Source organism: Loxodonta africana, chromosome 3 (genome assembly GCF_030014295.1).
Source record: "Loxodonta africana isolate mLoxAfr1 chromosome 3, mLoxAfr1.hap2, whole genome shotgun sequence".
Taxonomy (NCBI): Eukaryota; Metazoa; Chordata; class Mammalia; order Proboscidea; family Elephantidae; genus Loxodonta; species Loxodonta africana.
In genome coordinates this window covers 61,897,722-62,040,424 of record NC_087344.1, presented here as the reverse complement: position 1 = coordinate 62,040,424, position 142,703 = coordinate 61,897,722, and the positions used below count along the sequence as shown (strand labels likewise).

General features: G+C 44.0%; 2 protein-coding genes and 1 non-coding gene across 9 annotated transcripts; all 3 read right to left on the bottom strand.

Annotated features, from left to right (window-relative positions):
* Positions 1-26,293: 26,293 nt before the first annotated feature.
* PIGV (phosphatidylinositol glycan anchor biosynthesis class V) lies at positions 26,294-44,413 on the bottom strand. 6 transcript variants are annotated; one of them, XM_064281543.1, is made up of 5 exons: positions 37,668-44,413; positions 36,272-36,378; positions 34,361-34,501; positions 28,394-29,512; positions 26,294-27,107 (listed from the first exon to the last, which is right to left on the bottom strand). In XM_064281543.1, exons 3-5 carry the CDS (start codon positions 34,436-34,438, stop codon positions 26,826-26,828), a joined length of 1,479 nt encoding a protein of 492 aa, XP_064137613.1. In that variant the 5' UTR covers positions 34,439-34,501; positions 36,272-36,378; positions 37,668-44,413; the 3' UTR covers positions 26,294-26,825. The 6 variants fall into 6 exon arrangements, with proteins under 6 accessions (XP_064137613.1, XP_023410163.1, XP_023410164.1 ...); XM_023554395.2 differs by lacking the exon at positions 37,668-44,413 and adding an exon at positions 36,649-37,357; XM_023554396.2 differs by lacking the exon at positions 37,668-44,413 and adding an exon at positions 36,938-37,357.
* A 174-nt stretch (positions 44,414-44,587) lies between these two features.
* Positions 44,588-116,402, bottom strand: ARID1A (AT-rich interaction domain 1A). 2 transcript variants are annotated; one of them, XM_064281540.1, is made up of 20 exons: positions 115,252-116,402; positions 88,563-88,775; positions 86,449-86,901; positions 85,283-85,399; positions 61,189-61,429; positions 60,823-60,912; positions 60,081-60,248; positions 59,083-59,395; positions 57,801-57,946; positions 57,591-57,700; positions 56,269-56,478; positions 53,387-53,594; positions 51,822-51,954; positions 51,469-51,644; positions 50,939-51,089; positions 50,722-50,856; positions 50,531-50,627; positions 49,160-50,051; positions 48,236-48,366; positions 44,588-46,435 (listed from the first exon to the last, which is right to left on the bottom strand). In XM_064281540.1, exons 1-20 carry the CDS (start codon positions 116,362-116,364, stop codon positions 44,705-44,707), a joined length of 6,828 nt encoding a protein of 2,275 aa, XP_064137610.1. In that variant the 5' UTR covers positions 116,365-116,402; the 3' UTR covers positions 44,588-44,704. The 2 variants fall into 2 exon arrangements, with proteins under 2 accessions (XP_064137610.1, XP_064137611.1); XM_064281541.1 differs by having other exon boundaries at positions 51,469-51,641.
* Positions 77,941-78,125, bottom strand: LOC111752079 (small nucleolar RNA U3). Its single transcript, XR_002787097.1, has one exon. It is a non-coding gene; the product is annotated as a small nucleolar RNA U3 (small nucleolar RNA).
* Positions 116,403-142,703: the final 26,301 nt, after the last annotated feature.

The window sequence follows — 142,703 nt, the reverse complement described above, 5'->3', positions numbered from 1 at the left end:
GGGAGGTGGTCAAAATATCAACGTTAACAGGAGTTTGGAAGAAGTTGGTTCCAGCCCTCAAGGATGACTTCAAGGGGTTCAAGACTTTAGTGGAGGAAGTAATTGCAGATGTAGTGGAAATAGCAAGAGAACTATAATTAGAAGTGGAGCCTGAAGATGTAACAATTGGATAAAACTTCAACAGATAAGGAGATGCTTTTTTATGGATGAGCAAAGAAAGTGGTTTCTTGAGATGGAATCTACTCCTGGTAAAGATGCTGTGAACATTGTTGAAATGACAACAAAGGATTTAGAGTATTAAAGTTAGTTGATAAAGCAGTGTCAGGGTTTGAGAGGATTGACTTCGATTTTGAAAGACGTTCTACTGGAGGTAAAATGCCATCAAACAGCATGGCGTGCTACCGAGAAATCTTTCGTAAAAGGAAGAGTCAATTGATGTGGCAAACTTCATCATTGTCTTATTTTAAGAAATCACCACGGCCGCCCCATCTTTCAGCAACCACCACCCTGATCAGTCAGCAGCCATCAACATCAAGGCAAGACCCTCCACCAGCAAAAAGATTACAACTCACTGAAGTTTCAGTTGATGGTTAGCATTTTTCAGCAGTAAAGTTTTTCTTTCTTAATTGTACTTTAGATGAAGGTTTACAGAACTAGCTGCTCGTTAAACAGTTAGTACACATACTGTTTTATGACATTGGTTAACAACTCCACGAAATGTCAACACTGTCTCTTCTCAGTCTTGGATTCCCTATTACCAGCTTTCCTGTCCCCTCCTGCCTACTAGTCCTTGCCCCTGGGCTGGTGTGCCCCTTTAATCTCATTTTGTTTTATGGACCTGTCTAATCTTTGGCTGAACAGTGAACCTCGGGAGTGACTTCATTACTGAGCTAAAAGGGTATCTGGGGGCCATACTCTGGGGGTTTCACCAGTCTCTCGCAGGCTAGTAAGTCTGGTCTTTTTGTGTGTGACTTAAGAGTTTTGTTGTACATTTTTCTCCAGCTCTGTCCGGGACCCTGTATTGTGATCCCTGTCAGAGCAGTCAGTGGTGGTAGCCGAGCACCATCTTGTTGTACTAGACTCAGTCTGTTGGATGCCGTGGTAGTTGTGGTCCATTAATCCTTTGGACTAATCTTTCCCTTGTGTCTTGCAATAAAATATTTTTTAATTAAGGTATGTACATTTTTTTAGACATAATGCTACTGCACACTGAATATACTACAGTACAGTGTAAACATAACTTTTATATGCACTGGGAAACAAAAAAATTCATGCGACTTGCTTTATTTCAATATTCGCTTTATTGCAGTCGTCTGGAACCAGACCTGCAATATCTCCAAGGTACGCCTGTGTAAAAATGTCGTGGGGGCAGAGTCTGACCTCCTCTCTCTTCACAAAGAGGGAGGAGATTCAAGATCAACAGCTCAAGGCTGATTCCTAAGTGGCAGAAGTCAGACATGCCTCCTCTCTCTGCCATCTTTACCAGTTCTGACACCAACTTGTCCTTCCCACAGCACTCTTCTTTGCTGGGTTCGATAATTCATTAGCATGACCACACAGAACTCACAGACGATACTATTATGGAGTTTATTAAGAAAGTTAACAGGTTACAATTCAGGCTCAGGAACACTCAGGATACAGTTCTTCCATCAGGACAGGCTCTTTTCAGTTGTGCTCACGGGCACACCTCTTTCTGGCCCTAGGCCTCTGCCCTGCTCAGGCAAGTGTTACAAAGCTCTTTTAGCCCCTGCCAATAAATCCCCAGAGGCACCCCAGGCACTCAACTTTCTCACTCCATGGGACAGGAAACCCAGTGTCTGGTCTCCCACCACCGGTCTCCTGCCACTGCTTCTCTTCAGGGTTACAGATCACTTGCTCTCTCTCTCTCTCTAGGTTTCCTAGTTCCAGGAGCTTCTCAGCACAGGGATCCTGGATTCAAAGGACGCGCTGCACGTTCCTGGCTGTTTTTCCTTGGTGATGGTTGGATCCTCTTCCTCCCGGGGTGATTCGTTTCAAGCCCAGTGGGATGGCAAAATTGACCAATCCTCTTGGTGGACCACAACTACCTAATTTGCACAGTCCCATCCAAATACTTGGGCGGGAGTACAAGACCGTCGACAGAAAGGCCACACAAAAGCAATCCATCACACTGCAGCCTGTATCTCACAGTTTCCATAGGTCAGGAGCTCAGGCACAGCTTAGCGGGGTTCTTTGCTCAGGGTCTCAAAAGCTGCAATTAAGGTATGAGTTAAGCTACATTCACATTTAGAGACTTATCTGCAGAAGAATCCAATTGCAAGCTCATTCAGATTGTTGGCAGAATTTGTTTCCTTGTGATTGTATGACTGAGGGCCTAGGATTTTTTTTCGTTGTCAGCTAGAGGCTGCCCTCAGTTTCTAGAGGCCGCCCGTAGATCCTTGCCATGTGGGCTTTCCAGTGTGGCTGCTTACTTCAAACCCACAAGTAGTCTCTAGCTCCTGTCTGCTAAGACAGAGTTTTAAATAATGTAATGTATTATATATACACGAAGGGAGTGACATCCCATACCTTTGCCATATTCTGTAGATTAGAAGCAAGTCACAGGTCCCGCTTGTACTCAAGGGGAGGGGATCACACAAAGGAATGGATAGCAGGAGGCAGGAATCATTTGGAGGTCACGTTAGGATCTGTCCACCACACTAAGGGAAATTGTAGGAAAAAAGAGAGCCGTAGACTAGGACAGGAGTAAGAAAGGACGTCCAAATACACAATGGGTGGTACAGAAAACCACCAACTGTGATGTTAAGAGTCACTAACTGGTACACATGCCAAAGGCTGCTCAGCTGTTCCCTTGGTGCCCAGGGCTCTGGATTTGATAAGCCCCACCTTGGGGCGAACCACATTGTATGTTTCCTTCCCTCTTGCTCCTTGGCTGTAAGACCTGGCTGTCACAAAACTGGACATACTGGTTCCAGTACAAATTCCTGCTGTCCCACCTTAACTGGGTCTTCTTGCAACACTAAGCCTTTTCTTGCCCTTTGTCACTTTACAGGAGACCAAAGTATCCTACTTTATTTTCAGGTTCTCTCTTCTTCACCTTGTAATTCGTCTCTTTGCGTCTGTTCTTTCCTCTCATCTTAAAGCTGTGAGTCTCCTTCTGTCCATGGCCAACCCTCCACTCATGCCCTATTCCTCTTCCTGTCCATTGAGACTGCAAACACATGGTCTATTCTCCTCTGTCGATTACACAACAAAACAAAACAAAAAATATTTTTGAACTAACAAAAACAGCTTTCCAGGGTTATTTACCACCTCACTCTAGCTTCAGGTTTTTTCTCTCTCATTAGGGTCAAATTAAAGAGTAGCTATCACTTTCTGGTAGTACAATGGTTCAGCCCTTAGCTCCTAACCAAAAGGTTGACAGTTCAAACCCACCAGGGGCTCTGTGAGAGAAAAACCTGATAATCTGCTCCCATAAAGATTTCAGCCTAGGAAACCCTGTGGGGCAGTCCTACTCTGTCATGTAGGATCACTATGAGTCAGCATCAACTCAACAGTACACAACAACATTTATTTCTTAACTTTTTACAATTTGGCTTCTGTCATCACTCCCTTAAAACTTCTGTCCTAAATGTCACTGGCAACCCATTTAGTTGTGGTGTAAACTACTCATTCTACCTAATACCTACACTTCCTAGCCTCTCTTACATATAGGTGTGGCCATGGGATGGAGTTCTGGCTAATGGAACGTGAGTAGAAGTAATGGTGCTACTCCCAGGCTGGTCCATAAAACTCTCAGGTGATGGTCCTTGCTCGCTTTCCCATCTGCAAGCAGAGTGGAGGAGACTGAGAAAGTAGCAGATGGTGGAGCTGGTTCCCCCTCCAATGACTAACTCGTACTGAACTCTGATGTGAGCAAAAAATAAACTTTTATTATATAAACTACTAAGTTTGGGAGGTTGTTTAATACAGCAGTTGTTGTTGGTTGCCATCAAGTCAATTCCAACTCATAGCAACCCCATGTGTTATAGAGTGGAATTGCTCCACAGTTTTTTTTGGGCTGTAATAATGGGAGCAGATTGTCAGGCCTTTTCTTCTACAGTACCATTGGGTGGGTTCACGCCACCAACCTTTAGGTTGGCAGTCAAGCACAAACCATTTGCACCACCTAGGGACCCTACTACAATAGTCAGCTGACCCTAATTAAGAGATAAATTTATACTGAGTGGAGTGCCAATGTAATAAAAACAAAAATATATGGCATTGGATTAATAGTTAAGCACTGGGCTAGATGGCTGAAGAGCTCTCTTAGGCTGTAGCAAGATATTTGGCAAAATTGTCATCTTCAATAACGTGGAAGGCAGATCAGGTGCCTACTCAGCCTGCAACTCTAGGGGAAGGAATTAGAGTCAGAGTAGTGGCATGATTGGCTACTGTTGGGGGCTGTATCAGTCAGGGTCCAATCAGGAGCCAGAAACCACACCAGTTATTTGAACAGAGAGAATTTACACAGGGAATTGCTGACCTAGGTAAAATGTTGTTAACTAGGTAACTGAAAGGGTAAAAAGAGAACTCTGGCGTATTATGGAGGTAGCAACTGCAGGAAGCAGACATGTAAGCCTCTCCCAGGGTTGAGGGAACAAAGAAATGAGGCTGGAACTATTAAAACTTACAAGCTTAGAAGAGGGGCCCTGTGGAGCGAAAACAGACCTCTGAGGAAGAGGTACCAATAGGCTGATGCTGGTGTCTTTGAGGTGGGGCATGATAAAGTTTGTTCTGTAATTATTGGGAAAACCCCAAACTAAATTCAGCTGCTGCTGTAGGAAGGAACTGCTTTTACCAGGATGAAGGGGCATTGCTAGATCGACTCTCATAGGAACCAAGAGTAACAAGAAGGAGCAAGTCCCTTTTTCCCCTCCAGTGGCAGTCACCCTGAGGTGGCCCCTACTGGCAGAGCCAAATGGAACCGGCTGGCAAAGCAGAAATGTGGATTGCAGGGTCCCAACTCCAGTATCTCAAAGCACAGTACAGACAGGCAGGTTTAGAGCTGAGACAGTAACAATCTTTGGCTACTCAGCATCCATATGTACCTGTCTCCACATTTTCGAACTTTCGTATAATAAAACAACTCTATTCTTTCACCTGGAGCCCTGGTGGCCCAGTGGTTAAGAGCTTGGCTGCTAACCAAAAGGTCAGCAGTTCCAATGCGCCAGCTGCTCCTTGGAAACCTTATGGGGCAGTTCTACTCTGCCCTAGAGGGTCGCTATGAGTTGGAATCGACTCAACGGCAATGTTTGTTTTGTTATTCTTCTACCTAACAAGGTGCAACTATCTTTTGCACAAATACATTCTCATCTACTCCCCAAAACAAGGAGATTCAATGTCCCAACTGTCATATCTATCTCCAGGCTATGTTAATAACTCCTCAAAATTAGTCACAGTCCTATCTGAAAACTGTATTATTTGAAAACTAAATTACAAAGTTAACCTCAAACAAAATTTGTATAAAAACCAAGAGACGAAGAGAGAAGAAAATTATATATGTTTATATATAATTTTTATAATTATTGCTGTTGCTAGAATCGATTTCAACTCATAACAACTCCATGAGACAGAGTAGAATTGCCCCATATGGTTTTCTTGACTAATCCTTATGGGAGCAGGTCATCAGGTCTTTCTCCCGTGGCATCGCTGGGTAGATTCCAATCACCAACCTTTCAGTTAGCAGCTGAACACTTAACCGTTGTGCCACCATATGTGTGTGTGTGTGTATGTGTGCATACACACACACGATTATATATATAATCTATTATTATAAACTCAATGGCACCTAACGACAACATTATTATAAAACACACGTAACAAAGAAGAAAACACGCATTGTTGCAATAGTTCTCGTTTCTGTAACTGATCACAAAGCCATAGCTGATTTTATTTTTCCGCTCTTCATTACATATTTCCTTTGCCCTCAACCAGGACCTTAGGTGTTTAAAGTCTGTTACCTTGTAGGGTGATCCTGACCTTCATTTTTGAAGACTGAATCCTTGCTGGGTGTACACCACTGTCCTTCAGGGCCACGCCAGAGTGGATCTGTAATGCTTTAGCTATCCCCTTTCATATGGTGCTGGCATGATATGTAGAACCATCTGTAAACCAGGCCGTAGTTTCTTCCTCTTCATGAGGAATAATAAGTAATTCCTCATGAGACCAAAGGTGTCAACTGAGGGAGAGGATCCAAATGCGGCAGGAGCTGAGGTCAAAGGAAAACGAGCTACCTGTTCATGCAACTTACTTATACTTTTAAGACCAGTTTGAGCTTGATTTCCTAAATACCACTTCCACTTGAAGACAGATTGCTCCTGAGCATGCCCAACCTCATGACTTGGTAGGTCAGATAACATCTATCTCATGATAGGAAGCTCAGGTCACATGGTCACTTAATGTCTCATGGTTAGGTTACTACGGTCCAGAAACAAGCTGGGAACTATTTCTCAAAAGGAGAATAACTGTCTGCAAAAGAGGGCATGACTTTACCTCAAAATACTAGAGGTCTGTGTTGGGATTCACTTACTGATGCTTGCCTACAGCTCCATACAACATCCCTATTTGATGCAAACACTTGGAGTATCACTGGATTTGCTGGTTCGTAAGGTCAAAGTGAAGAGTAATTTGTACTGCCCCCCTGGATTTGCTGCAGAGCTTTTTCTTGTTTGATTACCACTCGAAATTGGTAGCTTTATAGGTTACTTGGTTGTTGTTTTTAGGTGCCGTCAAGTCGGTTCCGACTCACAGCAAACACTCCAATGTTGTATATTTTGTGTCCAAAACTCCCAAACCAAAAAGACCCATCAAGTGTTGTACTTTTTTTTTTTTTCTTTTTGGTGGTAGGTAGTTCAAGATGCAGAAACATGTCTTTCACCTTAGAGGGTATATTTCTATAGGTCCCGGAATTTTGGACCCCCAGAAACTTCTCTGAAGTGGCAGGCCCCAGAATTTTTGTAGTGTTTATTTCACAATTATTTTGCATGTGCCTTTGTAAGGCATCTAAAGTATTTGCTACTTCTTGCTGGTCAGACCTAATCAGCATAATGTCATCGATGTAGCAATGTTGTGTAATGTTTAATGTCAAGATGATCAAGATTTCTGCAGATTATATTGACAGCCAAAGAGTTGATGTATCCCTAAGGCAAGACTGTGAAGGTGTACTCTGGGCCCTGTAAGGTGAAGCAAACTGCTTCTTGTATTTCTTACGAATTGGTATGCAGAAAAAAATCATTTGCCAGGTCAGTAGCGCATATCAAGTGCCAGGAGCTGTGTTGGTTTACTCTTGCGAAGATACTACATCTGAAATAGCAGCTGCACTTGAAGTTACTACTTAATTAAATTTACAATAATTCATAGTAATTCGCCAAGATCCAGTCACCTTATTTATAGGCCACAGGCAGGTTAAACAGGGAAATGATAGGTAGCATGACCTTAGCATCTTTCAAGTCTTTGATGGTGACACTAATCTCTGCAAGGGATGTGGTTTACTTCTGGTTTATATCCTCATGGACAGAGGGAGCTCTAGGGGCATCCGCTTAGCCCTTCCTAAAATAATAGCCCTTAGACTACGGTCAGAGAGTCAATTGACCCATGCTAGTTGCTAAGCATGTCTATTCCAATTATAAATTCGGGAACTGGGGGAATAATCCCAGGGTGTGTCCAGAGGCCACCAAAATCCTCTACTTTGCCTGGTGGACCACAGTGGCATTTTGGGTTCCCAGGAATTAGCATCGATTTAGAGCTGATGTCTAATAATTCCCTAAAGATCTGTGTATTTCCTTTTCCCCACTGCACAATCGCACTATTAAATGGACACAGGTCCCTACGGGGAAAGTTTGAAGGAAAATTTACTATATATATTGTGGCAGCGTTACAGGGTCCTTCCTTAAGGGGGCCTGGCTTCTCCTTCAGTTAGGGGTCTCTGGGTCTGTTAACTGGCCTAGGTCTGGAAACTGGATGAGACTCTGATTAAGTCACTCAAGTGCACCTGCATCAGAAAGTGTGGCTCAGTCCAGTGTTACATTCTACCCTCCTAGGTCTAACACCCTTATAATTCACTCCCACACATATTCCTCAGATTTCTATCAATATATGTTGGCAAATCGACAGCCCTGGGCTTTTTTTTATGTTGGCAAAACCTTGCAGTTATTTTGGTGTGTACGTTATTTCCTTCTGAATCAGATTTTGTACTTGCTTCCTTGGATCATACTGAGGTTTGATCCTAGTTATGGGTCTAGTGGTAATAAAGGGCGGCTGGGGTTGGTATTGAGGAGAATGATATCGCCTTGCAAAGTAACTTCCCCAGAGTAGGTTATTATATGGTTTTCAAGCAAGGGAAGACTAGCCTCCTTGGACACAACTAGGTAAACTGCTTCCATTCAGCATTGGATGAAGGGGCAGCCTGTACCAGTGGCCACCCGGGGTTTTAGGCTTAATGGGGTGCCAAATTCAGTACGTGTGAAAAAATTAATTTTACTAAAATATTATAAAAACAAAATAAATATCAGTAGTCAACATAAGTTTATACAGATGTTTCCAAACTATGCTCTCCAGGAACACAGTGGCATAAGCAGGGTGCACAAGACAGCCCGCTATAGAAAATACGCTTGTATTAAAGAAACTAACTACTGCTTTAATCTTGCAGGAAAAGTTCACCACTATGCCAGCATGGCTCCAGATAACTTACAAGGCGTGCATCCCATGTGGGAGCCCATGAGGGACCCTGAAAGCAATGTGAACAGAACTGGGAGCATCACCGGACCCAGCACCAGTCAGGTGGTGGAAGCTACCAGGAAGCGTTCATTCACAAGGTTCGTGTATATTTTTATTACGCTCTTCCTCAATTTGTTATTTGAAATAAACAAGCAGAGTCCCTGGGTGGTGAAAATGGTTAAGTGCTGGACTACTAACCAAAAGGTTGGTGGTTCAAACCCACCCATAGGGACCTTGGAAGTAAGGCCTGGTGAAAAGGTCACAGCCTCAGAAACTCTGTGGAGTAGTTCTACTCTGCACACACGGGGTCGTCATGAGTCCAAATCGACTCAGTTGCAACCAATAACAACAAATGAACAAGCAGACTTTTTTTCTGGTGCTATTATATTAAAAGGCACTGCCAAACCGCGCTGCCCAGGCTCGAAAATATCTTTGTTCTGCCCCGTCACCACTGGCAAGCGAAGCTCAGAGTGACGTGGGAGTCCAAGATCTTTAGCTTTGTCTGACATCCAACCAGATGTCCCCATTATAAGTTTCAGGGTCCTGCTCTTTCCCAATCATATGAAAGATTTAGTAAAACTATGAATTCAACCGATGTGATTCTGAAACAGGCACAATTTTGTGTTTATTTATAGCAAATCAGCTCGGTGGCTATAAGAAGTCTTTTATGGCTATGCTGAAAACTCTAGGATTCTCTGACCATGACTTGAACTGAGAGTTTAAAGAGCTGAGCTTGTCATTTTCTTTCCGCAAGGGCTCTGATGCACTCAGAAGAATCTATCCCATGCCAGTCTCTGTAGTTATAATCACTGCCCTAACCGTCAAGTGCAATAGCCACTTCGGCCCCCAAGGCACTCACTCACTTCAGCCGGCACTTCCTCACAAGTAACCACAGGTAATAATTTGATTAATCATGAGGCCACAGTATGCCACGGATTAATAGCATCACATTTCTCATAGACAAGGGGCTCAAAATATTCAAGCCCAATGACAGAACCAAATCAATTCCCAAATCCCATCTTCAAGGGTCTATTTCTTGGTCACACTCCTAGTACCAATTTCTGTATCCGTCAGGGTCCAGCCAATGAGACAGAAACTACACAGTTATTTGGACAAAGAAAATCTAATAAAAAAAAAATGGTTGTTAGGTATAAAGTTGTTAACTCGGTAACTGAAAGGATAAAAAGAGAATTCTGAGGTATCACGGAGATAGCAACAGCAAGAAACATCTACAACCCTTGTTGTTAGGTGCTGTCGAGTCAGTTCCGACTCATAGTAACCCTATATACAACAGAACGAAACACTGCCTGCGCCATCCTCACAATCACTGCTGTATCTGGCCCCATTGTTGCAGCCACTGTGTCAATCCGTCTCCTTGAGGGTCTTTCTCTTTTTTGCTGATCCTCTACTTTATCAAGTATGATGTCCTTCTCCAGGGATTGGTCCCTCCTGATAACACGTCCAAAGTACGTGAGACGAAATCTCGCTATCTTCGCTTCTAAGGAGCATTCTGACTGTACCTCTTCTAAGATAGATTTGTTAATTCTACTGGCAGCCCATGGTATATTCAATACTCCTCACCAACACCATAATTCAAATGCATCAGTTCTTCTATAACCCTAGGACTGGGAAAACAAAGGGAAGAGGTTGAACTTACTAAAACTTAGCAACTTAAGGTTGGATCCCTGTGGAGCTAAAACTCAGACCTCTAAGGAGGAGGTCACCAACAGCCTGATACTGATGTCTCTGAGTTTGGAGGAGGAACCTAGGTCTCTGAGGAGGGGTCTTCCCAGCTGGTGTTGGTGACTGAATGAGACACAATGAGGCTGGTTATGCAATTTTTGGAAAAATTGCCAAGTGGATTCAGTTGCTGCTGAGGGAAGGGACCGCTGCTGCTGGGGTGAAGAAGCATCGTTAGGGTGACCCTTGAAGGAACAGGAAGCAAGCAGGAAGGAGCAAGTCCCTCTTCCGCCTCTGTCCTCACTGTCTTCCTTTAAAAAAAACCGTCAAGTCGATTCCAACTCATAGTGACCTTATAGGACAGAGTAGAACTGCCCCATAGAGTTTCCGAGGAGCACCTGGTGGATTCGAATTGCTGACCTTTTGGTTAGCAGCTGTAGCACTTAACCATTACACCACCAGGATTTCCATGTCTTCCTCTAGTGGCCCCTATTAGCAAAATCAAACATAGAGCCAACTAACGAAGCCAAACGGTGATGTGCAGAGTCCCACAACCAATATCTTTGCGTGTGTGTGTGTGTGTGTGTGTGTGTGTGTGTGTGCTTTAAGTGGAAGTTTACAAATCAAGTCAGTCTCTCTTACAAAAATTTATATACACCTTGCTAAGTACTCCTGGAAACGCTTGTGGTGTAGTGGTTAAGAGCTACAGCTGCTAACCAAGAGGTCGGCAGTTCAAATCCACCAGGAGCTCCTTGGAAACCCTATGGAGCAGTTCTACCCTGTCCTCCACGGTCACTGTAATTCGGAATCAACAGCAACCGATTCGGTTCAGTTATGTACTCCTAGTTGCTCTCCCCCTTATGAGACAGCACACTCCTTCTCTCTACCCTGTATTCCCCGTGTCCATTCAGCCCGCTTCTGTCCCCCTCTGCCTTCTCATCTCCCCTCCAGACAGGAGCTGCCCACATAGTCTCATGTGTCCACTTGATCCAAGAAGCTCACTCTTCACCAGTATCATTTTCTATCCCATAGTCCAGTCCAATCCCTGTCTGAAGAGTTGGCTTTGGGAATAGTTCCAGTCTTGGGCCAACAGAAGGTCTGGGGACCATGGCCTCCAGGGTCCGTCTAGTCTCAGTCAGGCCACTAAGTCTGGTCCTTTTACGAGAATTTGAGGTCTGCATCCCACTGTTCTCCTGCTCCATCAGGGATTCTGTGTTGTGTTCCCTGTCAGGGCAGTCATCGGTTGTAGCCACGCACCATCTAGTTCTTCTGGTGTCAGGCTGATGTAGTCTCTGATTTATGTGGCCCTTTCTGTCTCTTGGGCTCATCTTTACCATGCCTTTTTTTATTATTATTATTATTTTTTATTGTGCTTTAAGTGAATGTTTACAAACCAACTCAGTCTCTCATACGAAAACTTATATAACGCAACCCAAAATCCACTGCCGTCGAAAAAACTTATATACGCCTTTTTATATACTCCTGGAAACCCTGGTGGCATAGCGGTTAAAAGCTACAGCTGCTAACCAAAAGGTCAGCAGTTTGAATCCATCAGGCACTCCTTGGAAACCATATGGGCAGTTCTACTCTGTCCTTTAGGGTCACTATGAGTCAGAATTGCCTCAATGGCAATGGCTTTGGTTTTCTTTTTTTTTTTTTAATATATATACTCCGAGTTGCTCTCCCCTCAATGAGACAGCACACTCCTTCTCTCCACTCTCTATTGTGTCATTGTGTCCATTCAACCAGCTTCTGACCCCCTCTGCCTTCTTATCTCCCCTCCAGACAGGAGCTGCCCATAGTCTCATGTGTCTACTTGATCCAAGAAGCTCACCTCTCAACCAGTATCATTTTCTATCCCATAGTCCAGTCCAATCCCTGTCTGAAGAGTTGGCTTTGGGAATGGTTCCTGTCTTGGGCCAACGGAAGGTCTGGGGACCATGACCTCCAGGGTCCCTCTAGCCTCAGTCAGACCATTAAGTCTGGTCTTTTCTTGAGAATTTGAGGTCTGCATCCCACTGCTCTCCTGCTCCCTCAGGGGTTTTCTGTTGTGTTCCCTGTCAGGGCAGTCATCGGTTGTAGCCAGGCACCATCTAGTTCTTCTGGTCTCAAGCTGATGGAGTCTCTGGTTTATGTGGCCCTTTCTGTCTTTTCCCCCACGTGTCTGTCAGTTTGTCGTACTGTGGGTGCTTGCGTGTTGGTGTCTCTTGAGCTCATAATTACCTTGTGTCTTTGCTCCAGGTGGGTTGAGACAAATTGATGCATCTTAGATGGCCACTCGCTAGTGTTTAAGACCCCAGACACCACTCACCGAAGTGGGATGCAGAATGTTTTCTTAATAGATTTTATTATGCCAATTGACCTAGATGTCCCCTGAAACCATGGTCCCCAAACCCCCGCCCCTGCTACTCTGGCCTTCGAAGCATTCGGTTTATTCAGGAAACTTCTTTGCTTTTGGTTACACAACCAGGATCTTATAGCAGAGAATATAAAGGAGGGTTTGGAAGAGAGAGACAACAACTTAATAACTGGTACAGGTGCCTTTATAAAGTATTACAAGAAAGAGATGAGCTTAGGTGAGAATTAGCTGGTTTCCAAGCAAAGATAAAAGTGAAATAGAAACCTTGCAGGGCTGGAAATCTGGCTTCTTCTGAAAAACAAATAGTACAAGTTAAGATGGAAAAAGGTCTTGAACAACATGAGTCAAAAGTTGTAATCATTTGAGGCAAATATAAGATTAAGAACGTGGCATTCCCACCTTCAGATGACTTCAAGGTAGCCACCACTGAGAGTGAGTCAAGGGGGTGACAAAGCAAACAAATACATCAGTTTGAGAATCCTGTTTAGGGAAGAACTTGAGTGTTGTTATTGTCACATGGCTCTGACTAGAAGCAAAAAGAGCAGAATTTGAGGTAACCGTATTTTCAAGGAAACTATGAGCCCAAACAAAAAAAGCCTTCGACTGGAGGAGACTTAAGGTAACTTTTAGGCCCCCATGCTTGTGCCTGCAGGAAATCGACTCTGAAAACTGAGCCTTCTCCAAGGACATACTCCCCAAAGACCATCTTGGACGTGGCCAGGAAAGGTAATCTACAAGGCAGTACGACTCAGAGGGCACACCCAGCACAGAGAACAATGGGCAAAGAAGCCCATCCTAGAGAACAAAATCAGGGTCTAATAAAGTCCCTGCTCTTATACCCAGGGAAGAGGTCTTTGACATGCCTGACCAGTGGTATTTCAAAATTGGTTTGGACTAATTGTTGTGCACCTTCCATTCTTTCCTTTTCTAAAAAAGAGTTTGTATTGAGGTTATTCTATCCTTGCTCTACCATTGTATATTGGGTGTGTTTGTGGGGTGCAGATAATTAGTATTTTTAGTTCATGGGTCACCATAAGGAACCGTATCTGCAGCTGACTGAGAGACTTTGAGCTGGATGTAGTGACTAGATGAGATTTGGGGTCCTCACCCATGGGAAAGGTTATGTCCTCTATGTAAGAAGAGCAGAAACAGGTATTATTTGGCTCAGAAAGGCAGACTCTGTCAAACGGAACTATACCGTGACACACAAATATCTGTGTTCTCTTCTTTCTGAACTCACAGCCAGACTCCACTTTCCAGTAGGGTTGCTTGTTGTTCTTGTTGTTAGATGCCATCGAGTCAGTTCCGACTCATAGAGACCCTATGTACAACAGAAAGAAACACTGCCTGGTCATGTGCCATCATCCCAATCGTTATGTTTAAGCCCATTGTTGCAGCCACTGTGTCAATCCATCTCATTGAGGGTCTTCCTCTTTTTTGATGACCCTCTACTTTACCAAGCATGATGACCTTCTCCAGGGACTGATCCCTCCTGATAACATGTCCCAAGTAGGTGAGACATAGTCTCGCCATCCTTGCTTCTAAGGAGCATTCTGGCTGTACTTCTTCTAAGACAGTGTTCTTCTGCCAGTTCATGGTATATTCTTCTCCAACACCACAGTTCAAAGGCATCAATTCTTCTGTCTTCCTTATTCATCGTTCAGCTTTCACATGCATAGGAGGTAACTGAAAACACCATGGCTTCGGTCAGGCGCACCTTAGTCTTCAAGGTAACATCTATGCTTTTCAACAGTTTAAACAGGTCTTTTGCAGCAGATTTGCCCAATGCAACGTATCTTTTGATTTCTTGACTGCTGCTTCCATGGGTGTTGATTGTGGATCCAAGTAAAATGAAATCCTTCACAACTTCAATATTTTCCCTGTTTATCATGATGTGGCTTATTTGTCCAGTTGTGAGGATTTCTGTTTTCTTCATGTTGAGGTGCAACCCATACTGAAGGCTGTGGTCTTTGATCTTCATTTGTAAGTGCTTCAAGTCCTCTTCACTTTCAGCAAGCAAGGTTGTGTCATCTGTATAAAGCAGGTTGTTAATGAGTCTTCCTCCAATCCTGACACCCTGTTCTTCATATAGTCTAGCTTCTCGGATTATTTGCTCAGCACACAGGTTGAATAGGTATGGTGAAAGGGTACAACCCGGATGAGCACCCTTCCTGACTTTAAACCATGCAGTATCCCCTTGTTGTTTGAATGATTGCCTCTTGATCCATGTACAGGTTCTTCACAAACACAATTAAGTGTTCGGAATTCCCATTCTCCAAAACTTTATCCATACTTTGTTATCATTCACACAGTCAAATGCCTTTGCATAGTCAATAAAACACAGGTAAACATTTTTCTGGTATTCTCTGCTTTCAGCAAAGATCCATCTGACATCAGCAATGATATCCCTGGTTCTGCGTCCTCTTCTGAATCCGGCTTCAATTTCTGGCAGTTCCCTGTTGACATACTGCTGCAGCCACTTTGGAATTATTTTCAGCAAAATTTTGCTTGTGTGTGATATTAATGATGTTGTTGTTGTTGTTGTTAGGTGCCGTCGAGTCGGTTCCGACTCATAGTGACCCTATGCACAACAGAACGAAACACTGCTCAGTCCTGCACCATCCTTACAATCATTGTTATGCTTGAACTTGTTGTTGCAGCCACTGTATAAATCCACCTCATTGAGGGCCTTCCTCTTTTCCACTGACCTGTACTTTGCCAAGCATGATGTCCTTCTCCAAGGACTGATCCCTCCTGACAACGTGTCCAGAGTATGTAAGACGAAGTCTCGCCATCCTTGGAGCATTCTGGCTGCACTTCTTCCAAGACAGATTTGTTTGCTCTTTTGGCAGTCCACGGTGTATTCAATAATCTTCGCCAACACCAGAATTCAAAGGCATCAACTCTTCTTCGGTCTTCCCTACTCATTGTCCAGTTTCCACGTGCATATGATGGGATTGAAAATACCATGGCTTGGGTCAGGCGCACCTTAGTCTTCAAGGTGACATCTTTGCTTTTCAACACTTTAAAGAGGTCCTTTGCAGCAGGTTTACCCAATGCAATGCGTCTTTTGATTTCTTGACTGCTGCTTCTGTGGCTGTTGATTGTGGATCCAAGTAAAATGAAATCCTTGACAACTTCAGTCCTTTCTCCATTTATCACGATGTTGTTCATTAATCTAGTTGTGAGGATTTTTGTTTTCTTCATGCTAAGGTGCAATCCATACTGAAGGCTGCGGTCTTTGATCTTCATTAGTAAATGCTTCAAGTCCTCTTCATTTTCAGCCATCAAGTTTGTGTCATCTGCATAACGCAGGTTGTTAATGAGTCTTCCTCCAATCCTGACGCCCTGTTCCTCATATAGTCCAGCTTCTCTGATTATCTGCTCAGCATACAGATTGAATAGGTATGGTGAAAAGATACAACCCTGATGCACACCTTTCCTGACTTTAATCCAAGCAGTATCCTCTTGTTCTGTCCGAACAACTGCCTCTTGATCTATGTAAAGGTTCCTCATGAGCACAGTTAAGTGTTCTGGAATTCCCATTCTTCACAATGTTATCCATAATTTGTTATGATCCACACAGTCGAAAGCCTTTCATAGTCAATAAAACACAGGTAAACATCCTTCTGGTATTCTCTGCTTTCAGCCAGGATCTATCTGACATCAGCAATGATATCCCTGGTACCACGTCCTCTTCTGAAACCAGCCTGAATTTCTGGCAGTTCCTTGTAGATTTACTGCTGCAGCCGCTTTTGAAGGATCTTCAGCAAAATTTTGCATGTGGTATTAATGATATTGATCTATAATTTCCACATTCTGTTGGATCATCTTTCTTGGGAATAGGCATTAATGATATTGTTCTATAATTTCTGCATTCGGTAGGATCACCTTTCTTGGGAATGGGCATAAATACGGATCTCTTCCAGTTGATTGGCCAGGTAGCTGTCTTCCAAATTTCTTAGCATAGAGAATTGAGTACTTCCAGCGCTGCATCCCTTTGTTGAAACATCTCAGTTGGTATTGCATCAATTCCTGGAGCCTTGTTTTTCACCAATGCCTTCAGTGCAGCTTGGACTTCTTCCTTCAGTACCACTGGTTTCTGCTCATATGGTACCTCCTTAAATGGCTGAACATCAACTGATTCTTTTTGATAGAGTGACTCTGTATATTCCTTCCATCTTTTTTTGATGCTTCCTGAGCTGTTTAATATTTTCCCCAGAGAATCCTTCAATATTTCAACTGGAGGCTTGAATTTTTTCTTCAGTTCTTCCAGCTTGAGAAATGCAGGGCATGGGTTGCTAGATTTACCAAATAAAAATACTGGATACTCAGTTAAATTTGAATTTCAGATAAAAACAATAGAAAATTTCTTAGTATAAGTATGTTCTTTGCAATATTTGGGATACAATTACACTGAAGCATTATTCATTGTTTATAGAATTCAAATTTAATTGGGCATTCTGTATTTTATCTGGCAACCCCACATCCCAGGCCCTCTTGTGCGACAGAGCAGTAGCCAATGGTTTTAAGTGATATGCAATTCTTCCAGGCCTGGTCCCTAAAAACCACTCTTAAAAAACAGAGGGTTTTAAGGACCTAGAAGTGGGCAGAATCACAAGATGAAAGAAACTTGGTTCCCAAATGACTGGGTAGGATAGGTCTCCCTTCCCAAACCTGCACTAGAGTATAAAGTAAGCAAAAAACACACTTTTATTTATTCAGTCACTGTTTTATTGTGGTAAAAAAAAAAAAAAAATTTGCCATTTCAACATTCTTGTACAAGTCAGTGACATTATCGTCATCATGTTGTGCAACCATCACCGCTATCCATTTCCAAATTTTTCCATCACCTGTAACAGAAAGTTGGTGCCCCCTAAGCAATGACTCCTTCTTTCCACTTCCATTCCACCCCTCGTAACCACTAATAAGCTTTGGTCTCTATACATTTGCATATTCTTAGATATTTCATATAAGTGAGATCGTACAATATTTGTCCTTTTGTAACTGACTTATTTCGCCCAGCATAATGTTTTTAAGGTTCATCCATGTTGTAGCATGTGTCAGGACTTCATTTCTCTTCATGGCTGAGTAATATGCCATTGTATAGATCACATTTTATTTATACATTCATCTCTTAATGGACATTTAGGTTGTTTCCACTTGTGGCTGTTGTTAACAGTGCTGCAATGAACGTTGGTGTACAAGTATCCGTTTGCGTTCCTGCTTTCAGTTCTTTTGGATATATGCTTAGGTGAAACTCTGGTGGCGTAGTGGTTAAGTGCTACAGCTGCTAACCAAAAGGTCAGCAGTTTGAAACCATCAGGCTCTCGTTGGAAACTCTATGGGGCTGTTCTACTCTGCCCTGTAGGGTCGCCATGAGTCAGAATCGACTTGATGGCAGTAGGTTTTGGGTTATATGCTTAGGGGTGGAATTGCTGGGTCATGTGGTAATTCTACATTTTTTTTTTTTTAATTTATTGTGCTTTAAGTAAAAGTTTACAAATCAAGTCAGTCTGTCATACAAAAATTTATATACACCTTGCTATATACTCCTAGTTGCTCTCCCTCTAATGAAACAGCACGCTCCTTCTTTCCACTCTCTATTTTTGTGTCCATACAGCCAGCTTCTGACCCCCTCTGTTCTCTCATCTCCCCTCCAGACAGGAGCTGCCCACATAGTCTCATGTGTCTACTTGATCCAAGAAGCTCACTCCTCAGCAGTATCACTTTCTGTCCCACAGTCCAGTCCAATCCCTATCTGAAGAGTTGGATTTGGGAATGGTTCCTGTCTTGGGCCAACAGAAGGTCTGGGGACCATGACCTCCAGGGTCCTTCTAGTCTCAGTCAGACCATTAAGTCTGGTCTTTTTTTATGAGAATTTGAGGTCTGCATCCCACTGCTCTCCTGCTCCCTCATCTACATTTAATTTTTGGAGGAACCATCAAATTTTTCCACAGTGGCTATACCATTTTACATTCCCATCAGCAACACATGAGAGGGATCCATTCTCCACACCCTTCCCAATAACAGTTGTTTTATTATTTTTTTTAATCATAGGCATCCCAGTGGGGGTGAAGTGGTACCTCTTTGTGGTTTTGATTTGCATTGCCCTAATGACTATGACCTTATGCATCTTTTTATGTGCTTGTTGGTTGTTTATATATCTTCTTTGGTGAAATGTCTATTCAAGTCCTTTGTCCATTTTTTAATTTTTTTTTCTTCTTTGTCTTTTTATTGCTAAGTTGTAGAATTTCTTTATATATTCTGGATATTAAACCTTATCTGGTATATACAAAAGCAAACCAAACCCACTGCCATTGAATAGATTCTGACTCATAGAGACCCTAAGGGGCAGAGTAGAACTGCCTCATAGGGTTTCCAAGGCTGTAAATCTTTACGGAAGCCAAGTGCCACATCTTTGCCTTGAGGTGCGGCAGTTAGAACTGCCCACCTTTTGGATAGTAGCCAAGCACTTTAACCACTACGCTACCAGGCCTCCTCTATCTGATATATAGTTCCCCCAAATCTCCTAATCTGTAGGCTGTCTCTTCACTTTGTTGATAAGGTCCTTTGATGCACAAAGTTTTTGATGAAGTCCAATTTATCTATTTTGTCTTTTGTTGTTAGTGCTTTTGGTGTCATACCTAAGAATCCACTGTCAAAAACTAGCTCCTAGATGACATGATCTTATACATAGAAAACCTTAAAAAATCCTCAAGAAAACTACTGAAACTAATAGATGAGTTCAGCGGAGCATCAGGATACAAAATAAACATACAAAAATCAGTCGGATTCCTCTACACCAACAAAAAGAACATTAAAGAGGAAATCACCAAATCAATATCATTTACAGTAGCCCCCTAGAAGATAAAATACTTAGGAATAAATCTTACCAGAGACGTAAAAGACCTATAAAAAGAAAACTACAAGACACTACTGCAAGAAACCAAAAGAGACCTACATAAGTGGAAAAACATACCTTGCTCATGGATAGGAAGACTTAACATTGTAAAAATGTCTATTCTACCAAAAGCCATCTATAGATACAATGCAATTCCCATCTAAATGCCAACAACATTTTTTAATGAGATGGAGAAACAAATCACCAACTTCATATGGAAGGGAAAAAGGTCTCGGGTAAGTAAAGCATTACTGAAAAAGGAGAAAGTGGGAGGCCTCACTCTACCTCATTTTAGAACCTATTATATTGCCACAGTAGTCAAAACAGCCTGGTACTGGTACAACAACAAATACATAGACCAATGGAATAGAATTGAGACTCCAGACATAAATCCATCCACATACGAGCAGCTGATATTTGACAAAGGCCCAAAGTCAGTTGAATGGGGAAAAGACAGACTTTTTAACAAATGGTCCTGGCATAACTGGATATCCATCTGCAAAAACACGAAACAAGACCCATACCTCACACCACGCAAAATGGATCAAAGACCTAAATATAAAATCTAAAACGATAAAGATCATGGAAGAAAAAATAGGAACAACACTAGGAGCCCTAATACGTGGCACAAACAGTATACAAAACATTACTAACAATGCAGAAGACAAACTAGATAACTGAGAGCTCCTAATAATCAAACACCTGTGCTCATCCAAAGACTTCACCAAGAGTAAAAAGATTACCTACAGACTGGGAAAAGTTTTTAGCTATGACATTTCTGATCAGCATCTGATCTCTAAAATCTACATGATACTGCAAAAACTCAACTACAAAAAGATAACCCAATTAAAATATGGGCAAAGGATATGAACAGGCGCTTCACTAAAGACGACATTCAGGTAGCTAACAGATACGTGAGGAAATGCTCACATTCATTAGCCATTAGAGAAATCCAAATCAAAACTACAGTGAGATTCCATCTCACTCCAACAAGGCTGGAATTAACCCAAAAACCACAAAATAATAAATGTTAGAGAGGCTGTGGAGAGATTGGAACACATACACTGCTGGTGGGAATGTAAAATGGTACAACCACTTTGGAAATTGATTTGGCACTTCCTTAAAAAGCTAGAAATAGAAATACCATACAATCCAGCAATTCCACTCCTTGGAATATATCCTAGAGAAACAAGAGCCTTTACACGAACAGATATAGGCACACCCATGTTCATTGCAGCATTGTTTACAATAGCAAAAAGATGGAGGCAACCAAGATGCCTATCAATGGATGAATGGATAAATAAATTATGGTATATTCACACAATGGAATACTACGCATCAATAAAGGACAATGATGAATCCATGAAACATTTCATAACATGGAGGAATCTGGAAGGCGCTATGCTGAGTGACATTAGTCAGCTGCAAAAAGACCACTACTATAAGAACTCAAAAAATAGTTTAAACAGAAAATATTCTTTGATGGTTACGGGAGCAGGGAAGGAGGAAGAGGGGTTTTCACTAATTAGATAGTAGATAAGAACTATTTTAGGTGAAGGGAAAGACAACGCACAATGCAGGAGAGGTCAGCACAACTGGACTAAACCAAAAGCAAAGATGTTTCCTGAATAAACCGAATGCTTCAAAGGCCAGCGTAGCAGGGGCTGGGGTTTGGGGACCATGGTTTCAGGGGACATCTAAGTCAACTGGCATAATAAAATCTATTAAGAAAACATTCTTCATCCCACTTCGGAGAGTGCCGTCTGGGGTCTTAAACGCTCGCAAGTGGCCATCTAAAATGCATCAATTGGTCTCAACCCACCTGGATCAAAGGAGAATGAAGAACACCAAAGGCACAAGGTAATCATGAGCCCAAGAGACAGAAAGGGCCACATAAACCAGAGACTACATCAGCCTGAGACCAGAAGAACTAGATGGTGCCCTGCTATAACCGATGACTGCCCTGACAGGGTATACAAGAGAGAACCCCTGAGGGAGCAGGAGAGCAGTGGGATGCAGACCTCAAATTCTTGTAAAAAAGACCAGACTTAATAGTCTGACTGAGACTAGAAGGACCCCAGAGATCATGGTCTCCTGACCTTCTGTTAGCCTAAGACAGGAACCATCCATAAAACCATAAAACCAACTCTTTGGACAGGGATTGGATTGGATTGGACTGGACTATGGGATAGAAAATGATACTGATGAAGAATGAGCTTCTTGGATCAAGCGCACACATGAGACTATGTGGGCAGCTCCTGTCTGGAGAAGAGATCAGAAGGCAGAGGGGGTCTGAAGCTGGCCAAATGGACATGAAAATAGAGAGTGGAAGGAAGGAGTGTGCTGTCTCATTAGAGGGAGAGCAACTAGGAGTATATAGCAAGGTGTACATAAGTTTTTGTAATGAGAGACTGACTTGGTTTGTAAACTTTCACTTAAAGCACAACTAAAAAAAAAAAAATTAGCTCCTGAAGTATTGCCCCTATGTTTTCTTCTAAGAGTTTTATGGTTTCAGTCCTTACATTTAGGTCTTCGATCCATTTTAATTTCCATATACGGTCTGAGGTATGGGTCCAGCTTCATTCTTCATGTGGAAATCCAGTTGTCCCAGCACAATTTATTAAAGAGCCTATTCTTCCCCCATTGAATGGACATTGAATTTTCCCCCATTGTTGAAAATCAATTGAACGTAGATGTGTAAGTTTATTTGTGGATTCTCAACTCTATTTCATTGGTCTATCTATCATTATACCAGTGCTAGATTGTTTTGATTAATTCCTTCTTTTTCAAGATTGCTTTGGCTATTTGGGCCCCATTGTTTCATACAAACTTAAGAACTAGCTTTTCCATTTCTGCAAAGAAGGCTGTTGGAATTTTAATGGGAATCACACTGAATTTATAGATTGCTTTGGGTAATACTAACATCTTAACAATATTTAAGTCTTCCAGTCTATGAACACAGCATGTCCTTCCATTTATCTAGGTCTTCTTTAATTTCTTTTAGTAATGTTTTATAGTTTTCAGTGTACAAGTCTTTCATTTCACTGGTTAAATTTATTCCTAGGTATTCCACTCTTCTAGATGCTACTGTAAATGGAATTGTTTCCATGATTAACTTTTTAGAATGCTTATTGTGGATGTTTGGTAACCTGAGGGATTTTTGTGTGCTGACCTTGTGCCCTGCCACTTTGCTGAATTTATTAGTTCTAGTAGCATTCTTGTGAATTCTTTGGTTTTTTTTTTTAATATATAGGATAATGTCATCTGCAAAAAGAGATATTATTTCTTCCTTCCTGATTTGGATATCTTTTATTTCTTTTTATTGCTTAGTTGCTCCAGTATATTAGGACTTCCAGTATAATATCAAATAGCAGTGGTGAAAGCATCAGCCACTCAGTTTTCAGAGTTCTTTCTTACAGCAGTTAGCCTACCCTGAATATCTCTAATCCCTAAATTCAATAGCTTTTCTCGTAGTTTCCTTAACCTTAGCAGCATATGGCCCTGGAAACTATTTCTTTCTTCTTGAAAGTCTCTCTTCCCCTAATGACACTATTTGTTTCCGGTTGTTTAATGATAATAATTTAAAAATAGCTACCATTCATGAAGTTCTTACTATGACCCAGGCACTGTGCTAAGTGCTTTACATACACTGTCTCATTGAACTCTCATAGCTACCCTATGTAGTAGGTGACATCACCCCCATTTTTTAGATGAGAAAACAAGTTTAGAGAGGTTGAGTCACTTGCTCAAGATCTCACTGCCCCTTCCTCTTTTCTCTCTACACTCTTGCTTTTGACTTGACAATCCCATCCAGTGTCATGGCTGCTGTAATTATGGCATCTGTATGCATGGCTTCCTGACTCCTCTCCTTATCGCCAGTTCCACATTTCCAAACACCTGGCATATGAATGTGCTGATTGCATTGTAAACTCAACATGTCCAAAATGCAACTGTTCCTTTATTAGCACTGTTCTAAATACCTTTTATGTGGTAACTCATTTAATTCTCAAATAGCCCTATGAGGTAGATAACAATATCCACATCTTTGAAGTAGATAGTACTATTATCCACATTCTACAGATGAGTAAACTGAGGCTTAGGGAGTCAGTGTTTGGCTCAAGTTTACACAGCTAGAACATAAAAGAGCTGGGCTTGGGGCTGACTTCAAAGCCCAGATCTCAATAACGATAATAATCCAGCCCCCCTCAAACTAAGCTCTCCCTGCCCTGTTCCTTTTCCTTACTCCCATGCTCATTCTCTGCCCTTAACTTTCAAATTCTACTTGTCCTTCAAAGTTCAGCTCAGAAGCCACTTCTCCATGAAGACTTCTTAGGTAACCCAAGCTGGAAGGGAGCTCCACCTTATATGAATTTACAGACTATTTGTAAATTCTGTTTTATATAATTCACAACTTTTTCTAAGTGCACAAGTAAAACTTTAAGTATTCCCTCGCCTTCCAGCATTCATCACCTTCTACTTTAATATTCTTGTATATATGCCAGCTAATCTATTACACAGATACGTGAGGACAGAAGTCATAGCTTAGTCACTTTTATTACCCTAAAATAGGCATTAATAAACAATTGCTGAATGAATCAATCAATTTCAAATCCCTTGAGCCTATGCACACACATTATACTTTTAGACAAAGGTAAGAGGATCTGTTCAGGAAAAGAAGTGATTTTTTTCCCCAGGGGGACTGGTAAAACCATGTCAAACACTCCTTCTCCTCCCACCTTCATTAAAGAACAAAAAAAGAAGTCTAATTCTAGGTACACTAAGCGTCTGGTTTCTGTGTTAGCAGGGTCTCATAAGGAAATGACTTTTCTCTGAAATTGTAGACGCCCAACCCAGCTGCGGCATTGTTAGACCGCAGGGTAAACAGGAAGCTTCCTGCCTTGGGCCCTTCATGTTCCTCTCTCAGCCTATTAAAGACTGTAATAGGATGGTAAAAGGACAGCTGCTGGCCATAAAATCAGCCCATTCCTTAGATCCTCAGAGAACAGCAACTAAAAAAAAAAAAATTTTTTTCAACTAGATCCCTCTAAAGTCAGCGAGAAAACTATGTCCTTCTTCAGGTCACACCAGGTGCTTCCACCTAGCTGTGGTGTTATCGCCTCAATTATCAGCTGTAGCTATAATGGTCTTTGCAGAATAGCAGAGTGATTCAGTTCCCTGGTATTAGTTGAGAAGATGAGATTCCCACTTATAAGGCTTCTGGTCCTTGAAATCACTTGTTGCTGGAGCTGATGAGATCTAGTGTGAAGGTTAAGCTAAGACTGCCAAAGCAGCGAAATCACACCTCACCCCCTGTGCCTTGAGTCACCTCTTCCAGTAGGGGAACAATCAGTTATCCCCCAAAAGGAAGCAAAGAAGAGAATCCATGAGAGCAAAGAATCTAGTGCTCCTACCTTAGCAGTAAAGAGCTGAAAAAGGCCCCAACTCTTCCTGCCCACGGGGTGGAAGTCCCTGAATCTGCAGCTGTTGGTGAAGAGAGAAGGAACAGTTTCTCCAACTGGAGGGACACTAGGGCAAGGGTAATCATGTTTTGCCAAGAAGGGCACTTAGATGTCTTGGCAGAAGGCAGAGGGCTGCCCCGATCTGTGTGTACATTTTCAGAAGCTTTTGACTCAGGATCAAATTCTCTCAGCTGTGCTAGTGCTGGGGCGACGGATGGGAAATGCTTATTGGCCAGGCTGACCAGAAACTCCAACAGAGGGTGCTGGGGCTCAGCCAAGGAGCTTCCCTTCAGCTGGCAAGTTTAGTCAGTCTGTCATGGTCAGAGGGAGCGTGTCAAAATTCCAATTCTCAGGGCTCTCTAGAAGCTGCTTATGACTAGCCATCTATTTTGAAGAGTTTCTGCTTGATGTAATTTTTGACTCAAGTGGGGACTAAAGAGTGGTGATAACACAGAGCCTAACTTACCTGGTTCAAGGAATGATCAAAAATAGCTCAGCTGGAGCCAATGATCCTATTAGCATTATAGTGATGGCCTCATAACCAAATGGAGGCCAGGAAGCAGGGCAGGTAACATTTCATTCAACCTCCAACTTACCTAAAATTTACCAACTCATGCCGCTGCGCTGGGTCCTCTGACCTATGTCTACCCTGCAAGCAAGCGCAGGTACTGGAAAACCACAGGAAAATCAACCACAGCTTTGCCCATTCAGTTTCCCAGCACAAGTTAACTCATGCAGGACAATGAGCCTTGCTTACGAGGTGTCACTGCTTCTCCTCACTTGAAGAAAAGATTACTTACGTTACTTTTCGCAACCGCATCTTCTAATTGCTGAAAGCAGGGGAACTGGAGATATTTTATTCTAAGATCACATGTTCAAGCCTCTCCATAAGTGCTTAGGTTGGGATGATTCTGCAAAAAGGGCTCACTTCCCCAGCAGGAACAATATCATTTCTCCCAGATCCAGAGGAGGTAACTAAGGCCCTGAAAAATCACCCGAAGTCATACAGCTGGTAAACAGGGTTCTACCGGGAGGACTACAGTCTAGGTCTCCTGCCTCTTCATGCTGCGTTCTCCTTACCTTGATTTTTATTTTTCCTGGAAAAACATTTTTTCCAAGTAATTTGCCTTCTTTTTAAAAAGGTAATTCATAGCATTTTTATAGCTAAGCGCTGTTTAATTTGCATATAAGTTTTTCATATAAATGAATTCACAAATCATTAAAAAATCGTCAGAAAAGTGTTCTATTTTGGAAAGACAGCCTCACTGTACTACTGCCACCACACTGAACAGGCCGCCACCATCTTACCTGTAACAGCCTTGGATGAAATTTACATTTAAGTAATTTAAATTTATGTATGAGTCAGCGACAGGGTTAAGAGGATCTCTGCTATGCTTGGTTGACTGGAGGATAGATCCAGGCATACTTTAGACCTGGAGTAAGACATCTTTGCTTACAGCGAAAACAGTTACTACTCTAAAATTTGCCCTGGCCAAAACCAGAGGGGCTCTCTAGTGGCTCACACTTCTCCTCTACCTAACCAACCTTCTAACAGAGAGTAAGAGAGAAAGAGAGGCTTTAATGGACAGAGTGATAACCCCAGGGCAGCGCAGGCAGTCCCAATGTGTATTTGTGCTTTCAGAGACCTCGGTGAAGTTGGTTCAAGTCTGTCCCTTGAGACTCCAGGTCATGTCCAAGGCAGGAAGTTGCAATGCAGGAGTAGTCCCAGGAGCCAGTAAGTCAGGAAGTAGCCTAGAATGTATCGTGTAACTGGGGAACAGGTTTTCCAGTTGTACAAAAGTCCCTTGATAGGATTTCTGGGGACCTTTTGTGCTGGTGGGGAGTCCCCGGCAAGAGGCTTCCAAGGTACAGTCTCTAGGGACCTCAGCAATGGCTCTTGATTCTGAAGCAGGTGAGCTGAAAACCAGTACACAATAGGAGAGGACGAGCACAAAAACCTGGTGAGAACCTGGAAATCACAGGAGAGGGAAAGAGCCACACATTTACTGGAATGTCACTGACCCAAATTGGACCAGCTGAGGTGGTTCCCTGTTCCTGGAGATCTCTGGCCCCATGACATGCACTAGAAATTTATTATACCGGAAAAGAAATTCAGCAGAGCTTAGGATCTGCATTATAAAGGTGTATGTGACACCAGCCAGGCAACCTCAATGTTACAAATAAACATAGCTACAGAGTAATTACCACTATAATGAGATAGTCAACACTAAAAACTCTATGTATGGGGTTCAATTTTAGCTCAGGGCCTGGACTCTAAACTCTGGGCTGTGATGTGGGAGTTGGGAACCTGGGGTGGTTCTTCCATCCCATGGGGATGTCAGAGCAGAAAGTGGTTCACCATTCTCGCTCCAAGGACAGTTCAGAGCCAGGTCTCCAAACGGCCTCCCTCATCTAACCTCCTGGAAGCTGTATGCTGTGCTGGCACTCACTCTACTAGCTAATCAGCTATAAACACATAGTGCTATTTTCTATTTCCCCTGTGTCTTATCCACACAGCTCAAAGAACTTTACAGTCAATGTGTACCTCCAAAAGGCAGAAAGTGCTCAGGAGGGGTTGGCGTAGGGGCAAAAAAGACTTTCTTGGGGGTTATACTGAAACTGAGGACAGAGCCACGAACAAAAAATCAGATGTGTGATCACACTCTTCCTATCTCTACCACTCCAGATACAAGACATCTCCTCTGAAAACTAGGCACCTGCCTCTGAGTACCTCAAGAAGCCGACATTCAAGTAGACCTTCTGGATATAGCTATATATTAGGGGAAGGTCCCAGGGATATCCTGTTTATTCCTGTACCTCAGCTGAATCAGGACCATTCACAACCCTTGTGTTTTTGCATATACCCTTCCATTTGCCCAGAATGTTCTTCCTCTGCCTCTTCTGTGGAAAATTCCTTCTTACTCCTCAGGACCCAGCTTAAATGTAATGTCTTTCTCAACTCCTCCAGTCAGTCAGCACTTCTTCCTCTCAGCTTCCACAGTACTTTATCTCAAAACAGCAACATTTTATCTGTTAAATGTGTACCTCAACATTTACACCATGAGACCCACTAGGGCAGCAATTCTATCCCCAGTGGTCTTGCCCAGGGTCTGATGTAAAGTTCCTAAATAGTTGTTGAATGAATAAACAAGGTATGGGTCATTTAAACGGGAGAAGTTAGCTATCATCCCTGGTAACTGGCCAAGGAGTTTCGCCCATATTCACATTCTTATCCTAGTTAGGAATCCACCTTACCTGAACATGCATGCACAGACCTCCAAACAGCAGCAGCACTACAGCATGGACCAGGTACACAAACACCTGAGGACTGAGGAATCCATGATCAGGCTTCTCTAGGGTCTTCTTGTTCCTTTGCAGCCCAAGTGTAAGGCAGAGCCAAGGGTGGGTGGTCACGTATGTCCAAGTCGCCCAGGCAACCAGTATAGCCACTGGCGCAGCCAGTAGAAAATTGGGCACTTGCCTGAGTTCATAGTATCTCAAAAAGCCAACATTCCAGTAGACATCCTGGATAAAACTGTATATTAGGGGAAAGTTCCAGGAGCACCAAGGTGGCTCATTTCCATCGGCAGTACGGTAGCCCTTATTCACAGCTAACTGCAGCAAGGGCTCAGGGATGGGCTGGGCTGAGCCTGGTAGACAGAACTGGGTGTAGGCGTAATACTGAAATAGGACAAAAGGAAGGCCAAGTATGAACACTGACAGGAACACAGAGGCCGCCAGCTTAACGAGCTGCCTCAGGGCACTCTCCACCTTAAGAGAAGAGAAAAAGCCTCGACACTGGGCATGCACAAGGAACCCAATGTTGACCAGCCCGTTGGAGCGTACACCAGTGGCAAGGGCAAAGAGGAGTCCACTAGTCCAGCTTCGGCTCCTCTCCAGCTGCCCCATGGCGCTGAATGTCAGGAGGGCAAACAGAGCTTCTGAGTAACCAGCTGTCAGAAAGACATTGGCAGGGCTGAGGCAGAAGAGCAGCGCTGTGTAGAAGGCCTGGCGGGGACTGTGCAAAACCAGACAGCCCAGGTCGTGAAGTGCCACTGCTGCCAACACGAAGAACACGGAGTTGAGCAATGCTACTGAAATTAGCAAGCAACTCCGCAGGCTCAGTAACCCCCGCAGGGGTCTCAGCAGCAGTTCAGCCCCCACCAGCAGGACCAGGGGAAAACCAGGGAAGAAGGCAAAGTTGTGCTCATACAGGTAGCCATGCTCAGCAATGAACAGGAAGTGCTCAGCATCCCAGTGAGACAGGCCACCCAGAAGAACTTCCACAAGTTGGTCCACAGAGCCCGAGGGGGCCAGGCGAGGAGGGCAGAAGGCTTCCGCATGGTGATCTGGGATGATGGCGTTGAACAGGGCCTGTAGGGCGAGGGAGAACCAGGATATTACTTGGACAACTGGAAGAAAAGAATCACCATCGAATAAAAAGAGGAAGAACACGCTTACTAGGAGAAATCAGGAGTTCAGTTTTAGACTAGTTAAGTGTGAGTTGGACATCCAAGTGCAAGACATAGACGAGGCAGAGAGATACATGAGTCTACAAGTCAGAAGAGAGATCAAGCCTGGGGTTATAAATTTGGGGGTCGTAAGTGTATAACCAAACCGAAACTAAACCCGTTGCCGTTGAGTTGATTCTGACTCCTAGTGACCCTGTAAGCATATAGATGGTATTTAAAGCTGTAAGACTGGATAAGACCACCTAGGGAGGAAGTATAGAGAGAGAAAAGAAGGGGTTTGAGGACTGGGTCCTGGACACATCAACATTTAGAGGTTGGAAAGAGGGGGAGGATCCAGCAATGAAGACAAAGAAGGAACAATCAGTGAGTTAGGGAAACCAGCAGAGCAGGTATCTCAGAATCAAATGAAGAAAGGGAGTGGTCAACTCTGCTAAATGTTGCTGATAGGTCAAGACGGGGACTGAAAAATGACCACTGGATTCATTAACGTGGAGGTCATCGATAACTGACGGCATTGGGTTCAATAAAAAATGGGAGAAGAGAAATTGCAGCCAGTGTATACAGACAACTATTTTGAAGAATTTTGCTATAAAGGGGAGCAAAAATATGAGGTAGTAGGTGTATGAGGATGTGGAGTCAAGAGAAAGTTTGTTCTTTTTAAGGTGGGATGTTTGCATGCCAATGGCAATAGTCCAGTGGAAACAAAGCCACTGAGGGTGCAGGAGAGAGAAAAGATAATTGCTGGAGCAGGTGAAAGAATCTGATACACTGGTGGAGGAACTTGCCTTAGACAGGAGGAAGACAGTTTCAAGGTCAGATCATCCAATAGGCAAGGTGCTTACCTTGTTTACCAGATCATTTGTAGTGAACAAATTCATATTTTTTCACCCCATCAGAGATTCTACTTTTAAGCATGGCTGGCATCTGTCTCTCCCAACCCCACAGCACCATCCTACAGAATCAAAGCCTCTTTTCAAATTCACAATCCCTGGCAAGGGTGGATGATCCAGTAAGGTAAACACAGGCTTACTTCTGCTTATTTACTAATCCGTAGTGAACAATTTCAGATCATTTGTCGTGAAACCCGTGTGAAATTGTTCACTACAGACGATCTGGTAAGCAAGGTAAGTACCGTGCTTACCTTGCCTACTGGATAATCCACCCCAGACAGTTCATCCAACCTTCAGTAGTAAAGGCACTGAGCAGCAAATGTCAGTAGGCTGGTAGATGTTTCCAGAGCATGTAGAAGGTCTCTCTTTATATTAAATTTTTAAAAAATTTTATTTATTTTGTTGTTGAGAATATACACAGCAAAACATACACCAATTAAACAGTTTCTGCTTGTACAATTCAGTGACATTGATTATATTATTCAAGTTGTGCAACCATTCTCACTCACCTTTTCCTAGTTGTCCTTCTTCCATTAACATAAACTCAATGCCCTGTAAGGTTCCTATCTATTCTTTTGAGTTGCTGTTGTCGACTTGATCCTATAGCTCTTAAAAAAGCATAATGTTCGAGGCAGACATTTTTTTTTACTAGTTTGGTTTTAAGAAGACTTCAAGGGATATTTTTGACTTAAAGTTTAAAGATTATCTCAGGGCAGTAGTTTCAGGGGTTCATCCAGCCTCCATGGCTCTGGAAAGTTTGGAGTCCATGGCAATTTGTAATTCTGTTCCAAATTTTTCCCATTTTGATCAGGATCCTTCTATAGAATCTTTGATCAAAATGTACAGTAATGGTAGCCAGGCACTGTCCAGTTCTTCTAGTCTCATGACAAAGGAGGCACTTGTTCATGGAGGCAATTAGCCACACATTCCATTTCCTTCTCCTATTCCTGACTATCCTTCTTCGTCTGTTGCACCAGGTGAACAGAATTGTTGTGCCAATTGCTTGCAAGCTTTTAAGACCCTAGGTACTATGCAATGAACTAGGAGGTAGAACAGAAGCACTAAACACGTTATTAGGCCAATTCACTGGAATATCCCATGAAATCATGACCCTAAACCTCCAAACCAAGACACCAAATCCCATGAGGTGTTTGGTTGTACCATAAACAGCCTCAGCAGCTACTTTTTTTGGGGGGAGACGGGGGAGAGCTGTTTTAAACATGTCTACCACAGAAGCTCTCTTCTGGTTGCTTTTATTTTTCTGAATGTTTACTCAGAAAAAGAAGTTACCAGTTGAGGAGGGTTGGGGAAAAGGTGTTCAAGACTTGAGGCAAGCCGAGAACGTGTAAAATAAGTCACCTGTGACTTTGGTTCTCAAAATACGCTGCACAGTGGAATCACTCAGGCAGTTTAAAAAAAATACTGATACATGGGTCCCTTTTCCAGAGCTGATGATTTAACTGGTAAGAGGTGCTAGTGAGCATTGGCAGTTTTAAAAGATCTCCAGGTGATTCTAATGTGCAGAAAAATTTGAGGTAATTAGGGAAGTGCACTAAGATTTCCAGGTAGCACTAAAGACTCTCCTGGGCTAATAAGCTCAAGTAAAAAGAGACTAGTTGGTACAGTTGTGTTTTTCTCTGTGCAGGCATGGAGTAGGCAGAGAATTGGATTTGGCCAAGGTTCAACTTTTGCCTGCGAATAAGGCATAGGGAGAGGGGACCAAGAGAGTTGAGTATGTCTGCATGGGAATGATTATCATGATGAACATGAGATCTAAACTGGCTTAGGAGGGCTGAAGCCACGAGGCGGAAGAGAGACAATGGAATGGTGGTAGGATTAATGGATTATAGGTCCTGAGGTGGTGAGGGAATTGTTAGAATTGGGGTGCAAGAGGGAGTGAGGTGGAAAGATAGGAGATGATAGAAAGAGAATGGAATGCTTAAAATTGAGATTATCTGGCACAGGGTGGGAGTCTAGGGTATGACTATGAGTGTGGGGAGGGCAAGATCATTAGGAGAGAGCCAGACAAGGAATTGAAAGACCCATAATAAAGATGTAAAAAACCCAAAAGCCAAACCCGTTGCCACTGAGTGGATTCAGACTCATGGCGACCCTATAGGACAGAGTAGAACTGTCCCACAGGGTTTCCAAGGAGCAGCTGGTAAATTCGAACTGCCTACCTTTTGGTTGGAGTCTACTCAATGGCAACGGGTTTGGTCTTTTGGGGGCGTTTATCTTTTGGTTAATACCCTGAGCTCTTAACCACTGTGCCACCAGGGCTCTTCTTAGAACACCAAGTCAAGCTCGTTGCCATTGAGTCAATTCTGACTCATAGCGATCCTACAGGACAGAGCAGAACTGCCCCACAGGGTTTCCAAGGAGCGGCTGGTGGATTCGAACTGCTGACCTTTTGGTTAGCAGCTGAGCTCTTAACCACTGCACCACCAGGGCTCCTCTCAGAACACAGTAGATGTTTAATAAATTTTGGTGGTTGGGTGTACTGTCTAGGAGAAACATGCTCATTCCAAAATCAGCATCTGAATTAGAGCCCAGCTGTCCTGGTTCATAGCACTGCTATGGTTCTGCCAATAGCCCAACTGATCCTGGTTCAGAGCCATCCTTGAGTCAGTTTCCCTAGTCTCACAAGAGGAGCATATACCCATTTTTAAGACTGTTTCTCCTTTTGTCAGTTTCTTTATCGGGTCACTTCAAATAGTGAAAACAAATAGGACAGGAGTGATAGTCACTGATATTGGCCCTAGACTTCAGGTGGAAGACACTTCTAACTAAACCTGGGATCCAGCATAGCAGGCTCTACCTCATCAGAGTGGATAATGGGAGAGGAAAGATGGTTTCTATAAAGGAATGAGTTATGAGTCTTCAGACAGTGATAAGAGGCACACATAATTATGCAAAAATAATATCCCTAGGGTCTTGACATACATTCAACAACATTCATTCACTTATGAACATATACTGAGGACCCACTAGGTGCCAGGTACTGCGCTAGACACTGAATATGATTCATATATACTGTATTTTTATGCATATAACATGTGCCTTCTGCATCTGTTTGCCAGCCATGCCCTCCCTCCATGAGGCACCCTCACAAGTGCTGCCATGCCAATCCTCTTCCATACGTTGTTGTAAAAAAAATTCGCATAGCGTACTTACGAAAATACTTGACAGGAGCGGGTATAGATGGCAAACAAAAGTAGAAGGCATGCATTATCTGCGTAAATATACAGTGCATGAAACTTGATTAAAATATGCATGAAGGGCAGCCTTGGAGGGGAAAGGAAGTTACAAAAAAGCAAAGGCATCCTGAGGGTTGTGTGTGCGTGAGTTAGCAAGGGAGACAACCGTGGGAAGAGCAGGTGACATTACTGATTAAATGAATACACACAGATGTTCCAGGACTTGGGCAGTGCCACCTCTCTCCCAGTCAATTGACTGACAGGGAACTTAGCCTCCTGGCAAGGGAACCCCAGGAAACGTTTGGAGCTGTCACATGTGTTGTATCTCTGGTGACAAAACATCTTAGTCTGAGGGGAAGATTACTACTAGCTCAGGAGTTAGGAAACCTGGGGTCTAATTATGGCCATTCTCTAACTTGTTATGTGATTTTGGAAAAGTCATTTAACCTTTCTGGGCCTCTGCTGCTTCATGTGTAAAATAAGGGGTTAAAAGGTTGCTGCCTACTTTTCAGTTGTAAACTCTTAAGTCTCTGTGGTTCCAACCACATGGAGAGGCACAAGTATGTATTCACCTGGTAGATGGAAAGGCAATGGGGGGCACTTTTGGTGCCTAGCCCAATCATGTAGCAGCAGCATGTTCAGGAGAAAGGATCAGAGACTGACCTGAAGCACCAGAGTCAGGACTCGACAGCCGACTGCAAACCGCAGTACCTCTTTCCGGGATGGGTCCAGGGGCCACATTCTCTCACCACCAGGAATTCAGGGGTTTTGCACCAGGACTGACCTCCTTCAGGCTTCTAAATTCTGAAACGCAAGAGGAAATGTCACACATGAGCCAAAAGCAAATTCTTGAAAGTTCTGTTCACAGGGACCTCTCCCTTCAGCATTACTATGGCAAACTTAACCACCTAGCCGCCCGGATAAAGGAAAAGCATCTTAAAGGCACACAAGACCACTTGGTGTCCCTCTGAAGCACTGTATTCTTATAGGAAGAGTTCCAGGAAGAAAGGCATGAAGCTAGAAAGTGAAGCTTGCAAAAAGTCTTCAAAACCCTGTTGAGTACTCCTGTGCAGGAACTAAAGACCTGGGTTCAAGTCCTGGCTCTGTCGCTTACAAGTTCTCATTTAGTCCCTCTAGCCTCAGTTCTTTATATACAAAATGGGAGTCGGATTATTTGTTTTGCCTTTTTCACAAAGTTGTCATGATGGTGAAATGAACTAAAGCATAAAAAACTACTATACAAACCTATGATGTGGTTGTTATTATTTGGTGTGTACCCTTTTCCTCTTGCCCAGAATAATAAACTAGGTCCCAAACCAGAGTCCCAAAAGTGGGGCATAGAGCTGTGCTGGAAGACCATAATGACTAAACACTCCAGCTTAACTCTCTGATGTGTGTTCAGCTGGTCTGTTAAATTAAGTGGAGAAGGAAAAGAAAACCACCACTCAGCAGGACTTCAGCCAGTTCACATTGCTAAAACAAACTTAAAGCAAAGACAGAGTTGACTACCAGAGATGGAGAAAACTGTTATTTCCCATCTTTTTATTGGAATGACAGCAATGTATAAACAACTGCAAAGCCATCCTGAACAAGGAATACACTTTAAGGCTTTTTTTTTTTTTTTGCAATTCCTTGGGCTAAATAAAGCAGCAATGGCTCCTACAGAACTCTCAAACACCAGCCTGGGAAATCAGAAAGGAGGGCAAGAGCATCAGCTTGTCAATTTGCGGTGCAGAAAAACTACCTCCAAAGGAAAAAAATTTTTAAACTGAGAAACTAGTAAGAAGGACTGAAAGATTCTTCTTCTTTCTTTTATCTGGTTAATACCTTCCAAACCTTTAGGTGTCACATTTCTGGAATTCTCCGAGGCTCGCTAGACTATGTGATATACTTCCATTATATGCTCCCCTTGCACTCTGTATTATCCTATTTATTGATATTGCTTATTTGTTTGTCAACCCCAATACACTGGAAGCTCTATGAGGACAGAGGCTTTGTCCATCTTGCTTACAAATGTATTCTCAGGGCCTAGAATACAAACAGGCACTTTAAACCTGTGTTCTGAATGACTGAAAGCGTTGGAGTAGGATACAGCATCACCAGGTTACTGGCTCTGGATATAAAATCACTGTCCTAAGTATTCCTCCCACCATATCTCATGTTAAGAGCAAGACAACAAAGTCACAAAAGCCACAGAAAAATAAAGCTTCCTCATAAAAGCAGCAAGGTTGGCCAATAGCAACAGTACTCGTTCCTCAGCACAAGGGGGCGCCTGCTGCTTACTCCATCACCAGGAGGCCTGGAGGAAGGGAGGGGCCATCGATTCCACACCGGTTCCTCTTGAAATTCAGTTCAAAGGCAAGCTTCTGAAAACCTCAGGGAGCGGCCTTAGTTTGTAAATCTACCCAACATTCCAACATCTGACTCGCTGAATCGAGAGAAAACATAGAAACAGATACAGCCAACCTCACACAGCTGCTCCTCTATCCTACAGTGAATACGGTCTTCTTCCCTTCCTTGACTTCCCACCCACATGCAGAAGAGAAGTTGGGAACAGAAAAGCACTTAACCCACCTCTACCACTTCAGCAGGCTTCCCTTCTTCATTTTCCCTCTCCAGAGTCAAGCTCTAGCCTCAGCGACCACAGGAGACGTGTAGCCTACACTTAGCTTACAAGTACACTAGTAAAAACAAAATGAAACCGGTCAGTTCTCCCTCTCAACTAATTGCCAGCCTCACTTCCCAACAACCCCTTTGCCAAAGCACAGACTTTTTCAACTGCAGGACACTAACAAATCAACTAGTTTCACTTTTATTCTCCTGTGAGGAAAACATGCCGAGAGGTCGGTAATAAAAATCTTCAGTTTTCACAATTTTTACATCAGAGATCTCATTGGACCCTGTGAGGTCAGTATAATGACCATTCTCACTTTACGGTCGTGGAAACTTACTGGGGTCAAGTGACACACCCAAGGCTATTCAAGAATGTTTGGGGTCATGTTTTTTTTTTTGCCTCTGAAACGTCGCGGCCTTCCCACCTGACCTCACTCCGTCAAAGGATATGTGTTTTTTCAGAGCCAAGAGTACAACACAGGCCTCCCAACTCCTAACTCAGTACTTTGTCCAGTGATAGAGCATGCCTTTGCCGGGTATCTGAGAACTTAGGAAAGCCTCTAGATAGGGGCCCTGGTCCCTCTAGGGAAGACTAGATCGTCGGTAGGATGGGCAAGTCGCTCTGACCCAGCATCCTCAGAGCTGGAGGCCTCGCAGGCCGTGTCGAGTCAGGGGCCGTCTTCGGCCAGCCGTGCCGGGCCCGAAGCTCTTTCTAACCTGCAGCTTTCTGACACAGACCCTACCGGGGCTGGGCGTTTGCCCTCAACCCCCAGTGGCCACGGCCCAGGGATTACTCCTGATGGGTCCGGCGAAACCACGCCAGGCTGTAGGGCCGGAAGGCGGGGGAGGGCGGGAGGCTGAACAGGAAGAGGCGGCACCGAGAGGCCCCTATGGCGGTGGGGTGGGGTTCCAAGGCGGCCTTCGCCTCCCTCCCCCTGGCCTCCGTTTGACAACTTCTCTCCCCCCAAGTCCGCCTGGGCTCCGAAGCTGGCGCCAGGTGCTCAGCGCCGGCCCGTCTCGACCTCCCAGGCGGGTCCCGACCCTCAGCGCCTCCATCCGGGGCCCCCCCGAGCGGCCCGCGCCTGCGCACCGGCCTCATCGACGACCGCCCCGCCCCGCTCCTGCCCGGCCTCAGGGCCGCCCCGCCTCCTCCGCGGCGGACATGTTGACTCCGGGCGAGCGGGGCGGGGACGGCGTGGCCCGACGACTCGGTGCTTCCCCTCCCCCCATGCCTTAGCACCTTCCCGCCTTGGTGACACCTGGAGAGTTCTCTCTCGCACTTCACGCTCCTCCAGTCCCCTTCCCCCACTCCCAGTTAGACCGCTTGGACTGCTGTCTCAAGAGTCAGTGTTCCTACCCCAGTTCGATTCGCATTCACTGAATTCCCTATGGGTACCGAGGCTCTGGTAGCTGGGGGCTGCCCCGCGGCCTCTTCACAGAAGCCAGAGCCGCACTTTCCCTGCTGTCAAGCAACAACAGCTCAGCACAGGGCCTGGCACACAATAGGTGTTCTCTGAATGGAAAGAAAAGCTTTCTTGGGGTTTCTGTGGCCAGCAGCGGCACCCTGTGTCCTGCGTGTGAAGAAAGTGGGGGATCCCCCTGATTTTCCCCTCCTCCGGCAACCAGGAACCTTCTGTCCTCCTTCAATCCTCAGCTCCACCTCAGGTTGCTAATGAGGATGGTGAAGGAAACCTCTGAGAACAACCCCCAGGACTCCTTTCTCCTTCCTCACTCAAGCAGTTTCTCTCATAGGAAGTGGGGCCAAAAAAGAAAAAAAGAAGCTAACTCAACAAAACCGGCTGTTAGGGAGGAGCGGCCAGTTGGTACCCCTGTAACGGAAACTGTTAGAACAACTTTGCACCCTCCTTAAAGGAAACAGATAATAAATCCCTCTCCGTTGGTGGATTTTTTGCTTCTCAGGATTCCAAAGCCTTCTGCGGTTTCAGTTATTTGTCCCCCAAACGAAGCTGGGGTCTGTGTTAGCCTCTGGCCCACAGCCCTGCCTGGAGGGAGGGGTTTATCTTTTCCAACAGCTACTAATGTGGGTGGGAACAAAGAGGTGGTTGCTATCTCTCCAGGCAAAGAAAACTAGCCCACATCAACTCTGTGGGGCCCAGGGACTGTATCTTTTGGTTCTTTATAACCCATCGCAGGTCCTGAGACTTAAGCTGTCCTCAGATATTTGTTGTGTGTAAGGTGGATAAAGTACAAATCACATTTTAGTCGTTACGTGTTTGTTGCAGGAGAATGAAAAAACGCAGTTTAGAATGCCCTTCCCCCATGTTTTTCAGTGACACACACTGGCTTTCAGCTCCAGTGAAAAGGCAAAGCCAGGACACATCCATGACTGAGGCCTAAGGTTCTGGCTTGAATCTTGAAATCCATGAGGCTCCAAGCAGCACTGTTTGCAGAGATAAAACTATGAAATGAACTGTCTGAATTCCCAAGAGAAAAAGACATAACATTCTCAGGGTCCCCTCTATACACACCAAATTTCCTCAAAAATCTGTTTGTTAAAAGGACAGGGGTCTCTTGTGACAAGTCAATATTTTCTAAAAGCTTAAGCATAACCTGTTCAAGGTAGAACTTTGTCCAGCTCTTCAGTTCTACTTTTCTGCCATTTCTTCTTCCTTTCCTTCTCTGCTGCCCAACCCCCTCCTCTTCCACTCTGTTTCCTGTTTCATTTTCTGGCTCCTGCTCCGAAAGGAAAACAGGGAAGCTGAGTTTTGTGCTCTTAAAGCCCTGGCTTGTCAGATTGGAAGGAGGCTGGGTGTGATGGGAGGGGGTTCTGGGCCTCCAAAGCTGTGAGTGAGGCGTGGAGGAGACAACTGTCTCCAATCTTTGCTTTTAGAGTCTGCAGCTAAAATGGAGCCTGCATCAACACAGGCAGCCAATTGAGCGACCAAAACTGCGAAGAGCAAGCCAGAGAGAGCTGTATCCCAGTTCTGGAAACTCTATACCTCCCAGCTACTTCCTTTAAGAAGCAAATATCCCACACCGCCAAGAAACAGTTTCATAATACAAACCCCTAACCCAAACAATGCAAGTAACGCATCGCTGTTACTAGAATCCTAGAATGTATGGGGGCTATACCATTTGTTTCTTGAACATGTCTCTTTCTTTTTCCCTGCTTGAAACTCTACTGCCAGGCTACCTGTTAGCTGGCCCACTACGTCTGGCTCTCAGTTGAAATGTTACCTCTTCCCAGAGGCCTTCCCTGACTACCCAGCCACAACCACCATCACCCTGTTCTATTTTCTTCATAGCACTTAACATCACACATTATCTTGTCTGTGAATTTTCCTCGTTTCATGGTCTGATTCTCTCTTCTGAGATGTAAGCTCTAGGAGAGCATGGACTTTGTTTATCCATGTATTCCCAGCATTTAAAACAGTGTCTTGCACATTCTGTGTACAAGATAAAGATCTGGTGAATTAATTCATTTGTTTAATCTGATATCTACATTTTATGGATGAGGGAGCTAAAACTCAGAGGAAGTCGCTGACCTGAGGTCACAGAGGTAATGGTAGAAGTGGGACTTGAAGTCAGGTCTCCAGCCTCCCAGACTAGTTCTTTCTACCACTCCATACTATTCTAATATCAGGTTTACCCTTATCCTCTCTCTCCCTTTTACCAATTGTTTAAAGAGTATTTGTGGCCCATGCCAAGAACCCTGTATAAGGCATACCAAGTCCACCAATGTTGGAGTGCCCACCATGTGCCAAGGGTAAGGATGCAGCACTGAGCAAGATAGACAGTCCTTGCCCTCATGCAGATGATGATAATATCTACTTCATTGGAATTATATATAGTGTTTGGCATAAAGTAAGTGCTCAGTAAAGGTGGGCTGTTATAATTCCCTGAACAAATAAGAGTGATTTTCCCACCAAAGGTAGGGAGAAGGAAGTTCGGTAGTTCTCACCTCCCTGCCGCTCTCTGACAACTCATTTCTCAGCATGTCTTACCTTGCTCCTGCCTCCTCATCTGGAGGTGGGCTTGGCCCAGGATGGGCAGAGAGACAGCCCACTACATCTATTCTCAGTAGCTCAGTTACCAGACACTACAAGTGGTCCTAATCCTATCAGAATGATGGAGTGGCTGGCCCTGACATAGGACATTGGCTCTATAGCCATACTATTATGGGGCAAAAGTGATCACACTGTTTTTTAATTCCTGTTACTGACAACTGTTAGCAGGCAGGGCTAAGGTCCGTGATGCCAGGCAACTGTGCCCTTACCAGAACTTTATGTTACTTCTTTTCACTGTGGATAAAAGGGCATTCATTAGCAGTTTCCAAGGATGCTGGGTGATATCCACATCCATCCTTACATCTAGAATGGCATCACTCAGGTCTTGGACATTTACCAAAAGCATTCTTTTGGCCTCTGTTTTACCACTTAAAGATGCCCATCCACCCCAGAACAAAGACTCACCTTGGCTCCCAATTGCAGGAGCCAAACACTGATCCTTTATATAGTCCATGAACACTAGATATTTTTTACCCTTCCTTCAGTGTTTGTCTTTCAATAGTTGGAAAATCCTGACCCTACTGTTGTTTCTCTGACTAGAGACCTAGCGGGAAGGGCCTTAGCCACTCTGGGGTGGACGCGGCTGCAAGGCAAAAGAGCCAATGAGGTTGAGAGTATTGTTTAGGCTGGACTTGGCTGCTCTCCAGCTATGGAAGAAGGTTAAGGTCATTTGGGGGGTGGAGAGGGAGGAGCCTGGGAAAAAAACTATTAGCCACACCCCTGGGTTCTCCACTGGTTAGGTTCTATTTAGTTCTCAAAAGCAAATTACTCACAGCTCAGTGGCTAGCAGTTCTCTTGGTCCCGTGGTAACTCCAGTCAGAAATTGGAGACCGGGCTAGGCTGCCCCTGCATTGCAGGAGAGCAGATGAAAGGAACCCAGGAAACCAAACTCCACTGTAACGCTCCACACACAGCCCAGAAATTCACTTTCTAGACTAGGAAATAGAGTTCAAGGGGCCAGGAGCAAAAATAGGCATTAAAAACCAGGCTCACTTAAATATAGATATGAAAATCTTCCCATTCAGTATTTTCCAGAAGAGTCCTAGGAGCACATCTTGATTGAGGTTAGCCAATTGCCTTTTTTCCCCTCTCTCAATATTCATTCCTCTTTGTGACCCAAATATTAACAGCCACACTTAACTTGATAAACACTTGGTTCAAACTCTTGGGACAATTTTACCTCATGCTAAATACAACAAATCTTGCTTTGGCTTGCTGAGCTCCACAGGTAGATCGTTACCCCCGGTTCTCTTTTGATTCAGAAAGTGCAGTGGTTTATGGGTCTTGGAGTCAGGTAGACCTTGGTGTGTGGGCTCAGGAGGCCTCTCACTTGTCTCTTTCCTTGACTGTAAAACGAAAGCCAGGATACTGACCTCAGTAGCACAGGGCTGTAGTAGGATTATTTGTGATATTTTATGTCTGGCATACAGGTAGGTACTTAATAGGAAGTTGTTTCAAGTTTCGCTTCTAAGTGCCCACAGTAATAGCATTTTTCCGGGAAGCTGAACTTGAAGGAATTCTACATATTTTTTTCCTAAGAAGATGAACAGAGAAGCCACATACTGTAGCTTTAGCCTTGTAAAAGCAACTGGACCTGATCAACATCTACTTCATTCAACAACTACTTATTAAGAGGCAACTATGTGCCAGGCCATGCTGTAGGACATGGATACAGCAGTGAACAAAAGAAAACACCGCTGCACTCAGAACTCCTAGTGAAGAACAGGTAAGTAAATGGGCCAGATGGTAACAAGTGCTATAAAGAAAAATGAGGCAGAGAAGGAAAATGGAACGGAGATTTTAATTTTAAATATGGTGATCAGGGAAAGCTTTACTGACAGGACATTTGAGCAAAGACCTGAAGGACGTAAGGGCTTGAGTCATGCAGATACCTGATGAAAGAATATTCTAGGCAGAGGGAACAGTTAAGTACAAAGATTCCAAGGTGAAAATAACCCTATATAACAGAGTGAACAATGGAGAAAGAGAGGTGGGATCAGAAACATAGTGGCAAATTAGGTAACTGAAGGACTCCTAAGCTATTATGAGGATTTTGACCCGATTTGGATTTTGAAAGGATCATCTGGTTGCTACGTTGAGAATAGGTTCAACCAGGCAAAGCAGAAGCCGGGAGGCAAGTTCAAAAGCTATTTCAAGAATCCGGGAAAGATAAGAGAGTGTCTTGGACCAGAGTGGTAGTGGCTGGATTGAGGAGTATTTTCTGAAGTGTGCTGACACACTGGACGTGGAAGTGAAAGGATTCAAGGATAACTTCCATGTGTTTTTTTTTGGCCAAGCAATAGAAGGATGGAGTTGCCATCTACTGAGATGATTATTGGAGCAGATTTCTAGGGGAAGACAGGGCATTTTGGCATATTCAATTAAATTTACAAGCAACAGTATAAAAAAAGGCAGCTGAATATACTAGTCTGGAGGCAGGGAGAGAGCCAGTCTGGAGATAATTAAGTTGGAGGCCTACTCCAGATAAATGGTTGCCTTACTGTTAAAAATTTCTAAAGGAAACAGTCTCCCTTTGCCAACAATTTATAAATTTTCTTTCCCCCTAGAGTATCATCAATTTCTTTGGCTATTTAAAGTCACTTTATTTCAAGAGGAGCCCTGGTGGCACAGTGGTTAAGTGTTCAGCTGACCAAAAGTTCGGGAGTTCAAATCCACTGCCCGTTCCCTAGAAACCCTATGGGGCAGTTCTACTCTGTTTATAGGGTCATTATGAGTCAGAATCAACTCGATGGCAGTTTGGGTTTTGGTTCTATCAAGAGGCTAACATGCTTTTATGCCTGGAACTTCCTCCTGTAGGCTAAATCTTCTCAGAGCTTTCCTGAACTTAGACTTACACTATGGGGTTCAAGCGGAATATGGTCAAGAAATTTCAGGTTCCAAGGGGCCACCATTTGGGGGAAGAGAGCACATCAGGGGAGGTGCAAGAACAGGTCCAACCCCCACCCCCATCAAATGGTCAAGCTTTTAAGTAGTTTGAAGACAATAAAAAGCCTCACAAACGTCTTACCAAGATTTAATGTACATTTATTCTTAACACGTGGAACATATAGTATAAAGATTTCATACTGAATAAATGATATTCATTAAGCCAAAAAAGGAAAAAAAGGAATTTACATCAAGTTTTAGCTACATTGTTTGAAATACAAATATGCAGATTTTATCACTGAAAAAATCTCAATTGTGTTTCTTCATCAGGAACTTCAACTGAACCTAGAACTTTTTCACACCTCGATTAGAAAGAAAACAAAACAAAACAAAAACCCAGAAAAAAATAAACTATAAGTTGATTGGCTGCTGAGACAGCAAGGACTTTTTACAGAGACCTGTACAGCATCGCACCAAGAGGGGCGATGTCTGGCAAGAGATTAAATAGCTGTGTCTCGCTTTGTGCAGGTCACCAACTTGTTAACTCGTCATACTATAAAGGGGTGGCTGGGAGGGGAACCAAACTGTGGGGATCCAGAGGGTATGTGCAATGTACAACGTCATATATATACACACGTGGCAGCGCAGTGGCTGCAGCTAAAGGTTAAAACCAGTTCTAAGAGGTGATCTCAGGGTTATTCATACAATCAAGGAGGAAGAGAAAGAGGTCAGGGTGTTGTAGGTTCACACATGATACTTTGGGGGAAAAGCCTTTTTTTTTTTTTTTTTTCTCCTCAACGTTTAACTAAAAACATTTTTAAAAACTACAGCTTGCTGCTGACCCAGCGTTTTCTCTTTTTTCCATGTGAGACATTATTATTACAGTATGTTTACAGTATCAGGTGTACAGTACAGTACATGAAAGGGTCTACACTCTACTGCACAGGCCTCTCCAGTGAACAGGGTCTGTCCACAACTGCTAACTTCTCGGCTCCTGCAAGATTGTGAATGTACAACAATAAACCACACACAGTTCAGCAGTCACCTTTTTTGTCCTTCAGAGGTTTTTTTTTTTTGTATTTTTTCCTTTTTTTTTTTTTTTACCATTAAAAAGTTATGAAATGTGGCATCCCGTTGATGCAAGGACCGGGAAAGCCATTTTTATTTTATTTTTTTTTCCCCAAACTCACTGTAAACGACAGTAACTTTGGTTAAAATAAAAAAGTCTTCTATGTAGGCAGAGCTTTGTCTTTTCAAACAGGGTGGGGACCTGAGGGGAGTAAGGTGAGGACAAGGAACAGAGAGGGGTGGGAGGGTGAGGGAGGAAAGAGCAACAGGAGAGACTTTTTCCCAAGGAAGAAGCTGGACAGCACAGGGTAAACTTGATTCTGAGGTGGTTTTGCATAAATAAAGGGCAACAGTCAGTTTCTAAGTTCTCCACACACGCACACACACACGGGGGGGAGGTGTCCCACGGCTGTCATGACTGGCCAATCAAAAACAGTACATCACAAATGACTTGTGAAACCAATGAGTTCATTAGCGGTGATACCGAGATGTCCAACAGCCGCGATTCATATAGTGTGAACTCTGAGTGGTTCTCGTCCACCTTGGCCAGGGCAAGCAGTGCGCGGGCAGCCCGCCGCATCATGTCCACACTGGTTGGCTCAAAGGGCGGGTTCTGCATGTGAAGCAGGCTTGCCTGGCTCTGCTGGAACTGCGTGGCAGCAAGGCTGTCCTCTAGGAAGCCCAGGAGGTTGCCAATGCTGCCCTTCTGCACTGCAATGGCGCGGGCTGCCAGGCTGTCACCCTGCGCCAGGTTGGCCAGAAGTACCACGGCCATCTCCCGGCATACTGGGTTCTTTCGGTCACTGAGGAAGCGCACCATGGTGCTATACAACTTCTCCAGACGGCTGAAGGGGGGCGTGGCCAGGATCAGGTCCACATTGTTGTCCTGGATGCTGAGTTTGCTGAGGGTTTCCAAGACCAGTCTCTGGGGGGAGAGGACGGCGTTGGGGCCCAGGGTGGAGAAGGGGTCCTGGGCTTCAGCTGAAGGGCACACTGCCCAGTGTAGGAGTCCGTCCAGGACAGGCAGGCAGATGCTCTCAGGGTATGGGGAGAGGTCCAACTGCCCCGAGATGTTGGCGAGCGTGACCAAGGTGTTTTCCCGGAGCATCTCCAAGCAGTCCCACCACCACTCCACTTTGTTGCAGCTCACCCCTTGGTCCTGCTCCTCCTCCTTCTCATAAGTTAGTGGTGCCTGCTTCCGTTCTGGGTGCTTGTGGTGCAGCAGGATCAGCTTGCCCAGGATCAGCAGCAGCCCTGGGTGTTTGGACATTTCAAAGTCGTTGCCTGGCACAAATGACAGGCTACGGATGGTGTTGGACACACAGACGCAGCGCTTGGCGAGGGAATCCTGCCAGTCCAGAAGGGTACACAGTGGGGTCTCATCTTTACTGTGGGGTTCGTCCTCTAGAATCTTGATGTTCCGGTGGCTCTGTGCTGGGCTGATGCCAAATGGGAACTTGCTGCTCTCCTTCGTGGCTTCTGCACTCTTAGCTCCCTCCTCGGTCAATGTGCTAGACCGGGTGGACAACATGTCATCCATGGTGGCTGTGATTCGTTTTTCTGGAGGGCCATCAGGCGGGGGACCCTCCTGCTCTGTTGTCCCTGGTATGCCCTCTGCTGCTGTGATGTGTTTCCGGGGGGCTGGTGGGCAGGGCACGTGAGGCCGGGTAGGCAGCAGCTCTGTCTTGCTCTCAAAGTGGGTCTGGATATGCTCAGTCGTGTCCCCTCCACCAATCCGCCAGTGCAGCAGGCCACTGTCAAACTCCTGCACGCGCCCAAGCTTATCTGAGCAGTCCACCACAAATGGGTCATTCTTCTGCACGATCTTCACTGGTAGCTTGTCAAACTTACTGATCAGCTTCTCCTCACTATTTTCTGAGACTGGCTTGTCCTTGCCCGAAAAGGCCATCTCCTCATCATTTTCAACTACTTCCTCTTCTTCTGCCTCCTCCAGTTTAGGACCTAGGAGGTCGTCTTCCTCCTCCCCCTCCACAGGGACTGGACTAGAGGCTTTGCTGAATCTCCCAGGGTCTAGTAATGTTCTCTGTCCGGGGTCACCCACCTCATACTCCTTTAGAATGCCAAAGATCTCGATCAGGCAACGTCGGAAATATTCCACAAGGAGTTCTAGCAATCCTGGGAGCTAAAGGAGAAAGAACAGAAAATAAAGAGAAAAGTAGGCTAAGAAGAAATTTCTTGACTTCAGAGGGCCTTCCGAAGGTCTTCCATCTAACCCCTCCCTTTCCTTACAGGTCAGGTATCTGTATCAATTTGGAGAAAAGCAGAGTTGGTCCCTCTCCCAAAGGCTCTCCGTAGAGCAGGTTATCTTAATCCCTCCTATGCCTATCACAGAGTTCTTCCATCTGCCCAACCTACCTTCGCTTAGGCCTGCCTCCAGTGGGATGAAAATGCTGGGGAACAGCTTTGCACCTCATCTACCAGTGCCAGTGCCACCCATCTCTCAGGCTCCTCTTTTCCAATCAATTTTCTCCCTTTCTTCACCAGGCCTGGTTTCCTACCCACTGGTCAATCACTGAGCCACTGTTCCTCTTAGGATACTCTGTACACCCCATTGCCAAGTGGGCCCTCAGACTAGACGTGGCAAGATGACCCCTTCCAACATGAGCTGAGAGGAGGGAATGTAATGTGGACAGATGTTCACCTGCCCTCTTCTCCAAGCTCTCCTACATGCCAGGAGGCTGGCCCTCCATGAATCTTACAATACAATGAGTGGGAAAAGGCCTCAGCTCTCCAAACATTGGTCCAAGCTGGTGCTAAGGAGACCCAAAACCAACATGGATTCTTGTACAGACCTCTAGAAGAAAACACTAATCTCCAGTTGGATTAATTTTTGGCTGAACAGTATAGCAGAAAAGAAAAAATAAGGGCTTTAGTATTAGAAAGATCTGGGTTTGAATTCTAACTTTTCTAGGAACTAGCTATATGATGTGAACTCTCCAAGCTGTAGATTTTTCCATCTTTCCAACAGAAATTATAGAAACCCTATACTTTACAGGGATGTTCTGAGGTCTAAATGGAATCCTATATAAAATGCTTGGTAAACGGAAATTGCTCAATCAATATTTGATTTGTTCCCTTCCCTTCTCATGGGAGGCAGTATTATACGAGGGAAGTAAAGCTAGGCTTTAGAATCAGAAGGATTCCACTGACAGCTGTATGAACCAGGGCAAGGCCTCTCTGAGCTTATTTACTCACCTCTAAATGGCCACATATCCTGCCTCATGGGCCATTGTGAGGATGACATGAAACAAACTATAAAGGGTCTGACACAAAGTGACGACATAGTAAACGGTAATCATTCATAACAATGGCCTTCCTGCAGCAAGTTAGCTCCTTGACAGGTGGGTTGATAAGTACTAAGGATGATTAAAACAAAGAGTAGGATGGTGCAGCACACTCTTCCCAGCTACACGTCCTGTGGAAAACTCAAGGTATACATCCTATGGAGCGTGGGTCTGGAAAAGCAGCTTTGCAAAAACATGATTTAAAAAAAAAACGTTCACAAGTATACTTCTTTATACTTTTCATTCTACACTTTGGGATAACATAATCAACACAGACCTCATCTACTCAGAGTGAAAGAAGAAAAGAAGGGAAAAATAAACTGCTCTGCTCTCTGATAAAGACCACAGGTTCTTCTTTGTAGTCTAAAAATATGGGTCCTCCCTGAATGACATCAAGAGAATTTGTATTTCTTACCAATGCCAAAAAGTTTCTCCCAAATTCCCTTTGAAGTCAATCCTGTGATACCTTAAACCGATTATTATTGTTCTTAATATCCTAGGCCCATGGATGGGTACCGACTGACATGGAAGACATTTGACAAAACCATGTCCAGGGACAGCTGAATTTTCTGTGTCAGTTAGCACTGCTTACTTCAGGATCCCAAGTCCCCCAATTCTTCCCCAGGCACTATACTTACCTGACTGAGGTTGAAGGTCATGATGCTGTTATCATCATATAGCAGGATGTTAATGGTGTCTAATGCCCACGTGCTCTCTGCCAGCAGCCCAGACTTGAGGGACATCATTACCCGCCATGCCTCCGGGGTTCCTGAAATAAATCCCCATGTCTTCCATCCACCAAAGTCCAGGTTGGCTGGAGGCCACTCCACTACTCCCCTAAGGCTGGCTCATCAGTCAGGCTACTCTGAAGATGGTGGGAGGCAGTTCCTATCCAGGAGATGACACACACCTGCCCTCAAGGATTTTAAGTCTCTCTGGGATATCACTTAAGGAGCCCTAGTGGCACAGTGGTTAAGCACTCAGCTGTTAACTGAAAGGTCGGTGGTTTGAACCTATCAGTTGCTCTGTGGAAGAAAGATGTGGCAGTCTGCTTCTGTAAAGACAGCAGCCTTGGAAACCTACAGGGCAGTTCTACTATGTCCTATAGAGTCACTATGAGTCAGAATCGACTCGACAGCAATGGATTATCACTGCATGGTGATTTCTCTTTTTATCGTGCTTTAAGTGATAGTTTACAATTCAAGTCGGTTTTTCATACAAAAACCTATACACACGTTGTTATGTGACCCTAGCTACTCTCCCTGTAATGTGACAGCACACTCTTCCTCTCCACCCTGTATTTCCCATGTCCATTCAACCAGCTCCTGCCCCCCTGCCTTCTCATCTCGCCTCCAGACAGGAGCTGCCCACACAGTCTCATGTGGCATGGTGATTTCTTGAAGGAAAGCCTGATATCAGCTTATTTCTTCCTTAACAGAAATTCTTTGACTATTTTAGTCAACACTCAACCAGACTGAACCTCATCTGGAGTATTAGGATGGGAAGGAGCAATGGACAAGGGAGGGGAGGGGCAATTAACCCAATCAGGGACATCTGCTTACCAATGTCTTTCATTGTGAGCCGCCTCCTCTGCTTCAACACAGGCTGTGTGGCTTCAACGGAGCCAGGTGGGAAGGTAATATCCCGCCGAATCATGGGGGGCTGCACAGGGGCAGGTGCTATATGCGAGGCAGGCACTGGTGGGCCTGCCTTCTGCATTTTCATCCCCGAGTGCAGGAATGGAGACTTGCTAGGAGAGGTGCGGTTCTCCATTGGCCGGGACAGGGGAGCGGGGCTGGATACCTGAGGAATGTGATTCTGCATGCTTGGCGGGGGCTGGTAGTTAGATGGAGGGGGCCTTGTCATGGGGGGCACGGGGGCAGAAGGACCATATGGGGGCTGGCGTGTGCCATGGGAAGGCCATGGGCCTTCGTGGTTGGCCCTCTGATCCGTGTGCAGCATTTCATCTGTTCGGTTCACACCATGATAGGCAGGACCCTGGGGGGCAGAACCTGTGCTCTGCCTGTTGGCATAATTGTAGGTCATGTCATTACGGCCCTGCCACATGGTGCCTTGCTGAGCAACCTCAGATGATGCTTGTATGGGGCCACTCATCATTTGTGGTGGCATGTTCTGCTGGGCGTTGGAGCCAGGGGGTGCAGAGACACGGTCTCGGCCAAATTGGAATGGAAATTGGTTCTGGGGGCCGCCTGCTGGTCGGCGCTCCGTAGCAGCAGCAGCAGTGGCAGGATAGGCATTGCTATACTGGTTGTACACATCTTGCTGAGGGGAAGGCTGGGCAGTTTGTTGCTGGCTGGCAGGCTGAGGCTGGGCTGGGGGCAACTGCTGCTGCTGAGGCTGCCCTTGCCCCGTGCTGTATGGCACGCTGTACATCTCTCCTTCATGCCGCTTGGCGGGAGGGCCGTATGTGCCATCCATCGGCCGCTTATAATTCTAAGACAGGGACAAGCAGAAGGGAAGTTAATAACTCCGCACTCAGGGACACAAGACAAATGTAGACCCACGGATACCAAGATGGCTACAACCAGACACTTGATGCTTACTTCTGCCCCTCCAAGAGAGAAGACAGATACCAAAGGAAGAAAAGTATCACCTTTACAAATTATGTTTTGAAACTGATTCTGAAAGCACAACCATTCTCTTTTCCCTCTGGCACTCCCTTGCTCTAAGTAGAAACACATACAAAACCTCAAAGATCAAAATCAGGCCTGCTAATATCCCTTTTGGAGATTGGTCTGGACTCCAAAAAGGGAAGAGACTGAGGGCTTGGCTCTTCAGGCATAACTCTGGCCATGTGGGTGGGAGAAGAATGTCAAAGTATCTAAAGTGAGCTTCATAGATTTTTCAACAGATTAAATTAGTTTATTAGCTAGTTTTCAAGGGGAATCTATGTCAGTCCATTCCCTCCTCACCTGCTGCTGCTGTTGATACATTGTGGTCTGCTGGCTGGGGAAGGGGCTGCCAGAAGGGGTGCCTTGGGTGGAGAACTGATTGCCATAGGAATCATGTCTGCAGTTGGGAGAGAAGCAGAAGATCAGGGTGGGAAACCACAAAGCCTGAGCCATGATGCCACTGAGGCTGGGCCAGATCAGGCTTCACTCACCGCTGCTGCTGTTGCTGCTGCTGTGGGGGGTAGCGGCTAGGAGAGTACATCCCCGAATCTGGGTTGGAAGGCATAAGATTCGATTGTGGGGCCCCAGTGCCCATGTTTCCCTCAGGTCCTATTCCAGGCTCCGTCCTAAACAGAATTGGAGAAGCGGATTGAGTCCATGATAGCTGTGGGGTGCTGGGGGTGCAACAGGAGCAGGGGCCATGCTTACCTCACTCTGTCATAAGGACCTCCATAAGGGTAGTGCTGTCGTGGTCCCATCGCCACATTCCCCAGCCCAGGGCCAGCAGCACGGCTGTAGGGGTCCCCCATCCCACCGTTGGGACCCTGTCCTGAGGACATGAAGGAATCACTCCCCGGAGCTGAGTGCAGAAAGAAAAGTAGGCAGTGAGAAAACTCGTTGGTTGGCTGGCTTAGCAATCTACACCTTGCCTGACTGAAGGGCCTAGACCTGCAAAGACCCAGGGCCTCTCCAGAGCTCAAGGTTTTTCCTTACAGATTCAAAATGGAGACCCCAAAATGCCCTAACCAGCAAAGAACAGGTATTTGTTAAGGGGATGACAAGGTGAGGCCAGAGAGAGAGATAAGAAAGGAGGTAGGGATGAAGAAGGATGGTTACGACATGCTCAGGAAATGCCTTATTTCAGACGATGGCTTGACAAGATCCCTGAGCCACCCTCAAGATATACCCCATCCCCCTAGCCCTGTCTTGAATGGTGGAAGGTCAATGGTTAAGGTCACCTTTCCTCATGCTGCCATAAGGATCCTTATTTGGCTCGTAGGACATGCGCCCCATCATGTCAGAGGTATTCATACTGGGCTGGTACCCAGGGTTTGGAGTCATGGAATTCCGCTTCTGGAATGTGGGGTCACTTCCATCAGAAAAGGCATCCTGGATCCCGACTGAATTGCTCCTGCTCCAGAATGAGGAATGCCAATTAAACCCCAAATAAAGCAACTCTTCTAATATAATGCAGAACTCAGAAGAGTCATTGGCTGGACAGCCAGGCAGGGGCCACCCTTGGGCTGCACAGGAGCTCTGATACACCTCTCCTCAGAGTCCCCAAACCACCTGTTCCAACTTCTGGACTTACCTCATGCCTGGCAAGGGGGGGATCTGACTGTGTGGCGTGGATGCTGGAGTTGGTGGCTTCAGGTCACCTCCTTCTGCCATGGAACTGCTGGTTGACTGAGGAGTCTGTGGCCCCTGCATAGACCCTGACCCCGCTGTGGAAAGAGATGCAGAGTGAGCAGTTTGCTCGGCAGGAAGGTTTAACCCTCACAGAAACACACAAATGCCCTAGGAACTCTTTGGAAAAGATCTTCGTAAGGCTAAAGATCAGGATCCTTTTAAGCTTAAATAATCCTTCTCAGCAAAGGATCTGAAAGGCTAGGTAATAAAAAAAAATTGAAGGTTCTATTGCTCCTAGCTACTAGTCACATTTGGAGAACAGGAGTGATGTAATGACGGTATCACCAACCTGCTGATTCCTTCATTCACTGCCATCTTCCTTAACTACTTCTCTTTACTTCCAAGGACCTTGTCTAACCTATTAAACCCTGTAACCCTGGTGTGTGAGCTCCCAGTCAGGGTACCCCAAATTCTAGGCAGAGAGGTTCCATCTTGCCCCAAACCTATGACACCATTCAGGACCACCCCCCCAAAAAAAACCCCACTGCCATCAAGTCAATTCCAACTCACAGCAATCTTATAATAGGACAGAGTATAACTGCCCCATAGGGTTTCCAAGGCTGTAAATCTTTACAGAAGCAGACTGCCACATCTTTCTCCTGTGGGGTGGCTGGTGGGCTCGAACCACTCAATCTTTCAGTTAGCAGCTCAGCGGCTTAACCACCGCACCACCAAGGCTCCTTTTTAGGAGCCCAGGAGCTCCTATTCCCAAGCAACTGGCAGTGTCATCACTCAGGTTCAAATGTTCCTCTAAGCTGAGGAGCACAGAGCTACCAGTAATTAATGTTTCCATTAGTTACCATTCCCAGCAGCAGATATCCCACTGCTTAGGCCTCCCCAGCTGATGAGTCATCTCGGGCACTCATTACACCCACAGAGGTCAACAGCAGGGCACATGTGTTTACACCCACCTTCCAGGCGCCCTGGCCTTCTTCCCTTCCCATGCTCGCCCAGGTCCCAGCCTGCTCTCAGAAAGGAGGGTGGGCAGAGGCACTCCCATCGGAGAGTTCCATTCATGTCCCTTCCCCGCCCCTCCCTCGTTCCCATTCATTACTAATCTCAGCTCCCTGGGGAATTCAGGGCGCTAGCCTGAACTGCATTCTAAGGCACTGACATCAGTGGGCCAAAGCTCCCAGATGGCCTTGCCTCACTGCCATTTGTCAGTTTTTTCCACTCCTCCAATGCCTTTCCCACTCACTAGTTTACAAACATTTGGCAAGATGCCAGGTGTACAATGAAAATTAAAACTTAAGGGCTGCTGCAGACTACTTCCCAAGGGAGTCACCACTACCCGCTCTTTAGTCTGCCAACTTGCTAAGCCCTGTGGTAGGACAGGGCACAGCACAAGTCCTCAGCATCTCCTCTGCTGCCCAGGGGCAGACACCAACGAATAAGAACCCTGGACCCTTGAAAACTATCAGGGCAATCAGCCCTCAGGCTTGATGGGGCTGTTCAGGCCATTCTTACCAGGAGAGGGAGGTTGGATCTTGGGCTGGGACTTCTTGGAATCAGCAGCTGCAAAGATGTCTGGGGGAGGGTCTTCTCCCCGTTCAATCTTGCACTCAAAGGCATAGAGACACTGGATATACTGCTTTTTCAGGGAGCTGGCAGCACTGCTTGAGGTGCCTACATTGAGGTTGGTTGCAAGTTCCCTCCATTTTTTGTTCTTGTTGACCTGTACAACCAACCAGAAGAGTTCACCTGGTCATTCTGCCAAGCCCCAGCCCATCGGGCTGCCAAGTACTCACCTCTCATGAAATCACAGTTCTCAGTTAACCACGAAAGTTAACCCCACTTGGGTGACAGTCCGTAACAACCGTCAAATTCATGGCGGCTTCACTCTACCCTCAACACCTTCCACCCACAGATCACTGCAACTATCAGGCAGTGTGTATTCGAACGCAAATTTGACATCACTCTCAGAAGAGAATTCAGACAGTACGGTCTTTCCACAAGAGTACTGCTAAAGATGGCATGCATATCACCTTAAAATCCAAATTCTATTTTAAACGCACTAATAAAAACTAACATTTATTGGGTCTTTTGTGATTATCTGGTGCTACTCTAGGTGCTTTACGCACATCAGTGCATTTAATCTGGGGTGAAGGTACTATTATTTCTCTTTTACAAATGAGAAAAGTGAGGCACAAATGGAGTAACTTCATCAGTCGCAGGCTAGTGGGGGGCAAGATCAGACTTTAAACCCAGGCTGCTGGGCTCTAGAGTTCATGCTCTAACCACTATACTTACTCATAAGAAATCCTTTTATAAAGTGATGACTCCCTTGATTTACTTTGTTAAACTGGGTGTTTTTACACCTAATTTTTTCTCAGCATGGGGTTCCCTACACATTTGGCATTTTTATGTTACTGCTCTTTCCTGCATCCCAGTGACTAGAAGCCCCTTTCCCTCATGAGTCACTGTCCTGATTGTCCAGGAGATGCTCGAGGCCCTGAGACTTCTTTTGTCCCTTCCCAGCAGTCGGCCTATAGTTCTGCCTCCTTTCCTCAGTCTCAGGGCACACTGACCAAGATGCTTCCCCAAGTGCTCCTACAATGAATCCTTCTGCTCCAGCTGGGCAGGTGTCACCCTTCGTGTGTTGTTATATATACTGAACATCTACCATGTGGTAAGTTTGTCCCTCAGGGGCTGAGGACACTGACTTTCCAGTCCCAATCCACAAAAAAAGTTCAATATGCTATGCTATCTGTTAGCAGAGACAAGAGTGATAAGGAAGTCCAGAGGGAGGACAACCTCGACAGAAGGAAGGTGACCAGGAATACTTCCTAGTGTGGGTAACACCTGATCTAAGTCTTTAAGGTTAGAGGTGGCCCTGGTGGGATGGTCCAGATTCTCTCCCAGCTCCATGCCATCCGGACCAGTCTACTGGAATGGCCCATTTCCGCTATTTAAACCGTACTTTTAATCCTTCAGAAAAGCTCAGCACTCATCTTTTGCTTTCTTGGGGCCTTCACAAACTAACTTATAACAGTACTCTTCCTCCTCTGAACTCTATCTTTAGAGTTTAATTATATCATAGCATCTAAAAGGTTCACATCCTTTTGTAAACCTGAAAACAAGCCCAAGTTTCCAAATTCCATCTGTATCTCATTTTAGGTTCAGTGATCCAGAAGGTCACTCAATTGAAAGTAAGCCAAACTTAACCCAATGTCCCTTTGAGAACTCAATACCAGGGAGACCAGCAGGGATAGGCCCAGGGTCACCTCAGGAGCCTTCTGTGGCTCTGCTTCCCACGCCAGTTAGGTGGCGGTGTGCACATGTCTTGTTTTGTTTTGTTTTCCTTTGTGGGGGAGGGGAGTAAAGCCTGAAGGGAGAAGGAATTCACAACTGACTGCTGTTTGGCTTCATTCCAATCACTTTCTTTTCTGCTGGTGACAGCTGTTTTCCTCTTCTGATTTAGAAGGTTTGGACTAAGTCCCTCCCTGCCACGCCTCCCCCTGAGCTCAGCCACAAACCCTGACCCAACAGCAGGCTTCTGGTCTGGTGATTCCAGAACACATAGGAGGAAAGAGCTTGCAAGGCACACTGTGCTGTCTGTCAGCATTGGCTCACCTGTTTGCCTCCTCCTCTGAGTCTAAAACAAAAACAATAAGGTATCAGGAGAAGGCATGGCTCAGGGTGGAGTCTGGTTCAGAGGTTTTCAGCAGGAATTAATCCATTCACTTTAATCTTTCATATAGAGGAACCACACACATAATTTCCCATCTACTTCTCCATCTGTAAACTATTTCTATTAAATAGCTCCTGAAATCCTATCTCCACTGGGAAGCCTCCTGGATTTAAAGGGTCAGGCTGTCCCTATACCATCTTGCAGGCCAATTTTATGTAGCAGAAACCTTGCTGAAAGCTTTATGCTTATTGCCTCTAACTTTTGACAGTGTAGCAGGGTAAACACTGTCCTTACTTTACTACTACTACTAATAATAATAATAATAAACTAAGGCTCAAAGTGGTTATACACCTTGATTAAGGTCACATATGTTGTAAGTGGCTAAGACAGGATTCACAACCAGGAGCATCTCTCCAAACCCTTCCCTTGTCTACTATGCCAAACTGCTTCCTATGGAATCAGAATGCCCACAGCCGTTCTCTATCTTTGCAACCCACTGGGACCCTAGTTAGCACAAACTTAATGCTAACACCTCATACTGCCCAGGAAGGTCTTAGCCTTCTGCCTTATCTTCTGGAAGCCCTGTGTTTCCTGGTCTGACTCAGAGAGCAGGAGTGGGTAATGTCCCTGTGACATGCATGATACCACACGAAGCCAGTCAGTACCTAGAAAGAAGGTTTGATGGAACCATAGAGGAAGCCAAGTGCCAGGCACTCACCTGAGTCAATCCACCAATCTCCTTCACAGACACATACAGGCGATAGAGGTCCAGAGGTTTCCTGCCCACAGCAGGCAGATTTGTCATGCCCATGGCCTTCTCTTCTGTGAAGGCCAGATAACGGTCCACCCACATCTTCCTCTCAGGCTCACCACCCAGCTCATACAACTTGGTGATCTTCTCATTGGTTGTAGTAGAGGAACTGGATTTCTGGAAGTAGCAGGTCAAAATTCATAGGAATGGGTCAGATTCAAAGCTATGCTAAGGGTCTCAGAAGTCTCTTGATTAGGGTAGTGGCTTTTACTCTGGGTGATCAATAGCTGCCCTGCCTTCACATAGCTGAAGGGCTAAAAGGCAGCCAGACCGTCTTTCTACAAAGGACACATATATACTATGTATTGCATGCTATGCTAGATGCCTTTACGTAGTAGGTATTACAAACTATCCCCATTTTTAAAGCTAAGGAAAAAGGTCCAAGGAGTCACTGCCCATGATCTTACACATTTTAAGTGGCAGGGCGAGTATGAAACCTTTGTCCACTTGACACCAAAGACACTACTAACACCACACTACTACCCAGGAGCCTGGACACACTTTTATATAGACTGTTTTAGAGTAAGAGCTCAAGGAATTCAAAATGTGATTGCTAGACAATGGATGGACTAAAACAAAAGAAACTCTTCCTCTCAAGAAAGGAAGATCTCCCACCTGGTTGAAAGGCTTTAGGTATTATCCTATCCAAGACAGGAGGATGGTTGGAAAGGCCTAGGAGTCAGAGTTGAAGATCTACAGGGGGTAGCAGCTATGATTTTTTACTTTCCCTATTTTACAGACAGGGGAAATGAGGTGCGGCAAAGTACAGAAATGTTTCAAATGATCCAAATGCTAAGGTCTCCAGTCTGCCACACAGCTTATAAGACAGCATATCCAGGACCAACCTATAGCAGGGTCAAGGATGGATCCGAACCCTACTAGTCTCATCTCCCCCATATTAGAATACAGGGCACCAACCACTCCTGCTGCTATGAGTGAGGTCCAGGAAGAAAAGAGCAACTAGTTGACCATGGCACACACCATCTATAACTGCTCGAGACAGGAGACAGTTTCACAGAGGGCACCAGCCAAATGCAGAGAATTCCACACTCCAGTGTCTGGCGTTTCCTCCATAATTGACAACTGAGAGAACACTATGTCATTTAAACCAGGATCCCTTAGGCTAACTTGAACCTAATTCAATGAGCTATTATCCTGGGACTCTTCATGATAGGAAGAAGGAAAGGATGGGATACAAGGTTGACAGGAGTTAAGACATAAATCATTACCTTGGATTTGGATTCTGTCTTGGGTGTCCCATCTGCCTTATTGTTCATTTTGGTGGCTGGGGTTAACTTGACATCGCCAAGGCCCATCATCTCTGGACTGGCTGCCATCCCTACAAAAGAGGAAAAAAATTCTCAAATCCAACAGGTTAAGCTGTGACCAAATGATCACACTGGAAGAAATCCCTGAGGTGAGCAAAGGCTAGGATTTACCTGCTGAATTGTTGGCCATGGTTCCACCCATAGGATATGGGGGTCCCTGAGGGTTGATCATGCCAGCCATACTATTAATCCCTTGTCCATAGGGAGGTCCAGTTCCCATCATGCCCCCTTGATTCATATTAGGGTAGCCTGGTGGCCTGAGGAAGAAGATGGAGAGTAAGAGACAGACAAGGGTTGGAGACAATGAACTTTCAGATTTAGACTTCAGCTAAATAGGGTTGTGTGAACCAATTATCTAGTTAGGCTAACAAGGAAAAAGCTTATGGGCCCCAAAATAGGAACTATTATCTTTTACTTCCTCACAAAGAATTCTAAGGGGGTTCAAGATCCAAAGAGGAAACAATAGCTCAGTTTGAAGGGCTACACTCTCTGAAGTGCTGCTTCCCTCTAAGCCATCTTTGAAGCTAAGCTTTATGTCCATTTAAGGACACCCTCTGTGGCCAAAGGCCTAGATTACATGTTCAGTTTTACCTCTTTGTCACGGGCAAACCCAAACTAGACTATATCCCTCATATTATAGCACCCGGAAGTGGCTTTGCTTTCTCTCTTGATGGGACCACTGAGAACTCTGTACTTCCACCATTCTGAAGTTCTACCAAAGCTACCTCTTTACAGTCAATCCCCCTAATCTACCTTGGTTTATCAACATCTCGATAAGACAATATTCATTTTAATAGCTATAGGCACCAACAGTGGGGTGCACAGATATGGGGCCTTGGATAACAATGGGCCACTGAAGTCAGTGGCCAAGGAAGAAGACATTGTTTTCAAGGCAAAACCAAATCACATGAGCCTTTGCACTGTGGCACAATCAGATATCCATCAGTCAACTAGCTCCCATTCTCATGGGACCACAGAGAACAGCAGGAGAAACGGTAAAATACAGCCCTACCATCCTCCGTTTCTCAAACCCCAAGTCCAAATGATGCACATCATTAAGAATCCTTCTGGAATCCAACAAACTAAACAGAAAACATGAAGAAACTACCTGCTCCAATGACTTATTTTACTGATCAAAATAACCTGTGTTTCATAAAGTTCTTTACGCCTTATACTTGGTTATGTCAAACTTGACACCAACCTAAGATGCAGCCTGGGGATCTGTACTTCTGTTGTTTTTCACTGTAAGGAAACCTAGTTCTCTGAAAAGCCCTCAGTAAAACAAATATTTACTAAAGAGACATAGTTTAGCATCCAGAAGCATCGCAGTGACCTGCGTGACTCTAAAATTTATTTCCCTGCACGGACACCTTCTACACTTCCCAAGCCTTACCTGTTTTGGATAGAGTTGGCAGCAACATGCATGGCAACAGCAGTTTCTTGAGTTTTCCGGTTCATGCCCCCTGGTGGGGGACACATCCCTGACCCAACCTGAGGTGGCATATTGGCCATATTAGGACCATAAGGCCGGTTGCCCATGGAGGCGTGACTCATTCTCCCTGGAGGGAGGGTGCCGTAAGGTGGGATGCCAGGCTGCCCATGCATTTGACCTCCAGCACCCATAGGGTTCATGCTTCCAGCCATGCCTGCACTAGGGTAGTTGGCATTAGGCAAGGCATTATAGTTTGGCTGCCTGGGGTAGCCTCCTGGGAGGGGAAGAAGGAGAGAAGACGCAGAGACTTGGTTAGCAACTCACTAGTATCTCTCAACTCTAAAACTCCAAAGATAACAAAGAATGCGAATCATTCAATATTTGGTTAGGAAAGAGATCAACTTCATGGTAGCCTTTACCTCAAAAAGTGAAGGGGAGGCCAAGAGTATATTAGAGGCAGACCTCAGTCTTCCCCTCATCTTAAGACAGTACAGGGCAAAACTGGCTTCCTTGCTATGCAGGCCCTTCAACTCTCAGAGGGATTTTTTCTTTTCTAAATACTCATCTTGTTTTCTCTCCCATACTCTGTACTAGACATTCAGCTTTAGTTCTGTCCAGGGCTGATTTTGAGCAAAAGATCTATTCTATTCGTACTTACTCAAAATATAATTGTAATAACTGATAGCTACCATCTCTTAAATATTCTACACTAAGTTATGGGCTAGGTACCTTATCCCTATTTTACATATAAAACAGAGGCTCAGAGAGGTTCAAAAACTTTTCCTGGCAACAGAGTAGGTGGTGACAAAAATGGAACTCCATCCTGCCCTACTTCAGAGTTTGAGCTTGGTGGATTCAAGGCAAAGGACGGTCTTATTCTTACCACCCAGATGGTGGCATATCAGACAAGAAACTGTTTTCTCCTCTCAACTCTATTCCTAACTGGGTAGTACACTCACCTTGTGGGCCATACTGAGCCCCCTGGGGACCATAGCTCCCCATGGAGTTCTGCTGGTAGGAGCCCATGCCTGTGTGCATCTGTCCTCCAGAAGGCTGACGTGGAGATAAGGCTGAGCCGGGCTGTGGGGAACTGTACTGGGGCATCTGGGGATTCCTCTGCATGTAACCTGTTATATGGGAAGTTCCCATACACAGTTATTATCGTGGTAAGCTATCATCACTTTGGTATAATGGGAACAAATGTTTTCATTTATCTTGGGACTTCGCCATCAACATTTTCTTTAGCAGCTACTTGTGTGGAATCTCTATCTGATTTGCTATATAGTCATGTGTCTTTTTAGACAACACTCCAAAGTGACACAGTCATTAACCAGGGTATTCCAACTGTTTCTACTAAATGGAGGTTTGAAACGATAAAAAGCAATGACAGTACTAACAAAATGGTGAATGATTTTAAGGGTAAAGACTCAATGCTGAGTCTTCTGTACCAAATTAAGCACAATGTGTGTGTGTGGTTGGGGGGAGGGGGAATCCATCAAAACACAGGCAATCGTTCAGAAAGAAAGGTTGACTGTTGGGGCATGTGATTCTGGAGCCGCCAACATGGCCAAGCCTAGTCTAACTTCACAATTTGCTGCTAGGACAGACTTAAACTCCATGGTCATGCAGTTCTCCGAAAGTTATTACACAGAACACTCTGCCTCAGTGCCCTTCACCTCCCCACTGAGCCCAGGCTCTCACCTCGATCTTGGGCAATGCTTGATTGGTTCATGGAAGGATGCATGATGCTGTCGGACTGGCCACTGGGTGGCCGAGGTGGCATCTGGTTGCCTGCTCCAGACAGAAAGAAGTAAGCCAATCATGGCTAAACCTATAAATTCTAGCCAATTCAGAGCTGGAAAGAGCTCATGAGGGGGCCAAGCACTCGTTAGTATCACATACATGGAGAGGTCCAGCTAAGGGGCTCCCACTTCCCTTTTCCAAATGCTAATGGAAAGCTACACAGACATTAACTAGGGATGCTCTCTCTGCCAGTGGAAGGCTGAGGATCCCCGTTTGGGGACTGGTCCCCTTTCCCTCCCTCCAAAGCCCTGCACTTTAGGGTACCTGGCACTGCAGCAGGCGAGAGTGGTCCTGAGCGAGACTGAGCAACACTGGCAGGAGAGCCAACAGGGGATGGGGAGGGGCCTCGGATGCCAGGCAGGTGAGGGGAGGTATGAGGAGAGAAAGGAGACTGAGCTGGATTACTCTGCTCTCCTTGGCTGCTGGAAATCCCTGACGTGCTCACTCCAGGGCTCAGAGCTCCTTCTGTCCCCATGGGGAGATCGTCTATTGAACCAGACAGATCCTGAAACACATATACACAAGGACATGGATTAGGCACGGATATTAGGCAGAAAAATCCTTTTTTCAACAATCTTACTACACGCAGCATTCTCCTTAAACAACCAAAAGCAAACATGCTAACAAACACTTTAGTCATGATACTCTAGTTCATATACAGTAGACTTTCTGTAAAGGGACAGATAATAAGTATTTTAGACTTTGTGATCCACATGATCCGTCACAACTACTCAACTTTGCCGTTGTAGTACCAAAACAGTCACAGACAATACATAAATGGGCATGGCTGTGTTCTAATAAAACTTTATTTATAAAAACAGGTAGCCGGTACGCAAGCCACAGCTTGCTGACCTCTGCTCTATTCCCTCAGAAGCAGAGCTGGTACTTTCATCCTCTTTCCCAGCTCTAAGTTCTACGGTCAGTGAGACTTCAGTTCTTTTCCTATGGGGAAACTTCACAAAATGCTGCCAGGATGACACCCAGGAGCTACAAGAGTATGTTATGAGTTTGGGCAACGTCCACAGATGCCCTCTTCCCAGATTATAGTAACTTTCATTTGCCAAGGACTCGCTCACTCCAAGTCACCATACTTGTCAACATAAGTGGCAGAAGTGAGAAAGGGATACATTACATGGGACAGACAATTCTTTAACTGCCAAGAAGGTCTGAGACTATATTCCTAACACCTAGCCCACAAGAGGGATTAACAAATGTTTGCTAACTGAACAAATCCAGTCCCCCCCCGCCCCAGCTTTAAGTTTGTCAGTGAGAACTTGGTATTTATTTGGGGGCTTTGCTTGTCTTGAATTAACCAAAAAGCTCACTCTAGGTCAGCAAACTAAGATTAGCAATCAGGGGGTCAATATGAAAAATATTCACCCAGGAAATGCTTCTTCCACCTCCATGTTCATTCTCTAGCAATACCACTGGATCGACATCATGCGTTAACTAACTTCAGGCTGGGAACTATAACCCAAAGAAAGAATGAGAGCTTTGGATATTGGTCCAGGTCTGGGAAAACCCCGATACTTAAGTGATTAAGAGTTCTCTTAAGAGAGATAGCTGAAGAGAAAGGAGATCCAAACTGGGATGAACTGACGTAAAGCCTATTCCTACTCCCACAAATAAGCTCACCTTGGAAAGTTCAGTTGAAGCTGACTCTGATGATGGAGTCTGACAATAACACTAGAGGTCAGAGGGCAACTCTCAGGCTCTCCCCTAAGCCCGCAGGCTGGGTAGATCTTCCACAAACCTGTTGGCTACTTTGCTTGGCTGGGAGTGTTTCTGCTGAGTTCTATGGGAACAAAGCTTGCTCTGGAGGTAAAATAGGTAGGTAGGTGTGAGTAGGTAAGTGTGAGTTTGTGTCTCCGTCCAGCTCTCAATGTTAGCTAAAAAGTCAGAAAACACTAGTTTTTCTGGTGACAAGGAGCTGACCTGGTGTACCATAATATGCTTCAAAAATGCAATTAGAATTTAGCTCCAAGGTAGAAGGGAACTCAAGAGGCCCAACTCCAAGTACGTCAAAGGACCTCTTCTCTCTCAAAGGACTAAAGTACCTGCAAGCTATAAAGGACCTTGGGTTCATCTCAAGAGAGAAGGAAGGGATTCTACCCCTGTGTGAGGGCTAAGCTATACCAGGGACACCTGGCCTCTAAGCCAAGGAGATCAAACTCAAAGAGGCACCAAGATGACAAGAGGAGCCAACTACGTAGGCCAGAAACGGCCTCAAATGCCACTTGTTAAGCCCTATAGTCTGTTAACAGAAACCATAGGCCAGAGGTATGTTTTAGGGACCAGTAGGTTCCCTCATGCATTTCTTTCAACAGTCTCCATTCCTTATCAAGCTGCCAGCTTCCAGTAATAAGAGCTACCTGCTTACAGGAAAAAGAAATCAGTGTATTTTGGAACAGAATAGGAATACAGAGTCCATCCGTAATAGCTTTGTTCTAATGGCTGTGAAAAACTAAGTGTTCTGTTTTGCATTTTTATCTTTAATCATATAAGTAAAACATAAATATTTCTCATAATAAAAACATTTCGGGTAACACAGGTAAAGCCAAAGTTCCCCTTAGCTCTCTTTCTGCTATTCTCTATAGCAGAAACCCTGTTCAATTTGGTGAACATCCTTGGAGACCTGAGAAATTGAGGAGAAAAGAACAAAAAAGCCAAAAGCCAACTGCTTTAGGGCTGGAGGAAACCCTGGTGGCACAGCGGTTAAGAGCTACAGCTGCTAACCAAAAGGTTAGCAGTTCAAATCCACCAGGCGCTCCTTGGAAACTCTATAGGGCAGTCCAACTCTGTCCTATAGGGTCACTATGAGTCAGAATTGACTCGATGGCAATGGGTTTTTGTTTTAGGGTTGGAGAAAGGACTGAGGATGTTCCTTAGCCACACTTCTGTTAGGAAACCAGGCTCACCATATATCCACAACGTGAACGTCCCTAGTCCAGTTAAAGGATCCCAGAAGCCTAAAGAACACCGTTGCAGTCCCTGGGGCTGGGATCTCAGGACTCTGGAAGCACCTACAGCTGGCAAAGTAGTGGCTTCCTTCATAGAAAGTAGCTGTCAGTTTTGGTAAAGCGCCCTCAGCTCCTTGGAGAAAAAGTGCTAAACAAACCACTGGCAACAACAGCCTCCACATGGGCTGGGATGCTTGCGCACAGAATAATGCTGGGGAAGAAAGCAGCATTAATCTTCTCATCTCTCTGAATTGGCTGGTTTGAGGCCAATCTCTCAGACTATCATTGTCATCAGACAGCAAGTGGTCCATGTGGGAGTAGTTGGTTTAACAAATTTTCAAGAACCAAATGGTTAGCATAGGAAGGGACAGATAATTTAGTATTAACAATAGCTACCATTTCAGCATCTACTATGTGCCAGGCACTTTAAAGAGTTACTTCATTTAATTTCCTACAACTCTTGGAGGTAGGTACTACTACTACTATCACTTTAAACATGAGGAAGCTGCTACTCAGGGAGACTGGGTTATATGCCCAAGTCACCTAGCAAGAAGCAGAAACTAGATTTGAACCAGGTCTGCCAGTCTCCAGAGCCTATGCTATCTCTCTCCAGTATTCTATGATACTGTATGAACTGAAGAAAAAGCATCACACCTTTGAGTCAGGAGACCAAGGTCAGGCTCTTCGTACTTGCTGGTTGTGACCCTTGGCAAGCCCGACAATGAGCTGGGCTTCAGTTTTCCCGTTCATACAATAAGAGGGCTGGACAAATCTGAGTACGTGTTGCCCCTGGGCATATGCATGAAACCCCACTAGCACCATATGGTCAGGGCCAAATGTACAGCAGTAATACCCTGGAATGAGAGATCCGACAATATACAAGCAATATAAGATGTAAGACATACCCGTCAGTCCCAGTGGCAAATGTTTTTATTGGGAATGAGAGGAGAGGTAAGGGTAGAAGTCTTCAAAAGTTATGAAAAATCTCTGGGGCACAGGAAGCTGACTAGGAGCCCAGCTTAAAACTAAGTCTGAATGGCCCCCCTCTATCTACATGAAAAGATAATGCTCTGAACTCCATGTCCTTTCATTGTATAGGACACACCTCTACTTTCTACCCTACAAAAAGCCAGTTTTTCAGGTCTTTTGTTCCACAAAAAGCCAGGTGTCTGGTTGTTGAGTCAGACCTCAATATGCCTAACAAGTTCAATTTTCTACAACACACTTACAAAGAAAAGGTTCAATCAATCAAAGCCCTACTTTTCCTGGTAGGATTTCACCTTTGGCATTTGAGGACTCTTTGGTTCTCAGCTCTACAAAAGGGCCCACCCAACAGGTATCTTCTGGAAAGACTGCAGAAAGAATTGTAGCCATCCCCCTTTAGTGGCAAGATTTCCTTTCCTGGGTTCATTCTCCTCCAAGCATAATTCAGCCAAGAGATGGGAGGTGAGGATTAGCTCACTCAGGGCCCTGCCAGTTCCAAGGAAGCAGCAGGGCCAGGGAGAATTTCCTCACGTGTTTCCAACGTGTTTCATGCATTTTATTGCTCATCTACCATGCAGATCAAAAGCGCTGGAGCAAGTCCAACTATTTCACACAGAATCTCACACTCCAGGCTGGCTACAGCCCCGAAAACCTTCGTTTCTTCACTTGAAATACTGCCCAATGTTATTTTGGGATGTGACCTGATAGAGGAAACCCACAGGGACTCCATGACGATAACTGTTCCAGCTGTGATTGGCTGCCCAGCCCCAGCGAATGCCAGCATGGATCCGTCAAGCTCTGCTGACAAACAGGACTCAGCAGCTAACACCTTCTCTTCACACCACAAACAAAACCATGCCTGAAATCACACAGTCCATACCTCATTTGTGGGGGGGAGCTGGTGCTCTCACAGGAAGGGTTGCAAGTTCTAACATGAATTGGCTGCCTGGTGGAGTACATTTTCAAACAGGAAGATACCAGATCAGAGTTAGAGGAGGGGGGGGCGTTTAAATGATCTCCTCACAGGGCCTTGAGAAGATGACATCAGTTCATTTTGCTGGGCAGATTAAAGAACACCAGCTGACAAGTCTAAAGAACAGGCTCAAGGCAATGTTCAGATTGAGGGTTTTCCGGTAAATCTGGCTGAATCCTTGAGGAACAGAGCTTTCGCTAACCCCAGATGGAGTTCTCACATCCTTTCAGTTGTGAAGAGCTTTTGCCGAATTCTGCTGATTACTAGCAGGCAAACCACCACCAAGAGAACCAGGTAAATTCTATACACATGCCTGTAGTAAGATCTTTGGTTTTGTTTTTTGGTTGTGGGAACCTCATAACTCAGTCACACCCACTTAAATGACAATCCTAGAATGAAAAAAAGTCCAAATGAACAGCCTGAAATGACCAAAGCTGCACCAGCAATCGGCCAGGGTCCCCCACCCCCCGCCGCCTTCCATTCCCTACCTCCCCCCACACACACACTCTAAAAGATCCAAAGGCATGGCAGGAGGCTGTTTCTATGCTGGAGAACGGGAGGAAATCCTAAAGAACAGAGAAGAGGTTGAGGAACAGAAGCCTTGAAGACAAGAAGAAAGTAGGGAAGGAGGCAACAGCTTTAACAAACTTTAAGAAAAAAGGACTAAGACAAACTTAACTGTATAGCAGCTACTTACGGCAAACAAAGTTCTGGGAAGACTTGGTTTTTCATGAAGCCTTCCTCAAGCAACATATCTGGGGAGATGGGAGTGGGTAGGAAGAGGCTACCTCTAGGAAACACTTCTAAAAACAATTTCAATATGATAAAGGTTCAGTTATAGGTTCTCTTTTTTTCTCTTCAATCTTCACTAAATGGAAGGAAGAAAGATCTGACCCGCCCTAAACTGGTAGGGACTCCAGGGTTATAGAATTGTTGTACCATTATTACAAGGAGTGGTCTCAGGTCAACAGATTTAACTGCCGTCTATGCCCATAGAGCAGGCTACCCGGCACTGGCTGAAATGCCAACAGTGAATCAACACAAAGAATAGGCTTCCTCTTACTCCTGGTTGTACCTCCAGGTCAAGGGTTAAGCAGGTGGTAAGGAAGCGGAGGAAAAGGCACATCCTTTTAGTTTAAGACTGAGGTGGGATGGATGGCTTTTATATGGCATTTCTCACCATGGTCTTGTTTAACTCCCACCAAATGACTGGGTGGGATTATGTGAATAAGATGCTGTGGCCCACCAAGGGGACTGGACAGTTTACTAATAATGTTCTGCCATTCCATTAAGCTCAAAATGAACCGTTCCACAGGTGGTGGTGGGGGGGCCCTCACCACCCACGAAAGAAGATATGGGAGTAGAACGCATCTTTTGGACCTGGGGTCCCTACGCTGAGAACCTCCCAGACACAGGAGACACAGAAAGAAAGAGTTGTAACACCGGAGATGGCGCAAGATGGTGAGAGGCAGCAGTGGAGAAACGGAGGCGGTATAACCAGGAGGCTGGTGTGAGACGGCGCAGTGGGCTTACCAACTCATGGAGTGAGAGAGCTGAGCGCCTTCAGGCCTCAGGCTGAGGCTTATTGAGGGAGTCCAGAGTGCGGTACCTCCAGGCACTTACTGGTGGAGCTAAAGAGCTTTGTAACACTTGCCCGAGCAGGGCAGAGGCTAGGCAGGCCCAAGAGGGCCAAGAGGCCAACGGCCAAGGAGAGGCCTGCTTGTGCGTACCGCCAAGAAGCTGTCCTGACCGAAGAGCTGTATCCTGAGTTGTTCCCTGATCCTGACTTGTAACCTGTAACTTACAACTGTGAACTGTAACTTCCCTAAGGAAAGCCATAACTGTGAGTATGGTCTGTGAGTTCTGTGTGATCACTGCAACAAAGTATCGAATCCAGCAGAGTTGAGAGTGCCACAGGTCAGAACTGGTAAAAAGGTTGAGGACAGGAGGTATGTCTGACCTCCGTCTCACAGGACTCAGCCTTGGGCTGTTGATGTTAATTGATTCTCCTTCCCCCTTATGAAGTTAGAGGACATCAGAAGCCCCTGTGCCGCCATTTTTTACAAGGACCAAGTTAGTTTGGTTTAGGACCAAGCACACACTGCATGGAACAGCAGAAGCTGCTCCAAGAAGGCTCAGAAAATTCTATTTCCTACCAACCCTCTTCCCCCTGCCCCCGCAAGTTTCCAAAAACTTGGTTTGTATCCTAGAAACCACCACATAGGATGAGACCCCCAACCAAACTCCCCCTTCTCTTTCTCTACAATAGGCTATTGTTCTGGGGATAATGGATCATTCTTCCCGGTACCTTCTGGCTGCCTGGTGGGGAATGCACAGCAGAGAAGGGTCAGTCTCTTCTTGTCTCCATAATGCTTTTCAGGGGACCATCTCCAGGAGGAAATTCCCTATATATGTCAGAATTAAAGAAAGCTCTGGGAGACCAAATCTCCAAATTCAAAGGATGTTGCAAAGAATAGGAAGGAATAAAGCAAGTCCCTTCATATCTCCCTCTTGAAGGGAAGCAGAAATGACATGAATATGTGACTACCATGTGCTCAAACTTAAGCTAAGTGGTTGACTCACATTTCATTTAACTCACAATCATCTTCTGATATAGGCACAGTTGATCCTTATCCACAGATTCTGTATTTGCGAATTTACCTAATCGCTAAAATTTACTTGTAACCCCCAAATCAATATTCATAGAGTGCATCCGCAATAATATGAGTACACGCGCAGAGCAGCAAAAAACTTGAGTCACCTGACAGCTTATTCCCAGCTGAGGTTGAACATGGCTGGTTTGTTATTCACTAATTCAGTGCTTCTGGCGACTTTATATAGAACATAACTACTATGAATAACAAGAATCCACTGTCATGCCCATTCTAACAATGAAGCAGGCTCAGAAGTTTAATGACAGAGAGCTATTAAACAGAAGAACTGGGGTTCAAATCCGTATTACTCTTATTCCAAAAGCCTGCACTCTTTCCATCAGAATGTGGAAGTTTGTCATTACCAAAGGCTGGGCTCCACGTGTCAATCGAGGTAAGGCAATAACCTGTCTCTGGAATCATCTATGGGTGATTAGCTATGACTTTGGATGGGCTAACTTCACTAGGCCCCTGTTAGCTCCGCTATAGAAGGAAAGACTAAAACTAGATAATTCAACTCTACAAGTATAATGGTACATGTCTTCCTTTTTCCTGGCCAATCTTCCTATACTCTTCATTGTTTATTTCAAATTAGCCCTTTCACCTACAGTGAAACCTGTAAGAGCCGAAACTCAACAGGACTGCCTTGTTTTTCTGGGTCTCCCAAATTTTCTGCCTTTGGCAGGGTGCTTACCACTGTTCTAATGCTGTCTATTAAGAATCCTACCTCAAACACCCAGTGAGTTTTCCTTCTCTGACAGGTTTCCACCTTACGCAGGTTCCAGCTTTTGCAGACTTTACCTTATAATCCTCTTCAACCTACTTTTTCTATGCTAAAGGTCACAGTTCTTTTTCTCACCCCTGGGTTCTTAGACAGGTTACTTAATGTATGGGGCAGGGGGGAAGTGAGGGGAAGTGGGGGGGGGGGGTGAACAGATCGGGGGAGACTTAGAATCTAGGGAAACAAGCAGGAAGTTAAGTTCCATGAAGGTAGATGTCTATCTTTGCTATGCATTCAAATTTTAATCTTATTATCAAGCAACAGGCGCGTGGCTCAGGGAGAAGTCAAACATCCCAGGCCTCTAGATGGCCTCATCTCAAGAGATTTCAACCCTCACACTTTCCTCACTCAGCCCTGCCACCACTCTTTAAAAAACAAACAAACAAACAAAAAAAACCCCAAGCCCACTGCTTACAATGACCCCATAGGACTGCAGGACAACTGGGCCTTGTTTAGGTACCCCCTTCCCAAACTACAACATGGGAAGGCTCCTTTCTTGAAGCGTAAGCCAAGCAAGCTTCAAACCCTTGTCCACGGTCTGGCTCTGACATTGGGGTAACAAACCTTTCCTTTAACATGTATCAGGTTGGCCAATTTCCCAGCTACCCAAGAGCAGAAGTGGGTGGGAGGATCTAGTGCTTGAAGATGGACCACAGGTACAACTACTACAGACTAAAACTGTTTTTTAGCCTTGGGAACTTCAAAGAAGAAAATACCTTCCTGGGAGCAGCATCCACAGAAGGCAGCGGTCCACTAGCCATTCTGCTAAAATATGGGCTTTAAACAGAACAACTTCCCTGGCTATTCACCCCACAAGCAGAGCCCAGAGTTCCTCCAAGGCTCCTCTAGGACCCATCATTGCAGAACCCAAGTACAGGACTGATGACATTGTGCTATATCTGTCTTCTCTCCCACTAGCCTGTGAGACCAGAGCAGGACCAGGCTGTATTCTCCTACGTTCTTCTCTCCCCTCTTCCCCCGACCCGCACCACTGCCATTGAGTTGACTCATAGTGACCCTATAGGACACAGTAGAGCTGCCCCACAGGGTTTCCAAGGAGCGCTGGTGGATTTGAACTGCTGACCTTTTGGTTAGCAAGCGAGCTCTTAACCACTGCGCCATCAGTGACAGAAAAATGCCAGGTACACAAAAAGCAATATGCTTGATAAATGAATAATCTACTCAAAAGCATCCTCTTTAGACCCAATTTCTATTAGTCTTCTATCTTTCCTTTGCTCTCTACCCCCTCACTCCCCAGGTGCCTGAACTCTAGACCTCCATACTGAGAGAGGGGCTCCTGGGTGCTGATGTCACGGGAACCTGCTCTCCTGTCTAAACTGAACAGTGCAACCTCCAAATGAGCCTTGGGCAATCGGGTAAGAGTTGTTGCTAGAACTGCAGTGCAGGAACAAACGTCTGGAAAGGAGGCTTTTGGGAGGTGGGACTCTGTCATTGTAGAAATTTCAATCTAATTACAAAAAGATAAGAACCTGCTGTTCTAATCCACCTCAGCAAAATCTCATGAGGTAGGTCTGACCCTTTGGATGGAGACTGAGGCTATGCTGAGGTGAAAGAAAGGGAGATGAAAGACTGCTAGGCTGGTTGGATTCCTGTGATGGGAGCCCCTGCAAACAGCCAGCTTGGCCACTGCAGCAGCCATTGATTTTCCAGGGGTCGATATTCTGCTCCCACAGATCTGCTCGGCTGGAGGTTTAATCACATCGAGTGCTTCTGCTCAACATCTCCCCTGCGTTCCCCCCTCCCCAAACCAATAAAATAAACACCAAACACAATGAGAGCTAGCAACGGACAGATGAGATGGTGCTCCTCACAGCTGGCCCCTCCCTCAAGAGAAATTCTAGGCATCAGCTGCAAGGGAGTAAATACAAGAAAGGAGCCAAACCTATATGGCACGGCCCCTGAGAAGCAGCAGGGGCAGACCTATGGGCCCCAGAGAACCACTGAATCTATTGTGAAACATCCCCATATATACCCACCTAAAAATTGGGAGATTTTACGTAAAAATTTAGGTTCCCAACTTTTAAAAAAAGAGAAGACCCTGGAACTCCCAGTAGAAGATTCTGTAAAACCTGTAACTGGTTGAAGTCCTGTTCTCCTGTTTGTCACAGTCCCTACCAGGCCTGTATAACAACCATGCTACTACCTGCCCGATCAGCCCCCCTGCACACATCCCTCTCATCCCAGAGGCTTTTCACTCAGGCCAGGGGAGAACGTCTCACCTAGTCAGAAATCACCTCTTGGTCGAAATATACAAAGTTTTTTTGAGGGTCACTAGCTAACAGACTCAAGTCTGAAAAAAATGAAATTGGGTCAGAGCTAGGCCTGAGTTAGAGCAGCCAAGAGCAGTGCATATTTATGGAATGGGGCTGTTCTAATCCCAGCAGGAAACAAAAGCAAAGCTAGAAAAGGCAAAGAAGTTAGGAACCCCCTACTTTTTCCAAGTCCCCCTCTTAGGAAAGCAAGCCACACAGAGGTTGTCCTATGATCCAGCTCATCAGTTGCAATTCTAAAACCTGAGCAAGGAGGGCAGGAGTGGGAGGAAAGGGATAGAGAAAAGAAAGCAGCGCCCTGGGTATAAGGAGTGTTAAGGGGAGGGGGTTGCCTTACGCTTCCACATCATCTGGCTCTCCTTTCTACAGTAAGCCTGGTTGCCTCTCAGAATTACAGCAACCAGAAAGCAAGCAAGGATGCAATAAATACAACCGGGGAAGGCAAGATTCCAAAAAACCCACTGCCATTGAGTCAATTCCAACTCATAGCAACCCTGTAGGACAGGGTAGAACTGCCCCATAGGGTTTCCAAGGCTGTAAATCTTTATGGAAAGCAGGCTCCCCTATCTTTCTATGATAAATCTAGCTTACACCAAGGTCTAGGGGCTGGATGGCCTTCTTGGTTTGGTAGTTAAAAGCCCTGAATTTATATTCATCAGCAGTCTTCCCTATCATGGCCCACTAGTCTAAACAAAATCCAAAGAGGGGTAGAACAAACAGATCTGAGGATGGGGAATGGGTAGCATCCTGAACCAGAAATAACAACCATCATCCCCAAAGCCTTTTAGCCAAAAGAACAACTCTGAAACACAGGGAGAACCATAGGCAAGTTCTGGAATTAAACCAAGGGAAAACAAATATTCTTGATAACGGTTCTTCTGGACACTGATATCTTTCATTTGAAACTTGGTTTCCCAAAATGACAGGAAATTACCTTTACCCATCTCAGCAAACAATATTTAGGAGGGGCCAGTTTTCTTCCCACATCAAGGCTGACCTTAAAAGACAAATTTGCTGCTTCTCAGAGCTGTTGTTCCCACCTTCATTATGGCACAGCTTTTTGGCTTTCCTGGGAAAGGTCAAGTGGGAAGGAAGCTAGCAGCTTGGAGGTGAGCTCCGCCTCATCGCAATCAGAGATTACATCACAATGCCAACCAGTTCCATGCTGATACAAGGTGGGGAAGATGGAATCTTCCATAGCCTGGATAGTCCTGCCTAAGTAAGTAGGCAGTACAAGAGACCAAGCACTGGCCCCCAAAGGGACAACACTAGAATACATATCAGTTTCATAACAGCTTTCAGATGGAACACCCAAGAAACCTGAGGAGAATATAGAGCTAATTCTGTACTTCACTTAACTAGGTATGCCAACATAGTCCACACTAAAGGGTACTCCCCTCTGGGCCAAGTTTGAAGGAACAGATTCTCACCTTGGCTTCGGGGGGTGGCGGGGAGCCTACTGGTTTGTGCAAGAATGCCACTTCTAGGTGGACGTGGCTTATTTCCTGTTCAAATGGCTCTAGTACCCCAAGGAGGGACAAGAAACGGTTCGGCAACCATACATCTATGGGTTGGCTTTCTGAATTTGGTTGGTCTTTTTATAGGGTCGCTATGAGTCGGAACTGACTCAACGGCACTGGGTTTGGTTTTTGGTTTTGTTTTTTACAGAATGACAACAGCAGAAGCTAAGGTATGTGCATCGCAGAGGTAATCTTCCAGCCAGCCATGCAGACGGTTATGAAAGAACCAGCAGGAGAGAAAAGGGAAAGATGGGTGGGTAGAGGGAAGCCATCGTCACTAAAGCAACTGAGTTCATCTATTTGTTACTTGAGAAATTTCAGGAAATTCTAGTTTTTGAGAGGTTCCTTCCAAAGTAAGTGCCTTCTACATCCTCCTAGGGAATGGACCTAAACCCGAAAGCTAAGTACCATTCCCTTTGCCTAGGAATCTCAACCTCACATCCTTCTTCCTTCTTCCCTTTCTCCAAAACCCACTACCGCTGCCGTCAAAGAGAAGAGAATATGGAATGCAAAGTCTCTGTTTACTGAATGTAGTATTCTCTCTTTTTCTAAAAGATCTTTTTATTGAAGCCTGGATTGGTCCAAATAGTAAAACCATTGGCCTGGAAGTCAGGAAACCCAATGTTCTCATTTACTCAATGACCGTAGGCAAGTCTCTTACCCCTTTCTGGGCCCTGAATTTGGCGGATGGGGCTGTGTTAAGAGTTAATGTGGTGAATATTCTGTGAACTGGTTTATGTTGTTTCCATTCTACCCTTTTCCTAAATGGAAATGTTAGAAAGTTAAAAACTACATTTCCAAGAATCCCTAGTAGATGGGTTTCAGATACAATATAAATTCTGTATATCAGAAGCAGATTTATGAGATTAGTTCAAAGTGTGGCAAAGACCATACTTTTGTCTCCTTCGGTGGTTTCTGCATTTTGGTTCCATCCTTCAGTTAACTAGGTGGTGGTTCTGGTGACAGTACCTGCTGCTTCTGGAATCTGGCCTACTGATCTCTGGATCGCAGATTTACAGGTGGGATTTAAAAGCCCTCTAACAGTGGCTTGGAAGAAGGAGCTCCCCTGATAGGTCACATCTAGTACTATTCTGGGTCCCATTCCTGGAGGCCCAGCCTAGAACATGATCCTCCACGCTTTCCAACAATTTTGTGAACCCTGAATTCCCTATATTAAACCTCTCTCTATTTAACATACCTAAGATTCAGTGCATCTGATACAGTATTATCAGATGATCCCAAAGAGCAGTTATGAAAAGGAGAGGAAAACAAAATTATTCACAAAATCATTTTCTCTGGAGAGTGGACAAGATGAGGCGTCTTAGACCTTCAAATACATTCATCCAGGACAACCTCCTTCACTTCTTTTCTCACAACCTCCCCGTACTTCCTCCCTCCCACCCCAAGCTCCACAGGGTTGAACTGCTCACACAGGATGGAACGTCAAGTAAGCATATGCTTTCCTTTATAGCCCTGTGGTCTGTGCAGGCTGCTATTCTGCTGAGGATGGTATTGCCTGACCAACTCAAAATAAGTATTCCCTGGCTTTCAGGGAAGCCTGGGCTAGAAAGGGTACCAAGTATCATCCTCAGCAGTAGGAAATATATTTTTAAGCTCCAAGTACAAGAGAGCCAGAGCACACTAGTCTGGCACCCCTATGTGGCTAATAAGTGAGGACAAGTTTAGTCTGCACAATATCCCAATTGACCTCCTGTTACCAATTTCTGGTCTAAGCAAAGAGCCACCAGCCTTCTGTAGTAGGGTTGGGGTCAAACTGAAAAACAAGGTCAAATCCAAATGATGCACTGGGCCAGGGGTATACTGCCAGCCAGTCTTCAGTAGGGCTGACTGACCCCAGGAGCTGTCACAGAAGTAAGGCTCAGTTGCTTTTCAGACTGAGGTTGTTACAAAGAAAACAAAAGGTTCTAGCAAGAGGAATCTGTGTGAGACACACAGGCAGGAAGCAGAGCTGAGCCACCAGTGACTAGAATAGAAACAGGAAACAGCCCGGGAACAAGCATACAGTAATCTGCTGCAAGCAGCACAGGCTCTGGCAGGCACCAGGCAGTATCAGGGCTGAAGCAGCGTGACTAAGATGGAGAAGCGGATTGGCCAGCTTTGCGAGAGAACCAGCTTTCTAGAGAAGGGACGTTACATCCAGCTGCTCTGAGCAGTCTGGGCAGATATGGGGGGGGGGGGGGGGTGCGCGTAGAGAAGGACCTGTGCACCTGGGCTACATTTCAAGGAGAGCAAGCACATGGTCAAATATAAAAAGAGGAGGTCACCAACTTCAGAACAGCCTAGCTTCTCTGGGTGCCAAAACTGCTGTGGTATTTCTGTTATCTCTTTAAAAATAAACCATCAAAAACCTAGGTAAGAACTGTTGTTGGGCCTCCTTCCTTCTACCATGAAATGGGACAAAAGAGAGGAGAAACAGTGTAAGATAGAAATTCTTTAAGCATTCCAATTTTTTAAGCCTTGAGAGGATTTCTGTCTCTTCCTCAATAAACCGAGACAACAAAAAGCTGGCCCTTAAGCTTAGATAGGAAACCCTGCTGGTGCAGTGGTTAAGAGCTGCAGCTGCTAAATAAAAGGTCAACAGTTCAAATCCACCAGGCACTCCCTGGAAACCATTTATGAGGCAGTTCTAACTCTGTCCTATAGGGCCAGTATTGAGTCGGAATTGACTCGATGGCAACGGGTCTTGTTTTTGGTTTTAAGCTTAGACATACCATACCACTTGCCACTGGGTCAATTTCGACTCATGGCAATTCCCATGTGCGTCAGAGTAGAACTGTGCTCCATAGGGTTTTCAATGGCTTGTCTCTCAGAGGTAGATCATCAAATCTTCTGAGATGCCTCAGGGAGGACTCAAACTTCCAGCCTTTAGGTTAGCAGCTGAGTGCATTAACCACGTTTGCACCACCCAGGGACTCCCTAGCTCAGACAGGTAGAGGCTAGTCAACATAGACTTATTGAAAATCTGCCTGTGCTGGGCACAAAATGACTGTCAGATACAGGCCTTAAGCAGAGGTATCATCAAAATGTTATGGCAACATGAAGAAACTGTTGGGTTTTGAGGCCAAAGTAGAAGCTTACTAAACACTAAAAAAAAAAAAAAAAAAAAAAAAATTTTTTTTTTAAAGTGGGGAACATCTTACACAAAAGGACAATGGCAGGAAGGACAGAGTTGTAAGGAGTTTAAGGTACAGCTGAGTGGCCAGAGATACGAGGCTGCAAAAGGGGTCTAGACAGTAAGTAAGGGGAACCAGGGCCCCCAAACCACCCACTATACAACTAGTGGTGGTCTCCCACTTCCATCTCCTACACTCAGAGATTATTTAAATTTACTAGAGACACAGTAAAATGTATTGCATTCCGAAGTCCCTAGATTGATATGTCGTTTGAAAATTTTAATCTCAGCTCTCAGTCTTTAAATCTGTGCTTCTCAACCATTAGATGTCAGCCACCTGATGATCTTATTAGCATGAAAAGTTGGATTCAACAGATCTGGGATGGGGCCTGAGAAACTTCAATTCTAGCCATCTCCCAGGTGATTTCCATGTTGCTGGACCATGGACCACACTTTGAGTAGCAAGAGTCTAACTAATGAGCGTTAACACAAACCTGAACACTGGATTCTAAGAAAGGTACAGAACAGGGCTTATTTTCATCCAGCACAAGGGGGACCAAAGAACCAAACTGTAATCAACTATCTGCTGTTCTAGGTGACTCCCTAGTTGGCTAATTCCTCCAGGAGTCAGGTTCTAAAGGTGTAGCCATCTCCTCACGACCTCCCCCGCCCCAGCTGCGCTTTTCACAACTTTTATGTGCCTCCATCACAAGAATGTCTGGAAAAGCAAATATGGAAAGGAAATCCATCCTTCAGGACAAGTCTAGGTAGTAGCAAAGAGTTGAGGGTTTTGGTTAAAAATGAAGAGGGAATCAGATCGTGATTGCTTTTCTTCTTCTGGGTGAGAAGCTAGAGGAAACATTTTATTTGATCAGAGAGAGCTTGATTCAAATCCTGGTTTTGACCGTTAGTTTCTTCACATGTCAAACTGGGGTAGGCGCTCAATACATTCAAATTCAGGACAATTGCTGTTGGCTGTATGTAGCTCCTTGCCTAGCCTTTCTTCTGCCTTCTAATATTCAGATTCTAAATGAACAACATAACTCCTTCACATTTCCCCTTTCCAGACCACTGTAACCCAAGCTCTTAGAGTCTGAGAATACGGCAGAAGTAAAACATGAGTGCTGCCATACACTACGTAAAGTGAAACCTAAAGGCAATCTCCTCTACATTTAGAAAGAATGGCTCGGAAATGCAAGTGATAAAAGAGTATCTATGGATAATTTAACAGACATTAAACATCCTAATCCTGTTCTCCATCTCAATCCCAGCATCAATAACCTCCACTCCTACCTAACAAGAGGAAATTAGCATGGTCTCAATCTTTAACAGCAGCCAAGCATATAAGTGAACCTCGCTTCCTTTCTCTCACTGTTCCAGAAAGATGTACCTGCTTCTGTCCTCTTAATAGTCCACCAGGTGCTCCTTGGAAACTCTATGGGGAAGTTCTGTCCTGTCCTGTAGGGTTGCTATGAGTTGGAATTGACTCGACGGCAATGGATTTAGTCTTTCTTTTTAATACTCAGCCAGAATCTTTTTTTTTCATATGTTTAAAATGTTTATTTTTAACAGTAAAGGTGCCTATAGGACATTATTTCAAAAATGGGAAGTAAACAAAATACAAAATCTAAAGTAAAAACTTTAAACCTGTTACAAGGTTAAAAAATATATATAAAAGATGAAGAGACAGTGACTTTAGTAACCAGCACTAATGAAGAAAGAAACCACTCGGCCTGTCCTTTCTCCCAGTTATTGAAAAGCAGTAGTTGTTGCCAGGCAATACCACAAGCCAGCCTCAGGTTCGGGAGAGAGCACTACAGCTCGTCATCTGGGTTTCCAATGCCCTACATGTTCAGAAACATTTCTCTAGGAACACACTACCGCAGTAATCTCTAAAAGTATAGTCTTAAGTCTTAATGGGCCTGAATGATCCTCACATTGGTGTTAAAAAATGCACATTTTCTGAGGAATATGTTCCAGGATCTTTACCCTTCCCTCTTCTATCTGCCTTATACAAATGTCGGTCTTGCGATGAAGCTGAGGAATTTGGGCTGACTGAGCTCACCTCTTGTTCTTTTCAGTGCCTTTCAAGGGTGCTCTTTACCCACAGTCTTTACACCTTTCCCTGTTCTTTTCCTTTCCTCAAGCTCTCAGAAATCAGGCTCTCTCCTCCTCACTCCTCTAAAGAGGGTACCAATGATCCGCTTCATGACAAACCCAACTGCCAGTTATCCTTGAATATAAATTTGATGGGGACCATCTTCTCTCCTCCTTTGGCTTCCAGAAATTTGACAATCTTGGTCCTCCTCTGATCTCTCCAGCTCTTTGTTGGCTGCTTCTACCTGATAACTGCAGACACTGTCCAGGACTCCATGTGGCTCCTCTTCTCATTCTCTATGGTCTACAAGGCCTCCTTCACTCTAAGGTTTAATTAACTATTGCTGTTGTTAGTGTTGTGGAGTTGATTCTGACTCACGGCAACCCCATGTGTGCAGAATAGAACTGCTCCACTGAGTTTTCAAGACTGTGACCTTTTGGAAGCAGATTGCCAGGGCTGTCTTCTGGGGTGCCTCGGGTGGGTTCAAACTGCCAACTTTTCAGCTAGTAGTCAGCACTTAACCATCTGCACCACCCAGGGACTCAAATTTTCAAACTCTACCCAGATTCAGCCCTACCCAAGTTTTAATCTGCTATCTCCAACTAGTAACTAGGCATTATTTTATGATCAGCTCACTGAACTGTATTCCACAAAATAAAAATGGGACTTAACTTCTCCTCAAAAATGAATTTTCCCTATTAACTTTTCTTTTTCTGTCGATAGAATCTCTCTTTTTTTTTCCTTACACCCAATATCATTCATTCTTCCACCCAATAGAATCTGCTTATTCTCTGTTCTATAGATTCTTTCCTGCACGTCTCACATCTGGAACCAGGTGGTTATGAAAGTGAGATACAAAGGGGTAGGCCTCCACACTTCTTGCCAGGATTATTTCAACAGCTTAACTTGTCCCCTTGCTTCCAGACTTCCTCCTTTTAAAACCATATTACACATCAACGGAATATTGTTGCAAAGCTTAGCTTTTTCATGTTATTGCCCTAATTACGTATCTGCAGGACCGTAATATCGGATCCATTGTTAGGCCAGTGGGGTTACAACCCAATCAATCTAGCTTCCCCTTCTATCACTCCCCACTTCAAGAAGCTTGACCCTGACCAGTCAGCAAATATCATCTATCCTTCACCCTATCTTCATCAACCTCTGCTCAGGCTGGACTTTTCCTTTCTAATCACCCAAATACACCCACATCTAGTTCATACTGAACTTCTACCATGCCTTCCTTCAATTATTAAACATAAACAGATCACTGACTCCGCCAAACTCTGACAGCGGTCATAATACTTGGGCATACATTTTTCTGTTTTATGTGTATCGATTTTACCAGTGGAGCCCTGGTGGTGCACTGGTAAAGAGGTCGACTGCTAATCAAAAGATTGGCAGTTCGAATCCACCAGCCGCTACCTGGAAACACTATGGGGCAGTTTTACTCTGTCCTATAGGGTCACTAAGAGTTGGAATCGACTTGACGGCCACAGGTTTGGTTTTGGGTTTTATTTTACTAATGGAGTCTCTAGGTGGTGCAAATGATTTACACACTCCACTGCTAACTGAAAGGTTGAAGGTTTCAGTCTACCCACAGGTACCTCGGAAGAAAGACCTGGTGATGTACTTCCAAAAAATCAGCCACTGAAAACCCTATGGAACACAGTTCTAACTCTGATACACGTGGGGTCGCCATTAGTTGGAACTGACTCAATAGCAACTGGTTATTTTACTGATGAAACAGAGGAGGATCCAAGAGAGTAGCGACCATGTCACATTCAGAATCATGGATTATGAGTTCAAATGATTTCAAAAGTCACTGAAGCAGTCACAGCTGTACAACATGATGAATATAATCAATGTCACCAAGCTGTACATGGAAAAAATGTTCACATGTTGAATTGGCAAATGTTTTCTTGTATTTTTACCACAATAAAACAAAGAAAATAACTGAAGCCCAACGCGCTTGTCCAATGCTTATATGCCTTTCATATAACACCACAGCAAAAGGGGTGCCAGGTTCTATTCCAGGGACAGGGAACTTACCCACATTTTAAAAAAATCTGTATCCTCCAGATCACACGGGGACTTACACTTACAGGCGACAGGTAGCCAGGGGTTTTAAAGCAGTAATGTAACTTGGCCAGATTTATTTTTTTTTAGATAATCACTCTGGGGATTACGATGAGGACTTGGAAGGAAAAGAAACAGAGCAGTCAGGAGTCTGTGGCATGACACCAAGTAAGAGATGTCAGGGGCCTAAAAAAAGGGGAAACCAGATTCAAAAGACATTTCTGAGGTAGACTAGGATTTGGTGATCAACTAGGTGTGGCCCTGCTGATAGAAGGGCCCCAGTGATGAGCACCACAGAGCAGAGGTGAAGTCCCAAGGTGGGATGGGCAGTGTAAGGCTGCCCGAACCCAGGAGTAAACTGTACCTCTTTCCACCACTTTCATCCCACAGCCTTACTTTCAGATCATCAAGAGTCAAACAATAGCATCAATCACCGCTATCATTCAAGTCACCACTGTGGCTTCCTAGTCTAGTAATTTTTTTCCCCCGTTTCCTTTTCAAAGGACTATCTAGTTCAGTGCTTTTCCAAGTGTGGTCTGCAAACCGAGAGGTTGTTAGAAATGTAATTTTGGGCCCTACCCCAGACATACTGAATCAGAATCTCTGGGGCCAGGGCTCAGTAATCTGTGTTTTCATTAATCTCCAGTAGATCCTTAATGCATGCTAAGGTGTGCAAATGAGTCCAGCTAACTTCTCCAGATTAGGGCTTTCAATCTTATATTCATTTTCCATCACTGTTAGAAATGCTATCCCAGCTATACTTTCAAGACCAAAATGTACATTTATAAATAAGCTTCAGTAAGAAATATTTTGGAAGCACTGCTCTGGGGAAACCACCTACACTTGGAGGAATCACTTAAATAGAAACTTTTAAAGATAAAACTCCAAGGCACTCTCAAAAATGACTATAATCCAAAGTCAGATAACACTTCTTCAAACAAGAGTTCTTTAAAGATCTTGCCCTAAAATGAGGAAAATGAAAGATTTTAATGAAACACCTAGCGATTCATTCCCTTACCCCTTACAAGAACCTTCTTAACATAAGGCAAAGTGATAGCTATTTTATAAGATAGAGGCTACTGCTAGAAAACACAAATAATTCATCCTCTAAAATAGGATTTGAGTCTTCCCATAGCAGTCTGGAAGTGGAAAAAACAATCTGGTAATACGGTCAAGCTGTCCCCTGCCAGACATATACTTCCTGAATGAGCAATGTATTGGACACTGTACAGGATCATTTGTTCAACAAGTTAGAGCTCCACTATATGCCAGGCACTGGGTGGTGCTTGGCTGCTAACCAAAAGGTCGGCAGTTCAAATCCACCTAGAGGTAACTGAGACGAAAGGCCTGGCAATCAAAAAAAAAAAAATCAGTCACTGAAAACCCTGTGGAACAGTTTTACTCTAACACACATGAGGTTGTCATAAGTTGGCATCAATTCTATAGCAACTCGTAAATGATGGCAACGAAGAAGACAGCAATTCTGCTCTCAGATGGTAAAGAACAATACAGAGCAATTCTGCTCTCAGATGGCAATGAACAAGACAGAGCAATTCTGCTCTCAGTGTCCTGACAAGTGGTAAGGAACCTGGCAGTCTGGAGTAGTGGATGGCTACCTGGGCTGTAAATTAAAATCACCCAGAACAGCTACTGACAATACCAATGCCCAAGCCCACGTGACACCAAACAAATGAGAACACTGTGAATCCCAAGTATTGATTCCCAAAGACCATTCTCTCTTCAGGTAATTCTAACGTGCAGCCAAGGTCAAGAACCACTGGTCTGGGGCATAACGTGATAGGTATTGGGGCCCAGTGGACAACACTCCCCTGGTAGTGGAAGAGACCCAAGTAAACAGAAGCAGAGGCTCTGGCAAGACGGAGCAAAGAAATCTCAAATAGAGGATAATGCTTCTCTGGATACAAGAAGGGCGGAATGATCCTAGAAGACCTCATAAAATGCTTTTACTGGTGTCAGCAAAGTTTGGTTTCTAAAGATGGGTACTCATACAACTTTTTTATATGTCTTAAGTATTGCAGTTTTGTTTTAAGTAAAATAAAAACTGCCTGTAGTCAGTGAAGGTATCACAGAATTTACTTAAGATGAGTCTTGAAGCTTTATTAAGAAGGATTTTTCCGAGGAAAGACCTGAAGGATGAACAGAAGTGAGGGGAGAAAGCGTGTACGTACGAAGGTCTAGAAGCAGAAAGAGCATGGGGTCTCAGGGAAACTGAAAGCCAAGACCAAAAAGGGATGAAGCTGGAGTAAAGATTATCAAAGGGCCATGCCTGGTCTAGCAGCATCAGCATCATCAAGAAACTTGTTAGAAGTGCAAATTCTCAGGCTTCACTCCAGATCTGCTGAATCAGAAACCAGCAATCTGTGTTTCCAATACCTAGATAATATTAAGGATTTTGGATTTTATCCTAAGATTAAAGAAAAAATAATTGAGAAGCTTTTAAATAGAGGGATAGCATGATCAAGATAATAGCAGATAAATGACTTGGCATTTAAAAAAAGAAGTTGCTGTCAATTTGATTCCAACACGTGGTGACCCCATAGCATTGATAAGTGAGTAAAACTCCTCAAAATCTAATTTTTTTTAAATAACCAGGATCAGAAACCATACTTAGTCTTTAAATCAAGGGTCACAATCATAAGGCCTCTAGGGCCAAACAGGTAAGGCAAATGAGTGAAGCGGGTGATGTAGAAAACTGAAGGGGCTACCCCTCTAGTCAGCCCAGCATTTGCGCTGGTGCTAAATACAAACAGGTGCTCCATAAACCTGTGCTGAGTGAAGGAATGCCCTGGCAAACCTAGGGATCCTTTATAACTTGACTTTTCATTTCTTCAGATGTGACTGTTTCCAGCCTGGCTAGGAAAATCTGGCATCAAAGCAAAATTTCAAAGAATAACTACTTTTTGTTTCTTGGTGTAAGCAGCAGAGGCATAAAAAGCTATTCAGCCAACAAGATGCCAATAACCCAGCCAGCTCACCTCTCACATGGAGTTTCTACCACAGAGCAAATGATGCATTTGGATGAATCTATAGCAGAAACCTGAACTTGGGATTGCTCTTTGTGATAAGCTTCCCAGGAACAACCCTCCTGTGGGCCTAAGAGGCTGCCAACACTTTCACTTCAGTAGGTCGAATCAGAAGCTCTTAGATTCAATAGTACAAGCCTTTCAACCCTCAGCCCTTAGAACACATGCAGGGTATTTGTATACAAGCCTTCTCAGGGCTGAAAAACACCAAATACAACTTTATTGAAAGGTCACCAGGAGCAAGCAGAAACTTTTTGAAGGGGAGCAATTTACAGCATGGCAAAAGTCCACTGATTTGGGTTCTTGCCACAGTAGCACCTCACCCATATTTAGTCACAGACCATAGATGACGAGGGAGTGGTTACGCATTTCTGACTGAATCAGGTTAAAAAAGCACATTCCAGTGAAGTTCAGGATGCAGAAAAAGACTGCAACACACATTAATGAGAAGGGAAAAAAGAGTGATTGCTTTATTCAGACACTCTCTCCCCTTCAAATCCTCAGTTGAGAAAGTCAAGTCAACACAGTCTCAGTAGTCCCATTTGACAGTGACTATTCATCCTGGCTTGGGAAGCCTGAACGTCACATGCTGAGAGACCCGGTAGACCTTTCGCTACTAAAGGTTATTATATCTCAGAGACCTTCAAGGGAAGCCACAGGGGGGTTCAAGATGGAGACAGAGTTCCTACCTTCTGCCTGCTCCTTAAAGATTCAGATACCATTTTCTCCCAAGTCAGAATAACTAAAAAGGCAGGCTTCAAATTCGAGTACAGCCAAAATTTCAAGACTCTTACCTGGGCATGTGTGGCTGAATTTCCATCTCCTAACTGAAGCAGGATTTGTAATGGAGAGTTTGCTATCTACTGTCTTACTACATTTCAAGGCTCCTATTTTATCCCTATTCTTAGCAGATTAACTTTCAGAGGCTGAGTGACTTGCCCACAGGTAGTAGCAGAGCTAAAACTAAGGATAAATGTTCCTGGAACCAGCGTACATTTAAATAGTTGGTGTTAACTGTCTTTTAGGTATCAAGCACTACCACTATGCCCTCTGAGAAGGTGATGATAATAGCTGATATTTATGGAGATCCTACAATGTGTCAACTCTCTCTATAGTAACCTATTTAATGTTAATAACTACTCCATGAGATGGGTACTCTCTTAGAGAGGTTAAGTGACTTGCCCAAGGTTACAGAGTTAGTAGCAGAGTTAGGATGCAGACTCAGGATTCTGGTTCTAGAGTCCAAGCTCTTAATCACCTGACTATGCTACTTGTCTCAGGATATGGTCAGACCATGCCATAAACACTAATCAAGCACCTGGGCACCAAGTGCTATACTAGACAAAAGCACCTATTCACATAAAACACCAACCAGAAAAACCACTTTTACTCCACCCATTCTCAGTGTGACAATGCATGCTGAATGCACCCCAGATCCTACCTCCTAGCTAAACATGAAGTCAAAAACCTAAAAATTAAGCCTTCAAGAGTATGGTCAAGAAACAGAATTCTCTCAACTTAGATGGAGAGCAGACTAGTGCTTCCTACATTCTCGTCTTTTCTGATCTTTACTTGGATCCACGCCTAAGAGCCCAAGATCAAAAAAATAAACTCTAAACAGAGATCAAATCTATTCCCTGGGCAGGTAGCCAGAACGGACATTCTACAAGGGTCACCCTATGAATGAAGAGGCTAGAAAATATACCCTTTCTTCCTTTACAGAATTTTCAACCTGGATTTAAGGAACAGCTCATTGTTCAATTAGCTCAATACTACCACAACACCCAACCAGAAACTGGTTTTCTCTCTGTTCCCATCACCTTTTAGAGGGCTACAGGAATACTCACAGGTAAGCTCGAGGGTCTTGACTGAAGGCTCAAGTTTATATCTTCTTGCCCTCCCTTACTGGAGGTCATTGAGGGGGCTGAGGATGCCTGAGACCCAAATGAATCTTGAGATAACTCCTAAAACAAGAAAAACAAAAGCTGTGATGGCCTAGCATTGATAAACCAGGCAAGCTTACTTCATGGTGAATGGGCTATAGGACTCTCTCACACAGGAAAAGCTGGGTGTTAGACACTGCTCGAATATGAACAGTAGTGTCTGAAGGAAGAAAACTCCATCCTGTGGCTCTTAAGACAAAAATGTCAATGGTGAATTCAAGACTCTTTCTGATGGCATGGCCACTCATCTATTGCCACACAGAGAGCTATTCCTTGGAGTTAAAGGCCAAAGTCTGGGTAACTATAAGGTTTTCCTATCAAGGAATAAAACCAATTAATTTAGAACAATCCACACCAGAACTTCTGTATCAAAATGAGTACTGCTTCCTTCAAAGATTGTCACCTTGGGATAAGATACTTATTTCAATAACGCCACCAATGCACAAAATCTTTAGTGGACCTGTCATCACTCAGTCATTTCTCCTCTTTTTGCTCTTTAAAGAATAAAGCTAAATTGCTATTTTTAGGCTTCATCACCTATCTTGTTCACCAGACATGGGTCCAAATGAATTTTAGCTATTTCCCCAAATCAAATCCACCCTCAAAAAAGAAAAAGATGTGCCACTACAGAGAATAGTCTAAAAAATGTGATGTGGTCCCTGATTCCAATTGGAATTCAAATGAAAGGGTCCAAAACACTTTATGGAATGGCAATTGGAATGTACAACCTGCCAGTGACTGATTTGAAAAAGACCACACTCACTTGGATGCTCAAGTTCTGATATGTTGGTTAAAAAAAAAAAACCCAGTCCCGCTGTCTTTCTTATCTGTCTATGCAACTTCCCATTGTCCTATTTCTTCATAAGTAGGGAGAGCTACAGGTCTTTATGCAGTTAAGAAGGTTATGCCTTTATTAGTTCAATTCATCCAGTTAGCATGTTTACCCAGAGTTTAATTGGTTTTTAAGTGCACATTAGAGAACCAATTTGCATGGCAAAGTTCTTATGACACCAACCTCCAAGCTGTCTGCGGTCACTAGTGGGGAAAGGCAAGAAGTAGGGGCATCTTACCTGTGGTGGAGGGAAGCGCTGCTGGGAATAGGCAGTTTGTTGCGACTGCTGAGACTGGGGCTGAGGGTACGCAGCCTGCTGGGAGAGTGTCGAGGAGGCTGGCTGCTGAGGTTGCTGCTGCTGGTAGGGAGACTGTGCCTGTGGCTGGGAGTAGGGGGGCTGGCTCTGGGGGTGCTGCTGTGTTGTGGACTGCTGGGAAGGGTATGGAGTTGGGGACTGCTGATGTGGAGGCTGGGATGGCTGTTGGGAGTATGGAGGCTGAGAAGACGACAGCTGTGGTGGCTGAGACTGCGGTGGCTGCTGATATGAAGGTTGGGCATGAGGGGTCTGGGATGGTGGCTGCTGGGAGTAGGATGGCTGCTGCTGCTGGGGGTGAGGACTTTGCTGGTTATAATATGGAGTCTGGCCCTGCTGACCATACCCGCTGGGGCCTTGTTGTCCATAAGGAGGAATCTGTAGGAAAAGAAAGGATACTTTTAGCACCGGCTCTCTAGGATGAAGAAAGCTAAGGTATTCTCATCAGAAGCTATGCCCTGAGGATGAGTAATGAGAGCAGACAAGCCATGCCTCACACTTAAAGAGGGTCCAGGGTTTTCCTACCATCCCTGTCTAAGCTGAGCCAGAAGGACAGCCAAGCTGGGTTACTAGTTGGTTTATTTACAAGTGGACTGCATTCAACCAGTGAAAATTTACATTATTTAATATGTGGGCAGTTTATAAAAGTTCAAGTGTAGCTGTTTTACCAATGAGCCGACTCTTTTTATCATGGCCTAGGCTGTTTTCGCAAGCACTAGGAATCTGTATCCTAACCACAATGAAGAGTCAGTAGCAGCCTGGCTCAGTCAACCGAAAATCCAAGGTTTAGTAATCAAGACAGCATGTAAATCACTAAGTTACCTTGGTTGTCTCTTTAATTCAGTCTTCATTCAAAAAATATCTGAGGGCCCACTTGCTTACTTTGCAGCAGGCACTATTCTAGGCGCTGGGGATACAATTGGTAATTAGGGGGAAAAAATGAACATCCACTACATCCCTTCTTCATTTTTTAATTGGGGGGGGGGGGAAAAAGACAGTGTATTTCATTTTCTTTAAGAGCACACTTTGTTTTAGAGTCAGGTTTTATATTCTGTCCTTCACCATTTTCAGTATGGCTTAAACATTAATGATACAAAATGCTGTCAAAACAAAAAATGACAATAAAGATATAACAGTATGTGAAGTCCTGATACATGCTACAACATGGATAAACCTTAAAAACACTCTGCTGAGGTGAAATAAGTCAGTCACACCAAAGCTTATTAGTGACTACCAGAGTGAGTGGCGGGGAGGCGGAAAGGAGGACTCAATGCTTAGGGGACACTAAGCTTCTGCTAAGGGTGATGGTATAATTTAGAAATGAGTAAGGGTGGTGGCTAAACAAAGTGATGAACATAATGTCACTGAACTGTACAAGTGAAGAATATTGAAATGTCAAATGTTTTGTTACATATATATTTACCACACATACAAAAAATAGGTTAAAAAGATATGGATGGCTAGACAAAAGGAGATGAGAAGAAATCTTAATATTTATAATAGCATTTTTACTGTTCAACCTTCCCTTTTTCTTCCACTGTCAGTGTCTCCTTCTAAACATTCATTTTGAACCAGTCAGCTAATATGTCAAAGGCCTTGAGAAACATAAAGCGGTTCGTCTATCCCCAGGGCACATGGTATTAGTGGTTTTCTTGGTAGTATCAATGGACAGACAGTGGAATTTAGAGTTTTGTGCATGTCAACTGAAATTTCATCACCTTTAGTATTCAAGGGTGTGAGGATATATGGAGGACAGAACTTTCATTCCACTTCCTGCAGGGATCACCACCCAGTGGGTACAAACAGGTCAAGAGGAAAAGACAAATATGTACAGCCTGTGGCCAGGGAGCAGTCTTCCTTGAAACACATATGGGATAGTGCCCACAATCTTGGCCTTGATAGTAGCATGCTGTAACTAAGCCAACTGGACTGTGTGCCTGTCAAGAGGCTTGGGAGGTAAGGACATGTTCTGATTCTATGGCTCATAGACCAGATCCTGGATAGCAACAAGAGTTAAGGTAATCAGAGTCACCATCTACCTGTTGTGCATAAGAGAGGCTGCCCATGGTACTCTGCGCCCGGCCCTGCATGGTCATCGGGTACCGCTGTGGGGTCTGGGACCCATATGGCTGCCCTGGGTACCCATGTCCTTGCTGCGGTCCTGTTGGAGGTCCCTGTTGTTGTGAGTATGGATTAGTCCCACCATATGGCTGAGGTCTCATCTTGCCCATCTGATCCATTGGACTGGATGGCTACAAAATAAAGAACATTTCATTAACCTGAAGCATTGTGATGCCTCTGGTCATATGAACTCACAACAAAAGCATACATACTTTTGGAGCTACTTTGAAGAAGTAATGGTATACATTCAGTAGTCATTGAGCAAGCCGCTTAAACCTCCTTGAGAACTCTGATTTTGTCATATGTAAACTGAAAATACCACCTGTTTGTGAAAGCATCTTGTAAGCCACAAAGTACTGTGTAAGTGTGCACTAGTGCATGAGATCCAAGGGACAGGACAAGTGTAGGCAATTAACACAGTACGAACTCCATGGTGTAGAAAGTCCAAACAAAGGCCCTTCAGTTGGAAGAGGATGGTGCTGCTATACACTATTACCTTGCTCACCAACACCAAAAATGATGCTTCAATACTGTGGCTGGGAATTCAAATACCCCAGTGTCCACATGTTTCTATTCCTCCAATAGTGGAAAATTTTCTTTGTACATCTGCAGCCTGTTTGCACTATGGCATAAGCAGTTAAATTCTGTCTTCCTTCCAAGTGAGCAATGTGGCTAAGTTACAGTTGTTGAGGGAGCTGTAACTTGCAATTTAGAGCTTTGTGCATCTCAACTAAAAAGTTCATCTCTAATATTCAAGAGTTTGAGGATTTAAGGAGGATAGAACTTTTGTTTCTTAAAGAACAAGAAGATAGAGAGGTACACCGCAGCACCGGTAATGAAAGCTCAAAGTTCAAATTCAGTTATCTGGCTACAAACATAGCTTTCATTCCAACTCTGAGGGGCAACAGGGTCAACTACCTCACTCACTTTTTGGCATGCTTTTGCCCTACTGGAGGTGCCCTGGTAGAGGAGTGGTTAAAGTGCTCAGCTGCTAGCCAAAAGGTCAGTGGTTTGAACCCACCAGCTACTCCACAGGAGAAAGACGTGGTGGTCTGCTTCCATAAGATTAATTGCCTTGGAAACCCTATGGAGCAGTTCTACTTGACTCAACGCACTGCGTTTGGTTGTCCTATTGGAGCTGATAGCAAAGAGCAATACATACCTCCCCTGCCAGAGATAGTCATCTACATCTATTGGGAATGGGGAAGTCTCTTAAAGCACCTTAAATAGACACACCTAAGTTGGAGCATAGGACTGGGTCTGACAGAAAACTTGAAAATTAAATCTTACTTAAAGGGAGGGGGGAAAACAAAACCAAAACCAAACCAAACTCGATGCCGTCGAGTCGATTCCAACTCATAGCGAGGGGGATTAATACTGTGGGCCTCAACATCGGTAACTCTCTAGTGAGGGAGTTCAGTGGTTCTCAAACGTTAGCATACATAAGAATCACCTGGAAGGCTTGTTAAAACACAGACTGTGGGGATCCACCGCCAGAGTTTCTGGCTCAGTAGATTCAGGGGAGGCCTAGGATTGCATTTCTAACAGGTCCCAGGTGATGCTGATGGTCCAGGGACCACACTTTAAGAACCACTGGTCTAGATTATAGAGTCCCTTCTGGATGTTATTCTATAATAAATTATTCAATAATTTAAGATGTGTAAGATCTTTAAAAAAAAATTCCAAAATAAGTGAGAGGAGGAGGCATTCAAACAACTGAGTCTCTGTTCACGCCTTTTTTTTTTTTTTTGGCAGAATACTATCTAAGTCTTTTATAATAGAGGAAGCGGAGCCATCATGGAGGAAAATGGGTAAGCCAATAAGCTACGGAGACTGTTCTAGATATCAAAAGAAAAAAGCAGAAACACTCTTAGGCTACAGCTAAAATCTCAGGTAAAAAGGTAATAGCGATGATGTGAGTATCCTCCTAAGTTTCTAAACTATACCGAATCCTAATAAACTATATCCCAAATCACTATTACATGTCAATGTTATTAAAGTGCTGTTTCCAACAAACTATTCTTTTTATTGTATTTTAGAAAAAGGTTAACAGAACTAGTTTCTTATCAAACAGTTAGTACACACATTGTTCCATGACATCGGTTAACAACCCCACGACATGTCAACACTCTCTCCTCTCAACCCTGGGTCCCCTATTACCAGCTTCCCCGTTCCCTCCTACCTTCCAGTCCCTGCCCCAGGGCTGCTGTGCCCCTTTAGTCTTGTTTTGTTTCATGGGTCTGCTCAATCTTTGGCTGAAGGCTGAACCTCAGGGGTGACCTTGTTACTAAGCTGCAAGGGTGTCTGGGGGCCATACTCTCAGGATTTCTCTAGTCTCTGTCAGGCCAGCAAGTATGGTCTTTCTTTTTGAGTTAGAATTTTGTTCTATCTTTTTCTCCAGCTCTGTCTGGGATCCTCTACTATGATCCCTGTCAGAGCAGTCAGTGGTGGTAGCTGGGCACCACCTCGTAGTTCTGGACTCAGTCAGATGGAAGCCGTGGTAGATGTGGTCCATTAGTCCTTTGGACTAATCTTTCCCTTATAAAACTAAACAATTCTTGCCCAAGCCCTGCCTCTGTATCAGAGCTTCAACAGTATTCTCAATCATAATTTTGGAGCTACATGGATTCTTTTGGAACTATTTACAAAGCTCAAATTTAACAACAATTGACCTTAAAGATTAGACAGGAACCTTAGGGGGCACTGAATTTATGTTAATAGGGAAGGGACAACTCAGAAAAGAAGGGTGAGAAGGGCTGCACAACTCAAAGAATGTAATCAGTGTCGCTAAATGGTACATGTAGAAACGACTGAATTGGTATATGCTTTGCTGTGTATATTCTCAACAACAACAAAAATAAAATTAACAAAACACTGCCCTGTCCTGCGCCATCCTCACAATCATTGCTATGTTTAAGCCCATTGTAGCAGTGACTGTCAATCCATCTCATTGAGGGTCTTCCTCCTTTTTGCTGACCCTCTACCAAGCATGATGTCTTTTCTCTAGGAAATGGTACCTCCTGATAACATGTCGAAAATACCTGAGATGAAATCTCGCCATTCTCACCTCTAACTGGACTAGTAATAAATACCACGTAGTCTTTCTCAGATACACCTCGCAACAGATCCAAAATATCATTTCCACCTATGAAGAGATAGGGGCTTACGTGGCCACGTCACGCCATGTATCTTACACCATAGTCCTCATCGTATCCCACACTGCAACTGCTATGTATGTGGTCACCAGATAAAGAGACTGCATTTGATGAACAGAGAGACCAACCGGCCTGCTCTGGGTGTCTGTCAGTGGAGGTCTCCCCTCAAGCATGAGGGGCAGTCATTGCCATGGTTACTATGGAGCTTCTAGAGCAGATCGGAATTTTCTGTGAAGCTTCACAAATTCCTCAGCCCCTGCCTAGAAACTCCAGTTTAGTAGGTGTGGAAGGACTTTGCCCCATCCCCTTAAGATCCTTGGATAATTCTGATGTATACTACTAGCTGAGAACCAGCGCTCTAGAAAAGCACTGTCTAGTAAAATTTTCTGTGATATGTGGCTAAGTACTTAAAATATGGCTAGTGCAACTGAGGAACTGAAGTTAAATTTTTACATAACCACATGTGGCTAGTGGCTACCATAGCGGACTGTGCAGTTCTACAGCAACTATCCCAAATCACTCTTATCACTCCCTGCTCAACAACAGATCCAAACTTCCTACCTACTACATCCTGTACAATATCACATAGAAAGAGCAAAGAGTGTAGTAATTTGATAGACTTGGGTTCAAATTCTAACTCCCTCACTGTCTGACCTTGAACGCATCAATTCTTCATCTAAAATGCACATAACACACTTAGCCAGTGTCTGGTATTTAGAGGCTCAGTAAATAGTAGCTGTTATCAATAACGACAAATAGTGTTTCTGCCTAGTTCTCAAAGCCCTCCACAATATGGTCCCCAGTTTTATACATTTTTCAGTCCCACTCCAGGGTTCCCGACATGCCCAACCATATGCATTGGTACCCTGCTCTGTCATCCTGTCCAAAATGGTTTTCTACTAACAGAAACCCAACCCTTCAACATGAAGCCATTTCCCAATTCTACAGCATACTCTGATCACTCACATTTCCAGTGCCCTGTTATAAATTTAGTCAAAATCATAAGGTTTAGCACTTAATTATGGTTAATTATTCCAGCTGATTGTATCTTTCAAGCAGGGCTTCAAGCCAGTTCAAACCCCTGCTGAGAATTTGTATTTCCAACCTAGATATACTGAATCGGAAGCTAATGTTTAACAAGACCCCCAGGTAATTCTTATGTATAATAAATTTTGAGGCCTGCTGCTCTACTGGTGGGTCTCAGGGTTGGTCCCTAACCAGCAGCATCAGCATCACCTGGGAACTTGTTAGAAATGCAAATTATTAGCAGGGTTAGGACAGAAACAAACCAGTTCAAGCCCTGCTCTCAAGACTAAGTTCTGGATAAAATTTAAAAAAAAAAAAAAAATTTTTTTTTTTTTCAGTCAGAGATATTTATCTTTAAAGTTACCCCAAATACTCAAGTGTGATGCTGGGGCTCAGTAACTGTTCAAATGCCAGGCTGCCCTGATACAGAAAAGGGCAGGGGAGGTTACAGGGAGACAGGCCAGTTCAAGTCATTCAGTCACTTGGGTGGGGGCACACCAAAATCCACAAGACAGGTAATAACTCTGAGAGAAGAAAAAACTTGGACTGAACTGAGAGAAGATGGAAGGGTTAGAGTAAACAGCAGAGGGAGAACAAGCACGCTCTCAAAATAACCTTATGTTCCATCCTATATCAGAGAGGACTTCAAAACTGCATGTTGTCATTGTATGCTGTTGAGTCTATTTCAACTCATAGCAACCCTATAGGACAGAGTAGAACTGCCCCATAAGGTTTCCTAGGCTGTAATCTTTAGGGAAGCAGACTGCCAGGTATTTTCTCTGGAGAAGCGGCTGGTGGGTACAAACTGCCAACCTTTCAGGTAGCAGCACCCTTAACCACTGCACTATCAGGGCTCCTTTCAAAATTGCATAACCATTCCCAAACAGACTACTTAAAAACCAAAGGCAAGTCAGAGACACCAGGGGGCCTGCATTCCTCGTGCACCCCCAACTGAGGACAGCTACTTACAAGGACACTAGTTAACAAAGGGTTAAAGGAATCTTCCATCTCAACTTTTGGAAATCTTTGCAGACAAAAAAATAAACATAGTTCAAAGAAATCATTATTCTAGAGATAAAATCCAGACATTTCTCTTTTCTGGTCATTAGATTTCTGATCCCCTTGCCTCACCAAAGGATTATAATCAACAGAATATACAACTTAGCAAATGAAAATATAAACCCCATTGGTGTCAATTCCAACTCATAGCAAACTAAAATACATTCAGTTCAAACAACCAGATTACTCTGGGCTCATGTCATATCATGCTCATATCAGAAGGGGAGGCAGGCAAGGGTCTAACTCACACTTCTGACACTTAAGACCATTATGAAAGATTTGTGATTTGCAGTTAGAGATGAAATGCCATCTTCCAACTTCTCATAACAGAGAAAGGGCTTTAAATCGTCACTAATCGGTTTTATTGCAAAGTAGCAATTTCAGACCAGAAAAATCCCTACTATATGCAAAACAGAAAAGCCAGTATCAGCAGTCTGCAGGCACCAAGGAAGAGGCAAGGGATGGAAAACACTAAACCAGAGATTCTTAACTATGGGAAAAAAGACAGAGAGGAAATCCTTTCAATGGGAAACCACAGGAGTAGATTACTGTGATTACGCTTCAAAAGCAAAGGCTCTGCCACAGAGACACATAATTGAGAGGAAAATGCTGCCCCCTTGATTAGGGATGGGCGGGGCCTGCCATATACCCTCCTGCATTCATAAAAAATAAAAATGAAAAAGGGGGGAAGAGCCATAAGAAAACTCCATCTCTATCCACCACGTATCTCCTTCCAGACCACTGGCCGTGATATTAACTGCCTGCCAAATGAAATGCATCAAAAGGTGAAGTTTAGGGGCATCAAAGGCAAGGATGCTCAGCAGGCTTGTCCTTCTGAATACCTTCAGAACAAACAGCTTTCAGACTAACCACTTGCACAGAGAGTTCCCCTGCTCCAAGCAAATGGAATTTCAAGTCCCTCTAGATCGGCTAGCTAATAGAATCCCCCTTACAACTTACTGCACTAAGGAAAACCATAAGGACCCTCAGGGGCTACAGACTGAACTTAAATGTGGAGCTGGACTAAATGTGATATAACCAAAAAGTAACCAGCTTTCTGAAACTCACAGGTTAAGCACAGCTACAAACTCTCCAACTTTTGACCATGACTGATAGTGAAGAGGCCAGAGAAGATGGGGCCAATAACTCAAACTTCCAAGAAGAGAGAGCTGCCATTTGCTAAAATGCACCACACCACGCTCCAACTGCACCAAGAAAAGAGAAACTTCATAATCTTCTTAAACGAAAGCCCAACCGAAGAAAGTTCCAGGCTTTAGTCCCAATTCAAAGATGCTAAAAGGAAGTGACCAGTCAGCAACCCTAAGGAACCAGATTTTGTACTCAACAGTGTGAAGGATTAACAAGAATAAGAGAGGTGTGGGCTGGGGCTGCAGAAAAGGTGCCCATGAGAAAGGAGAGTCTTGACCACCACTTGTTCTGTCACCCTAAATGCCAACTAGATGAGGTTTGTATAAACTTATAGCCATAAACCCTAATTCTGGACATCTAAATATTATTTCTTACATCCTGTGCTTTCAATTTATTCCTGGCCAGATTTGTTGTATGACTTTTAATAATAACAATTAAAAAAACCATCCCTGGCTCTTTAACCGAAAGAACCCCCTAATTGATTCCCACAGTAATTAACCTGCATTTTACCTCAGAGAGCGGTAGTTAAGGAAGTCAGCACTGCTATTTATAACTCATCTCAAATTGAGGGCAGACTGCCTAAAATCTAACACATCCCAGCTGTACTCCTGTTTGAACTGGGGCCAAGGGAATTTTTTAAAGCAATCTTGGCACCGAATGAATGACACCAACAGTATGAGAGCGCGAGTGGTTGTGTTGTGGTGACGTAGCACTGGAGGTGGAATGGGAGAGGGGGGCCAGTGTACTGTGATCCCTCGCGTGCATGCCTGCTGCTTGCCGAGTCCCAGTACAGTAAGCTGGGAACCGCCCACTGAGAGCCAAACACAGGAAAAGGCTTTTCCTGTGGAACGCCTTGAAGTGAGAAACACATGGCTAATCTGCATAAATGCGAAGCCACACCGCCCCTGCCAGGAAGGTTAGTGCTCGTAATCTCTGGCCATGAAGCTGGCTGCCTGGGAGGACTTGGACTGGCGCCTGATAACCCAGAAAGAGCCGAGAGAACAGATGGGTAAGGACCCCGGCAGAAAACAGCCCCGGGTCACGTGACTCACCACATGGCCCCGCCAGCACAAACTATTGTCTGGCTGCAGAGCTCCCATACAAAGACACCCGGCCTCTGCTTCCTGTGATTCCAGGGGCAGGCAGCAGCTGTTGATCCAGTTCCCGTATGGGACCCTCCCCTGTTGAGGAGCATTCCAGCTCAGGACAAATATAAAAGTTAAGGCCTCTACAAACCAAAGAGCTTTCAGTTTTCTGCAAGCTCCACATGGCTCAACTCAGATCTTAGGATGGACAGAGCGGAATGTCCACAAAAAGAACCACCCCTAGTACCTTGGTACACAGGATTTGACCAACATATTCATTCCCAACGTACTCCCCTACCCCATCCCCAGCTGCACATACATCTGTATCTAATGCTCCCTCATTCCTTCTCACTCTACTGCTTCCTGGCTTTGAAGACTGTTCAAGGACCCCTATCCCATACTGAGGTGAAACTGCCCAGAAATCTCCCTGTTTTAGGTCTACCCTCATACCTGGCCTCCTAAAATAAGATTTTCTTCATTTTAAACAGCGGTGAAACATTACTATTTATGTGACCCAGGACAATATGATAATCCTAAACTTCTATTTGGTTTCACCACAGACATCATTAAAGATTTCCTGAAGCTAAACGCACGATAGGAAAATAAAAATCTCTCATCAGATATACCAACACCTGACCCAGGAGGTCAAACCCACTCAGCCTATGATTCTTATCATTCATAACCTGGGAATCACGCTCCAGTTTTCTACTTCCCAAGAGATGGAAAACAGTTCCTTTATTTTAGTCCTAGTTTCCAACTACCACCCCCAAAGAAACTGTTTTTGTTTTTTGTTTTAAATTATTTCAAACTTCCATAAGTTTCTAAGTTAAATAAAATTTAAAAATTCAGAGTTGATAAAAAGTTCTATCTAGCCCATTCTGTTTATGAAAACCATTCTAGAAGATCAGGGCATGTTCCCCTTTGCAGACAAGAGAGAGCCAATTTCAACAACATCACCTGAAGCACAAGTCTGACTAAACCCTCAGGAGGGGCTGCAACCAGACATCAGACTCAGGGCCTTCTAATCCACATTGTCTTACACGGCAAGACAAAACGCATTGCTCTCTCCCTGGATCAGAGACAGTTAGGCTACCATGCATGCTCCATCCTACCAGACCAGAAGATCACAGAAAACATTAAGGGTAGAGACCAAAAGGGGAAGAGTCATTGACTCATCTAGCAAAACTCAAACACAGATTATGAGAGCCAACTGTAATAACCACCTCACAGCTGTCCACCCAAAAGAAGCATGTCAGAAAAACCACAACCAGGTGGCTGGTATTTCTTCAATTCTTCTTGGGTTCCAGATAAAGCCCTTCAAATAAAGCAGCTAGAGCACTAAACTAATGATATTCCCTAGCAAATGACAAAGTTCTTCTCATCCAGCGCACTTTGATTAGCTGCCTTTCACAGAGAAAATGCTCTTCCCAAAATGATAAAGATCACTTTTTTCGAAGACAAACTTAGCTAACAGATTTTTTCCCAATTTCCAAAGGGTGACAAAAGCCTTTAAGGAAACTAAACAATTTCCTTAAAAAGAATTCTTAAGGTACTGGTAGAACCACAGGTTATAAAAATAACACTAAGGACCCAAGAAGAAGAATAAACAGATTAAAAAAGGTAGGAGCTGAAATGCCATTTGATAAAATTAAACATTCTCTTCCTTACAACTTTTTATCTCAAGAGTAGGGCAGTAGTAGGACATGACGGAAAGAGCAGAACACCTGGGTTCCCATCCCAATTCTGTGAACAACTCCCTGGGGGAGCCAACAAGGCAACTACACCTCAAATCTGATCAACTACACAATCCAATCCTGCTCTCCAGACTCTGAACCAGGAATCTGTATTTTTAACCTCCTCAGGCGATTCTTGTGTCCAGTTTGGGAGCATTTGGGCTACAAGGCCTCCCTCCAAGGTTCCTCCCATCTCCAGCACACAGTGATTCTAGAACTCAGATGCAGAAGAGTACGTTCAGTTTCCTTAGACGAACACAATGGTCTAAATAGGGCGGTGCCTGACTAATAGAGAAAAGCCAGGAATGCACTTCAGATTCCTAAATGAACAGCATTCTCAGTCAAAGCCAAGCTTCCCCACATTCCTATACCTGGTCCCTGATTTACTTGTTCTCTCTCTTAATTTTTTTTTTTTCCTCTCTTAAGCACATCGCTAACATACTATATGCTTTTACTTATGCTGTTTATTGTCTATCATAGATTAGAACATAAACTCCAAGGTGTATGTGTGTTTACTTCACTATAGTATCCCCCAGCACCTCGAATGGTACCTGGCACAGCAGACAATAAATGTTAGCTATTATCATCCTACACAAACCTCAAATTTATAGCAGAAAGCTTAAAAACCAGGATAATGTCTAGATCCATAAGGGAAGATCAGAAGCCCAACGTGGTAGAGGTTAACTGGCAATCAAATAAATTAAGGCCATGCTTAAAAAAAAAAAAGGTAAAAAGCATAGCTTTTGATACAACTTCGAGCGAGTTGCTTCATCCTGTGGCACCAGAAACATGTATAAAACTGGAATTAAAAACCGCTTCACAAGGACATGAGGTGGCTCAAATGATACAAATGTGAAATCCCTATTACAGTGCCAGCCATAAAGTACCCACACAACAGATCTTATTTCCCTCTCTTCATCCTCAATAGGGAGAAAAAACCAAAATGGGGTAGAATGCAGTTTCAAAACACATACTTAAAAAACAAGAATACAAAAGGGTCGGCCGGTTCAATTCTCAAACGCCATCTACTTCCAACCTGTTTTCTCAGAGGAACTTATTCAATAGCTCTCTTCCAAGAACCCTGACAGTCCAGCCCAATAGTTTTCAACTGGGGCAACACTAACCCTCGAGAACTGTGTTCGGAAATATATGTATGGAAGCATCTTTTTGAGTTGTCACAGTAACTATGTGATACTACTGGCATGTATTACCTGGGGAGCCGGATACCAAATGTCCTGCAATGCGGCACCACACAAAGAAGAGCCTTGCTGAGAAACAATGGACTCTAGCCCATTACAAGTCCAACCTCAGATGAAGAATTTCCTGTAACACTTGACACTGCCGCAATAAAGAGCAAGGAAATCAGAACTGACCAGTACTCATACCAAGAGCCCAATAGCACAATGCCACCCACTAGCTAAAGTGTTCATAAATCAAAATTTATTTTGAAAAAGAGTTTGAAGATAATATACCAGTAAGGTGGTATTTTTCTTCCAGTACATTTATTACAATTTTAATTACGTAGTTATTTATGTGATTATTTGCTTACATCTTTCTTCCTCACTAGAAAGTACTCCATGGAGGCAGAAATTATGAATCCTATGTTCATAACACAGAGCCTGATACACTGTATAAGAGCAATAAATATTTGTGGGATTAACCTAAGCAACTGGTATATGGTAGGTACTCAGGTTTTTCAAAAAATATTCTGCCATAAGACTTCCCATATTGGCAAGTTTTACTACTTTATACTTTAGACATTTCAGCAACAAGATTGGGCAATTAAGTGAGCTGGAAGAAGTTCTTATCTTGAAAATCCTTAAGAACTAGGGAATATGACCAAAATCTAGAAAATCCTGAAGGTATGCAAGGAAGACAGGTTGGTATACTGCATCCTAGTACATGCTCTAAAATTTAAAACTTAACCATGTATATAGATCGTTTTACCCACATGAGGTGATACAGGCTGACACCAGAAAAAGGTACTTCCTCCCACAAACCATTCTTTGGTGCTTCTACTAAGGAAAGGACCTTTGTGTGGATGGACCACAACCCCGACCAAGTAGGGCAGTACTTTTGACATCTTCTGCCCTGATTATTTGTCATTATTTATCATTAAGTGATAAGATACACTTAAGAAATACATGGTGAGTGAAGGGACACGTAACTTTACAAACAGAGCTTCCCACAGGAGGGTACATTCCAACTTTTCAGTAGAGACAACACTGTTCCAAATCTCACCTAGTTCCTCTGACCTAGTTTCTAAAATACTCTTCCCTCTTCCATTTAAAACTGCTTTGCAGATAACAGCTCCAAAATAAGGGGGGAGGGAGTGGGGGCAAAACCTGCTCCTAGCCTCATTTGCTTTCTCTTGAAAAAACTCTCATTTCCTCTTATTTTTTAAAAATTTTACCTACAACTCCAAACTTGGGCTGGTTTTACAGAGATATAAAAAAGATCCTAGATTTCTCTAAGTGCATGGTTCTGGCAGTCTTGCCTTCTATACTAAAAACGGTATCTGTGACACATCACTGAGCTGTAGGAACTTGATTTATATGCAGTTGGGGATTCCCTGTGTCATCATGCTTCCACATAATTAAGTACTGTATTTTGATAAAGACACCAAGAACCAGCAGTAGTACCACTGTGTTTATTTCATTAATTCCTAGGAGCAACTTCTCCAAAATACCAGCTCTCCCTAAATCCACTCTGAACTCTAACAGGCACAATTAAGTAAGTTAAGAATGGCCCAGGGCATAGCCCATCTCATTAAGCTTATGTCCTTGTTAGATGCCTTCAAGTCAGTTCCGACTCACAGTGACCCTATGTACAACAGAACAAAACAGCCTGGTCCTGTGCCATCCTCACAGACATTGCTATGCTTTAGCCCATCACTGCAGCCACTGTATCAATCCATCTCTTCCTCTTTTTCACTTAAGCTTATAAAACCCCTTGCCATCAATCAAGTCGATTCCAACTCAGAGCAACCCTATAGGACAGGTCAGACTGTCCCGGTTTCCAAGGAGTGGCCGGTGGATTCATACTGCTGATTCTTTTGGTTAGCAGCCATAGCTCTTAACCACTGTGCCATGTTTCCTTAGCTTATAAACCAAAAACCAAACCCATTGCTGTCAAGTCAATTTCAACTTATGGCAACACTAAAGGACAGAGCAGATGGGGTTTCCAAGGAGCGGCTAGTGACCTTTTGGTTAGCAGTTGTAGCTCTTACCCACTGCGTCACCAGAGCTCCTAAGCTTATTAAAAAAAAAAAAAAAAAAGCTTATAGGTGTCTCCAAATTCTCAAGCTTTTTAAAGATCAGTAATTCTCTGAATGGGAAACCATAGCATCCTGTAAATTTTTCAGCTCTTTTCAAAGCTCCAAAAGTATGTAGGTACCAACCTCCTTCACACCGCTGTCCAGACAAATGTATACGGGGACCCTGGCTTCATGATTTATAACCCAAATACATGAAACCAAAGTTACCAGATGTCTTCTCTGAGGCTTACTCTGCTCTCATTTATTCGCTGTCTATAGCCAGTATAATCAAATTGGGATGGATACCTAATGTTATGGATTGAATTGTGTCCCCCATAAATATGTGTTGTACAACAGAGAACCCCTGAGGGAGCAGGAGAGCAGTGGGATACAGACCCCAAATTCTCATAAAAAGACCAGACTTAATGGTCTGACTGAGACTAGAAGGACTCCGGAGGTCATGGTTCCCAGACCTTCTGTTAGCCCAAGACAGAAACCATTCCCAAAGCCAACTCTTCAGATAAGGGTTGGACTGGACTATGGGATAGAAAATGATACTGGTGAAGAGTGAGCTTCTTGGATCAAGTAGACACATGAGACTATGTGGGCAGCTCCTGTATGGAGGAGAGATAGGAGAGCAGAGGGAGTCAGAAGCTGGCCGAATGGACCAGAAAAGAGAGAGTGGAGGGAAAGAGTGTACTGTCTCATTAGGTGGAGAGCAATTAGGAGTATATAGCAAGGTATGTATAGATTTTTGTATGAGAGACTGACTTGATTTGTAAACTTTTGCTTAAAGCACAATAAAAATTAAAAAAAAAGTGTTATAAATCCTAACCTCTATGCCTGTGGTTATAATCCCATTTGGGAATGGGATCTTTGTTATGCTAATGAACAGGGTTAGTGTAGGGTGTGTTTTGAGTCAATCTCTCTTGAGATATAAGAGATTAAACAAGTGAGCAGAGGAGAGATGGGTGAAGACAAATGCAAAGGCACATGTAGATCACCCAGGAGCAGAAGCTCGGAAGAGACAAGGACTTTCCTCCAGAGCCGACAGAGAGAGAAAGCCTTCTCCTAGAGCTGGCACCCTGAATTCCGACTTCTAGCCTCCTAAACTTGAGAAAATAAATTTCTGTTTGTTAAAGATACTCATTTGTGGTATTTCTGTTATAGCAGCATTAGACAACTAAGACACTTGGCATGTTAGACTGCAAAAATCTAGCTAACATACATACAAAGCTTATATACTCTTTTGAGGTTATCGTATTCAGGGCACACAGAATTTCCCACTGGTGAATGTGTCTGGATGGGTGAGCCTAGCTATCTCAACCTCATTTTATTTTAACCCGAAATACCATAATGAAACCACATACTGGTCACTTGAGGTTTTATATAGGGGTTTTAAAGAAACCAATTCAAAGCTGCACTGGAAAAGCAAAGGATTCAAATCACAAAATGGAAAGAAAAACAAGAATGTTACAAACTTGTCCTGGACCAAGAGAACCCCAAAAACAAATTAAGGAGGGCTAAGAAACTGTCTCCAGACCAAAGGCAGTAAAGTGGGAAAAGAGAAAAAGTACCAATCATTTAGGAACTTGTTTATTAATTAGACAAAAGCACTTTCTGCCTGCCTCTAGTTAACTAGGTCTTTCCAAGTGAAGTGAATACTAGTAATCTTCACCGAAAACCTGTCTGTTTAAAAGTGGTATAAATTAACTGTACCTCCAGTCCTTATAAAGACTTTTTGCCAGCTCTGATCTAGTACAGTTACTGAGGTCTCTATGAGCTTTTGCATTTTAATAATACAGAGTAAGACACCAAAAGAGAGACTGGAAAGAGGAAAAAAAAAAACCAAGAACAGAAAATAAAAGTTAAAAGGCAGAGAGATGATTGAGTTACACACACACACATGAATATGACTCCCTACTAAAGTATTTATCTGTACAAACAAATATCAAAACACAGATCAAACCATCAATACACCTCCTGAAAGCCACTGCCTTCATCACAGCCAGGTCACAGTGATCACAGCTTCACTTTTCAGGAAGGAGGAAAAAGAGCCCTGGTACTAGGATACTTGTTTTCAACAGAGAGATACACAAACCATATCAGGGTTTCATAAAGCCCAAGTGAACACTGTTGGTCTCTACTTGGTCTTTGCAGTGTTGATGTTTATTACTCGACCATTTCCATAACTTCCGTTTCTGTGCCAAACACAATCCCTATTCATTAAGTCATACATCTAGGGACAGGTCTTGGCACAAGTGTCCACTACTCAGAGATGCCTTATCCTCTTCAGAGAGAGGGTGACTTGTCAGAAGTCTACTTAGAGGATTCGCTTGCGGGGATTTCACAACAAGGGAACAAGGAAAGACATTCACAGCAAAACTCAAGCTAGCCACTACGGGAGAGGAGAGGGGTGTCATTAAGGATGGCCTATGGAGATCCTCAGATCACCAAAGGCCCTGTTCTCAGGTCAGTCGGCAGGAAGCAGAGACAGGCAGAAGAGACATCCATGGTATTTAATTAGTGTTCCAACACTGGCCTTTAAGAGGCATTTTCAGGAATTACTTTCTCAGGCAAAATTTACTGGATTGGTCATACATGAAGATCATCACCATAGGTCACCATCTTAAAACGACTTCTCCCAATTTTATCAAATTCCAGGAACCTCAGATTCAGATTACCCTCATACTGCCTTAGGAAAAAACTAAGAAAGAGGGAAATTGGAGGCAGGGAGCCCCCAAGTCCCATAAAGAAAACCAACCACAGTTCGGTCATTTCCAACTTCTAGCAAACCTACAGGGTAGAGTAGAGCTGACCCATAGGGTTTCCAAGGCTGTAATCTTTATAGAAGCAGACTGTCACATTTTCTCCTGCAGAGCAGCTGGTGGATTCGAACAATCGCCCTGTCAGTCAACCACTACACTCAACCACTGCACACCACCAGGGCTCCTTCCTGTAAATATACATTTTTTTCACTAGTTTATCATTATTACATCCCTCTCATGAATCTTGTGGAAAATTCATCTCAAAAGTATTCTTTCTTCCCCCTCCAACCCCAAGCACTCTTAACCTTTCTCCATCCAAAAACACTTTCACATTAAAAAAAACCCAAAACCAAACCCATTGCTGTCAAATCGACTCCAACTCATAGCAATCCTACAGGACAGAGTAGAATTGCTCCATAGGGTTTCCAAGGAGCACCTGGTGGATTCGAACGGCCGACCTTTTGGTTAGCAGCTGTACCTCTGAGTCACTATGCCATGATTGGGAGGTGTTTTGGGGTGGAGAAACATTCACCTTTGGTATAATTTGGAAGAAGCCCCTCAGGTATATATCCTTGGGGCTTATTAAGCACATTGCTGGGTCCCCTCACCAGAGTTTTGGGATCAGTAGGTCTAGGCGGAGGATTTGCATTTCTAAACAGGGCTCAAGTAATGCTGACTCTGGTGGTCCAAGGACCACAATGAGAACCACTGCAATAATCCATCTCCCAAACTAGGACAAAGGGATTTTTAATAAAATTCTACTAACAAAAAATTAATATAACTCAGATGTAGCTAAGAACTATGGGATAGTTTTTAATTCTGTGAAGACCAATACTGTCCTTAACCATTCAATTCTATACCCCTCTCAAGCAAGGGCCTCCACCAACCAGGACTTACATCAGAATTTTATTTAACAAACTAAAAAGTACTACTTTCACATATCTTATTTAATATTATAGCCTGCAAGATAAATATTTTTCTTCACTACACAGTCGAGAATATGGACTCAGAGAAGTTAAGCGACTTGCCTAAAGTCACACAGCCTAAATGAACTTTAAACCTAGGGTTTAGAGCTGACTCTACTATGAAACCTTGTGTGCAGCACTTAACCTTTATGTGTTCACTTTCCCCAAATGGAAAATTAAGACAACAATCCCTGCCTCTCCTGAGAGTGCTCCAAATTCAAGAAAGTAAAATCACTATGTAAATATTTTCATAATGCAAGTCACTCTCACTTAGATTGAAGTGAAGGATTCTATCTTCTCTGAGCCTGAATTCCCCATCCCCCTGAAGAGGAGGGAGTCTGAAGACCAAATGCTGCTAGTTCTCACCATTGGAATCACAAGACAGCTATAAACCAAGTGTCATGGCCATTCATCAGAAACTCAGAATAATAAAACCCTGAATGGAAGGGACCACAGGGACCAAGATCTAGGCACATCGAATTGTAACTAAAGGCTTTTCAGTCTTTCACGCCATTTAAGAGTTCCAGGCTGTTGCAAAAATAACGTCCCAATAAATCTTAGTGCTTGAATAATTTATTTTAGAGAGGCAAATTTGGAATTATATAGTGTCACAACTTTCGAAAATCGGGCAAACCTTGGTTCAAGTCCCAACTCTTTTACTTGCTCTTTGCCCTACAGCAAATCTCATTCCTGCCCTATTTCCTCCTCTGTAAAGCGAGAGGAATAATAAAACCCACCTCTCAGGGTCCTGAAGAGTAAATGAGGAAATTCAAGGAGAATACACCAAGTACAGTGCTTAAAAAAAAAAAAAAAAACCCAGTGCCATCAAGTCGATTCCGACTCATAGCGACCCTACAGGACAGAGTAGAACTGCCCCATAGAGTTTCCAAGGAGCGCCTGGCGGATTCGATCTGCCGACCCTTTTGTTAGCAGCCATAGCACTTAACCACTACGCCACCGGGGTTTCCAGCGTAGTGCTTAAAAACTTAGCACATAGTAAATGCTCAAATGGAGCCTTTACTAACCAAAACCAACCAAACTTGTTACCGTCCAGTAGACTCTGACTTACAGGGACCCTACAGGACAGAGTAGAACTGTCCCATAGGATTTCCAAGGAGCGGCTTGGTGCAGTCAAATGGTCAACCTTCTGGTTAGCAGCCCAGCTCTTAACCACTGTGCCACTAGGGCTCCCAAATGGATGGTAGCTATCACTAATATTCACCCCTCCAGCATGCCATCACTTGAAAGTCAGGCCTATCCCTGGTCCAAAACAAAGCTGTGAATAAACTACCTACAGAATTGCTCCCTAAAGTCCTTTATAGTAGAGTTTTCTTTGGTGGCCCAGATTCCTAAACAGGTAAAAAGTTAGAAGCCTGGAGAGAAACGGCAGGTTATCCAGACCTAAATCACTAAGAGTTCCACACTCCCAAACTAAAGCTGGACCAGCCATGAATTCCACCATCTTTGTTGTTCAAAGGGCAAGAGAGAAAGCCATCTGTATTTGCCAGAGAAGACTTAGTAATAAACAGTAACTACTTCGCAGCATTTCTGCCTGGGTGACTTGTTCCCTAAGGACAACAGAAAGCAGTAATAACGGTTACCCCCAGAGAGAGGGGAAATCACTGAGTAAGACGAGTCCAAAGGCATATCTGTTTCCTCCAAAAGGAAGTACCCAGCATGCTGCAGCCTTTAATCCTCTACCACGTGGCTGAACTTACACTCTTCTTAAAGTCAAAGTATACCAGGCACGAGTCAGTTGAGCATAAACAGCTGGGTTTAAATGTACCCATCCCCAGCAAGAGAGTTGAGACCTCAAGGAAAACAGAAGGCAAAATAAAAACACCAAGCACATAGCAAATGGGTTTTTAAATGGCTGATATCACACCAAATTTCCTTGCTGCTGTCATGCTGGTGGCTAGATCTTCCCAAGAGGGGAAAAAAACGCTCTTTTTAACAGAGATGTCAATAAACAAGCAAGTTGAAAGCTAAGAAGTTTAAGAGGGAAAGGCATACAAAAATCTTGGCTGCTGCTGATGAGCCATGGAAAACCATAAATGTGCCAGTGCCAAGTGACGAGGAAGTCAATATCTAGCATTGAAGACACAGAAGCAACGAAGCCATAAGGAAGCCCAAATGCAAAAGAGAGGGGAAAAAAAAAAGGCACAAGGCATATTTCCTCTTCACATGGGTGGCAATTCAAAACAGGGCTGCAGCACTCTGGGCCCGCAGAGCACACAGCCCAGTGCCCAAAGACCTCAGTATTTAATATCAACTTAACTTCCAGGAGGGCGGCAAAAATCTGTCCTGGATTACTGGGTGATTTCTAATATGCACCATAACCAACCCTAAGTCAACATTTTAGGGATCAAATTTCCTACTCTGCAGCATATTGGAATGCATTCCTGGCATAAGATTTCTTCCCATTTCAGTCCACCCTTACAAAGTGCAGAAGCCACTGGGAAATAAAGATTCAACCTGTCCCAAGACCATCTTTCAGTTACGTACAAGTGACTAACAAAAACAAATAGAAGCTCACTCAGACGTCTTTTACATTCAATAAAAAACTAATTCCATCCATTTAAAATGGAGGTGGATGGAGACAACTTCAGGAAGGAATACTCAAGGCTGGCAAGTCAATGTTCACCCTAACTTGGATTCCTCTAAAACCTGGATTTGACTAAGGAGTTCATCATCTTAAGTCCCTAAACATGTGCTGAGTTATTGGAAATCCACTTTTATAAAATGGCAAGATGGCAAGGTAAAAGAAGTTGGAAGAGGTATTTCTAAACTATAATCTGTATTCAGGATTCCGTATTTCTATACTGGAGCAGTATAACCCAGCCTTCTCTTCCAGGTAGAAGTACTATAGGAGCCTGGCATTGAACACCCCATGCATTATTAGCTGTTAAGCATCCACAAATGGACTAGGTAAAAAATAAACCAAAAACACCCATATATTTCAGAAGCTCCCATAAGGAATAAGCATGTGTTTGCAGCATTGATGAGCTTCTCACCATGGCCAACCTGATCAAAAACAACTATTAAAGACCACTTCTATGAACAGATGGGCAAAACTGCATACATGCAAACTTACCCAACCCATCAACCCTCGATATAAGGTCTGATCCAAGCAATACAGCTTGAGCACAACTCCCAACTCTTCAAAAATAAAAGGAGCCTAAGAGTCCCAACAGGTATCCACGGCTCTTGTTCTGTTCAAGAAAAGGTCGACTAACCCTGCCAAGAAAGAAAAAGCCCAAGCTCTCCAACCAAAGTTGAACCACCGTCACTGCAGAGCTGTCCAGGGCACACAACTCTGAGGTGACATGACCTTCCAAACCCAAAATTACTACAAAAGAGCCCCTGAATTGGCTAAGGACTTGGCAGGTTGGACCAAAAGCCCCATGTAACCACAGGAACCACTAAGGTCCTGGAACCACTCTCTTTCAGGGAATTTTATGGGTAGAGTCCAAATACTCAAAGTCACTGGAACACTGAGACAACTACAGGTCTGGAGATGAATGTGTAATTTGGATTCTATAAAGCCCATGGAACTGAAAGCAGCATTATGAAAAGCCAAGTTCATACTTTAACCTTCCCCTTCTTGAACATTAGGTTTACAAATCACTGCCTCTAAACAGTTATCTCAGGTTAACCCTCCCAACACTGAGAACTCCTTAGTCTCAAATTCCTTCTACCTATGTATTTAGTTTGATCTATATGCATTTACAAAAACTTGCTTTGCAAGTTTTTCAGATGTGTGCACGTAAGCGCGCTTCCCCCCAAAAAGTAAATTCTTCTGAAACAAATATTGCATCTACCTTCTAAATCCACTCCTGGTACCTAGGCTGTGCAAATCACATAGGCCTGTATCCCACCCCCATTTGAATCTTGAATCATCCTGACCTAGAAATGATGCTCTCAGCAACAAGTCTGAAATTCTAGTACCCTCACCACCACCACATTGGAAAAGGCCTGGCAATAATGGGCAACCAATGTCAATGTCAATCCAAGTGATTTTTGTGTTTTGTTTTAAAACAAACTGATAGCCTTTAGTAAGTTAGCTGAACCTAAAAATTATGGTTAGGGCCATAATTATATTCATATTCCCTGCTACTATATAAGTAGTTAAGTCAAAAAGGCACTTCCAGGACTCTGGTCTAGAAAACACTTCTTGTGAAGAAAACTGATAGTACTGATTTTGTTCTTAAAGAAAGAGAAAACTTCAGGAACATAAATCTGGTCATCTCACAAGGCTACCAAAGCAAAGTACCACAGGCAGATAGCTAAAATACTCATTCACAGATTATTCCTTTTCCTCCATAAAAAGAATGTTTCTAAATCCTAAAACAACAATCTCAAAAACAAAGATTGAGTCTACGCAGAAAATCCTTCAAACAGGATTTAATGATTCCCCAAACCTTTGAAGTTTCCACTGACCCAGGAACCTCAGGGCGTTAATATTAACATATATGTGATATATAGAAATCCAATAAAAAAATATGTAAGTAAACACAGCCCTGGGTAGTGGGCTTATAATCTGGAAAGCCAACACAGAACAGAGGCTCAGGGTGACACTGAAGTTGCGGTATCTTTTTTCTTCCTTCTGGTATTCCAAAAATGCAAACCCAACCCTAAAAGCATCTCGACAGGCTGCAAAACCTTTTTAAAAGAACAAGGCCCCAAAGTGTCATAGACTAAGCTTTTAGGGCACATTACCTCACTATTGAAACTTTGGATCTTCTTTACAAACTTCTGTTTACTTTCACTCTGAAATTGCAATCGATTTTGAACTGGGCTCCACGTGCCTTGAACTTAGCATGGAGCCAGGGCCATGGAGGCTTCAATTCTAGGGCAGCATCTTTCGACTCCAAATTTCTTTTAAACCACCTCTCCTTATCTCTAAGCCCCTCTCGTCTGCCTGCCCCCCGCCCAACATTACCCTCCTCCCTATCCTCAAGTCTTTTCCTGCCATACTATTTTATTCTACTACATGAGCAGAGGCTAGCATTATCTTTGCTTGAAAACTGTTTATTAATTTGCCTGTCAAACAGTCTATAGAGCCGTTTACATCTTACTACAGAAACCTCCTGGGTACATATTGACAGCTCAGCAAGTATTTACACAAAGCTCTAAAACATTTGGTTCCTTCAGAAAGAAAGAAGCCGCTGTGTCAAGCAGAGAATTATCAAACACCTTTGCCTCTACCCTTTTCCCTCCTTTATAAAGGAAGCTTCCTTTTAGCACACCTCTAATACGCCTAAATTACACTTCTAAACTACTAAGCCAGGAGGAGAAAGAATGGAAATTCAGGTGTGCTGGAGAAGAGAAAGAACAGCATTTCCAGAACCACATGCAAAACACGTCACGTGGTTTAAAAATACCAGAGGTGTAAGAAAAAGCAAATACATCCGTGAAATTGACCCTGAGACATTTAGTTTCTCCTGTTCCAGCCTCAGGAACTTTGCTCCTCTCTCAGCAAAACTTACAGGGCAAGTCTAGGCACCCAGATTACAACCAACTGCCCAAACCAGACCTCAACCTGCCCAAACACCGTAAGAACCTGTGGAGAGCTTAATGCTACCTCTTCCCACCCCCAGAAAAGAAGCAGTGTTAATATAGAACTTATGAATATCCACACCCCACCAAACCCCCAGCCAGCCCCCAAATGTAAAGCCTCCTGGGGATTCTGAAGCAACTACTTTTCAAGTCTTGCTTTAATGACGTCTGCCTAATTTTTTCAAATTTCTGTTTAGAGTTTTTAAAACCACCAGCCAGGTGGAATGACTAACGACAAAAAGATAACAGTTTCAAAGCAACAGTCTGGTAGGCTTCTTCTATAAAGAGCCATAGACCACCGTGGCACCCAACTGTACAAAGCTTGTTCCTGTGAATCCTCAGGAGAAAACAGCCTGAGTTCCTTGAGCCCAGGGGGAAGAAAGATGGTCTCAAGACCCCTACTGATAAATGTATAGGAAGAAGCTGCCCTCAAAACAAACCTGGTATAGACGCACTGATAGATGTGAAGTATCCAAGAGTGAGAAGGTCATGCAGTCTATCAACTTCATTTTACTGATGAGAAAATGAAATCCAGAGAAGGTGAATGACTTGCCCAATGTCACACAGCTCAATCTGGAGCTGCGGCACAATCCAAGCCTCCTCTTCCTCCTCTTCTGAGTCCTGTGCTCCTTACCCCTAACCACTGTGCACATACAACTCAGTGTGCACCAGTAACCATGATGACCAATCTAAACAAGGAAAACCCAGGGATAAAAGCCATGGGAATCAGGACTCTGGTTCAGAGCCCAAGATATCACTGCTCACTGGCAGGAAAGAACCATTTAGTGCCAATTTATTTTGAATACCATATTTTAACCATATTTGCATGCATGCTTCAGTTGCTTCTAGAATTTTGGGATTTGAAGCCAATTAACACAGCCTTTTGCGGGGTAGGAATAAGAAAGAACCCTGCTCATTACACTTTGTTAACCTATTCCCACATTTTGAACACTTCACTAACCTCTTTGCAAAAGGCCTATAGTAGACATCACACCCTACGGGAGTCAATTCAACATATGAATGTTTAATGCAATCCAAGACATCTTGTTACAGCAGGTGCTGCTTGTCATGGTTACTCTGTGTTACACACAAAGAAAGGAACCTTAAAAAGTCCTCACAGACACATGAGACTATGTGGGCAGCTCCTGTCTGGAGGGGAGGTGAGAAGGCAGAGGGGGACAGAAGTTGGCTGAATGGACACGGAAACACAGGGTGTGGAGAAGGAGTGTGCTGTCTCATTAGGTGGAGAGCAACTAGGAGTACACAGCAAGCTGTATGTAAATTTTTGTATGAGAGACTGACTTGATTTGTAAACTTTCACTTAAAGCACAATTAAAAAAAAAAAAAAGTCCTCACAGGGCCCAATACACAAGATGTCAATCTTGGTCCTGGCCGCTTTCTCTCTTCTCGCACCACCATCCCAATCCCCAATATCCCCAGTTCTCTCATGGATAGCAGAAAAGCACAAAGCCCCCACAACTAAAAGGCACCATCTCAATATAGTTTTCCTGGTCCCTCCTACTTGCGAGAGCTCCAAGAGTCCTGTATTTCAGCCAGCCCAGAATTTCTGCCAATAGGCATTCCCATAATAAACCCAGGATTCCTGTGTTTGTTTCCCAGGAGTCGGAAATGTCATTTGATATTTCCAGAGCAGGAACTAACAGCCGAACTTCTACAATCAACTCTTATGTGGTTCTGGACTACTTACTGTAAGCCATTTTTACCTTGATGAGCTGGGTAGATCTCAAGGTACTACTACCAAAAGCATCCCAAATAAAAAGCCTTACACAGGGTTCAAGTACATACAAGACCTAAGACTATTTTCTCAGTAGCAAGATTCAACACCTCAAGACACAACATTGCATAATGAAAGGGACAAAGGGAAAGTTTGTCTATTGGGATCTCCTTAGCTCCTGTGAAAAACACACAGCCACAATACACATGCTTACCTAATCTTTATTTCATAAAATCAGAGGCAAATGAGAACATTACCACCTCAGCTGTGTCAGTCAAGTCTCCACAAAATACTCTTAATCCAGGACTGGGTTAGAAAAAGGAGGCAGCAGAACAAGACCTTATTATTTAAGAACACTAAGAGTAGGGTACCACGGTCTGGCATTAGGTTTATCCTCAAGCAGCAAAGAGGAATTCAGAACAAAATCCACGCACCTACAACCCTCGCCTATCTAGTGCTACACACCTGAAACCACCCACGAAACTGAAGTTGCATGATGTCTTCCACAACTGAATGCTCACAGCCCATTCCCTGGGTCTCAGGAGAGTAGGCATCTGAAGGAAGACTGAGCAGAAGGAATCTGTGGGGAACTAAGCCTGGGTTTGGTGGTATTAAAAGGGAATGAGAAAACAAATCCAAAGGCAGCACAGACAGGCTTCTAAACATGGATTGTATCCACTTTCCTACCATTTACCCAGGAAAGAGCATAGTGCCTAGCACAAAAATTAAATATTTGCCTAACGACTGGAAAACAAAAATCACTGAATAGCAAAAGTTGCTTTTATAATAATAAAGTTTGCCTGAATATCCCCAAACCAGCACAATTCCAATCTAATCTGCTTTTAAGTGAGCATTGGTTTACCCCTAAATTGCTTCCTCTAATAGTTCTCAAGAAGGGTAATTTCTCAGCGCACCCCTTCCCCCTGCAAAAAAAAAAAAAAAACAGGAGGAAAGTAGTGTAGATTATACAATGACCCTAAGACAAGAGAATGCTCTGTTTTCTAAGACATAACTTACCCACCAAACACCAAAAATACAATTTAAATTTCCCCTATTTTTTGCACATGGAAGACATGGAGTCCAGGCACAGAGCTCTAAGCCTCTCATCAAATATAACTGTTTTCAAAATTCCCAACTCAGTGGAAAGCAGAAAAGCATTTCCAGCATGGGGGGAGGGGGGGAGAATGCAGCTAATTAGGTCATCTAAGTGAACAAACTCTTCTCCTAGCACAAAGGTACAAGTGGCTACTGCTGGGGGAGGAGGGTGTGTGAAGGGAGTTTTGCCCCTCTTTGAAAAGACACATGGGTCCACAGAGTACCCTATATTCCTGACCAAAGCCTTAAAAACAAAGCATTATGAAGACCGAAAAAGAGCAAAATAAAATAGAATGTATAAAAAGGTAACTAGAAGTTGTAATATCTAAGCAAATCTTTAAGCATCACTGTAGGTCATCTCTTTGTATACTAAAAAACTAGAAGACCAAAAAAAAAGGAACATACCTTACAATGCAAAGAAAAAATTGGCTGAGCTCTAAAATGATTGATGGCAAAATAAAAAGCCAGCCTTTTGATATTCCCAGAGTAAACGAAAAATTTTACCAAACCACGAATTTTAGGAGAAAGTCCCTCTCACAATCATGAAAGACAGATAGTCCCTTCCCTTTAAACTGAGCTGCTCACCCAAAGTTCAATTAACAAAAGAAAGCGTTAACAAGATTCAACATGTAAACAAAGAATAGGGCCCGCCTTCCTTAAAACAGAACACTTGAACCTAATATGAAATTCTCAGAAACCTTCCAGTTCTTCAAAAAATAAAAATAAAAGTTTTCTTCCACCCTCCCCCCCAAAAAGATCCCACATTCACCACTCAATAAAAAGCTAAGTAAAATAATTTCAATTCTTCGAAGCAAACAGAGTCAAAATTACTCTAAGACAAATGCATCTTCAGAGCCATCAAAGAAGTCATTTATACCATCGGGAAAGTCACAAAACCAAAACAAACAGCAAACCCATTGTAGAGAAAAACTCAGCTACTGTTCTAACAACACAGAATCTATTTCAGGCTGCATAAAACATAACAAGCAAAATAAATCCAAGGTACAAGCAAAATGCCATTGCCTCCTCTTTTGTTTCTGGCACAATGTAACAAGGGCAGCCTGTCTGAGGCTCTGCTCTTGCTGATACAGTATTGCTGCTTAAACCTCCCTCCTCAAGGTCACAGCCAATTTCAGCTCTGGAATAAAAGGCAGATAGTGGCAGCGATGGTTTGGGTTATCACTGGCAGAAAAGCAGAGTGTAAAAGTTTATGAGCTCATCAGGATTGTTGTACCATTACATCAGAGGCAATTATAAATGGCCAAGAGCAGGAGATGGGGAGCCAATCAGATCACAGATAGGATGTCAACCTAAGACCAACTGTCTCCTGGCTTTGACAGAAGGATTTTACCTCCATAATTCAAATCCCAAACCAAAGCAATCTGCACTTACTACTCCAATCACTCAGCTGTTTACCAGCACTTCCAGGGAGAAGCCCAGGCCACTGGGCCGAAGGAGACTAAGACAGAACACGGCCCAGGCTGCCCTGGGTGAACCGCAGCCGGCCTCTACCTGCCCCCAAGCAGGCCCCTGCCCTCCCTCGAGGTCCCCACGAGTCCGAGGGGCCCCTCTTTAAAAGCACAGATGGGCAACAGCCTAGAGGAAGTCAGGGGGTCAGAGAGAAGCGGCAGGTGAGCAAAGAACTGTTTGTTCAACTCGCGAGCCCCTGCCACCAACTACACCCCTAACCTGAGCCCCCAGCACCCCCTCACCCCAGGCCGGGCCCTTCCCCCGCACACTTTGCTCCGCAACCCCCTGAAGATCCCCGGAGTTCGCAGGGACCAGGAAAGAAGGAGAAGAGGAGCAGACACCTCTGGGAAAGCCCCACACAAAGACTGAACGAGGGAAAGAGAGGAAGGCAGACAGGCAGCCATTTTAAGAGAGAACAGCCAGACAATGGCAGCTCCCCAGCAACGGGGGCCCCGGACTGGGGAGAGCCCACGGCTGTGGCCAGCTCCCCGCTGCCGCCACCCACCCCCAGGACCCTGCTTGCCCCAGCCCCCTCCCCACTCAGCTGTGTACCTGCGGGGTCCGGGTGAGCGGCTGCCCCCCGCCGCCGCTGCTCCCTGGGCTCATGGGCGCGTGGTGGCTCCTTTGTTGGGCCCCTCCCGAGGCGGCCGCCGCCGCCGCCGCCGCCGCGGCCCCCCAGCACTGGGAGGCCATGTCCGCCGGGCCCTTGCCGGCGCTCCCGTCCTGGGGCCCGCCGCCGTAGTCGCCCCCGGGGTAGCCCTGGTAGCCCCGGGCCGAGCTGGGCGACGTGAGCAGTTGGTTGAGGGTGGGGGTGGCGGTAGGCTGGGGGGTTCCCCCGCCGGCCGCTGATGGGCCGCCTCCCCCCATGGCCCCGAAGCGCTGCTGAGCGAAGGACGAAGACGACGAGGAGGCCGAGGCGCTGGAGGAGGGAGGCGGCTTGGAGCCGGCGGCCGCCGCCGCGCCGGGGCCCGGAGTGCCGCCTCTCGGGGAGCTCAGCGCGTAGGCCTGGGGGGGCGGGGGGTAGGCGCTGCGGTTGGGGTAGTAGGAGTTGTACTGGTGGTTGGGGAAGCCATGGTCGTGCGAGTTCTGCTGGGGCCCCGCGTAGGGCTCCAGGCCCCCGCCGCCGCCGCCGCTCTGCAGCGCTGCCAGGCCAGGGCTTTGTTGTCCGCCATGTTGTTGGTGGAAGACGGCGGCGGCGGCGACGGCGGACTGACTCCGACCGTAGGGCTGCCCGAAGCCGTAGGCTGGGGGCGGCAAGGCGGCCGCGGCCGAGTGAGGAGGCGCCCCCACCCCGTCGCTGCTGCCGCCGCCGCCGCCGCCGGGCGGCTCCGTGAGGTTATTGTTCAGGGCGGGCCTAGGGCCCGCGTTCCCGTTCGAGTTCTTCAGGTCCGGCTCCGCGCCGGGCCCGCCGCTGCCGGCTCCGCCGCCGCCACCCCCATTGCTCTCGGCCCCGTCCTGCAGCTCCTTTCCCAGCGGCTGCGGCGGCCCCACAGCGGGGCCCTCGCTCTCCTGCCCGGCGGCTGCCTTCATTTCCCCGCGCTCGGCCGCTGCCGCCTCGCCCCCCGCCTCCTCCCGCTGCTGCTGCTCCGCTTTCTTCAGCTCCGAGGGCGGCGGCGGCGGGTTACCCAGGCTGCTGGCGGCGGCGGGGGCGACCTGCGCGGCCATGATCCCCGCTGTCTCGTCCGCGGAGAGACCCGGCCCTGTCTTCGTCTTCTCCCCCCCTCCCACCCCGCCCCGGGGCCGAGTCCCCCGGGCTGCCCTCCCCACCCGCCCGGGCGGGCCTCGCGGGGCTCCGCTGCTGCGCTGCGCTCGCTCGCTCGCTCCTCTCCCCCCCGCCCCGCCGGCTCAGGCTCCGGGCTGGCGGCGGCGGAGGAGGAGGAGGCGGCGGCGGCCGAGGCGCCGGCGGCTCAGCTGCTCCCGGCTCTGGAGGCTCGGGACCCGGCTCTCCCGGCTCATTCCCCCCAAGCCCTTGCCTGGGAATGAGGGGGGCGGTGGAGGCTTCGCTCCCCAGGGCCTGGCCCCGCTGTGACTCTCCGCTTTCTGCTGCCGGAGAAAGGAGGAGGGAGGGAGGGAGGGAGGCGAGGGGGAGGGGGCGGGGAGGGAGGGAGCGGGGGGAGGGGGACCCGGGACGGGCGGGCTGGAGGGCGCGCGGCAGCAGCCCGGGCGCCGGGAGGCAGAGTCGGAGCGCTGGCCGGGCCGGGCGCCCTGCCTCCCCTCCCCGGCCGCGGCTGTGGCCAAGGCTGCTGCGCGGCAGCGGGCGGGCGAGCAGGCGGACGGCCCGACTGAACGGCTAGAGCGCCCCACTCTCCTCCGAGTCCCCCTCACTCCGACACGAGGCTCAGCACTGCCATTTTACCCAGCACCGTCGCGGCCGCCTGGCAAACCCGGAATGGAGCACGGAGCGGGCGCAGGCCGCGGAGCGGACTCGCTCTCTTCCCCTCACAAAGGAGGAGGGGAAGAGAACTAGCCGTGGCGGCAGCGGCAGGCTCTCTGCCGCTTTCGCTCGGCAGCGCTGCCGCCGAAGGCTTCAGGGAAAACCCGGCCTGGAGCTCCAGCCTCTCCGGAGCCTGCGCCGCCTCCCTCCCGGAGTTCCTATCCTGGCGGGTACCCCGGCCGCACGGAGGGGAGCAGCGGGCAGCGTGAACTTTACCCGCGGCTGCAAAATTGGCCTGAGCCCGAGACCGCGGCCGCCTCGGCCCAGGCTTGACTCCCTGGCAGCGGGCCTGGTCTCTTGGCTGCTACTTAGCACCTCTACAGCACTTTTCTTCAAAGCCCTTTACAAACCTGCTCTAAAGACCCGGCTGAGTGAGCGAACGAGGCTCTGCAGTTTACTCTCTTTGCAAGCCGAAAGAAATGACTGATTATTGTTCAGACTTTCCGCTTTCCCACTTCCCTGCCCTCATTAGCCCGACCTGACAAGGCCCTAGGGGCATGGGGTCCGGATTATCCCCATTTTACAGAATTGAAAGACCGAGAGGGGAGGGGACCTGCCCTGGGTCACTTAAAGTCAGAGGGCAGAGGAGGGTGGCTTTAAAAGCAAGTGGAGTCTCCAAGGCTGCCACATGTCTACTTAGCCTTAAAAAAAAAAACTGTCAAGTAGTGAGCAAATCCAACAATGGGAACAGAATAGTTTAAGATCAAAGCTGGTCAGCTCACCGTTGACTTAAAATGCTTGCCACTGAAATTCCCGTGGGGCATATGGCAGTCAGACTCCCAGCAGTAGAACCAAAGCCCTATGGTCGCTTCCGAAGAAAGTCTGGGCCACAATAACCAATAGCCCCAGCCTCCAAAGGCAGCACACGTTAAGACTAGACAGCCCACGGAAGACTCCCAGTGGGTACCAGAGAAACGTGAGCGTTCAAGCCATTGCAGAAGAGGGATGACCAAAGGATAGAAACCATTTTCTCTGTAAAGAGCGTAGGCACAGCCTAACAGGTCATGCAGAAAGTGGATGCAACCCAGATTTGTTGTCTAGCCGCCCCACCAGTATAAAGAATCTTTAAAGTTTACCTATACATTCTAAGACCCCAATTTAGTTGGAGTTGGGTATAAGACCAGGTTCTCTGAAAATATAAAGGCATACATATAAAATTCCAACGGTGGTGTCCCAGCAGCAGCCTTTTCCTCAAGCTGACTGGGAACGTTCTGATATGACAGACTAGGAGAGCCAGAGGGGATTCCAGCTCCTCACCAGGTCAACGACTGCCTTGGGAGGCCCAAGCCAGCGTCTTCCTTATACACCAGGGCCTCTTTTTCCCTCAGATTTTCTAAGTGGAGATCTCCTGGCCACAGACCAATATCCTTCCAGATTCTGCAGTTCCCTAGAGTTCTGGCCACTCACTGGTCACATACTAATTACAAAAGCCTGAACTCATATCCACCTCCAACAAAACTAACCTAGAGGATCCTACACGAAAAAGGCAAAACCTTCCTGTTAATCTAAGAGTGGGCAAATCCAAAAAAACGAAACCACTGCCTTCCACCACCTCCCCAAGCCAAGAACCAAAACAGCCTACCAAAAGGATCTGGCTGGCTGGAATGGGCCAGTGCCCCGTTTCACTCACAGTACAGAGGGGCAACAACTCTCCTCCTGAATCAGGTCCTAGAAACCAAATTATAGGCTGCCTCATAAAGTGGAGCTGAGTTATTTAATCAACTGCCACTGAGCTGGCAAACAGTCCCGGGTCTTGCACACAAATGAGGAATTTTTTACGTGCAATTACCCTGCCGTTTTCCTTAGAGCTGGGATATAATGGGAAACCTGTGAAAACCTGGAAGCCAGAATTGATTCGTCTTCATAGGAAGACCTCATCTTTTCTTCAATTTCTGTGAAATACGGAAAGAACCAAAACCCATCTCCCCACACGTGGGCAGTTTTGGAAACAGCCACCCTTTTTATATTTAAGTGCACAAAATTTATCCACCTGAGTTGGGTGAGGTAACGTGCGATTTCTCCTTTCCCACCTTCTTTTGTTTAACCTTAAATCTTTTAGGGTCCTCTTCCACTTCTACCATTAGAGCCCCACGCCACCGTCCCAGCAACTGCCGGACAGAACAGAACTTTCTTAGAAACTGGCCCATCAGCTCTCCCTAGGAGCGAGAGGAGCGGGAACGGGGGGGAGGGGAGGAGCCGGGCACGTGGCTGGCCCGAGCTGCGAGACCCCGGCTCAGGGCTGTGGGTCCTCCCCACGGTGGAGTTTTCTCCCCTACAGCCCCTGCCATTTAACCCCACACCCAGGCAGCTCAGGAATCCCGGCGCAGATTGGAAAACGAGGACTAGGACAGCGCTACCCTCACGAAAGCGCCTCTGCCACCAACAGCCTGATGGCAAATATGGACTGAATCGTTGACATGGAAACCGGACTAAAGTCTCGCTCGCTCTGCCTCACAAGAGAGTTCTTATCACCATCCCGACCGCACGGCACTTGGCAAATGTGGACTGGATCTACGGCCTGGACGATCCGACGGAGTTTCTAAACGCACAACATTAACTAAAGCGGCTGCGGCAGCCCAGGAAGGGGGGCAGGGCTGCCAGTACAAACCGGCTGAAAATGGCAGAGGATGTGCTCTCATTTTACCCGGCTGCACAGTGTGCGTGGATTGGGGCCGGGAACAACCTATTAAAATCCACCCAGTCAACTGTAAAATGTGGAAACGAGGCCTGGAGGGTTTGCTAAGAGAAGGAAACGTTTGCACGGGGCGACAGCCCTTCCTCTCTCACAGTTTGCTTCCCCTAAATGCCTGAAATACAAAACAACGAACAAAAGATCGGGCTGTGCTCCTCAAGCCTCCTTCCTTCCCCCAATCCTTCGGGAGGGAGAGCTTTTAAACCTAGGGAGTCCGGTGCGGGTTTGGTTAGGTTCTGGAGCGCCGGACTGTGGCCCCCACACACACGTTCCCGCCGCGGCAAAGCAGCAGACACCCAGTGGAGCTCTCCCGAGTGCAAACTGGAGCTGCGAGTTTGAGCAAAAGGGCAACTCTGTCAGTTGACGGAAGCCAGAAGCAGAGTTCAAAGCCTGGCGTGGATTTCCCTCTGGAGCTGTTTCTTAAAGTTTTTAACTGCGTGTTAAGAAACAGCGCAAACGGAGGCTTTGGGATCAGTGTGGAAGTCTAGCACTACCATCTGACAGCGAGCTGCAAAACTTTGGGCTGCATATTAAGAGAGGAAAGTGGATTGAAGGGAGAGTCAAGGCAATTCATTATGTTACCAGCTCCCAGGCGGGAGCTGTAAAATACGAACTGGAGCTGCAGGGAGAAAAGTGGAATGGAGCCTGAGTGGCACTAAACAGCTCTTCGCGGTAAAATTGTGCCTGCCAAGGACCTAGAATCCCAAAGGAGCAACCCAGAACGCAGCAGGCTTGGAGAGAGCTCAACAACTGCTTTTCACCCATTCGAAAGTCTTAAACAATTTCAGTGAATTCACATTTCAGAATAATGGTAAGAAACACAATTTGAGAAATGGTAGTTTTGAATAAGGCTTTTTTTCACAAGAAAGAGTAGCTATGAAGAAATACCCTTAGGTATAAGTCAACGAGTTTACTTTGTACCAATGTAAAACAGAATTACACTCACCACCACCTTCCCCCAAAATAGAATCAAACATAACATAACATAAAGATCCAGGCTGATCTGATTTGCGGCAGGTTAAAAACAAAACTAACACCCAGGGTCAATCTAACATGAGAAAGAAGTCCCAACTCGAGCACCTTATTATGTATATTCCCTTTATCCACCAATCTCACCAATGAGCTTGCTGACTTCTTTTGGGGAAAGCAGAGTAAGTAAAACAAATAATAATATTAAAAACAAAAACAACACCAAACTAAATAAATAACCTAGGTGGGAATTTTATAAACCACTGGATGAATCAGGAATTATGATTTCTAATTTCTGCTGAGCCTTGTTGAAGATTTGTATTCACCAATGGATACAATAATAAAAAAAAAAAAATTTTTTTTTTTTTTTTTATTATTGTATCCATTACAATAATAGTATATGAAAAACCTAAAAACCACAGTATAGTCCATCAGAAAAGAAACTTAACAATTTTGTACCTGGTACTTACTACACAAGGCTGTTTTTAGATTTGTGGGGGCTAAGTACCAACAATATTACAAAGAAAGATAAGGTCACCTATCTTCATACTGAAGGCTATTGCCCAGGCACCAGAAGTCCTGCCATCTTTGACTTCCCATATCAAATCAATGTAGGCTGCTTTTGTCTTGTTCTTTCAAACCAATGTCGGAAAATTTCACACACATGAAGCTTATATAGGGGAAAATTTGAAGGCTGAGGGTAGGGAAGAAAATCAGAAGGACAATAAAATATTCTAGTTGGCTATTTCTTTCAGTCCTTGCTTGCATAAAGCTTTCTTACACTGCCATTTTACTGAGATAGGAAGAGTCAGAGTGGAGAAGTTTCTCACAGCAACTCCGGAATGGATCTGGAATGGAGTCTTTTGCTCCAACACAAGTTCTGTAGAAGAGAGATGGAAAGAAAAGGAAAAACACAGTATGTGAGCACAGACAAAATGGAGGGAGGCAGGCATGCGGTTCAGTGAAACAGGATAGGTGGCTAAAACAGCAAATGTGCTGCCTGTTCCCTGCAACATAGCCACCTCAAGAGAATCCTCCAGCATGAGCATCCCAGGCTTTTTATGTGAGAATCAGAGAAAATCCAAAAAAGCCTATTAGGCATGAGACAGGAAGTGGATGCCCCTAAGGGAAAGCATTCTGACTAGCTTTATAAAGTTTAAACTCATCTATCCCTATTATCCCTACAGAAAATGGCTTCTTTCAAAAATAAAAAGTGGACTGAACAAAAAAGTCTGCTATGGTGATGGGAGAGGGAAATGGGGAGGTATTGCTTAAGGGGTACTGAGTTTCTCTTTAGGGCAATGAAAAAAAATTGGAAACGGATTGTGGTGATGGTTGCACAACATGTTGAAAGCAATTAATGTCACTGAATTGTACGTGTAAAAATGGTTGAAATGGCAAATGTTTTGTTATATGTATTTCACCACAATAATAATAATAATAATAATAAATGTCAGCCGCAGGACTACTATAGTAGTGTGGCGTGGCATTCCAGTGACATGCAGAACTTACCAATGACACCAAGAGAAAGCTGCCAGGAAAAATTATAGCTAGTTTTTGCAGTTTTCCAAATTGTCATTTGCTGCACTAAATTCTAACATTGAAACTGGATTCAGAAGCTACCAGAGGGGTTGGTGGGGGGGAGGTGGTGGAAGCCAGCAGGTTGGTTCTTACTGGCCTACCCCTCCAAAGAGACTCCTGGAGGCCTGTGTGGAAGTGCATTGTTGTACTTCCAGTCTTAATGTGGGAGGGAGAGAAGAGGAGACAAAAGAGGAAATAACCCTTCATCAAGCCTATCCAACAGACTGTTTAAAACCTGCACAAAAGGACAAATATTGTATGAGCCCACTATTATAAGAATTGAAGATAAGATTTAAACACAGAAAAAAAAAAAAGCATTCTTTGATGGTTACAAGGATGGGAAGGGAGAGGGAGGGGAAATCACTAACTAGATAGTAGACAGGGATCAACTTTGGTGAAGGAAAGGACAACACACAATACAGGAAAGTCAGCACAACTGGACCAAAGCAAAAGTAAAGAACTTTTCGAGACACATCCAAACGTGTTGAGGCACAGAGTAGCTGGGGCTGGGATCTGGGAATCATAGTTTTGGGGGACATCTATGTCAGTTGGCATAACATAGTTTATTAAGAAAATGTTCTACATCCCACTTTGGTGAGTGGCGTCTGGGGTCTTAAAAGCTTGTGAACGGCTATCTAAGATGCACCAATTGGTCCCATCCCACTCGGAACAAAGGAGAATAAGAAAAACAAAGACACAAGGAAAATACTAGCCCAAAGGACTAAAGGACCACATGAACCAAAACTCTACCAACCTGAGACCAGAAGAACTAGATGGTGCCCGGCTACCACCAATGACCACCCTGACAGGGAACACAACAGAGGGTCCCAGACAGGGCAGGAGAAAAATGCAGAACAGAACTCAAATTCATGTAAAAAGACGAGATTTAATGGCCTGACAGAGACTGGAGGAACCTCCAAAACTATGGTCCCCAGATGCACGGTTAACCCAGAACTGAAACCATTCCTGAAACCCACTCTTCAAAGATTTTAAAAATTATTTTAAATATCGCAAAGAAAGAAAGAAAAAAAAACCTGCACTGAAACATACACACATACTCCCTCTCCACCACAATGTGTTTTCATTAATAGAGCCCATCCACAAACTATACTCTCAAACAAAAATGTATAAAATGCCATGCAACGTTAGTATCTATTTTTGCCCCAAACAGCAAGACCAGGTCCCTTTCGACCTCAGAACAAAGTCCAAGAGCTCATTTCAGTTTTTTTTCCCAATCACGACTCCCTAAAATTATGGATACTTGTTCAGCAAAAACTGGAGTCTATGGCTGGTTTGGGGTATCCCCTTTAGCCCGGCTAAAGTTGGAAGTCCAGAGTATTCTAGAAAGAAGGGATTCTAGTTGACTTCACACCAACCCTCAGGTTCTTTATGAAGTAGCAGCCAGTGTTTTCAAGATGGCCTTCAGAAAGAAGATACTCTCTAGGAAGAAGTTTAGAGAATTTTTAGTAATCCATCACTGGTACAATTTGTAACTGATTGTACAATTTGTAACCATTTTAAAAGCTTAACGAAATACCACAGACCAAGGGCAAATAGTCTCTACCCTGAATACTCACCTTTCACGATGAAGCAACTTCACTCTATGTACCTACTCATCTTCAGCAATCCTTAAGTTGTACATGCTGCTCTGCCCAAATTTCCTCCAAATGAGTTTCCTATAGAAGCTCAGAAATCTTGTGAGCATGTTATTCTTTCAACTAGAAATTAACTGTAGCTAATAATAAGATCATTCCAAAGCCATATTTATAAAATCCATTAAGTACCTTGTTTTTTGCTTTACTTATCTTCTAGAATATTTACTAATGCTCTTCTTGGCAATAGAGATTTCTAGAGTCACAATAAAATTCGCAGAAGGGCCTTGCAATAGCAATAGCACTAGGACTAAGTGAACTAGCAAATAGAAGCAGTCATGCTGAGCCATAACCATTTACTGACATCACCTTTTGACTGCCGGTGACTGATTCATATCCTCAGCGATCTGCTAATCGAAGATTAATTAATCTGGTAAGTACGTTCTTCATCATTGCACACACTATGCTAACAGATCGAGTCTCCCTCTCGTCTACACACGCACACACACACGTACCCCTCTAACATCATGTTTTTATGGGTGATGCCAAAATACGAGCAATATTTAATGTTCAAGAACAACAGAAAAAAAATGGGTTGATTCTATAAACAACTGAAAATATGGAGGGGACCTAGATAACAGAAGTTTGTTTTCTATTTTGTTTAAGGTTCTTACTTTTATATTTCCAACCCCAGAACACATACAGGAATCCTAGACTTAAAAGTTTTGTTTTTTGTTTTTTTTTTTCCTGTAAGGGAGCCTAGGTGCCATTTTCCAAACTGAATGAACATATTCTACAGTGCCATTTTCCAAACTGAATGAAGCAGAGCAAAAATATGGAAAAGGAATTTACAGGAATAGAGGACTGCAAAGACAGATGATAACTCTCTGTGGAGGTGTTCTTTTTAGAGGTAAGTAGGGTGGAGGATGAGGAAAGGGAAGATAAGACTGAAAGGAATATGGCCCGCGTTCACCTACTAATCAAAATGTTGGCAGTTTGAATTCACTCAGAGGTACCTCAGAAGAAAGGCCTGACAGTCTGCTTCTGAAAGATCACAGCTTTGAAAACCTTATGGAGTGCAGATCTACTCTGTGACACATAGGGTCACCAGGAGTTGGAATCCGCTCAATGGTAACTGGTTAGTATTCAAAGCAGGCATTGGTAGTTCTGTGACAGAATTCTCACCTTCCATGCAGGAGACCAAGGTTTGATTCTCAGCCAGTGCACCTCATTCACAGCCACCATCCATCTGTCAGTGGAGGCTTGGGTGTTGCTGTGATGCTGAACAGGTTTTCAGCAGAGCTTATAGACTAAGAAGAACTAGAAAGAAAGGCATGGCAGTTTACCTCTGAAAATCAGCCAATAAAAACTCTAAGGATCACAACAGTTAGATCCCCAACTGATCATGGGAATGGTGCAAGACCAGGCATTTTTTCATTCCATTGTGCATGGAGTCACCATGAGTTGGGAGCCAACTAGACTGACAGCTAACAACAACAATATTCAAAGCAGGGGCCTACAGTTTAAGGGCTGTCTCAACACTGAAACAAATGTTCAGATTTTCATTCTAAGTCAGGTTTCCAAATCCATTTATAAACTGTAATGACCAAGATTTCAAATAAACTCACAAAATCTAATCATTGGATTATGGTTGCTGAGAAGCATCATAGCAGAGGTTCCCTGTGAGTCAAATGACCTTCTCTTCAGTGTGATGCTCTGAAATCAGCCTGACATTTTCTATTACTTGATTTTAGATGTTAACCCTTTCATACAATTTACTGTAAATGGGAGGCCTATGACAATTACCGCACTGTGATGTAAAACATTGTGTATACACTACCTTGCTGTTGGTGATAGGTGCCATCCAGTCGGTTCTGACTCATAGCAACCCTATGTACAACAGAAGGAAACACTGCCCAGTCCTGAGCCATCCTCACAATCATTGCTGTGTTTGAGCCCATTGTTGCAGCCACTATGTCAGTCCATCTCCTTGAGGGTCTTCCCCTTTTTCACTGACCTTCTACTTTACCAAGCATGATGTCCTTCTCCAGGGACTGTTCCCTCCTGATAACATGTCCAAAGTACATGAGAGGAAGTCTTGCCATCCTTGCGTCTAAGGAGCATTCTGGCTGTATTCCTCCCAAGATAGATTGTTCATTCTTCTGGCAGTCCATGGTATAGTCAACATTCTTCGCCAACACCATAATTCAAAGGCACTCCCACATCCTACCACTCACCTGTCAGTTTGTCAGTTTTTTGTCCAGACAAAGACAGACTAGGAAGAAGGACCTGGCAGTCAACTACTGAAAAAACTGCCAGTGAAAACCTTTATGAATAGTAGCAGAACACTGTCTGGTATAGTGCCAGAAGATGAGCCCCTCAGGTTGGAAGGCACTCAAAATGCAACTGGGGAAGAGCTACCTCCTCAAGGTAGTCCACTTTGATGATGTGGTTGGAGTAAAGCTTTCGGGACCTTCATTTGCTGATGTGGCATGACTCAAAATGAGAAGAAACAGCTGCAAACTACCTTCTTACCTTCCATAAAGTACATAGTAGGCTGATCTCTACCTAAAAGGAAAAACGTACCTCCAAAATATAGAGGCCTTTTTCATTCAAATTTATTTATAATTTTCTAGTACTCATATCGAGGCCCCTCATTTTTCAAGATAGTGGATGAACAAAGAAAAAATACAAAAACAAGAAAAAATTGAAGACATTTTTTATTCCCATTTTATGGGAGCTTAAAGAGACTTCTGTGAGCACATGAAAAATAATGGATGTTAAGATTACTGGCATAATTATTGAAAGTATTATTAATATTATTACTATTCTTATACCCAGGGTTATATTTTAGTCATTTTTTTTCTCCTAGAGAAGAGAATTAAGGTAACTTCTCTCTTTCTCTCCTCCTCCCCCTTCATCTCTGCTTCTCTCTCTTCTCTCTTTTTTTTCTGTCTCAGGGTCATTTAGGATCTTACATTGGGTAATGGTACCTGAATTAATGGCACAAAAATGTCCACAAGATACAATTTATGCCATGCTGTCTACTCTCAAAGCTCAGGTTCCTGTGCATAACAGTACTCATGCCAGGGATTCACGCATGATTTGAAACCCAGGGCTCCTAAGGCAGCTACATGGAATGAAGAGATATCAGTTCCATCTATTTGGCTTACTCTGGGTTAGAATGGTCTTTGGTCTTTGTAACAAAAGAAACAACTGTCCACCAAAATGAATGGCTAAGATGCACCAAATCAAATAATGTCCTTAATTGGACAGATGAGAAAGGAAAGAGCAAGCCCCACTTAAGAGTCCATTTCATTGCAACCTTCCAACAGAATCCTGTTGCTACAGAAGGAAACAGAATATAGCCTTCCAACCTTTTGATCCTTGCTATTGAAAGACTAGAATTTGATCTTTAGATCAGTGTTTGGGGGGTTTTAAAATTAGTGACCTGGGAAGTCCCAGACCAACAGCCAGCACTTCCTCACTCCTTTCAGGTCAGTGGTTCTTGTTCAGCCTTCTTGAGTGCCTCAGCCATCAGTAACACAAAGCAGAGCAGTTAACAGAAGAAATCCTAAATATTCAAAGCTGAATTCAACAGAGAGTGCATAGAACCCCTTGTTTTCTTTTTCAGATTTAAAAATATGTTCAACAGAATTCTCTATAAAACAGTTTCAAAAATTGGCATCTCCAAAGCCAGTTTTCTTCTACAGTGTTTATAAAAGTCGGAGTGACATTTACCTTAAACTCTAAATGTTTACCAGTTAATAGCATTAGAATCTCCTATAATTGAAAAAACAAATAGAGAAGAAAAATTTTTAAGTCTCTATACTACTTAGGACTTCATATGGGTAATGCTGAGTTTTCAGTAATAGAGAGGTTCAATTTCTAAAAGTGAAAATAAAAGATTAAAAAAGAGAAAAAAAAGTATTTCACTAATGCTGCATGCCAGGACCTTGCCAGTTTTCTTCCAGAGAGCAGAAAAACCGAGGAGATAAAATCAGCCTAAAAGTTGACAGAATAGAAAAACAAACAAATTGGGCAGCCTGTTGCGTCTCTGTAATATTCAGAGAACAGCCTAATGAATATGGGGGAACAAGGCAGCCGGCTGCTCAACTGGAGCTGCAGCCCGAGCAAGCTCCCAGGTCAGAGCACCTCAAGAAGGAAACAGCAGTTCTCTCCCCAGCCCCAGCCACGGGCCTGTGATGTCATGCCATGTCATTTGCAGCAGTACTAGGAATTCCTCTTCCGCAGGGAGCGACTGAGGAGCAGCTCAGTTCCAAAATGAGATTTTCCAAATTGCCTCTCTCTGTAGGCTTCCCTGAGGGCTAGGCGTTAGGAGAACTTGCTTGCTGTACCTGTAAAGGAAAGAGAAAAAACATCAGAGGCCCTAAAACAAAATGAAATAATTCAGTTTGAAAGAATTTTCAACCAAAATGAAAATCACCCTTGTTGAAGTATTTCAGTTCCACGTTTAAGAATCAGGGAGGCCAAAATTCCTTATTGAATATCCTGAACTTTTACTTTGGATCCTTTAATATCAGAACCAATCTAAGTAAAAGGAAGCACACACCCATGTATTAAAAGTTATTATCTATATGGATTTTACTAGATAACCAAACAATAATGCATCTTCAAATGGCTGAAGAAGAAAAAAATCACAGGCAAGCATCTTCTCCTATACAAGCAAAATTTCAGGATTTACGAGATTTGAAAGAAAATATGGAGTGATGCAGACAGGAAAAGGAAAGCAGGGGCGGATCCCCCATTCTATACAAATTTGACAACAACAATAGTAGCTATCTCACAAGTGTCTTATATATTTGCCACAAAGTCTCTAATCGGCCACTAAAAATCCACTAATAGGTAATATTATCCCTATTCTATAAATGAAGAAACTGAGACTCAGGTAAATTGAATAATCCAAGACCATGAAGCTCATAAATGATAGAGCCTAGATTCAAACCCAGCTATCTGACAAATTCTAAATCCTGAGCTTGTCCATAAAAATGGACAAAACCAAGAAAACACAAAAGCAAGCGGTAATATAGGATAAAGACAAAGAAGGCTTAAGAAACACGCACACATGAACAAACTGGCAGGAGTAAGTCACTTCTTATTGGTAATTACAGTGAATGTAAATGAACTAAATGTTCCAATCCAAAGGCGGAGAGTGACAGAAAGGATTAAAAAAAAAAAAGATCCAGCTATATGCCGTTTACATACCTTAGACCCAAGGACTCAAACAGGTTGAAAATGAAAGGCCAGAAAAAAAAAAATTCCATGTAAATAATAACCAAAAGAGAGCTTTGTCTTAATATTAGACAAAATAGACTTTAATACAAAATCTGTTAAAAGAGATGAAGATGGACATTATATAGCAATAAAAGAGTCCATTCATTACGAAGACTGAATAAAATCATAAATATACATGCACTCAACACCGGAGCACCTAAATATATAAAGCAAACACTGATAGACTTGAAGGGAGACATAGGTCCACACCTGTTGCTGTGGAGTTGATTCTGACCCACAGCGACCCTGTAGGACAGAGTAGAGCTGCCCCACAGGGTTTCTAAGGCCATAATCTTTATGGAAGCAGACTGCCACATCATCCCCCTGCAGAGAGACTGATGGGTTCAGAACCTCTGACCTCTTGGTTAGCAGCCGGGTGTTTAACTGCTGCACCACCAGGGCTCCTGGAGAAATAGATACCCAGTGCCGTCCAGTCGATTCCGACTCATAGCGACCCTACGATAATAGTTGCAAACTTCGATACACCACTTTCAATATTGGATAGAACATCTAGAAAGAAAATCAACAAGGAAACAGAGGACTTGAGCAATGCTATAAACGATCTCTGCGCCAGAAGCCCCTAACACAGAGCTAGAAATGTAGTAGGAGCACATGGAGGTGAAACAACATTAAAAACTCTCATTTAGAATAAGTTTTGGAGCTAATTTTTAGAGCTGGAAATCAATTAAATGATTAATACTTGTGTAATAAAACTTTTGAGAAATAAAATGGACAATAAATCCCATAATGTAAATAATGTACTTTTTTTTAAGATACTAGTATTAACTATTTTTAGAAGCATCATAAGCATATTTTAAAAAAATTACCAAACCTCTTGCCGTCGAGTCAATTCCAACTCATAGCAACCCTGTACGACAGAGCAGAGCTGACCCATAGGGTTTCCAAGGAGTGGCTAGTGGATTCAAACTGCCAGCCTTTTGGTTAGAAACTGAGCTCTTACCCACTGCTTCACCAGGGCTCCATACATGTATTATGCCACCAAAAAGCATGAGGTCAAAATAAAGATTTTTTAACTGGTATTTTAACTTCATTACGGGGCTGACATAATATCAGTCTCAATAAAAGAATATCATTTCTTTGGATCTCTTAGAGCCTCTCCATTCAAAGCGTGGTCCCCGAACAGGCAACATCCGCATCACCTGGGAACTTCTTAGAAGTACGTAACCTCAGGTCCCACTTCTGACTGGTCTGGTTCAGACTGTCTGAACCAGAACTTGCATTTTGACAAGATCCCCAGATGATTTGTTAGCAAATTGAAGTTTGAGAAGCATAGTTTAGAGCTGGGTGATTCCTGGGAGAAGGATGCCTCCCACCACTGCTGAAGCCATTCACATTCATGAGACCGAAGAGAGAGAAATGGTTAGGAGTGCGCTCACATTATAACCTTGCCTCTCTGGCTTTTAATGAAAATGTTCACTATTGTTACTTTTGTAACAATTTTATTGAGATATAATTACAATCCACCGATTGAAGTGTACAAGTCTGTGTTGTTTTAGCACTTTCACAGAATTGTGCAACTATCACCATAATCAATTTTACAACATTTTTATCCACCCAAAAATGTACCTCATACCCTTTAGCAGTCACTCTCCACTTCCCCCCAGGCACCCCAGACCTAGGCAACCACTAACCTACTTTCTGTAGATTTGGCTATTCTGGACAATTCATATAAGCCAAATCACGTAGTATGTGGTCTTTCGTGATTGGCTTCTTTCACTTGACATGAAGTTTTCCAGGTTCATTCATGTTGTTCATTAGCCATTTTTAATCCTTTCTCATAAGGGGCTGTATTCTTTCAACAGATGTGTGAGTTCCAGGCAGCAGTGTGACCCCAGCACCCACTCCTCCCCGTGGGGCTCCTGAGTGCCACCATTTCCCTAAGAGTCGCCTTTCTCCATTCCTAACTACCCTAATAAGGAGGTTTTTAGCAGAGTTCTCTTTTTCCATCTTCTCCCTGGGACCTAGTAGCTCAAGTGCTGCTGGCCCTTGGCCAAGTTTCCTCTCCCCGACACCTGTAGGCACTACCAGTGCTGCCACCTTATGCCCATTTCTTGAAGTAGTGGACATTGGGTCAAGCACCATCTTCCTCCCTGAGAGGCTGGCTCTTCACTGTTTTTATAGCAATCAAGGTCGTGACTCATGACAGAGTGTGACCAGGAGAGGTCGAGTGTGTGCTGTGTGGAAACTCATGTGCGTGGGAACCTTCAGACAGCCCAGAGGCTAAGAAAGAAGCGAGTGCAAATGAACTTGGGGTAAAGAGGAGCGTGATTTTGTAATCTCTCTTCCTGACTCTCTAGGCTGTTTCTTCAGCTCCCATTCCTCTTCCTCAGTTCACTTTCATTTCCCTATGTTCTTCTCAGAATAGGAAGCCTAAACATCTCTCCCTGTTCATTTCTACCTGGATTGTTTTCTCTTGCCACATCCAAGGGGCACAACAGTTGTATACTTAGACATTCGGTTTTGTCTAAGTTACTTCTATAAAAGAGAGTCAGTCTAAACATTCTGGCCTATTGAGGAGGAAAAAAAGTAAAAAACAAAAAATTCTGTTCTCAAAAATCAACACTTTCTTCCTTAACAAATGAAGCTACCCAAATCCATTTTTTTTTTAATTGTGCTTTAAGGTGGAAGTTTACAGCTCAAGATAATTTCTCATACAAAAATTTATACATGTTGTTATGTGACCCTAGTTGCAGTGCTCACAATGTGACAGCACACTCCCCCTCTCCATCCTCCCTATCTCTATTTATTTCCTGTATCCATTGAAGGAGCTCCTATCCCTTTCTGCCCTCCCATTCTGCCTCCAGACAGGAGCCGCCCATTTAGTCTTCTACTAAGAAGCACACTCCTCATGAGTATCATTTTATGTTTTATAGTCCAGGGTTTTTGTTTTAGTCCAGAGTTGGTTTAGTCCAGTCTAATCTTTGTCTGAAGAGCTGGCTTCAAGAATGGCCTCAGTTCTGGGTTAACAGAGAGTATGGGGCCGTGATAAAGCCAAATTTTTGCTATGAAACATACATACCTAAATATCAGTCCCAAAGAAAAATAGCATATTAACAAAAACAGTTTCCCTAGATGCTCACACCTGAATTTGGGCCTTTACCTGAGTTCATTCGGGGGCATATGGTCCAATACAGATTATCATACACTATCCTACACCATAAGAGTAGCCCATATATTCCCAGGTCATGCCCTTATTCCAGGGAAGAGCTTTCCAAACTAAGGCTCCAGGTGCCTATTCCACCTCAAGCTCTCATTGCCACTCTATCATATTCATTCAAAAAATATTTTAATACTATGTTCCACCTCTCATGGGGTTTAGCTTCTGGAGGAGGATATAATAGTAGACTACAGTCCTAAAAGACCTGTCACATGCTTGGCTGGTTTGTTCAGTATGCCTTGATGAGTCCTGCTATCCCTGATTAAAGCAGGCAAGAAAGACCTGGCTGCCTTGGAAAGCAAGGTAGAAAAGCAGATGGGCTCAGGTGGCCCTGGCTGGTAGCTTTACAGAACCTTCTGCCTTCAAGTTACTCTGACCCTTGAATAACCCCTTGAGAGCCAAAACCAAACCCAGTGCCGTCGAGTTGATTCCAACTCATAGCGGCCCTGTAGGACAGAGTAGAACTGCCCCATAGAGTTTCCAAGGAGCACCTGGCGGATTCTAACTGCTGTCCCTTTGGTTAGCACCCGTAGCACTTAACCACTACACCACCAGGGTTTCCAAAGGTATCACAACTGTTGAGAACCAAAACATTAATGGACTTCACCATATTAATGCGTTCATAAACTATTACCTATATATATTAGGCATTATTAGAAATTGTTTTTTATATATAATGTTTGTAAATTCATATAGCTTTAATAATATAAATAATTTACATTGTGGGTTTGTTTACATGATCATCCCTTAAGCCCTAGGAACTCAGAACAAAGTGTTACATACCTTTCCTATTTTCTACTCCTCTTGTCTTCCACAGGGCTAGGCATACCAATGGGAGCTTGTTAAACTTTTACTGTTAGCCAGCTTGTGGAGGAATGCATTATTTATTCTCTTGCTTGGGGGTCAAATCAACCAACCAGATCTAAAGACACATTTAGAAGATCCGTCAGTATAAACAGGCATGTATTTACTCTGACTTTGCTGTTACAATTTAGTGAAGCTTCATTTATTTAACACCTTTAGAGAATGTGAAAAACATGAATTCATTTTATAAATAATCGAAACTAGTCCCTTTAAATACAAAATAGTTACAAAATCTGCCCTTAAGGAAATCTTTTAAGCAAAATATATCCCTGCCTTCCTGAAAGATATAGCAAATATAATTTAACCTCTTCTTGATGTCTTGATCATTATCAACATTCAGAACTAGACTATAAAGTAATGTATCTTCGGGACGTAGTAAAATAGGCTAGGAGTTTGTTCTACCCAAAATGATCCAAAGTTAAAATGCTTTTGAGTTCTTTTATGTCTGTTAAATAGTTTTCTTTCTGGGTTATCCGCCCCCCCACCCATTCTGTTTAGCTGTTAGATAGCACATCTTGCTATTTCCTGGGCTCCTACTTTAGCAGTCCTCTTCTGGTGTCCTAGGAAACCAGATAACCAAGTTTGTTAGCATTGTGTGTAAAGTAAGAGCAAATAGGTTTTGAATCTGAGAGTCTTTCCTGGAAGTGAACAGTATTGGCTTTTCAAAGGCAGCTCTATGGTTCTTTTCAGTTGCTATAGCATTGTCAATTTTCCCTACAGTTGCCCTAGATGATTGGAAAAATTACTTCTGTACAAGACTGAAGCATTGTCGTAGTACTTTTCTGCTAACGCAGTTAAGTCAGGTATGATTTTCCTTTTCCATTAAAATTTCTCCTTTGGAGGTCAGCACAACTGGACTAAACCAAAAGTAAGAAGTTTCCTGAATACAACTGAATGCTTTGAAGGCCACGGTAGCAGGGACGGGGGTCTGGGGACCATGGTTTCAGAAGACATCTAGGTCAATTGGCAAAACAAAATGTGTTAAGAAAATGTTCTACATCCCACTTTGGAGAGTGGTATCTGGGGTCTTAAATGCTAGCAAGCAGCCATCTAAGATGCATCAATTGGTCTCAGTACACCTGGAGCAAAGAAGAATGAGGAACACCAAAGACACAAGGTAAACATGAGCCTAAGAGACAGAAAGGGCCACGTAAACCAGAGACTACCTCAGCCTGAGACCAGGAGAACTAGATGGTGCCCGGCTACAACCGATGACTGCCCTGACAGGGAATACAACAGAGAATCCCTGAGGGAGCAGGAGAACAGTGGGATGCAGACCTCAAATTCTCATTAAAAGACCAGACTTAACGGTCCAACTGAGACTAGAGGGACCCCGGAGGTCATGGTCCCCGGACCTTCTGTTAGCCCAAAACTGGAACCATCCCTGAAGCCAACTCTTCAGACAGATTGGACTGGACGATAAGACAGAAAATGATACTGATGAGGAGTGAACTTCTTGGCTCAAGTAGGCACATGAGACTATGTGGGCAACTTCTGTCTGGAAGTGAGAAGACAGAGGGGGATAGGAGCTGGTTGAATGGACATGGGGAATACAGGGTGGAGAGGAGTGTGCTATCTCATTAGGGGGAGAACAGCTAGGAGCACATAGCAAGGTGTATATAAGTTTTTGTATGAGAGACTGACTTGATTTGTAAACTTTCACTTAAAGCATAATAAATTAAAAAAAAAAGTTTGGGGTTGGCAACCAATGTCACAAAACAATATGTGTATTAATTGTTTAATGAGAAACTAATTTGCTCTGTAAACCTTCACCTAAAGTGCAATTAAAAAAAAAAAATGAAATGGATGACATTACAACAGAACCAACCAAGATAAAGAGGATTATAAGGGGAAAAAAAGTTCTCCTTTATTTCTATTCTTTTAAACTCCTCCTGATTTCTAGTTTCAAACCTTTAGTCCTTCCAAAAAAAAAAAAGGTACGCATAAATCAAACCCATTGTCAAGTCAATTCCAACTCATAGTGACCCTATAGGACAGAATAGAACTGCCGCATAGGGTTTCCAAGGCTGTGATTTTTACAGAAGCAGACTGCCACATCTTTCTCCACATAGTGGCTCATGGGTTCAAACCGCAGACCTTTCAGTTAGAAGCTGAGTGCTTAACCACTGTGCCACCAGGGCTCCCCTTCTAAAAGGTGCATAAAGAAATCTAAGTAACTTAGAAAAACTTAGATTTAAAGCTCATCTTATAGGAGATGAGGCCCCTGGGTGGTTCAGATCCACCCAGTGGCACCATGGAAGAAAAGCCTGGTGACCTACTTCCATAAGATTACAGCCATTGAAAGCCCTATGAAGCACAGTTCTACTCTGACACACGTGGGGTAGCCATGAGTCAGAGTCAACTTGACAGCGAAGGGTTGTTTTTTGTTTTTGTTTTATAAAAGATTGGCGTTCCTGGGTGGTGTAAATGGTTAAATGCTCTACTACTACTCGAAAGGTTGGCAGCTCGAACCCATTCAAAGGTGCCTTGGAAGAAAGGCATGGCTATCTGCTTCTGAAAGGTCACAGCCTTGAACACCCTATGGAGCGTAGTTCTATTCTACAACACATGGGATCATCATGGGTCGGAACCAACTCTATGGTAATTGTTTTTGTTTGTTTTTTACAGAAGGTTACAGGGAGCCTTCCAAATATAATGATTAGTACTCTTATTCTATGTTTCTGATAAGAAATGGGCCCTAGTAAGAGTTTTAAGTTAAAATCAATCTTTAAATTTTTTAACTGTAACAGCTACCATTTAAAATTGAGTGTTCATTATATGTCAGGTATACATATATTCTTTCCTATACTTAAAACAAGGAGGCCCTGGGTAGGACAAACAGTTAAGCACTGAACTACTAGCCAGAATATTGGTAGTTCAAACCCACCCAGAGGCACCTTGGAAGACAGACCTGGCAATCTGCTTCTGAAAGGTCACAGCCTTGAAAACCCTATGGAGCCATTCTACTCTATACACATGGGGTCTCCATGAGTCAGAATTGAGTCCACGGCAACAAACAAAAACAGTAATACTTAGAATAGCACTGCAAAGTAGATAACCCTATTTTACATCTGCAGAAAACTGAGGCTAATAGACATAAAGTAACTTAACCAGGGTCACAGGAGTATTAAGTGGAAGAACTAAGATTCAAATCCAACTCTGAATTCAAAATCTTCATTCTTTCCATTAAGCCAAGCTCCCTGGCTTTATACTATTCCTGAGGTAATAAGAGGGTATTCAGCATGTCTTCTGGTGATTGTGGCCAACTTGACCATGGACCTAGTGGTAATACATTTAGCATACCAGCTGTGTTTGCAATCAGCAATTAGTATTAGAAGATAAAATGGAAGTGGTTCTTCCCTGCTGCTATAATCACCCCCTTTGAGGGCTGAAGAAGGCAGCTTGGACTAGCCCAGATGGGGCGGAAGGCCAAACGGATTCCATAAGAGCAGATCTAAGGCCACCTAGTGAAAGCCAATATTCAAATATTGGGCCATCAGGAATATGAACACCCCATCTTGAGTACAATGGCAGTACTAGGATGATGGAATATAGAGTTGAGCCTGTGGTGTGAACAAGTACAGAAGCAGTTCAATAAGAAGGAGTCTTGGGCAATTTCCTTAAACACTTGTGATAAGAACATATTTAGATGGGTCCACCTGGCTTAAAAGGAACAAGGGTCTTCTGTGTCTCCTGTGAAGATGTAGGAAATGACTAATCAGAGAAGCCATTCACAACATAGTTCCCTCAGAAAAAAAAAAAATAATGATAATTGTGCTTTTCTGAGTTTTTATTTAATATTTACAGCAGCTTTCTGAAGTCTTTAATTCTTTGGTTTTTCTCTCTTTTTTCTTTTAATTGTGACAAACACCAATTCTGGTTTGCCTCACTTAATCCATGTTCTTTTTTCCATTTTCTGGTTCTGCCTAAGGTTTGTTTTATGCTATAATTAGCTATATATATACCTCTACAGCTACTGGATTAGAGTTTTTGCTCAAACTTCTACCCAGAGCTATACTCTTCCATGATTCTCTGGCCAACTCCATCCTCGAGGTTTTTTTTCCATGACTTTTTTTTTTTTTCCTTATCTCAGATTTTGGGATTTACAGTTTCATCTTTTAATACTTGGCTTTCTGTATACCTCATCTCATCTTCCTTGTAAACAGGGTTTGGATTCTAGGAGTTCTTTCTTTAGACTGTCCACTCCATCAAAGCTGGGGGCAAAGCTCAGTTGTGGTCAAAACTCCATTCAAACAATTTACAAAGGGCAACGGTTCACCATTCAAAGCTTTGCTTTGGATCTTTGTGTGAGGAGCAGGGGGAAGTGGGGATGTGGGCAGTGAACTGTGGCTCCATATTGATGTTGGGTCTTGTATTTTTCTTGTTAGTGTCTTGTCCCTTCAGTTCCTGCAGTTATAAGCTACAGTGATTAAAAGTAGGGTTAACCTAGTGTTGTTTTCACTCCAATAAAGGACTCCTCGCCAGTGAAACACCCCTCTGTACCTTTTCTCATGTTGCCCCCTCTACCAGAAATGCTCCTGTGGCTCCCCCAATTCTCCACTCAAATGTCACCTCTTTGGGATGTAGTCAGTCTCTAATTCCTCTAAACATGGGCTTGGCAAACCTTTTCTGTAAACAACTAGATAGTAAATATTTTAGGCTTTACAGGCCAAAATCAAGAGCACCACATAAGGTCTCTATTAAAACGGTTCAACTCGACCGTTTTGTAGTGCAAAAGCAACCACAAACAATAGACAAATGGGAGTGTCTGTTTTCCAACAAAACTTTGTTTATAAAAACAGGCAGTGGGCTGGATTTGGCCCATGGACTGTTGTTTGTTGACCCCTGCTCTACTTAGATATTCCCTCTCCAACCTAATTGCTCATGCCTCCATTATCACATTTGTACAGTAAGCTTACCTCCAGCAGAACATGGACAGGTATTCTATTTTATATCTCTCTGAACTGAGCAAAGCTGAGCTCCAAATGGGTACTCTATATATAATTTCTAGAAGGAAGGTAGGAAGGGGTGGGGTCCTAATTAGGCAGGAAACAGGACCATACAAATCCTCTCTACTGATATCAGTTGAATATGACCTTCTCCTAGTAAGACAAACAGATACTGTTTATAAAATGGCTGTTTTGGGCTCTTCTTCAGCAAATTTGTTTTGAGAAATTTATATATGTGGTAGACAGGCAGTCTCCAAGATGGCTCCCAATGCTCTTCACATCCTGGTATTCATGCTTCTTCCCACAATTGAGAAGGATGACCTATGTAACCAATAGGATATTATGAAAATAAAGGTATAGGACTCCTGAGGTTAGGCCATAAAAGACATTGAGGCTTCTGCCTTGCTTTTTCTTAGATCATTCTCTCTGGGGTAAATTAGCTGCTTTATCTTAAAGACACTCAAGCAGCCATATGGACAGGTCCATGAGGCAAGAAATTGAGGCTTGCCACCAACAGCCATGTGGTAAGCCATCTTGGAATTGGATCTTTCTTCCTCAGTTAAGCCTTCAGATGACTGCAATCTCTACCAACATTTTGACTATAAATTCATGGGAGACTCTGAGCCAGAACCACACTATTTAGACACTCCTGACATTCTGACTCACAGAAGATATGTGAAATAATAAATGTTTGTTATTGTCCTAAGCTGCTACATTTTGGGACTAATTTGTTATAAAGCAGTAGATAACTAATACAACATGCTAAGTGGATTTCTGTCCACCTAAATCCCCTGTCATCTTTCAAAATACCATGTTCTTCTCCTCTTACCCTTAAGATATATAACTCTATAGCATTTGTTTAATGTCTATTGCCTATACTGGGGCAGAAACCACATCACAATCACTCATATTTTCATTAAACACAACTCCCAGCATTCAGAAGGCATTCAAAAAAATTTTTTTTAGTAATTATCTAACAACGAACAAAAGAATCCCAAATCCAAGAGTGATTTGCTTCCAAAACTTCAGATCACTAAAACATATTATAATGGTGCCTCTCCTCAAATTTCCTTCATATAAGACACTTATATGCTTCCACTGTAGCATTATCACACCAGGTAGTAACTGCTAGTCTCCCCTACTGGACTGTGAGCTCTTTGAGGGCAAGGACCTCAGCTTATTCATCTTCGTATCTCCAGCATTTTCAAGTGCCCACCACAAAGGTTTTCAATAAGTGCTTACTGAGTGATAAACTGAGAGGTGATCAATTTGTGGAGTAAGTAAAGATGGGCTTCCCACAATACTCTTCAAGAGTTAGAGTATGCCATCTCACTCAATATTACAGATTTGGGGATGCTTTACTTTGTTGTGATATATTCAATTATATTGAGTTAAGAATAAAGCCTTCTAATAATACCTCTTGTCCAAACCAAATTTAAATAGAGGTCCTACCCAGGGAGACAGTAAATCAGAGGAAAGATAGGAGCATCTCCTGGTCCAACTGCTATTCCAGTTCAGCAGGCAGAGAACACAGGAAATGCACGTTTTGTAAGAGATACAGATCCCTGTTTATGGTGAACTAGCAAATCCAAGGATACTAGGTACAGATTCCGCAAGTAGAAGGGCTCCTTTGAAGGAGCATGTCATTCAAAATACATAGAAAGTCCAAGTGATAACAGAGGATTTCGATGATTCATGATACATAGAATAGTAAAGCCCAGAGCAAATGCCTCAAGACAGATAGTAGTTACAGTAAAATTCATAAATGGCCATGGGTACAAATACTATTATTATGGTGTCAACAAGTCAGAAGATAGGGTTTTTTTTGGGCGGGGGGAGGGTCAATTTTAATTTTATGTAACTGCAAATTTGCAAAAGAACTGTTAAATTCTCAGAAAAAACTCATCTAAAGCATCATGTTATACTACCCACCAAACTCACTGCCATTGATGTTATCATGATCTGCCTTTCTGAGTTCAACCAAAGCTGCTTATACAAATTTTCTAATTAGTGTACACGCTAATTAAAACTAGCAAGAGTATCAACTAAATTAGGGATGAGTGAGGGTTCAATCAGTTAATTTTCTCCTGATACTTCCAGTTCTTATTGCAGTGGCTACTAGTATAAACTTATTCATGCTAATGTAAAAAAAAAAAAAAATTTTTTTTTTCATGCTAATGTGCCCATATAGAATTTCATCTTCAAAATAATGAGGTCATGTCTTTCGCTGGTGGTCTTTCTGACTGTTTATCTTATCGTACCATATAAAAAGAATAGTTCTATAGCAATAACAAAACCAAATCTATCTTAAATTGCCAAAGTATAATGACCAGCATGAAACACAATCCTGGTAAAGAAGCAAAGACGAAACTTAAGTTCATACCTGACAGTGTTCCCATACTCAGACGTTTTTCATTTACATCATATATAGCCAAAAAGAGGAAGTCACAGTAATGCATCATCAGTCTCTCCCTTTCTACTGAAAACATGCAAGCAACTCTAGTATCTCCTTCCTCATATTTAAAAAAAAAACTCTTATGGGAAATTAAAAAATAATTTTGGAGTGGAGAAAGCTTCAGTATGACACAAAACTCAGATAAATTCAACTACATAAAAATTAAAAATTTCTATTTTTAAAGAAACGGGTAACAACCCGACTGACATTCTGAAAAGAACTCTCTGCAATGTGGAGAAAGAACTGGAGGGAGGCCACACTGGAAGCAAGAGGATCTTTCATAATTCTGCAGGTAAGAGGTGATGGTAACTTGGACTAGATAGTAGTGGTGAAGACTGAAAAGGATGGGGTCAACAAATAAGACAATAGGGGACATCTAGTTCAATTGGCATAATTAAAACTATTAAGAAAACATCCTGCATTCCACTTTGGAGAGTGGCGTCTGGGGTCTTAAACGCTAGCGAGCGGCCATCTAAGATGCATCAATTGGTCCCAACCCACCTGGAGCAAAGAGGAATGAAGAACACAAGGTAATTATGAGCCAAAGGACAGAAAGGACCACATAAGCCAGAGTCTACATCATCCTGAGGCCAGAAGAACTAGATGGTGCCCGGCTACCACCAATGACTGCCCTGACAGGGAACACAACAGACAATCCCAGATGGAGTAGGAGAACAGTGGGATGCAGACCTCAAATTCTTGTAAAAAAAAAAAAAGACCAGGCTTAATGGTCTGACTGAGACTAGAAGGACCCCAGAGGTCATGGTCCCTGACTGTCTGTTAGCCCAAGACAGGAACCATTCCCAAAGCCAACTCTTTAGACAGGATTCGACTGGACTATAAGATAGAATATGATACTGTGAGGAGTGAGCTTCTTGGCTCAAGCAGACACATGAGACTCTGTGGGCAGCTTGTGTCTGGAGTAGAGATGAGAAGACAGATGCTGGCTGAATGGACACGGAAATAGAGAGTGGAGAGGAGGAGTGTGCTGTCTCAATAGGGGGAGAGCAACTAGGAGTATATAGCGAGGTGTATATAAATTTTTGTATGAGAGCCTGACTTGATTTGTAAACTTTCACTTAAAGCACAATAAAAAGTAAAAGAGACAAAAAATTAAAAAATTTCTGCATGAAAAATATCACCATAAACAAGGAAAAAAGCCATAATTGCAACTCATATCACAAACAGAGGGATAATGTCCGTGGTATATTAAGAGCACTTACAAATCAATAAGAAAAGACTAACAGCTCATTAGAAAAATAAGCAAAAGATAAGAGGAGACAATTCAAAGAAAAAAATACAAATAACTCTTAAACTTTTCAGAGTATTCAACCTCACTCAAAATAAAAGGAATGGAAATAAAAAGTACACCAAGAGTCCATTTTTCACCTATCAGATTGGCAAAGATAAAAAAAATTGATAGCACACTGTATAGGGAAACAGGCCCTCTCATATATTGCTGGTGGGAGAGATATTGGTACAATATCTATCAAACTCACAGTGATCTAACCATTTGACTCACATTCCTCTAAGTAATTTTTTCCTACAGATATATTGCCACACATGTGAAAAGACCTATGTACAAAATTATTCACTGCAGCTTTGTTTGTAAGAGCAAAAGATTGGAAACAACCTAAATATTCATCAATAGGGATCACTAGGAGTTTGTGTATATAAATCACGGTACGACAATACGATATAGTCATAAAGAAAGAAAGCAGACGCTCTTTTTGTATTCGTATATGTAACAATCTCCAAGATATGCTGATAAGTAAAAAAGCAAGGGACAGAAACAGTGTATTCAGTGAGCTAACATTTGTGTATTTGTTTAAAATGAGGGAAGTGGAAAGAACATATATATATATTTGCTTGTATATGCAGAGACTATTTTCGGAAGGGTTCATAAGAGGCTGGAAACATTGAAAATAGAGAGGGAAACATTGAAATTAGAGAAGAAAGGTATGGGAGTGAGACTTTTCCCTGTATACCTTTTTT

Coding starts and splice junctions, on each gene's coding strand:
- PIGV (XM_064281543.1), bottom strand. CDS start 34,438: ATGTGGCCCCTGGACCCATCCCGGAAAGAGGTACTGCGGTTTGCAGTC. Junction 29,513..34,360: donor TCCTGACTCTGGTGCTTCAG/GTCAGTCTCTGA, acceptor CTCGCCCTACAG/GCCCTGTTCAACGCCATCAT. Junction 27,108..28,393: donor GTCTGTGCATGCATGTTCAG/GTAAGGTGGATT, acceptor TGTGATTTCCAG/GTTCTCACCAGGTTTTTGTG.
- ARID1A (XM_064281540.1), bottom strand. CDS start 116,364: ATGGCCGCGCAGGTCGCCCCCGCCGCCGCCAGCAGCCTGGGTAACCCG. Junction 85,400..86,448: donor AGCGCTTCCCTCCACCACAG/GTAAGATGCCCC, acceptor TTCTTGTTTTAG/GAGTTATCTCAAGATTCATT. Junction 60,913..61,188: donor CTCGCCTGCTGCAGTGCCAG/GTACCCTAAAGT, acceptor TGTCTGGAGCAG/GCAACCAGATGCCACCTCGG.